The following is a 101,629-nucleotide window of genomic DNA, read 5'->3' as shown; positions in this document are numbered from 1 at the left end:
GTCACCTCTTACAGTTAATATCGTATTTTTAGTTGTTTTATATTGTTGCTTAGAACTTAGAATAGTCATATATAATTATATTTGAATTAAACTTTTATTTTGCCGATCTCAAAATTTGATGGGGTTAGTTTCGAAATTTCAGGGGTCGCTCGGGATTAATTTACGGAAAAAAAATAAAAATCATAGAAAAATCAAAGGGTACAATCGCATTTAAAAACAAACTCGCCCAACCTCTTTGGATAGGGGTGAACCATGGGAGGAGGGTCAAGGGTCTACTGACCCATAGTCATAGGAATTCGTTCGAATTATTATTTTAATATTTTAAATATAAGTTATGACAGAAGATAATATTATTTACTGGGTTGAAAAGTGTCTCTTGGACTCATGGGGACTGGGGAGTGCTTAAAGCCACATTTTGTTGTGGTGGTAGTATATTGTGGGAGGGGAAGTGTTAGACCAACGGTAGTGACATAAGAGTTAATATGTTTATGTCGTGTCAAACAAATCTCAAAGTTTGTTTTCTATTTGTGTCATAAGTAGTTTAACTACATAACTTTTAAGGTATTTACTATAATATTGTATTTGAATAATTAATAATTAGACATGAAGAATAAATTAAGAATCTAAAAATGCAATAAAAACAATTCACTATTTTAATAAAATAAAATGTGATAAAGAGATGAGTGGTTCTAAACATGAGAGGTTTACAAAGGAACATAGTTACGAAAATGTTTAGGTGTGGTGGTGTTGGATCTTTCATTTAATTTAAGTGATATCAATGTATTGAATGGGGATGTTGAATGGTTGGTGTCTTGAGCTATCAATGGGTGGAGTAGTTGTAAACAAAAAGAGGACACACTTAATAAATGAAGGATGTTATTTCAGTTATTTTCATGTGTCAAACTCAAAGCCGGCAAAACAATAATAATAGTAATAACAATAACGACATTTGAGTCATCAATTCATAAAATAAAATGTTCAATTGAAAATTTTGACTTGGGAAATAAAAATAAGTGTTTCTTGTTAAAACTCAATGGGTTAAAACCATACAAAAGTCATACATAGTTTTGTTGCCCCTATAGAATTAATACGTGACTTAGTGGTGTAAGTTATCATTGAAGAAGTCAAAGATCAACATAGTGTTAAAACATTAAGTTTACCATCGTAACTTGAAATAAAAGTTAAATATTAGAGAGTAAATTGTTGATGATATATTACTATTAATATTTTATTATTATAAATGAAGACTAACGTGATGTGGAACAACTTCCTATTGATAAAGACACTTCCTACACATGAGGAAGTTGTGTGTGGTCAGAGAAATGAGCCATTAGGAGTTGAACCATATAAATAAGGAGGAGTTTGTGGAGCTAGCAATAGAGAAGCGTTGCCTTGAGAACGAGTTGGAAAAATTGGGAGGGCGAGGGGAGTTGTGACACTCAAGATGGGTAACATGACTCTCCACGAGTTGTGAGCAAGTTAATCGAAAGGATGGTTGGTTCTACCCTAACTTCATGTATCATAACTCTCTTCCACATCAGCGTCATATCACATTTCCTAATCTTTTCATTTCAATTATTTAAATGCATGATGTCGTTTCAAATTAAATTCCCTAACTTTCTAAAAACTTTTTTTAAAGAACTAATATTAATTAATTTCTTTAATAAAAAAACACATAATGTTTAAAAAACGCATATTATCTGAAAAGCGAAGCATAGATAAAAATACATAAAATTTGTTTAATTATGAAGATAAATTATGTTTATTTTATAGATTTTTTAGACGTATATGCCAAAACTGTTCTTATTCCTCTTCTTTCTTCCCTTTCCAAAGTAAATGGGGGTGATGCTAAGAAGAGTGTTTGGGATTCTTTATGAAAACTCTTTATAAATTTTCTTTCTCACATCAAAAGCAATTCAAAACACCTTATTATTTTTAAAAAAGTTAAATAAGTTATAATTAATTAATAAAAAAAAACAATTCCAAACACACCCTAAGCATGGAAAAAGATACAATCCCACCCCTTTCGAGTTCCAAAGTTTCACACCTTCTATAAAACCGATGTAAAATAGTCATAAGTGAGCTACATAAAAGTATTTAAAAAGGTGAGCATGAAAATATAAAATCAATGATTGGTGATAATATTAATAATATAAAAGATGACACCATTGATATGAAATGTTCCTAGCTACCACCCACCCTAAATTTGGATTGGGACCCATGAAGAAAACGAACCCATACATAATGCGGTCCTTATTGGGTAAAGTTTTATGCTCATTCCCTAAATAACGATCTTAAATTTCATTTACCTTTTAGACCATATGAAGCTTTGTAGACGTGCATGAATACGTATCTCATTCTTACTTAGCTTCCAATTATGTGGAATAAAGATAATACTATCATTCGGTTTAAACTTTGTTATGAAACTATAACTAAGAAAAAAGTTGGTAGAATACTTCTTGATGCTTGGTGAAGAATGATGACTCTCTTGAACAGATAAAATCATATTAAAACAATAGAATGGAGGGTGGAAGTGGATGTACCGAACGCATGATCTCCTCCATTATTTGTAGCCAAAATTTTGTTCGAGCACGATCATGTCTTTATTGACGTACACAGGTGGTTGTCAGATTTGCAGTTTTTTGTCACTTTTGTCAAAGCACGGGCGAGGTTTAGCTGTTCATGTCGACCCACACATGCTAATTTGGAGAGCACAACCATGACTTTCACAAATCCCGTAAACATGTGCGTGCCTTTTAAGAGGTACGCCCCTACTTTATCTGAATTGTTGTCAATCCAGACATGCCTTTTGTCAACACGGCCGTGCCTCTTCTACGAAATAACAACATTTTAAGAAAGGAAAAAAAATAATGTATTTCTTACTTCCCAAGCACAATTTTAAATGAAATATCTTTAATATTAATAAAAAATGAAAAAATAAAAAACGATATAATAAAGAAAGAAAAGATAGAAAAAGACAGGCCTTATCATCTAGGTTCGACCTGAGGCGCACACTGACATTCAAATATCAACTCATTCCTCTCTTCTCCATCCTTTTCATGAATAATAATAATAATAATAATAATAATAATAATAATAATAATAATAAATTATCAAACAATTCTTCTGATTTTTCTGCAACTGTCATCAGATTTCTTTTGTAGCTGCTCCAGATGATCCATACAATCCACGCTTAATTTGATTAACAGATTCGTTATACTTCTAACCCTAGCTCGGATCATTATTATTATTATTATTACTTCAATTATTATTCACTTGTTCATACTCTGTGGATGACGTTTCAATTGAATTTACTCTCGATTTCGATTCGAGTCCGAGTAAAGAGTACTGTTTCAGACGATGAATCATATAGTTCCTAATTTTGAAACGGAAGAAGATTATACGACTCCTGAGCTGCGTAACAAATCAACAATGTAAATTACTTACGAATTGGATGACTAGCTATTTGATTCGAGTTAGGGCTTAATTTTCGGTTATTTTGATTATGCAGGGGAGGAAATGATGATATTATGGAGCTGCTATGGCATAACGGACAGGTTGTGATGCTCAACCAGAATCCAAGATCTAATAAGAAGCCGGCTGCAGGGGTCTCACTTCAGACGCTGCAGCCGGTGACGAAGACACGAGGCCATCTCATGATGTTTTCATGCACGAAGACGAGATGGTCTCGTGGCTTCAGTATCCGGTGGAGGATAATCCGTTAGAAAATTATCTATACGGTACCGATCTCATTTATCCTCCACCGCCTCCTATAATCTCCATGGCGCCTAATTCCGTACCGCCACCGCAAGTAATGATTCCTCCTCGGCCTCCTGTGCCGCCGTACCGGCGTGTGGAAGGTGAATTCACGAGACCTAGGAGTCCGGAATTAGGTCCGTCGAGTTCAACGCGGACGTTGCAATCGGCGAACCCTCAGGAATCTAGGGCTTCGCGCGTGTCGGATAAACCGGCGCCAATTTCTGGTGTTGGCGCCGGAAGGGAAACGGAGACGTGTGACATGAGCGTGACGTCGTCTCCCAGTTCAGGTGGATCGGGAGCAAGTGCCGGTATGGAGCCGGTGTCTGAAATGCCACCACCGGCTACTGATGATCGGAAGCGCAAGGGCGTCGACACCGACGGCCACAGTGAGGTAATAAGTCTCTTTTTAAAAAAAGTTTAAAAAACTAAAAAATAATGATTGCATCGAAACATGTTATTATTTAAAGGAGAAATAGACTTTTTTTCAAATAATAATATTGTTATTATTTAAAGGAGAAAATCTATATATGCGTGCGTATGATGACGCATAGATACTTGTACGCAATCATATATTGATGACTAAGGTGTGCATTGAGGGTTGTACACTGGAGTTTTGTTGGAAACTTGGAATCAACTTGATATTTTGTTGTCCATACATTCCGGGTGTCGTGTAGCCTGAACACGAGACAAATTGTTGATTTAAGAAACTAACTTATTATTATGCTAAAAAGTATTTTATTAATACATTTAAGGTTAATGCAATTTAAAAATTAATAACAATTAGGGATTTAGCAATCACTCTTTGTGTATAGTAGGGATAATAAAAGTAGAATTCATCCTTACTAAATATTGTTTAAGTTTTAAGCTAATAAGTTAGTTGATAAATAGTGAAATTTTATATGTTGGAACACTTTGATTAAGATTGTGTAGAAGATTTAGACATGTTGTGGAAACTTCCAAGAGTATGATGATAAATCATAAAAGTAGAATTCATAGTATCATGTTCTGTGGTGGGTAAATCCTCAAGTTCCAATGCATGCGTGGGTGTTTGTTTGTTTCCACGTCATACTTAAGTTCACTGACTAGCATGGCACGTGTATTTTCTGAACATGTGTTATGTTCACTGAATGTGCATCATCCAAACAAAACTATGTCTCGTAGTTTATATACAAACATAACCACTAGATGTGTAAAAGTATATATTTTCAAAATATAATAATAATAATAATAATAATAATAATAGAAAGTTCGTTTCCCATGTACTCGGCAACTTAATGTTTGTTATCAACCCAATAGAAAATTTGTTCACCCTATATCATGTTCATAAACTCGGTTGATATGGTATGCTCACAAGGAATACTAATTTTAACCGAGTTTATTATCTATTATAGCTATTATATATTTTTAATTTTGTTTGTTACTATTTTATATATGCATGTCTATTTAAATATTGTGATAGGTATCATTATTTTGTTATTTTGTAATTCGACTATAATCACCGCCGCTTCCATTCATTTTAAGGATAAAAGCAAGAAGTCAAAACATATATGGATTCATGATCATTGTGTTAAGCTGTTATTATGGCATCATACATGACAAATTAAGTAAAAATATCCTTAACTTGGACTACCAAAGTAAAAACGAGGTGAACTGCAACAAGTGGCGGACCTACACCAAAGGTGTAGGTGTCGGCCGATCCTTGTGAAAAATTATTTTAAAGGTATATATATGTTAAAATCCTGATTGGCCCTTATGAAATTTTGACACCGACCCTCTTTCGATCCCTGTGAATTTTTTCCCTGTGTCCTCCACTGACTGGAACAGTTTAAATTTATAAGCAGAGCCGGCTATGGGGTATGGCGGGGTAGTCGATGGCCACAGGCCCGACACCCCGCTAGGCCCGATTTTTTTTTTAAAATTATATTTACTTTTATGAAAAAATATATGTGTATTCAATGTTTCAACACAATTACATGACTATTAGCTTGGTCTAGTGGTGATGGGTATGGCATCTAACCAAAAGGTTGTGAGTTCTGATCTTATTTGAGACATTTTTAAGCTTATTTTATACAAAATCTTTTTACACAACTAAAATCATAATAAAGTAAGCCCATTTGTAATTAAATTATATAAACCCAAAAAAATGTTCCTTCTATTAAAGGCCAAAAAAAATTTCGCGCCCAAAATTTTTTTCACATTCTCGGAGCCGGGCCTGTTTAAAAGCACTTTGTTCATGCTAAATAATATCTATGACACATTCCATATATCATTATAATCTTTCATGTGAAGGACGTTGAGTTTGAATATGCTGATGGAAAGAAGCAGTCTCACGTTGGATCAACCTCTACAAAAAGGTCTCGTGCTGCGGAGGTCCACAATCTTTCGTAGAGGGTTTGTGTTCTTCCTCTCAAATAATAATATATATCAGCTAGAGAAAAACACCAAAGTAGTAATTCTTAAGTGTGTTACATTTATAAGGTCATATTAGAATAACTGCAGGTAAAAATCATGAGATAGGTGGATCTTTTGGTCACGCATCTACATTTACTTGCCTAAATCTGTGTTAAATGCCACCCCGATAATTTTAATACATAGACGATATGGTGCTGCGTGCTACATTATTATTGGTGGAAAAAAGTCTGATATGTCATGGCTAAATAAGTTGTAACACACTTAGAAAATACGGAGTAGTTGCTTTTGTGATTTTGTCACAATATAATATCCATTATTATTGGTGGAAAAAAGTCTGATATGTCATGGCTAAATAAGTTGTAACACACTTAGAAAATACGGAGTAATTGCTTTTGTGATTTTGTCACAATATAATATCCATTATTATTGGTGGAAAAAAGTCTGATATGTCATGGCTAAATAAGTTGTAACACACTTAGAAAATACGGAGTAGTTGCTTTTGTGATTTTGTCACAATATAATATCCATTATTATTGGTGGAAAAAAGTCTGATATGTCATGGCTAAATAAGTTGTAACACACTTAGAAAATACGGAGTAGTTGCTTTTGTGATTTTGTCACAATATAATATCCTTATGGGTAGTTGCTAAATTTGTCGTCTTATAATTATAATACTTGTGTAGAGACGTCGAGATAGGATTAATGAAAAGATGAAGGCCTTGCAAGATCTAATACCACGATGTAATAAGGTCGGTAGCACACATGTACATTCCTTAATTTTCAAGTAATATATATACGAAGCACGTTTTCATGATTTGTCCCCCTCTTAAACATCAAAACTATTTGTATTTTAGTCCGACAAAGCTTCAATGCTGGATGAAGCAATCGAATACTTGAAATCACTTCAAATGCAAGTTCAGGTATGTAAAACTCGAATAATCAAATGTTTTGTTTTCTAATTATATATATAGGCCCACAACTTAGTACCTGTGTTTTTGCAGATGATGTCCATGGGATGCAATATGGTACCGATGATGTTCCCGGGTGTCCAACAATATGTGCCCCCAATGGCTATGGGTATGGGCATGGGTATGGGAATGGGAATGGGGATGAATGGTGCTATGGTTCCATACCCTATGTAAATCACGCCTTTAAAGGAGACGAGCTGGATTAAGCTAGGTTGGGCTCCGGCTAGATTCTAGAACTTAAATGAGCCAGCTCAGCTTTGCTAGATTATTTTAACAAGCTGAAATGTTGACCTCGAGCTCGGCTGGTTAAAAGCTTGAGACAACTCGTGGCTCGACCAACCGACTCATTAATTTTGTTTAGTTTCTTCATATTAGTGTGTAAAAAAATTATTTTTTTAACACACACATTACAAAATTTTTAAACAAGAGATTTATAACATTATAGTAAACTAACTGAATGTTCAGTGAAGCTTGTGTACGTTTTTCTATTAAATGAGCGAAAATGAACAAGAATTTATGTTTGTTTTGTTAAATAAACGGGCACGAACAAGCTTCTGGTTTATTTTTTGTTACATAGACTATTAAGCATGAACGGACACGTAAGAAAATTTAATTTATTTTCAGGTTGATGATTCTTCGGAGGTTGTTTAGAAAACAGGCTTCGCAGCCGCCTAAATTTTGTAGCGTAAGGACTTGAGGATCAAAAGATTGTCAACTATGTATCAACAAAACCGACTGGGTTTACTCATGTAATTAGTTATATATACCGTTATTTGATTCTATTTTTACCGTTACAAAATATATTTAATTATAAAAGTAGAATTGGTTGTTAACCAATATGCATGTTGTTTGGTCGTTTCTTTCTCATCTTCTTTATATAAAGGAGCCAGACGATCATCTGGCTCATTTATATAATTTGTTAATCATTTTTGTTATGTAGTTTGGTTTTTAAATATATACAGTATGTTTCCTTGAAAACTTCTCATGTTATGCAATGTTTACATAATCGAACACCGGACCGGTCGGGTTGGATTTAGGAGAACAATGGACCGGTTGGGCCGGTCGGGTCGGATTTAAGAACACTAGACCAGAGTGACGAAAATCGCAGTTCACTGAAATAAGTATTATAGTAAAGAAAGAGTCTAAAGACATGTTTACCCCTGACTTAACGAATAAATTTAACAGGATTAGTGATTTGGATGTAATTGGCAAAAATTGGGAAACGTTGAGGGTCCATATGCAAAAAAAATAAACTTTTTGAACTAAATTCTTATTATTTGTCAAACCACAATGACGAAAATAACATTTTACTCTATTTGTAACTTTGTGTACTACTTTACTTTATGTTTTGAAGTAGATTTTCAGTTTAAAGAGAATATGAACGTTGAAATAAATAAAATCTATGTTTTAGTGTAGATTTGTAATCTTAGTAAAATACGAACGCTTAAATAATTAAAATATGAAGCAAAATTTTTTAAAAAGATGATCAGTAAGTAAATGATATTTTAAAAGAAGAAAAAAATAAAAATAATAATAGAAACTGGTCATTCCGGTCCAGTCGTGAGTCGTGACAACGGTGTTATTTTGGATTGAAGAAATTATATATATCGAAAAAAAAAAGTTGATGCTGTTTTTCCAATATCTATTGGGTTTCCTCCTGAATTGGTGGTTAGACATTATTGCCTAGTAGAGATGGATATGATCGCGTGGTTCTGCTGGTGACACGATGATACTCCAGTGTTCCGTAAGTGATCTAATTTGCCGTTCAAAAAAAAATTGATATTTCATAGATGTAGGAGTTAATGATGTATTCAGTGAGTTGTTACTGCTAAATATAATTAAAGAGGAGAATTGACTTGTTAAAACAAGTTGATTGAGACTTGAGAGCATGGATTTTGAAAAATATATATGTGATTTTTAGATATTTTGTGAGAATGGAAAATCAAATTAATTTCCTTTTAAAAATATGTTGTTGATGTGGGTGTTACAATAATTGTATATGTTGGGCCAATCATCCACTTGATTAAAGAATCTTTTTGTAGTTAAATTCCTAGTTTGTGGCAGGAATGTCATGTGCTTCACTTTTTATGGGAATTTTGACGATTATGGTCTTGTGTCAATTCGGGTTATTAGATAGTCTTTATGGCTTTTATGAAAAATTTGATATAAGTGACTCATGACTGTTTTTAGGGCTGTGCAACGGTTCAAAACTATGGAAATTGAACTGAAACCGGAACAGGAATCGGAACTGAAAATGAGTGAAAAATAGAACCGGAACCTATTATAGTAAACCGGTTCGGTTTCAGAACCAGTGAAGCCGGTTCTCGCTAATCGGTTCTGGCTAGAACCGGTTCAATCGTTTATTTATCAAATGAGTTGTGCAAACTTTGTAAATTGCGAAACAAGTTTATACAATTGTATGTATTCTTTCATGTTAAAACTAATTTAGATTACAAAATGAACATCCGTTATATTTTTTATTAAAAACCTGATTGTTGAAGTTAAATAAATCGTTAATAACGATAGATTAACCGAAGATCATATCATTTTATATCAAATTACCTTGATACTTATATAAAAAATGATCATGGTTGCTAGGTCTTGAACGAAAATAAAGAAGATTTGAATTAAAAAATGATTGAATGTTGGTTAATAAGTTATTCTATAAAAATGAGGATTGGTGAATTTATTTAAAACGCTTTTAATATTCAGGTTCTTCGGTTTCAAGTCTAGAACCGCTGGTTTTACCCAGAACCGAAACGGGAACCGTTTAATGCAAATTCTGAGAACCGAGAACTGTAAGGTAACACACATTAACGGTCCCGAGGCACCAGTTCGATTCCGGTTCCTCAGTTATGACGTTTCCGAACCGTTTTTTGCTCACCCCTAACTGTTTTCCTTTTATTTGTAGCTATTGCCTTATTTTTTCAAAAACCCTTTAATTGAATCCCAAGTATGATAAGAATTAGAATGGTCCATTTCTTTAAAAGCTTCATATTTCTCTCAATCCCATCATTTTGTTACACTTTACTTCTTTTTTGTATAGATTTTAAGTTTATCTAGAGCTTCATCTTTAGTATGCAACTAATATACATGAAAATCTCTAGAACATAATCTATAGATGCAATAACATACTTCTTTTCCCCTAAACACGGAAATTAATCGCATAATTACTACGTTTCATAATGTAAGTGTCTAAAATGTATGCGTATCAAAGAGATGATTTAGTAATGAGAGTGCTAGGCTGCTAGCTATATGTACGATATCATTACTAAGCATAGCATTGATATTTAATAAACATGTTACATAAATATCCAAATGCAACAAAAGAACTATGCATTGACAAGATATCCTTGTCAAGTCTGTCACTTATTTTTGCAGACAACACCATAAATAAGATTATTTTAAATTCATACACAATAAAATATTCTCCAAGTATTAAAATAATAAATAAAAAATAAAAGATCCTCCATAAGTAAATTGAAGCTTCAAGTTTCCTTGTCAAAGGATGAGTTCGGTTAACACGTTCCCATACGAAGCATTCTATTCGTCGAATAGACGTAATCAATGACGATTCTTGTGCATGTGTTATTATCTAAAAATTGACCTTGTTGCATATTCTATAGTCCTTGGATCCTTGATTCCTTAACCATAACCATTTGTTCCAGCTTTGTTTTTTTTCTATCAACCTGGCAATATTCTTAAAATATCTAGGTTTACCACACTTCCAACAAGCCAATTTTGATTTCTTGTTTGGTTCCTTGTGTGTTTTCTTAACTTCTTTTTTACCCTTGAATTCAATGTATCTCTTTCTTTGCCTGCCTTCTTCAACTAGATTCACACAAGAGGGTCCACCAATATCTTTATCCTTGGTTTTGTCAACTTCATCAGCCCTTAAAGCTTAAGGTCTCCTCAATTTTAAGGTGGTTGCCAAGTTAAACCAATGATTGTTCTCCTTTTTTATACTTCAACATATGCTTAAAATTTCAAGAAGAGATAGGTGGTTCATCAATAACACTCGACACGAAGATAGGTCCGTCCATCTTCGTGTAACGTTAAGAAAACTGACCCATGTTATGTGGGAATTATGTTAAGTAAACCGCCCCATGTTATGTGGCAGGTTGACCATGTTGTAATTACTAATTTAGTTACCAAGAATTTCTTACTAAAGGTATTCTCGGTCATATTTCGATTCAAGTGAGTTCTTTGGTCGATTCAGTAGTTTGATAAACAGAAAAAGGGAGTCTGCCGATGTGACTAGGACAATATCCCAAACTTACCTATCATGTCTCCAACATAATCACCCGTCATGTTTCATGAAATACTGTAATCTTTGTAAGATTTAAAGACTGTAATTGCATGGATAACTCTCTGAACCATCTAAATTACCATAAGATGAAACTATTTCAATAATAATTATTGAGTTCTTAATTGAGTGTTTTATAAGAAACAAAAACAAGCGTGTTTTCATATTTCAACAAATGCGTCCCAAAATAGAACAAACATCTACTTTCATAGGTCTCCAGCTATCACGCTATTAGCTAAAACAAAACAATGCTTAACGAAATAGCAACGATTAATATGTTAATACGGTTGACACTTTATTTGGTTCCTATCGACTTAGTTACTGCCAGTGATCATAAAAATTGAAACTAGTTTGATAACAATAGTAGACTGTTTTGGTAAATTAATACAGGTCATTACTCATTACAGATTTCATTAATTAGTAAAGCATATGAATTAGTCTCAAAAGGTTTATAAAATGGGATGACATACTATATTTAAACGATACTGAAATTCCAACAGTAAAAGATTACTGGTTATAATAATATCACCTGAAATTAACAAAGCCCGGGAAAAAAGGAAGAACTTCTACCCGAATAACAACATAGTCAAAGACGTCACAGAAACACACAATTATGCATACAAAACAAAGTATCTTAACTGACTCCGCCCAGGGGCATATGCATGAATATAAGAAGCGTTTTCACATATAAAGGCCTTCAGGTACACCTTCCTTCTTCTTGAACATAACCTTGTCTTTCGCCTTCTTAAAATCCGCATGGGTCACCTATCACAACCATATGATTAATAACTAAGCAACTTTAAATTAATGATAAATCAACCTTTTATTAATATTTCATTCATTTTTTGTACCTTCATTCGGCGTTCTCTCAACGCAAGCAATCCCGCCTCGGTACAAATAGCCTTGATATCAGCGCCAGAAAACTCGTCTTTAGTCATAACAAACTCTTCCAAGTTCACATCATCAGCTAGGGTCATTCTCGATGTGTGTATCTAAATCAACAAAAATCCATTAACAAACTATCTTCTAGCTTATATCGGCGATTGTACATGCAGACACGTTTAGTAACTATTATGAATAGTTGTTATTCTGTTTGTTAGCCTTAAAAAAATAATCGAAATACACAGTTATGTTTAGTTTTTTCTCTTTTCGTTCTGATATAAATCTTATTTAAAACGGAGTTGTAATGCAATAACGTTCTTTTTAATTGTCAAGTATACCGAGTACCAAAACTGTACAGATACTGCAGCAAACTAAACCGACACAAACCGAACATCACTACCGGTGCCGATATAAGTTTTTATGGTTCTGTTTCCAATTCAAATAATATTTCATTGTTGGGTCAGTATCAACAATGGTATTCATTTTCATGGTTTGGTTTCCCTTTTAGATAATATTTCGTTTATCATTGAATTTGATTCTTCTCCAATAACATGCATTAGATACGTTTTAAAAAATCCAAGTACACAGTTCTGTTAAAACTATTTTTTCAACACCCTGATATAAAGTTTATTAATAACGAAGTTGTATTCAAATTAAAGTATATTTTACCGAACCGGCACCAGCTGAAGAAAATTACAAAATCATGACACTATACCTGGAATATACGCCTTCTAGTTTTAATGTCAGGAAGCGGGAACTCAATCTTCCTATCTATACGACCCGGTCGAAGCAGAGCCGGATCAAGACTTTCAATCTTATTAGTCGCAAGTATCACTTTAACATCACCTCTCGAATCAAAACCGTCTAACTGATTCAGCAATTCCAGCATAGTCCTCTGAATTTCACGTTCACCGCCAGAATGTGCATCATATCTGCACCACCAAGCCAAACAGAATTAACTGAAGTGAACATTTAACCAAGAGCAGGGTTAAGCCATAACCAGGCTAAACAATTAACCGATGGTGCGATTTAGCCATAAATATACCTCTTTGTACCAACTGCATCAATTTCATCAATGAAGACAATTGATGGAGACAAATCATCAGCTACTCTAAAGAGTTCCCTCACCAACTTAGGACCATCCCCGAGGTACTTTTGAATCAACTCACTACCAACAACACGTAAGAACGTTGCTGATGTGGAATTTGCCACTGCCTTAAATAATAAACAAGATCCCTTAAATATATTGTGACTCAATTGAGCAACCAATACAGTCATAGGTGTAAACGAACCAAGCCAGCTCATGAGCAAACAAGCTCGATCCTTAAAATAAGCATATCTTATAAACAAACCGAAGCCTGAGCTTAGCCTGTTATTTATATAATTCTATTCAAACTATTAAATACATCTTTATACAATAATAATTATTATACATAAATTTTTGATAAAAATAACTGAATAATATAAAAAAATAATTAAAAATGTATCAGGTAAATACCACCAAAACCCAACATACTTTCCATCATAAAAGTCCCTCAACATTGTTTTGGACGTTAAAGACGCTTTACAATAAAGTTGCTCATGTGACCTGTATTTTTCTATCCTAGTTTCAAGATGTTTAGAAATGAAGCCTAGCTCGAACTTGAAAAAAATTACAACTCACAAGCCGAACTTGGGCTTTAGGAAAAAAAAAAGGAGCTCGAAGCGTGGTGTGCTCAAACTTGACCTCTTGTAAGTCAAGCAAGCTGCTAGTCGAGTTCAGGCTCAGCTTGTTTACACCCTAAAAGACCATTAACCAAAGCATGAAAAGAAGTTAAAAACGCATACCTTTGCAAGTAATGTTTTGCCTGTTCCCGGTTCACCATAGAGTATAACTCCCTTTGGAGGCTTGATACCAATATCTTCATATAACTCGGGATGAGTTAAAGGAAGCTCAACCGCCTCTTTGATTTCTTGTATCTGTGCATCAAGCCCACCAATATCAGCATAAGACTCTAGAGGAGCCTTCTCAACCTTCATCACAGACACCATCGGGTCCACATCGTCTTGAAGAAGTCCAACAACAGAAAGAACCTGATAATAGAATGATTAACAGTTAACACATTCATGTAAATAACAATATATCATGGCCTTAAATCTTTAATCTTTCACATACTATTAAAAAAACCTATATCATAAATCCATTTGCAAATAAAGAAAAAATTCTCTAAATCCATGTAACTGAAATACATATGTTAATTACTCAACTCAAACCCTAAGTTTGATCTTAACATTTGTGTAACTAATAATATATTATCATTTTAAGCTTTTACATACCGAGGGGGTGTTTGGGATTCCTTATTTTACCTCCTTAAAACTTTGCAATAAGTTAACAAGTCACAAAACCGTAACTTATTAACTTTTCTCTCTCACCAAAAGCAATCCCAAGCACCTTATTGCTTTTCAAAAAGTTAATAAGTTATAAGTTGATGAAAATAAGCAATCCCAAACTTAATAAGTTACACTTTTGTAACTTATTAACTTATTGAAAAGTTATATAGAGGTAAAATAAGGAATCCCAAACACCCCCGAAATAAAGCTAAAAAACCTATATCATAAGTCTAATAACAATTAAAGAATAAATTGAACTTTAAATCCTAATAATCAGCTCACAACCTAAGAACATATGCTAATTTGACTCTGAACAACTCAGACCCTAAGTTAAATCATAACAAAATCAAAAGTACCAAATCACCAATATGAAACCCTAGGTAAACCAAAGCATCAAAAGTATCAAATCAACAGTTCAATTCACCTTATTATGCATCAAAATAGCACACCCAGGCTCCAACTGATCCTTATCAACAAACGACAATATCCCAACATAATACTCAGGTCCAACAGAAGACGAAACAATAGCATGATTCTCATCAATAAGCTCCTCAAGGTTTCCAACGCTCATCGGAGATCCACGTAGATCATCCACCTTCGACCTATCTTCTTCAGTCTTCTCTTCCTGTGGCTTCAGTCTCTCCTGATTCGCCACAAACTCTTCTTCCATTAACAGGTAGTCTTTTATTCGTTCGAGTTTTAATAACCTTAGCCTGCACTTTGAGTGTGGTGTTACGGTTGGTAGCCTGGCTGCTGCCTCTGGTCCTTTCTGCTTCCGCTGTTTCCGGCCCACGCGAGCCGGTGGAGCGGCTGGCTCGAACTTCTTCTCCTTCTTGTCGCCGTCGTTTTTACGGTCGCCGGGCTGGCCTTGCCGGTTCATGCCGCCGGGTGTACCTTGTCCCATGGCTGTGAATTGGATGGTGGATTGATTGATTTAGGATCTGAGATTGGGGTTTTGAAGGTGTTGTGGTTATTGTTATCTTTCTTTACAAGAAAGCATATAATATGATTCAATTTCGTATACGGATGGTTTGTGGGCTTGTTATGTTTAGGCCCATTATTATGAACTGTAACTTGCTAACTTTAGCCCATGTTATCGCACTACTTCTAAAGTTCTAAGGCTTGGCCTATAAAATAAAACCCATCACAACTGACGGAAGGCAGAAGTTTAGGTCCTCTAGGAAACGGATTTGTTCCCAAATAGATTTCGGTTTAATCAACAAAAGTCAAAATCGGTATCGGTTGCTAACGTTTCAGTTTATTCCTTCCAATATCCACGCCAAAAAACTAAAAACATAAATCTAGTACCCAGAACAAGATGATTATATCCATTGATATGTTGTGAAGAGTTTAACCACAAATATTCTAATAATCAACCCATCAAATAAATGGAAAAATGAGGGGTGTCGGGAAGGAGATGGTTAAATACCTCGGTGACTTTCAATTTGGGGTGGGAGTCCCCAGTGGGGCAGAGGTCGTGCTTCATAGAGCGAACAGGTTTCTAAATCAGTTTCATTCGGATGGGTCATTGGCTATGCTTACTGCTGATTTATCCAATGCCTTCAACTTAGTAGATAGGACGAACCTTCTACATGAGGTCCGGAGTCGATGTCCTTCCATTTCTCTTTGGGTGGATTTTTTATATGGGCAGTCGGCTAGGTTATATGTGGGTGATACTTTCATTAAATCCACCACTGGGGTTCAACAGGGGGACCCTATTGGGCCTCTCCTTTTTGCCTTAGCTTTGCACCCACTTGTTCACCAAATCAGAGATCGGTGCAAGCTTCTCTTTCATGCTTGATACTTGGATGATGGCACGATTATTGGGGATACTAGAGAGGTAGCCAAAGTATTAGATATTATCAGGTCTGAGGGGCCTCGTTTGGGTCTTGAATTAAACGTTAAGAAAACAGAGTTATTTTGGCCAACATACAATGGAGTGAAGGCACAGGAGGGGTTGTTCCCTTGCGGGATTAGAAGGCCGGTGCTTGGCGTGAAACTCCTTGGTGGTGCTGTAAGCCAGGATGCGGGGTTTATCAGCAGTTTGGCTATGAAAAGGACATCTAGCGCTGTGGAACTGATGAGCTGTCTCCCAGACTTCGGGATCCTCGATGCGAGCTTCTTTTGCTTCGCTCATGTATGGGAGTCGCCAAGCTTTTGTTCGGTTTGAGAACGTGTCAACCTATGTATGTGGGGGAAGCTGTTTCTATATTTGACAATGGTCTTCAAAGGGCGATTGAGGACATCGTGGTTTGTGGAGGTCCGTTCTTTGGGGATCTCCAATGGAGGTTGGCATCACTTCCGACCCGTTATGGGGGGTTGGGTCTCTGTTCGGCCGAGGATGTATCTACATATGCTTTTGTGGCTTCGAGAGCACAGTCGTGGTGTTTGCAAGACCATATTCTTCAGGGTTGTGATATTTATGGGTTGGACTCTGATTATGGGTGTGCGATGGATCGTTTACGTACTTCACTTCTAGATTTTGATCTTAGCGGGTTCTCTAATAAGGACACCGCCCCCCCCCCCTAAAGCCCAACATGTTGTGGCGAGTGCCTTATTTAGTGGAATCGTCAAGAGTTTAGAAGTTAAATTTGATTTATCCCCTCCCCAAAAGGCGGTGTTTGAATGCCTTCGGGCTCCGGATTTTCTAACGGCCATCCCCGTTGAAGGATTAGGCCAACGTATGTCGGGTTTGGAGTATCAGGCTATCCGTAAGTACCGGTTAATGATCCCTATGTTCCCGACGGATGAACCTTGCCCAATTTGTCGCAAGGTCTGTTTGGATTCTTTTGGTGACCATGCGGTGCATTGCAAAGAATTGCCTGGCTTTAAATACAGACATGATCTGGTTAGGGATGTTCTGTGTGATGTTCTTAAACGGGCAGGGATTTCTGCTAAAAAAGAGGCCCCTGTTAACTTTCTCACGGATCCTCTTGAAGGGAGGTCTACTTTACGACCAGCTGATATTCTTGTGTTCGGGTGGGCAGGGGGGAAACACGCCTGTATGGATCTTACAGGAGTGTCTCCTCTTGTTGGGCTCAGGGACCGTGGGTTTGTTGTGGGTCAGGCTGCGTTGAAGGCTGAATCGGGCAAAGTTGTTAAACACGAGAAAGCTTGTTTAGATAATCAACATGTCTTTCTACCATTTGCCTTTGATACATTTGGTTTTCTGGCTCCAGAGGCTGTGAAATTTTTTACTAGGGTTCAGCGCGTCGTACACGAAACCTCTTCAGCTTCTAGGTCCCAAAGCTTCGTTTTTAGTAGGATTAGCTTTGCTATTCAAAAGGGGGTCGCGGCGCAGCTTGTTGCCCGTTTGCCTGCAACTTTATTGTAATCGTTTTATAGTAAATTATATAAAATTACTCGTTTCCTCTTAAAAAAAATGGAAAAAACATTACACTATGAAACATTACCCTACCATAATGTAATTTGCTTCCAATGTCAATAAAAAGTAACCCATCCAACGATATTTAACATCCAATAAACTGCCGAATAAAACGCGTCCCAAGCCGAAATATAACAACTACCACCTCCTTCTAGGCCATCACATGGAAAGCTATAACCAATATCATGTTAAGGTTTCCAACTTGTAAATGATTTGAGCAGTTTAAAATTGGTTCGGGTTAAGGGTATCAACAAGCCGAGCCAACCAGAGCTCGACTAGGCTTGAGCTCAGATCATTTTAACTTTTTAGGGCACAAGCTTGAATCGTGAGTTGATTTTTCAATCTCGGGGTCGGCTCGCTTGTTATTTATTAAATAACTTATATACGTTTTTAGTTATTTCTTATAATTTTTGAGAAAACTTTAAACGAGTCTAAACTCATCATCATCATCATCATCGTACTCAGTATATCCCACCGATAACAAAGTTATTGTAGGATCTGAGAAGGGTAAGATGTAGACAACTTTACCTCTACATAAGTACAAAATAAATAAACTTAAATATGCATAAGACTTGTTAAGATGAGGAACAAATACAACGTGTTTTTGTCTTACAAAGTTTAATAGTAATCTCAACCATTGGTCAACGCAAATCAAATCAATGGTTGAGATGATTAGGGACACCACGTGTATAAATGATAAACGGATTAAAAGGACGTGAGTGGCAAAATGGGTAAAGCCTATAGTTTTTAAGTTTCATCTAGTTATGGTATTTTAGAAAATAAAAATCAAACAACTTTTTAATATGACTTGATTGTCTAGTGATATGGTGTCCACTCTTTCAAAATGAAGATAGTGAGTTCAAATCCTTATAAATGTAAGATTAGAGGGATTTTAGGTAGAAATATTATCATTGTTAAAAAAATTGTTAATAAGATTTACCCCATAAACGAGAGAATTTAATTTCCTTTAGTATGAGTATTTTATTTGTATATAAATTTCATTAAAAAGTATTTAGGGGTGTTTGAGTGAGTTTTTAAAAACTTGTTTATTTGTTTGTTTGTTTAGAAGGGGCGGGGCACTGCGTGATGAGCTCCCCATCACACGTGATGGCTAAGTGAACACCGCTGCCGGTCAATTGTCACGCGTGATGGGGTGTAGTTGCGTGATAGCCATCACGCAAGTGATGGGTGTTTATCGATGAGAGGTATCCGTCGGGAATGGGAGGAGCCGTTGGAGGGAGCATGTGATGGATTAATAACACCACACCACCACTTCTAGTAAAAACCCATCACATGTGATGGATTTGTGGTTGGTGATGTGGCACACCACCATTGGAGGTGGTGTGTGATGAGCTTTGCACCAATGTTTTTAGACCCGGCTCGGACGTCGACCCGGACACCTTACCGGGTCAAAGGTCGGACCGGCCTGGGAGGGCGGATCAGTGTTTGACCCGGATGATGTCATAAATTTTTTTTCTAATTTTTATACATATATAGTACATTTATATATCATTTATGCATAAATTTAAAAATCTATGAACCAAATATAAACCATTGATTTTTGAGGGATTAAATTATTAAAATGCCAAAACATAATATCTTATGATTCTCACTTATCTTTCCCTATAAACCCTGACCACTCACATCTTCACCATAGCTTTTTACGTCTTCCCCTGTTCAAAGTGTTCAAACAGAGACACGCGCATGCTTAATCACATATACAATTTGGTCCAGTTTTGCTTCCATTTTGGGTCTAGTTAAGATAAGAATGCGTTCCACATGATCGATTTTGTCCAATTTTGACCCAATTTTAACCTAATTTACACTTGACCATGTCCGATTTTGGGTTCGATAAAAAATTGCCGGTTCACCCGCCAGGTCACCGGGTCCGGTCCGACCGCCACCCGTAAAACCCGGCCGGTCCAACAGAAAACGGGCAATATACCTTGACCCGGACCGGTATCAGCACCGGGTCCGGTCAGACCGGTTCGACCGGCCGGGCCGGGTTTCAAAACACTGCTTTCCACCACCCCTCCCCCCTTATTGAAAAACAAAATGTGTTTAGTAAAGCTATTCCAAAAGCTTCAAATTAAAGCTTTCAAAAGTAGATTTTGCTTTTTAAAAAGTAAATAAGCCAAGAAAAACAATTTTAAAAGCTCACTCAAACATCCTCTTATGATAACCTCGATGTAGTGTGTGATACCGTGTGTAACTTTATTGTGCATTATGGATAATGGGTTAAGTGATTTTACAAATGAAGACAAAAATCAGAATAATAAAAATAATTTGTAGTAAAAAAAACCATTTAAAAAAGTAATGAAAAGTTAATAAAAAAATCATAACTCAAAATATAATTAAAAAAAATAAAAAAGAAAAACACAAAAATGTTTCCACAATCTAACTCGTTTTAAAAAACAACGTGGAGGAAAAAAGATCACCGTGTGTTGTGTTTATTTTAAGGGAAAAATCCCAAAATAATCTAAAATAAGAGAGAGGAAAAAAAAAGATCCTAAATGTGTTCAAGTTCCCAAACAAACCCATGAAATATGTACACACCAGGTAGGGCTGTTCAAAAAGCTCACGGCTCGAAGCTCGCTTGAAAAAAACTCGGAGAAAGCTCGCTCGAAATCGGCTTAATTGTAAACGAGCCGAGCCTAGCTCGACTCGATTTCTAAACGAGCCGAGCCTGAGCTAGCCCCGGCTCGACTCGAACCCGCTCGATAGGCTCGCTCGATTGGCTCGAACTATTTTATTTTAATTTATTATATATATATACATACATGCATATAATTATCGAGCCCAATTATTTTAACACATGGGCTTTCCTTTAATCCAGCCCAATTTCCTTTCTCACTCCATAGTTCATATTCATAATTCCATATACCGAATAACCGAGAGATGAGACTCCATTGTTCACACACTCGATAATCAGTATACGCTCCATTTTCCACCCTAACCCTAGCCGCTCATATTCACCTCCGCCATCGGTCGTGGCTCATAGATAATACTTCTCTCTTAATTTTGTATTTGGTTTGGTTTAGACTTGTTGAACATATTTTGTTTTCGATGGTGTTATTAGACGTATTTATTTAGTTTGTATTTGGTTGGTGTTGATCTTAACGTCATATTTATTTAGTTTAGCTTGATGGTTGCATATAATTTTTATTATCACAGGTAAACTCGAGCCAAATCGAGCCGACTCAATTTAAAACCGAGCCGAGCTTGAGCTCAAATTTTTAGCTCGATTAAGAGCTCGGGCTCGGCTCGATTAAAACCGAGCCAAGCTTGAGCTCAAATTTTTAGCTCGATTAAGAGCTCGAGCTCGAGCCGAGCTTGAGCTTGCCTTGGCTCTGGCTCGGCTCGGCTCGTGAACAGGCCTTACACCAGGTGAGATTTTTAAAAATCTCGTCTGTTCCGACCATATTTTTAATTTAATTCACTTTTTATAAAACAGTCTATTAAAACGGTTTTTATTTGTTTGTTGTCTGGTCCGTTCATATTTTATTAATCCTAACTTCTTCATCTTCATCTTCATCTTCTTCATCAATGGCAATCAATTCATCACCACTTGAAACCCTAAACCCATCCCAATTTACCACATTCACAATCCCAAACACCGTAAACCACCGCTGCCACCTCCACACTCCACTCCTCCGTATCGCCGTAAACCACCGCTGCCACCACATTCACAATCCCAATCAATGCATTCCGATCCAAAAGAGTAAACAAAGAAAATCAATAAAACGCACCGTTAGCTCTTCTCCATTTAGCTACCTCTTACATCATTTGGCCTCCTATAATCGTAACATGGCATTTACCAGAATCAGTTTGGGTCACAACATAATATACCTGGCGCATTGCATCTACGGTTTATAAGACAAGTAGGTAACTATATTGTTCCTTGTAATTAGATAACACTTTAGATATGGATTATGAATAGCAACTAGCAAGCTATTATATAATAACAGAAACTTAGATTTTCTAAATTTCTTTGAACAAGCATAACATAGAAACCGTATTTAACGAGACAAATTACTATAAATAGGTTTCAAACAGTTTGAGCTTATCCGGATTTTGTTTATTAGCGGGAGTGGGACCACCAACGTGCGATGTGGGAATCGAGGACGGCCATATGGAGGAGTGGAGTGTGGAGGTGGCAGCGGTGGTTTACGGTGTTTGGGATTGTGAATGTGGTGAATTGGGATGGGTTTAAGGTTTCAAATGGTGATGAATTGATTGCCATTGATGAAGAAGATGAAGATGAAGAAGAAGTTAGGATTAATAAAATATGAACGGATTAGACAAGAAACATAAAAAAACCGTCTTGATAGACTGTTTTATAAAAAGTGAATTAAATTAAAAATATGGTCGGACTAGACGGGATTTTTAAAAATCTCGTCTGGTGTGTCAGATCCTTTACACATGTCACCTTTTGATTGGTTTAAAAATCCCGTCGTTTATTTTCCCAAAGCGTCGGCTCGGTACATATTTCATGGGTTAGTTTGGGACCTTGAACACATTTAGGATCTTTTTTTCTCTCTCTCTTGTTTTGGATCATTTTGAGAATTTTCCCTTATTTTAATCATTGACTATGTAATTTTTCATTGACATTGTGTTATATTACTCGACATTGTGTTATATTTTGCGATCAATTATGATTTTTTTTATTTATCATTGTGTTTTATTTTCGTAATTGTGTCTTTTTTTCGGCAGTGGGTCTTTTCGTCATTTTTTTGTAACGGGAATGACACGAAATATTTTAGTTTTTTTATTTATATTTTAAGTTATGATTTTTTATGGGGTTTTTTAGCCACAAAATTTTCTCACAATTCTCATTTTTGTTTCCTCTAACTTTCCCATGTGCATAATATAGGTTGCTTAGTCATTTGTATATGTTCAGTGATTATTTATATTGTTATGTGGTTTCTTATACGCATAGCATGCCATGCTGCGTTTTTTAACCACATGTGTAACAATAACGCGATGCATATACATGTTTCTCCAAGTCACGTGCCGCACCTGGTGGCTTCATACCTTCGACCACTTAGAATATTTTGTGTTTGTGTGTGTATAAGGTTTTTTTAGTATGATAAAAAATTCATTAGAACACCTGATTTTTTAAAACTTAATCCTTTTTCGTATGATTGTGCTAATCATATATGTATAAAATGATATATGGATATGAAAAGGTTTAAAAATCAGTTTCATTTTTGTTTATAAGAAAAAAAATGGTAGTTAGAATTTAACTTTAGTGTGCTCACCACCTATAACTTATAATATACTTTTGTAGAAGGGTTCTTTTTGGGGGGTAATTTATAACACAATGATGGCACAAGATTAGCATGCTTTGTGAAAGCTAATCATCATATTACACCACCATAATCTTGTAATCTCTATCCAAATTCCCACCAACCCTACATTCTTTTATCATTGTTTTATATTATTAAGCTCCTCCCTATTTCTTTCACACATTTAATAGTTATTACAGAAAACTAGTTGTAATTGATACCATAGACGCAACCCTTAAATCGTAATAAATCTCAAGTACTTTGTGGGGATTGTAATGGCAAAATTAATTTTTAAACCTTTTTTTTTAATAAAACGTTAAGACATGGATAATTTATATACGATAATAATTATTGTATTAGATATTTCACATTGGAATCTCTATTTCTCTAAAAAAACATCACATTACTCTAAATTTTATCTATCGTTATTATAACCTCTTACATGTCATTCTCTATATCTATATAATTCGCATAAATAATATTATACAAAGACAAGTTTAATATTATTGTACTGAATAATACACGGACTAGTAAGTAAGACATCACTTATAAATATGGTGATAACTGATAACCATATAGTAAATGGTAAGTTCAAGAGTAGATGGCACAAAGAGTGTAAGACTTTGTTTTTTGTCGTTTAAAGTAAACACCTTCTAAGAAATAATCTATCCTACCAGACAAACTTAGATGTGTATGTCTTATCTAATTCACAACTAATACACACAAAAAAAGTTGATGGTAATTGATATAGAACATTTATTGTGGCATGATACTTCTTTTTAAGGGTGTTTGGGATTCTTTATTTATTTCCTTATAACTTTCTATTAAGTTAATAAGTTACAATCCTAAACATCACATTGGCATCTCCTTTCAAGATTGGTTAACTAGCACCATGATCTAAGACCGAGATCAACTTATGAGAATAATGACACTATGGCAGGCTCATCTCATCTCTTCGAGATCATTTAATAAATTTATTTAAAATGGAAGTGGTCTTTTGGTTCAAAAAACTTTCAAAAAATTTCGAACCCCTCTCATCAAGAAGGAACTTATAAATAACTAAGAAGAAACTTATAAATAACCATATTAGAGAAAGCCGTAAAAAACAATATAATCTCTTCAAAAATTAGTATAATAACACGCCTTATTAAGCATGATAGCATATTCAACATTAAAATTTAATTCTAATCTTTAATAGAAGATTGATATTGAACAAAATAATTCAGTTATAACAAAGAGTCAGATAAGTGAACAACAAACTGTACAATCATCAATTTTTTAAATTTAATTTTTTAAAATAATGTATCAAACTATCTTTAGTAAATTGCCTTTATATAATATTATCAAACCGAAATCCCTAAATATTGTTTTCTTGTCTCTTGGTCGCACATACTAAATCAACGCCTTCACATGATACATTTAACCATTGCCAAATAAGCGTGTTTTTTTTTTCAATTAATGCTCATAAACATTCTATTTTAACATTAAATTTTCGTTACTTTATTTAAAAAAAGTAAAAAAATTATTACTCCAGTTTGAAACGGTTAGTGTCTAAAACCATGGATTGTTGTAAATAAGTCAAACGACATGAATCCAACAAAGATTACACATCCTTTATTATGATTCCCCAAACAATCCTCCTACTTTCCGACCATCCGATCACCATCCAACGGCCCACACTTAAAGCACCATAATATTATCATATCATTACTTATTATAATATTAACATTTTCAAATACGTTAAAGTGGGAACAAAATCACTACCACTCCTCACTCCTTCACATATTCCCACACTTCACATCTCTCACTCCCAACCTTCTTCATTCACCCACACCACCATGGCAAGTTCAACTTCCACCAAACCCATTAACATATTATTCTTCTTCTTTCTGTGTTCCATGTTTCCATTAAATACATTCCCGGTTTCCACCGACGTCGATTTGCTTCTAACCCGAATCAAACCGGCGCTTGCTGGCGAAACCGGGAATACTAAAAACATTTTATTGGAAACATGGAACACACCCGTACCCCTATGCCAATGGAGGGGTTTGAAATGGACGTACACTAACGGATCTCCATTAACCTGTACGGACATTTCATCACCACAGTGGTCCAACCTAACCCTAGCTAAAGACCCATCTCTCCACCTCCTCTCACTCCAGCTCCCGTCGGCAAATCTCTCCGGCACACTCCCGCCGGAGCTTGGAGAGTTTTCGACTCTTCAAAGCTTGTATTTGGCGGTTAATTTTTTATCCGGACCCATTCCGCTTGAAATCGGGTACAGCTCTTCGTTGTCGGATATTGATTTGGGTAGCAATTTATTAACCGGGTCGGTTCCGGCGTCTGTGTGGAATCTTTGTGACCGGTTGATTTCTATTCGGGTTCATGGGAATTTGTTATCCGGGTCAGTACCCGAACCGGTTTTACCGAATGCTAGTTGTGGGAATTTGTTGTATTTTGACTTTGGTCAAAATCAGTTTTCGGGTAATTTTCCTCGGTTTTTGACCGGTTTTAAGGCGCTTAGAGAAGTTGATCTTAGTAGGAATAACTTGACTGGTGAAGTACCTGATGAATTGGGTAGATTGAATTTGGAAAAATTGAATCTTTCTTATAATAATTTTAGTGGGGTGTTACCGGATTTGTCGAAATTCGGGGCGGATTCGTTTGAAGGGAATGTGAATTTATGCGGGCCGCCGTTGGGTGGATGTGGGAGAAGGTCGGGTGGTTTGAGTTCGGGTGCGGTTGCGGGGATTGTGATTAGTTTGATGACGGGGGTCGTTGTTTTCGCTTCGTTGTTGATCGGGTACTCACAAGGGAAAAAGAAAAAGCATTTTGATGAAGAGGACGACGGGTTTGACGAGAACGGTGAAGAAGATGATAACGGTGGTGGTGAAGGGAAGCTGATATTGTTTCAGGGTGGTGAGCATTTGACTTTGGAGGATGTGTTGAATGCTACTGGTCAAGTTATGGAGAAGACGAGTTATGGGACGATTTATAAAGCGAAACTGGCGGATGGGGGGACCATCGCGTTGAGGTTGTTGAGGGAAGGAAGTTGTAAAGATGTCGGGTTTTGTTTTCCGATTATTAAACAGTTGGGAAGGATTCGACACGAGAGTTTGATTCCGTTAAGGGCGTTTTATCAAGGGAAGAGAGGGGAGAAGTTGTTGATTTATGATTATCTCAAGAACAAAACTCTACATGAGCTTTTACATGGTAAATATCGTTTAACTCGTACAAATGAATGAATTATTATTGATTAATGTTGAAATCATGCATCATATAACCTTAATAATGTGTTCTTATCTTTGAGTTCTTTTGTTTAGCATTGCATGTATGTAACCTTCTATAAAGTATAAAATGGTGACATGCCCTATCTTTTTAAGTTGTCGCGTCCTGTCACAATTTTACCAGCGGTAGAAAATGAAATACATGCAATGGTGTTGAAAATACAACATTTTTTTTCTTAGATACATGATATAGTTGTGTTACGTTTAGTAATGTGCTTTACGACATGTATATTGGGTGTTGGTTTCTTCATGTGCATTGAATAACGGTTTAGTTACACCAAAATGTAACTTTACTTCGTTTTTCCGTTTATGAATGTAAGAAAAGTAGTTTCTTTACCATATTTTCGTTTTTTACCATTATATGCGGGTAACCTTTTGTTAACAGGTAAAATAGTTACCCACATATAATGGTATAAAAAGCGAACATACGCTAAAAAACATTTCTTGCATGTATAAACGCGCAAATATGAAAGTAAATTCACACTTTTGTGTAACAAGCCCCAATATATGCATAGCGTTTACAAACTTGCTTTAGTACGGTGATATATGGTTACATCATGTACTATATGACGATTTTAAGTTGCATAATGTGCATCATGGTATGAATATATGCATATTGGATATTTGGATGCTCGTTGTTGATTAGTTGTTTGGTGGCTGCATAATCAATATGACTTATTATGCACTAAATCACTTATTAGTCTAACAAAATTATAAAATTTTGAACCGAAACTGTTTCATGTCAACTTGACCCGTTTTGCAACCTCTAGATATATTTTATATATCTAATCCATTAATAAAATGTGATTTCCTTTCTTCAGAACCGCAGCCTGGGAAGCCCGTGTTGAACTGGGCCCGCCGCCACAAAATCGCATTAGCCATAGCCAAAGGACTAGCCCATCTTCATTCAAACATCGACACACCCATCACTCACGGCAACGTGCGGTCAAGAAACGTTCTGGTAGACGACTTCTTCGTGGCCCGGCTCACAGACTTCGGTCTCTACAAGCTCATGATCCCTGCAGTAGCCGATGAAATCATTGCATCCGCAAAAACCGACGGCTACAAAGCCCCCGAGCTTCAAAAGATGAAAAACTGCAATTCAAGAACCGACGTGTACGCGTTCGGGATACTATTATTAGAGATATTATTAGGGAAAAAGCCCGGGAAAACCGGTACTCGTGACGGGTTTGTTGATTTACCAGCTGTTGTGAAAGTGGCGGTTTTGGAGGAAACAACAATGGAGGTTTTTGATCTTGATGTGTTAAAAGGGATCCGGAGTCCCATGGAAGACGGAGTGGTTCAGGCATTGAAGTTAGCCATGGGTTGTTGTGCACCGGTTGCATCAGTTAGACCGTCGATGGATGAAGTTGTGAAGCAGCTAGAGGAGAATAGACCGAGGAACCGGTCGGCTTTGTATAGCCCAGCTGAAACAAGAAGTGGAATGGACACACCTTTTTGATTATTTGGGTCGGGTCAGTTCGGGTCGGGTTGGATTTTGTTTTACCGGATACTTTTAGTTTGCAGTATGCATCAAGATAGCTTTCTATATAGTATGATTAAAGAAGCATTATATTGTATTTTTCGTATCTGGAATGTTAAGAATTATTAGTTTGGGCCGTCTTTGATTATTATTATTTTGAGTTGTTCATGGTTTTGAATTATTAGTGTATGCTAATGTAAATTTAAATTTAAAGTTAGCATAGATTTTTATAATTAAATATGAGTTTGTAACAAGTTTATTGACATTATGGGGCACAACTTAAAGAGTGGGCTTGACCCATAATTGGTTAAATGTTGTTACGGGTTCACATATTGAAAGTAAGAGTAAAAGGACCACATCATCAATATAGTTTCTCAATCATGTTAGTCTTTTATTCGCTACCATCAGACCAACAATGAAACCGGTGGTAGCATCGTCTTCTCTGATCGTTGAAGTTCGTCTTTGAGTTCTTGTTGAACTTATTGTTCGATTTAGTTGTTCGTATTCTTTCGTCTTGTTTTCTAATACAATTCGTTATGATCTTACCAAATTGGTAGAAATTTAAAGTAGAAAGTAATCACATATTCAATATTGATTACGTAAGTCGTTCATATCTTTGTGGCTCCTGTGTTCGTTGTTATCGAGTACATGTTTCATGAAAAAAGTGTGAAGGTGAATGATAGGTGTAAGTTAGGCTAAACGGTGGATTTAAACGATGGAGGTGATGGTATGATGCTGAGTTGAAAATGGATGATGAACAACGTCGTAACAATGTAACTCATAGCTATTGAGAACACTAGAGTCTAGAGGTGCACAAATAACTCGAACATGGAACCAGATTCGAAAAATACCGGAACTGGTTTTTTTAATACCCGGGTTTTTCTATCTGACCCTACCCATACGGTACAGATAGGGTATGCATGTCACTATCAAAACCTGTACCCGAAATCGGACCTGATTCGTACATGATAATACATGAGAATCGGAATCATGTTTTTCCAACACCCAAGACTGGATATTCTATATACCCTATCTATTATCAAAATTACATGAAAAATACCACAAAAATACCCTAAAAAGTGAAGTCCCTTAAAAAAACCAAATTTATGCTTGGTTTTTTCAATACCCGAAAATAAGGTATTCAAATACCCGGTTCTATACCCAACATAAATTCGATGCATATCGTATGGTTTTTAGAGACAATACTCGGTCCCGACCCCGACCCGAGTATTACCAATACCATATTTACAATACCGATAATACCCGAACCAGATTCCATACATGCAGTGACGGATCCAGAAAATTTAGCCGGTGGGTGCAAAAAAAAGTTCAACCTAGAACTCGTCGATTCAAACCAAAATGAGTCGGGTCAAACCGAAACGGGTCGAGTAAAAAATTACATTAAACAAACTACGTATAGAAATGTAAACAAAATTTCATTAAAGATAAACAAAATACATATTACAATTGACATCTACGTGATTTCATTTTATGAAAAACGATCAATTACAGCTTCATTCGTAATACTTAAAAGTGCTTCTTTTTCAACACTACAAATTACACTATACTCTAACCAATTACCGTATTTATCATATCAACCCGTGCTGAAATGTTGTTCTGTAGACCCTATCTTTCTATATGGAAAGACATGACCATGTCCACCTGGTTGGCAAGGTCTATTAAGCCAATACTTTCTTCGTATCTCGTCTCTTTGATTAGGGTGGCAATCTAAAATTCTTTTTCTATCAACATGATCCCAAGGAAGATTATCTAGATCAACTAAACTGGGTCCGACAGATGGTGTTTGTCGTTTCAATAACAAAAACCTTTTCACAGTTGTCGTAGCTAAAAGCACTTACCGTACAAATAAAATGGATTACAAAGTTAAATAATGTAGAACAATAATAATAATAAATGGTACACTCATACAATGAATAAATTAGAAAGCTAGAAACCAAATAATCATTCACCATAAGACAACAAAGATCACCCTAATCTGTTCGTCTTTTGAATTTCAAGAAAATGGCATTATTTTTTTTAAACAAAAAATCGAAACCGGTTACCGCCTTGTAGTTGTAGAATTCAAATACGAAAGAAATAAATTAACAAGTGATGAACCATGACTCATGAATGTTTGTTTTATATTAGAATAAAATCAAGAATTTGAAATCACAATTTATAAAATAAATCTAACCTGAGATGCCACATGTGAAGCCGTCATCAACCTAATTTGTTCGTCTCCCACTAATTCCAAATTTTCAATTAAAGTGGTTGAGTAATTAAACTAATATGAGCTTAATCCTTATTATTCATAACAAAATTACATTTGGGCTTAAAATTTAAAAGGTTAAGTTTTGGGGACTGAAAAAATTATGAATGGGTCACTAAACATTTTTTGGATGTATCACTTGGGTCTTTGGACCTAATATATTACAAATTTATAAAGAAAACAGTAGATTTCAGTGGGTGCAAAGTGCAAACGCTTCCCTGACCAAACACTGTATCCGCCCCTGCATACATGGAAATGAGTAGTAGAAAAATCCGATTTGTACACCTATACTAGAGTCCATAAATATAACCCTTTCTGCTTTTTTATATGGGCTGGTTATCAAAGTCATAATGGGCCTATGTTTTATACGGGCCGGCTGGTTCATTTAACAGCGAGCCCTAATGAACCAACCCTGCACACACCAACGTACTCAACGACGGCCGATCACGATGGCTTCCGACGACGACGATCACACCGCCACCGCGTACGGAGACGAATTTCTCAACGACGAAGAAGAAGAAGACGAAAGCGAACAAGAACAAGACGAACATCAACACGTTGACAACGAAGACGACGTTGATGTAATCGACGACGAAGAAGAAGAAGACGATTCCACGTCATCCGCCGCCGGTGACGTCACAATCTCCATCACCGACACTCCAAACACCACCACCACATCGGTCGCCGTCACTCCAATTACAGAATCCAAAAAGCCTGCAGCGGTTGACGACTCGCGACGGTTGTTTCAGCGTTTGTGGACGGATGAGGATGAAATTGAGCTTTTAAACGGGCTTCTGGACTACTCTGTCCAACGTGGACACCATCACCATGATACGACGGCGTTTTATGACCAGGTTAAAGGTAAATTGCAGCTGGAGTTTAATAAGAATCAGCTCGTTGAGAAGATTAGAAGGTTGAAGAAGAAGTATAGGAATGTTTTAAGTCAAATTAGTTCTGGTAAAGGCTACGTGTTTAAAAGCCCTCACGATCAGTCCACTTTTGATTTATCTTGTAAGATCTGGAATCAAACCCTAGCTACTATACCAGCCGGAATCGATGATGAAGATTTTAATAACCCTAGCATTACTCCTAAGCCTAAACTTAATGGTAATGAAATTGATGATCCTAATTACTCACAGAAGAAAGTACCGAGGTCGAGAAAGCGGTCGAGGTCGGCTACGGTTAAAATCGAAGAGAATTGCAGTCAGCAGCAGCAACACGATGCTGTGGATGCGAATGTGGTTGAAGAAGCTTTGAAGAGTTCTTTACTGCCATTGTTCAAAGAATTGGTTAAGTGCTTGTCGAATGGGCCGACTTACGGCAATGCAAGTGGTTTAGGGTTAGGGATAGGGTTAATGGATGTGAATGGTGTTGGGGATATGAGTGATGAGAAATGGAGGAAGCAACGTGTGTTGGAATTGGAGGTTTATTCGAAGAGGTTAGAGTTGATGCAAGATGAAGTGAAGTCAAAGTTGGAGGAGCTTAGGGCAATGGGGAATGGATTAAGTTCTTAACATGTCGATGCCATCTGTAAGTGATCTCTGGAGTTCATATATTAGTTTTATGTTTTGGTTTTCGTTAGTTTCTTGGTTTCAAGTAGATGGTGCAAGCTGAGATCCTTATCTTGTCCTCTTATAATATTTGCTAGTTAAATGATTTTAGTTTACCCTCTCTTTTGTTCCTGTGTTATGGAAACAATGAAGTTAAAAAAGACTGAAAACAGAGTTAACTTGAGAAAAATTAGGATTGTTAGTAAACTGAACGTACACGAATGAAGCATGTTCTTGTTTGATCGTGTTTAAATTAACTCAACAAACGATCTAACACGAATAATTAAACAAACATGGTTTTTTTGTTAAGAAAATGAGCAGGTTTGTATTCGTTTGACAACATTTGTTAATAGCATAAACGAACGGTTCATGAACGTAAGCGAACAAACATAATGAATGTCGATGAACAAACATAATTGGTCGAACGCCAATTAAAAGTAAGCTGGACATCAATTTATTGGGTCTAAAATTAAATGAAAGTTTGCTAAAGTGTAATGGATGACATCTTAATTTTATAAACTAGACTTAAATATAATGGTCCAAAAAATGAAGTGAGTATATAAACGAACATAAATGATAAAACGTAAATAACATAAATGAGTGAATAAGGCATGTGTTCATGTTCGTTCATTTAAGTAATGAATAAAAATTTTGTTCAGGGTTGTTCGTTTGTTAAATAAACGAACTTTGCGTCGAATGGTTCACTGAAGTGTGATTCGTTTACTGGCTTAAGAAAAACCGTTTATACATATTGCACGAATTCTTAGAGGCACTCGTTTCAAAAATAAAATATGTTAATAAATGCACGAACCATATAATGCATTTGTACATGGTGCATAGAAGATGATCGAAGTAGTGAGAGTGGGAAAGTGGTGAGATTTTGTATCACCTTTACAACACTACGTACAATTGCATTATGCGGTTTTGCGGTTCTCAACATATTCTTGGTTCTTGGTTCTGAAATGAACAACTCTCTTGCTATATATAATTTTATATAATTTTCTTGTGTGTGTGTGAGAGAGAGAGAGAGTATACATATATAAAGTGTTGAAGTCAAAAAGTGCTAGGCAAAAACCATAAAGAACAAAGAATCTATGTTTGTAACTTGTCTAGTGTCCCAACATGTATGCAAATCAACATTGTAATATATTTTATTAATTGATGAAATGAAATCGATCAAATTATTCTCCAAAATGCAAGCATGTTCTTCTCAATACTCTTGCTTCAAAATTCCACCATCTCTCTCTTATTCCTAGAAACGAAAGACTAAAATTCTAAAACTTGCCAAAAGTAGAAAAAACAAAGAATCTAAAAAAAGTTTTCTCCTTTTTCTTTTTCTAGTGTTTACAACATAAAACAAATCCTCACATCATCTTAAGAAACTTAAATCCATTCACAAATGGAGTGAAAGATCAAGCTTTTGAGTATCTTTTGGTGCATTTAAGAAGTTTTGATGTTCATCTTCATATTCTTGATAATAAGGGTTCTGATTGAAGTAGTTACTTCTGTAGAACATAATATTATCCACCGATCCAAACTGATGAGCTTGAAACTGACAAAAATTGGCTGCTGTATGTGCATTCATATAAACAGCTGGATTAACAAACCCAATATGATTTGTTGGAGCAAACAATAATGGAGGTTGTTGAATCAAAGAAGTAGCATTGTTAACTGCTGCTGCTGCTGCCCTTTTAGCTCTTCTTGCTGCTGATCTTTCTTTCTTGTGAGCATTTTGATGTCCTCCTAAAGCTTGAGAACTGTAGAACTTTCTAGAACAAAATTGACATGGGAAAGACTTGATGGTTTTGTGTTCTTCATTTCCACCTTCCATTTGTTTTTGCCTGAAACAATGAGAAAATTCAAACATGAGTTATAATCTACTCTCATTGGTTTTAAGTTAAAACTCATAAAATAGATTTAAGCAAACCTTGAATATAGAAAAGGTGATCAGAAGGCAAAATCAATCCAAAATATATATTTTTCAGAGTTAAAGATGTTTAGAAGTAGGAGAGTTGAGTTCAGAAACTAGTTATTGTGTTTGGGAAATGTGAAGGTAAGCTGTTAATATATATACATATATATATATGTACATGTATGTGTTTGTGTAGAGAGAGAGAGAGAGAGAGAGAGAGAGAGAGATGGAGTAGTACGAGGGGCTGTATTGTATGGGCTTGGGTACAGAAGAGATAAGAAAGGGATAGGTGAATAAGTGTGCACCAATACGTGTTTCTGTATACTGCTGCAAAGATTTTATATATTATATGTATATAGAGAGATAGAGGGCTAGTCAAGTTTTAACTAATTACATAAATATACTAAGACACGTGTCAGTGTGTCACATATGGAAATACCCATGTAATAAATATTAATATTCATATGGTATATGATTAATTTTTCTGGATTATTATTGTGAAATGAAAACCTGTTAGCAGAGAAGGAAATGGTATTGGGATATGGAATCCAATACTTAAAAAGCTTCTGACGGTTTATGGGGGTACATGGGGACTTGGGCTTTCTTCTGCAGGCGTTTCTACACTGCATCCTTTCACTTGTGCTGTCTGTGTAAATATATCTTATCTATAGGTGGGGATGGTAAATGTACAATAATACGTTCTCGTATATTTGGTATGCGACACTGTAGGACGTCGATCATAACGCGATGACGTATTTGTAATTAAACTGAAGTTCTTGCTACATCGGTTATCAAAAGGGTATTTCTGTCATCGATTGAAATTAGTTTCTTCAATTAAACTTCCCCCAATCATCACCTTCTATAAAATACCCAGTTCATTGAAAAATCAAACAATCGAAATTCAAAACTGCATTATCAAACAATCGAAATCCAAAACTGCATTGAATAATGGAAAATTTGGAGTTGAATGTGAAGTCCAACTCAAATACTACTTCAAGCAAGTTGATTATTAAATTTATAAAGAACGAGGTTGAATTGGATATTCAAAATACATAGAAACATAGAATTACTCTAATCCATGATGGATTTGAGAAAGTCAAGTCTTAAATTTGATAAAGTAGTTTGGACGTATTATTGCATTGCACAACTCTTTCAATTTATTTATGTCCCTGTTTTATGTGTCAACCAAATACAAAGCACAAAGATCATTAATAGTACTACTAGGCATGTTAACTAGCAACTTTGTTATTTCATTCCTCAAATCCACATTAATACAGGCAGTTTTGACGAACTTATATTGTTAAACATCATGACATTTTGAATCTTCATGTATCTGGTCTTTAATCTTCTTCAACAACATATCTTTAACAAATGGTGAAGATGCATGAGGAACCTTGGCAATCCATTTTTGGTGACAGGTTGAGAATTATGTGGTGATAGGTTGATAATTGTGTGGTGAAAAGTGCAAATAAATTGAGAATTGCTCCCTCATAAATAAACAAAAATATGAAAAAGAACAAAAACGTACACGGTAAATTTATTGGAAAAATTAGGATTTTAAAATTTAAATGTTTAGATGATAATTTAAAATTTATTGAGAAAATTAAAGATTTAATTCATTAGACGTTCAACAAATACGTTCAATTACATATTTTGAACTAGCAGTGTAATAATGCCTATATAAACTTCAGTGTAATCATACTTGTTTCAGTTATTAAATAACTTATTATAGTGTAATCATAGCTATATGAAACTAACTATTACAATAACTTTCCTCAACAACCAAAAAACAAATATTAAAATAATATTTTGTATATAACACAAACCGAGCTACATCTGGATGATGGGTAAGTTTGTCTACAAGAAGAGAACGCAAACACCACACGCAACAAGAAAAAAAAGAAAGAAAAAGATGGATTCCGACAATATTATAGTCAAAGAGCATTCTGAAGGCACAAATCAACCTTGAGTTACAAAGATATTCTGTTCGGCTCCGTGTGATACAAGATAAGGGAAAGTATGTCTCATCAAGGCTCCAAAACAAATGGTTTTCTTTATCAAGAAACGATCGAACAACAAGAAAGTTCATTCAAGACACAGGCTGTAACCTACCTCGAACGGCTTGAGAATCATTTGAACATTTAAATTTTAAAATCCCTTTTTTTCCCAATAAATTTACTGTGTACGTTTTTTGTTTTCTTTTATATTTATGTTTATTTATGAGGGAACAATTCTCAAGCACACAATTTATTTGCACTTTTCAGTTTTCACCTCACAATTATCAACCTATCACCACATAATTCTCAACCTATCAACAAAAATGGATTGCCAAGGTCATTCATCATCATTTTCACCATTTGTTAAAAGATGTGTTGTTGAGGAAGATTAAAGACCAGATCCATGTAGATTCAAAATGACGTGATGTACTACAGGATAAGTTCGTCAAAACTGATGGTCTTAATATGGATTTGAGGAATGAAATAATAAAATTGCTAGTTAGCATGCCTGGTAGTACTATTAATGATCTTTGTGTTTTGTGGTTGACACAGGAAACCAAGAGGTAGATACGTTGAAAGAGTTGTGCGATGCAACGATACTTGTAAATTGCTCTATCATATTGCAGGTTTACTTTTCTCAAATCTGTCATGAATTAGAGTAGTTATATGTTTCTATGTATCTTGATTATCAAATTGAAGGCTGTGTTTGCTTTTTTCTTTTTCTTTTTTTCAATAGAGACCCAGGTTGGGCCAGCCGGCGGTGGCCTTTTGCATTGAGTCACCTCGTACGAAGTATTTAGTGGGAGAGAGCAACATCCTTTCAATTATCACTTTTACCAATCATAGCAATATAATTGCGAATTAGGAGAAATAAATAATATTAAGTCGACTCGTGGAGTGTTATATTATGAAAAACGCTTAAAAAGTGAGTGAGTAAAGTAATAAATGGCGTTGTTTTTATGTTGAAAAAATTGGTACGAATTAACAACTCACATTGTTTGTTTTATTTTATTATACGACACTTTCATGCAACTGGTTCCCTGACTGACTGTTGTTATTCGCTCTCTGCCTGCCGCCTTCATTTTACCATCTCTACCAACTGTTTCTTCCCTTTTATCCTCTTATTTTTTTATTTATTTTTCTAATATCACTTGTCCTCCTCTCATAAGTGAGTGATTGATTCTGGAATGTTGATGAAACTTTTTTAATAGCTGAGACGGTAATAAGTTTGAAAATAGAAAGTGTTTAAAAGAAGCAAAAACGAAAAAACTCTATTAATTTTGTTCCACCAACTTTTTGAATTCAAAAATTTTTTATACGCTTCATTATTTTTCAAAAAAAGTTACACTGTAATTGACAATTTTATTGTCTTTATATTTAAGTATAGTAGTGCAATATTTTAAACAAAACGATGATTCGTATAGAAAGTGTCGGTAGCTTGTGTATAACGTTATGCAATAATAAACATATGTCGTGTAATTATTCACATGTTGATTATAAAAAGATGTGTAAGTATATATACGTGTGTGTGTTATGTAATTATGGTGTTATATTATACGAGTGCACATATTCCTCGTTTAAATATGTGAATCAAATCATGATAACTCAATTTGTGCCACAACATGACAACTTTGTAAGCTTTACATGGAGAAAATACTTCTTACAATTGTTTGATTCTCTCTATTAGAGTTCTCATGTTCGAATTTTTTTTTTTGCCATTAACCCCTTTGAAGGAAACTTGTCTAACACAAATTGCAGTTTATCTAATCGGATTGGTTAGCAAGATATTGGCTAACCAATATCTTGAGTCCTTGTAAACACATTGTTGACCACCATGAACCGTTGACGAGTGTTCGATTAGCTTCTTAGAGAAATTAAGTTTTCGTGTGACATAGCGTTGCAAATGCTCTTATGTCCAAAATGACATAAGGGCAATGAGTAAGAATTCAAACTCATAATTCCACATCAAACAAGTAAAGAAAAATACAACTTTTAATATCACCTGTACACAATCGGTTTACCTACAACAATATTAATAGGAGTCTGATTCGGTATCAAATGAGTGAATGACACATTTTCTGCAATAATTCCCCTTCCTATCATTTGGAGGAGGAAATATAGTATTACTTAGTATAAATAATATAATCAATTACATTTTCTTAAGTACTCATTCAAGACAATCGTCTACCTTCAAAGTTATCTGAAGTTTTAGCTCTGCAAATATAGTTGCCTTTCAGAGAATATAATGGTACTAGTACAACTACAAACAACCTCTGCAAACATCCATCTTAAAGAAAAAAACACAAAAACATTAAACACTAATCAAATTGTTTCCTAGCATGATGTTGACATTCATAGCCACACAAGGTGCAAACTAAACAACCACTATATCACAAAATAAAACCAACCTTCTTTGTCACAAAAGATGAGAAACTAGCAAAAGATAATCATTGGCAAACAAATAAACATGAGACCACAAACATCTACTTCACTTCCCACAATTAAACCCACCACAAGCCGATAACACGATAATGAGAATCAAGGCAATGATGATTCCAAGAACTATCAGTTTAATCTTCATGTTTTGCAACCACATTTTCCTCCTCATTTGTGTTCCTTGTGTCCTGAAATCTTGCGCCTACAAACCATTCACAACCATCAATAACACTTTTGTGTTGATTTTCAGTTTTTCTAGAAATAATTAATAAACTAAGAGAATACTGTTATTGCAATAATAATCTAATTATTTGGATAGAAGGATTTCCGGTTTAATAGGGTAAACAGAGACATCATGACTCACTGATAGACTTGTAAACAAACCGAACAAAAACAAACGAGGCATGTTCGTGTTCGTTCATTTAACTGTAACCGAACAAATGATCAAATATGAACTAAACAAACAGAGCTTTCTTGTTTGAGTTTGTGCGTTAAGAAAATGAGTGTGTTCTGTTCATTTGTAAATAGTATAAACGAACGTAAACAAACATAACTACACATATATGAACCAACATAACCGAGTGAACACTGAATAAAAGTAAACGTAGACAACAATATGTTAAGTTTATAAATTAGTAAAACTGACCTGAGAGCGAAGGTTTTCTGTTTTATCCACCTAAAGCTCAATCTTCTCTCCACGGTCAAGAACCTGCAAATTCCAAAATTAAAAAATAAATAACCTCCAACAAAAGGAGTTACAAACTTTAATTACAACACACACTAAATCTTACCTTCTCAATATTTTCCATCATCACACCTTTGACTTCTGAAACCTGAGCTTTGACCTTCGCAAGTTTGCTGATCTCTTCTGGATGGTCCACACAATACTGCATTTGCTCCTTCAATTTAGGGCTGATACATAAGAATCATGTCAGTACAAAAATTAAGAGCCTCAAATTAAACAAAGTATGTATGACTGTATGAGATTACCCAAATTCTTTGCTCAGACTATTGGCAACAGCTGTTGCAGCTTTCCCACCTCCATATTTCTTCGTGAAATCTTCCTTGACTCGCTCAAGAAACGCCATTGGAACCTGTCTGCCAACCGATTCAACCGCCACAACACAGTATGCTTCATAATTTAAAAAGTTAAACGATAAGTTAGTGACCATGTGTATCAAGTATGAACAGAAACATTACAAGAACTAGGTATGTAGCAATTCTCTAAGAAGTTCAATTTTATTTGTAAGAAGCGTACAAATAACTAAAGTAATTACTATTACGTTATATGTTTTAAAACAGAAAAATTAATATTATTACATCACTTTATTTGTTGCAGTGCAATAATTATTACAGTATTACACTACAACAAAATGAAGTAGCGTAATAATAATTACTCTATTTCAACCATAATTACTCGGCTTATTTGTACGCTTCACACGTTATGATCTATAAATCAATGTCCAAAATCCAAATATAAAAGAACTAGATTAAGAACAACATGTTCATCAACAAAAACTATACTGAAATCTAAGATGCAATCACATAAATCCAGTTATTAAACTATACAAAATGATATTCTAGTCAACAAATGTAACGTAATAATAATTATTCTACTTATTGGTAGAGTAGGCTACTATGCTTCTCACGTTAAGATCTATTTGTACCAGATCTTACCACTATAAACTGATTGAAGTTGACATATTACAGCATATGTTGCATATATGCACAATTTATGTTTGCACAGAGAAGATAGAATAATGATTAAGATCCAAATATAAAAGCACTGGATCAATAGCATGATGTTACCTACATCTAAATCTAAGATGCAGCAATGGCATAAATGATAAATCCAGTAGTACGATGCATCTAAAACGGAGTCAAATTAAGGCATTCTAACATCTAATAGTAGTAGTAGTAGTAGTAGTAGTAATAATAATAGGTACAATCGGAGTAGGTTAGGTTAAACAACAGAAGAAAAGTAGATCGGATAAGATGAGACTGACTGAATCCATCTTCGACGAGATAATCAAAGGTGTGACCGTCGCAGTTGTTGGTAGCAGGAAGCTTCTGGAGGCACTGGGCAGCGATGGAGGTGAAGTTTCCGGTGTACTCGGAGAGAATAACCGTTCCTCTCGCCACGAAACTGTAGATCAACGACTGCTGCCCCATCCCGATCACGCTCAAACGGCGTCGTTCGGTGGTTTAGAGAAGAGAAAGGTCAAGTGGAAGAAGTAGGGGTTGTTTTCTACTTTTCTTTCTTTAGGGGGAACTAGTTTGTCTATTTTGAATTAAATCCATTTATTCCTTGGTTTAAAATTCAATGGATAAACCTTTGAAATATCACGCGGGTCGTTATATTCAAACTACACCCACCATGGTGTGTTAACAACTCTATACGAGTCATATATGGGCTATACGAGCCTCTCATGACTAACTAATGTACGGATGACCATACGAGCCGTATAGGCTTCAAACACGTGACACTCTCCATCACAAAAGGATAAAATGTTGTACCTATACGGCTCATATAACCACTATACGAGCCGTATAGGCGCATATGATGTCCAAATAACTTATATGATGTGGGAATAACCTATGCCATACAATATATCTCTGTCTCCATGTTAGCGTTTCATTGGAATTCGATATCACAATCCTTGCTTTATCACTGGTTGCTTCAATCCATCACCAAAATACCAATCAACAAAATGGGGATGAGACTATGGTGGGTTCGTGATGAATGCGGACAATTTGCTCCAGTGACCGTGTATGGTGACAATGGCGAAGCTTGGGCTAAATCAAAGAGGTGAGTGAAGTCTTGGAAATATATTTTGGAGGTGTCCGGACTCAATACCTATAAAAATTTTCAGACAAGATCGTTGAAATTTACACTATGAAGCGGGGGTAACCGGAGACACCTTGGGTCCTTAATAACCTTCGCCCCTGTATGGTGATTTTCCAACATATAATTTTGTGAAATTTGGTTTCGTCAATTAATATTAATTTTAACCGGATGTTTTATATCAGAGAATAATGATTTATTTTCATGATAAAAGACTCTGGTGGGCAGTGTTTGTATGTGCATTGTTGCATAGCCATTCCATTTTGTTAAGTTGAATTGCAAATCCGTTCAATTTGCGTAACTATAATGTCAAACACAGTACATACCATTTGCACAAGACAAACCACCGTACATACAAGCATTTTCACAATACCATTTACAAACACGGTACCATCTCATACCGTTAGTGCATTTGAGTAGTGTTGCACATACATACAAAGTACTATTTCATACTATTTGCACAACAAAATTTCATAACCATTCAATTTCAATAAAATTAGTACGTTTTGTAAGGAATTCAATTTCAATTGTGACAACATAGATGACAAATATGATCCAACTAAAAATTGCAAATTTAATCCTCTTAAATTCAACATCCTTCCTTCTTTTAGGTTCTTCAAGATGACTGATATCACTTAATAATCCGGGTATGGTTCAAGTTCACCTTTCACGCATGGGTGCCTGGGTGGATCTCCCCGAGTAACAAGTCCACATCCCATTCCCTGTACTTTTAATTGAATCATCATGTCAAAAAACTAAAAATATCAACTAGCAAGATAAAAATTACGTCTTTTGTACAACAATGGAATCGTCGTCCAGGGTTAGCATTGGTATACAAGGTTTTAATCGTCGTTTCAGAACCACATTTGCATATTACCATCGTCAAGTCAAGTATAGTGTTTTCCGATCACACATTGGGGTCTTCCTATTGTTTAAGTATGGGGCTTTCCAATTGATCAGATTTTTGACGGCGTAAATGGGATTTAGGTTAAAAAAAAAGACAACTTTGCACCTTGTGTGAGGAGCACATGTAGATCTTGACGGGAGATAATTGACGGAGTTAGCCTAAGGTTCCAAAACGGCAAAAATAATTAAACGTTATGGGTTTATTTGTCAAAAAGTTTTGCTTTAGGCTAAAATGGCTATGAGACGTGAACCACATGGGGAAAAAAACAATGTACTCCAAACATTTATACCCATAGATGTATATAATGAATATGGAGTCTCTATATTTAGAATTCTTAGGTCGTTGGCAATTGCTTTCTACTTCGGCTCTTGTTTGAATAAGATTATATTTATAAGTGTAAAATTTTTGTTTCTATGCATACATTCTAGCATGCCTACATTTCTTTATATACGTTAGTCAGATATTTTCTTTCTTTCTTTCTTTTTTGTCTTAAACTTATTCAAGCCGGTGGTTTTCACTTTTAAGCCAGTATTACACAATCAGAAATAATACACATGTGCTTGACTTTACATGTGATCATTGCACCTCCGCTACACAACTCATTTTACATGTACTCAAACTCATAGATATCTCACCATATTGTTTACACTTTACAGTATATACTTGCACTTCATATATTTATAAACAACACATTTGATATGTTGATTATATATATATATATATATAGAGAGAGAGAGAGAGAGAGAGAGAAAATGAAAAACGTGGGGAATTTTTAATGTATGATCAAAATTTTAAGATAAATATATTTTATTTAATAAAGTTATAAGAAAGAAGACAAATAATGAAATAAACTATTCTGGAAAAGGAGTTTAACAAACCTGAGATTTGATTCTAGTTTTAAGGATTCTATGCTTTTGGCACTAATTCTTTACGTACTAAAACTTGATTCCTCTGGAGACTCATCTCACACCTTTAAATGGGAACTTTACTTAATGATTGATTTGATTACAAGCACATTAAATACTTTTTTCTACTTGTCAATTCAAATAGGCAGGATTCGTATTTTATAAAAAATAAATTGTTTAATTAATATTTAGAGTCTTAAATTTGTTAAATAAAATAATTGAGTTAAAAATCAATATTAACAATACTTTGGAATGATTAATGTTAAAACTATTAAAATTTACATAACAAAATACCCTGTTGATTAAGACGTAAAAGATATCAATTGATATCCTCTATTAAAACAATTTTGATGCATTATTCTCAAGTAAATGCAACAAGAATATGTTTCCAAAAGCTTGCCTCATTTTTTTGACATTTTGGTTCTTAATAGAGGTAGGCATTTGTTCATTGATTAATATCGCTTACCTACTTCAAAACAATTAAATCTTTAATTATTTTCTTAATTTACATTCAACTATTCAATTTGATTTAATTTGAAATCACTAAATATATAAGTAGATGCACACCTCCACCTGGCCACCTCACATAGAAACGTATGAAAAGAAACAATTAGATAAAGACGAAGATGAAGACGATGTAGTTTGGTTATAATAAATAAAAAGTGTCACTTACTATACATTTTTTCCTGTAAATAAAAGAACCAATTCCAGTGATAAAGATAAAGATAAAGATAAAGATAAAGATGTTGTATTTGATAAAAACAAGAAGGTGAATTCAAGACAAACCGCTAAAACAATCATATATGTATATACCACAATAACACCATTTCCGAAAAGCTTGCTTTTTATTGTATCCTTACAACGTACCACCACCATCACCATTTCTTGAAACTCTTACATGGGTTTATCAATACGTTTGATCATCGCTCCAAAGTACGGTTACCTGTTTGAAATAGGAATTGGTCCACTTGGAACTTCATGTGCACCGGCTTCTAATGACCTTGAAGACTTTGAATGCGGTTGATGATGTGATCTTTTAGGATGAAGTTCCATAGTGGTTGTTGATGATTCGACATGGGAATAAGAAGTGACTCGAAGGGATGCGCGTGCCACGGAAGTAGAGGATTGAAGCAAGAAGATGAAGATCAAAAGTGTAATACAAAAAAGTGAAGAACATGGATTAGAACTTGAGAATTGGGATGATGATCTCAATTTAGCCATGTAGTAGTTGATTGTTTATAGGAATAGTAATAATAATAATTATTATTATAAAGAATAAAACCACCCCCAAAGACAACAAGAGATCAATATCCATTAACCAATTGCATGTACCCAATCACTTAATCTTCAACACCACCCCAAGGAGATAGAGAGAGATGTGGATGGAAAAGGAAGTTTTGAAATTGAATACAAATTTGATGAGAAACAAATAAGTATTAGTAATTAAAGCATTTAAAGGGAAGTACACAGGAAAGGAAATAAAGCTAGCTAGGTGGTGGTTGGAGTAATTTACTTGGCTATCCCTACTATATTTTCTAAAGGACTACTTCCATCTTCATGCAAACTTTATAGAATAATTTATATTTTTTTTGAATAGCAGTTTTTTCAAATAAAATCCTTTTAATTTTACACTTTTAAGGATTTAAACTCATCACCAGGTTACAGACCTATGTATTATATGGGGTGATAATAAAAAGACGATTCATGAATCTATAAAGGTTTCCTTTAACACGATACAATTTATATTACACAAGTTAAATAATATAATAAGGGTGTGTTTGGGATTGCTTATTTAAGTGAAAAGGGACTTTTGATTAAAAGGACTTATAAACTTATGAAATTTTGAAAAGAAGTTTTTAAAAAGATGTTTGGATTAGCTTATGTGTTGGGAAAAACCAAAATGACTAAAAAGGACACTCTTTTTTAAAAAGAGTGTAATGGGGTTTAAGGGTGAGGGGTGTAATAGGTAAATCAAACTCATTAAGTTAATAAGTTACATATTCCTAACTTTTCAAAACCCTTTTATTTTGCCTTCATCATAAGTTAAAATCCATAAGGCCTTATGGTTTGCCAAACATCTTATACACCTTATTAACTTTTCAAAAAGTTTATAAGTTATAAGTTGGTGAAAATAAGGAATCCCAAACACCCCCTAAATGTTCAATGTGTAAAAATGTTTTATATATGAACAAACTAATTTTCTTTTCAAATATATAAAAAGCTTTATAGAAATCATTATCATATAATAGCATATAATAGGAGAGACGTGAAAAATTATAAAAAAGAAATTATTAATAAGACATCGACATATGTAGGAAAAAGAATGACTATATATGTACATAGAGCGTGACACGTGACAAAAGAAAGTTATGCTTTTTTAATTATTTGTTAGAGCATCCATAACAATGTACTCACACAAACTGTCACATCAAATTTCAATTTTTTCTCAAATATCTCACTTTATTTTTCTTAAAAATCTCACTTTATTTGAAAACCACATTAAAAAAATTAATAAATGTGTATATATGTGTGTGAGAGAGAGAATGGACCTCACTTAAGGGGTGTTTGGGATTTCTTACATCTACCTACTTACGACTTATAACTTATTAAAAAGTTAAAAAAGTATTTGGGTTTAGTTACTATGTGAGAGGAAAATTTTCATTAGTTAGAAAGTTGTGACTTTTTCATAAGTCATAAGACCATGTGTAGTGGAGGGGCTACAAATTGGGACGAATTGCGACATGTGGCGCCTAGTCAGCAAAAGATAGAAATTTGTTTTTGGGGTTTAATGGTGTAGGGCTACAAATAGTAATATAATATATATATACACACACACACTAGGGTATAGCCCATGTTACACACGGGTGAAAAAAATGTCAACAAACATAATAAATTTAAACAACAAATTCAAGCAACACAAAACTTCTTCAAACTTTCAGACCAAAACGTTAACCATTTACATTGTCTAGATATTAAAAGTTAAAAGTTACTATAAGTTATTACATCGAACAACCAAAAAACATCAATAAAAGATAAACATGTTCTTCATATTAAACCACCGTCAACTTCTTCAAACATTCTACCAAAAGAAACTCATTTTGTTTCACCACCTGAAAATATAATAAAACAATAGCATCCAAATTAAATATACCATAATAACATATTTAATAATGAGTAACATTTGAACATTAATAGAGCTTTAAATATAATTTAAATTTCAAATTATAGTAAACATGTCAACTAATAACGGATTAAGTTAATGTACATATATATTTTTAGAAAATTCTAGAATAAATTATATTTGGAATATCAATATTATACTTTAATATGTATTTTAAATATCAATATTATACTTTAATATGTATTTTAAATATCAATATTATAATACAGTTAATTTAGTAAATTTATAATTTAGTAAATATTAATAAAAAAGTAGTAAATTTATAATTAAATTGTTGGAATATTAAAGATAATATTATATATGAAACAAATAATTTACAAACAAATTTATTAAACATTCAAAACAATTGTATTATTAGATCGAAGTTTCTGACTTTTGATAAAACTGAATCAAAATTGGCCGGAAAAAAAAAATCAAAAATTGGACGAAAATTATGTTTGTTAATATTTAGTAAAGAAAACAATAACAAATTAGACGGAAAAAAAAATCAGAAATTGGACGGAAATTCACTTCTTAATATTTAGTAAACAAAACAGTTAGAAATTGGACAAAAAATTTAAGAATTGGACAAAGAAAACAACAAAATCTGGACGGAAAAATTTAAAAATTGGACGGAAATTCACTTCTTAATATTCACTAAACAAAACAATAACAAATTGGCCGAAAAATCTCAGAAAACATAAAATATGCTTATAACAAAGTGGCCGGAATATATTCATCGGATATTATAATAAATAACTAACCCTACGTGCAAGAATGGATTGTTAATTACCTTTAATATATTCATCGGAGAATCGATCTATTATAATCATCATTAATTGACCAAAAAAAACCTTATAACATCTCCTTTGAGGAAAGATCAATTGAACGGAATCGAATCGATTGGAGACATCAATAACCTTGGAAGTGAAGAAAATCATAGTAGAAGGGAATCTATTTGTTGGTAAATACTGTAGACGTCCGATGTTGGATATGAGCGACGGAATTAGGGTTCGTATCTTCATGAGGAGGTTAGAGAGAAAAATGAGTGGTGGAATTGGTTGTGGATTATGAAAAATGGACCGAGTATGGTTTTCTGTGGGCAAGGCGGGTTATTACGGGTCATGGGCTATAAATATTGAAAAATGGGTCCGTGTCTTCCACATATTTAATATTGATTTATTTTAATGGTTAAAATAATAAAATAGGAAATATTCTACATGACATCTAGTTAGCATATTATGTGGAGAGCCTAGAATGGTGCGATGTATACAATTGTATTGCTTTAATAGTATTTAAAGATATATTAATAATATATATATATGTATATATAACACACACACTAGTAATATATAATAATAATAAATTCCATCTCCTTCCGGCGCCCGCCCCTGCACCATTTCGCCCCAATTTCGCCAAGGGGCGGTGTTCCCCCACGATTTCGCCCAAAATCGTCCTCAAATATCGCCCATTACACTTAGCCTAAGGAGATAAAAAAATAAAGAATCCCAAACATCCCTTCAGTCCTCTGCAGGTTTATAGAGACGAATTCGTTTTTATAGACTTTACTCTACAACAAAAAGGTTTGTGTCCTTCAAGTTTGCTCATTACCACCTAGATCCAGACCTAAAAAACCGTATCATGTTATGAAAGCTCTTATATATTTATTCTGTATATACAGTTTTGGAATTCTTGAGTGAAGGATAGGGTTATATTTGTCCCATTAGAAAAGTTAAAATAATAATAAAATAAAAATAATAAAAGCTGAATATGCACCAAAATGGGCGACGACCTGAAAAGAAAAAAAGGAAAAAGAGAAGAGCATATAAAGAAAGAAACGAGTGACACCAGAGAGTGTTTGAAGAGGCCTAGGTCTTCCCAAGGAATCTCTCTTTTTGACTTTCAATTTACTTCCCTTGTTATTTTACGATCACTGTATTGCCTAATAAGTTAATTAACTAAAGAAAAAAAAAACCACTAATGTTTATATCACCGTTATTAAAAAATTGAAACAAGTCCTCATAAAGCAAACTTGATTATGTCTTGTCTACGAATATGTTTTTAACAATAAATTAACAGAGGATAAGATAAATCCTTGAGAAATTGCCAAAATTATAATTAAGACTGTTTTTCTTCATCGATAACTACTTTAATCCACAAATGTTCCTATTGAAAAAACGTATATACGAAAACATAAAATCCTTAACTTATAGAGTCAAGTTAAATAGTTTTACACATGACCATAGTAGGTCATAACAAGTCATTTTTTATGTTATAATCAACTACACTATATCTCTTTCTTATACATATACTACATTACACTTATACCCTATAAGTAAGTTATCTTCCAAACATTTACAAGCAATGAATTAAAAACCGGTATTTTACTAGTATTGGAATGAGCTAAAAAATGGTACAACCGGTTGAATCGGGTTATACCGGAAGGTTCAACTGGTTGAATAATTTGCCTTATAATTTCCTATAAATGTAACTTCAATCCAAAATACCCCAAAAGTAAATGATTTCATAACAAAAAATAATTGAAAAGTTAATCTATATTAAAAAAATAATGCAAAAGCACTCAATTTTTAGAAAAATATTTATAAAGTTTACATGTTTAAATGTTAATTGTTGGGTTAAAAGTAATTTTGAAAAATATGGGTCGCAAATATCAACAATGTCTCGGACATAAAACCGGTTTGCCGGCAAACACCGGTATTTTAGACTAAAACCGCCGGTACGATGTTCTAGCAAACCGGTCAAAAATACCAGACTCAAAATACCGGCATGTTGTGTGAAATCCGATTTAAACGATTCAACCGGCCGTTTTGAACCGTTTTTTAAAACACTATTTACAAGTTAACACTATAAAATGTTAAGTTAACTAAACTAAAAGAAACATGTGCTTATGAAGATGTATGCATGTGGAGTCACTACTATAATGATGTGGGCTCAAGTTTTAAAGATAGGGTCTTGATATTTTTGGAGGCTCAAGATCGCGTTTCCAGAAATACTGCACAAAAATTGGCATAACTTTGGCTACGAGCCTCCGTTTTAAACGTGTTATCCCGTTTATTTTCCGAAATAAGTCTTCTAAATAGACTTTTTGGCCACTTTTATGTTTCTTGTCTAGCTTTTGGGTTTCTTTTGGGATGTTGTTTGGCATGTGGTTAGCCAATTTTGGATGCTTTATTAATATGTTGAGTTACCTTGTGACCGATCATTGATCAATTTTTAATAAAAACGAATTTACTTTTTTCTGCCTTTTGGAGTCGAATTTGGGGGGTTAGGAAATGATCAACACGGGTATTCAAAGAATCAACGTGAAAATATGGATTGAAATTTCAAGAACACTAATTCCAACAAACTTGCTAACAAAATGTTGCCATATTTCGGAAATTCTTCCATAGATCATGTCCAACACGTTGATGTATCTTTTCAGTTTTACCCATGTATATAAATTACATGTGTTACCCAATATGTTTTAACTCGTCCATTTTACCACCAATTTTTGTTATATAGAATTTAAACTTATTCCTAACATTTGGGATCTTCTCTCTACCCCCATCTTTCTTCATCTCATTTATCTATCTAATAATTTAAAGATTTGGTTATCCTCAATTGTCCTTCTAAACAGATTTACAAACTTTTTTAATTGATTTGAACAATTTGATATCAAAATTTGCATGTTTTTTTGAGATTTGAAGATACATTGTTTTGTCTTCATGTATTAAAATTCTGTTTTGATTGAAAACATGAATTGTTTTTCATGTTTTTCGCCAAAAGAGAAGAAAACATCATCAAGACATGCAAGTCGAAAAGGGATAAGCCCGATCGTACCAAAGTCACCGTCTAATGGATCTCCTCGGCCAGGTTAGTATCGATTGGTGAACGCCTTTTTTATTCATCGGATCATAACCTAATTAATATAGGTAAAAAATTAATTTATAATAATTATTATTATTATTTTTTTTTGCCAACAAAGCAAATTTATTCCAATTACAAGATTAATGGATCTTCAAGGTCACATAATTGATTAAATTCACTTATTTTTTTATAGAAAATATACAATCAGAAGGGAATATTCATAATGATACTTCACCTAAGAGAATAACTAACGAAGCTGCCATAAAAGCATCCGCGGAGAACAATATTGCAGCTCAAGCTTTCACATTCCGGGAATTAGCTATCGTTACAAAGAATTTCCGACAGGATTCCCTTATCGGTGAAGGTGGATTTGGGCGAGTTTACAAGGGAAAACTAGCCAACACCGACCAGGTGAATCACAATCAACTTAAATACACATGAAAATAAAAATATAACACGATAAATAAGTTGTTACGCCTATCTTTAAATCTTTTATAACAAGATAACATGAATGAATTGTTTTAATTCAGTTTGTGGCTGTGAAGCAACTGGATCGCAACGGGTTGCAAGGAAACCGTGAATTCCTAGTCGAGGTTATGATGTTGAGCCTTCTTCATCATCCGAATTTGGTGAGTCTTGTAGGATATTGTGCTGACGGCGATCAAAGACTTCTTGTGTATGAATATATGTCTGCAGGCTCATTGGAAGATCATCTTCTAGGTAATTATATCCACTAAGAACATTAATCGTAGAAAACATTAAACATATGTCTACATGCCATTATTCGTGTTCGTTTGGTTTGTTTACAAATGTCTAGACATTTATAAACTCTTGATCAAGATTTAACCTATAGTTTGTATATTTCAATAATATCAACATAGCTAGAAAGTCTTATGAAATGGTAAAATATATTCTTTTAAAACTTTGATTTACTTTTACATTTGGTTATCATGATGGATTTTAAATTCACATTTGTAGATCTTCCAAGAGGAAAAGCCCCAATACCTTGGTCCACGAGGATGAAGATTGCATTAGACGCCGCAAAAGGTTTAGAATATTTGCACGATAAGGCTAACCCTCCCGTTATTTATCGTGACTTGAAATCTTCCAACATCCTACTTGACCAAGATTTCAATGCCAAGCTCTCGGATTTTGGGTTAGCCAAGCTTGGACCTGAAGGGGACAAATCACATGTGTCATCGCGAGTAATGGGCACGTATGGATATTGTGCGCCTGAGTACCAAAGAATTGGTGAACTGACAGTAAAATCTGATGTTTACAGCTTTGGAGTAGTATTATTGGAGCTCATCGCCGGAAGGAGAGCCATCGATACAAGGAGGAGAAATAAAGACCAAAATCTAGTTTCTTGGGTAGTTACTAATTTACATTTGTTCCGTTTATTTGATGATAAACTTATTCTTGAGCAATGAGCAGGCATATCCAACTTTCAAGTATCCTCATAGATTCACCGAGTTAGCCGATCCACTACTAAAAGGAGACTACCCCGACAAAGGTTTGAATCAAGCAATCGCGGTGGCAGCCATGTGTCTAAACGTTGATGCATCCGCTCGACCATTGATCAAAGACGTGGTAACAGCTCTTACTTTTCTTGGAGATGGAATAGACGACACAATAGAATTAATTGATACTCCAACTGAACCAACCGAACCATCGCCGTCTCAATCTTTTTCTTGTACGAATAAGGCGAATAAGGCATCGGCTAGTGATCGAGAAAGAGCGGTCGCAGAGGCCAAGGAATGGGTACGAGCGCAAGGACTAGTTCCATGTCGAAATCAATGCGTTAAATAGAATGTTATATGAAAGACAACGATCGATATAAGCTGCTTGATTTAATGCTTTGACACAATTTTGTATATGTAAAATAATCGAGAGAATAGTTAAAATATGGAAGTAGTTAAATTTCCATCCACGTTATATTTACTAACTAGCAGGGTGTCCGCGCTATGCAGCGGCACAAGCACGCAACTCAACGTTGAACACATAGTCTGTGTCGGTATATACGTCACCTGATGACGGTGCACACGTAGCCTAAAATTGGACGCGTAACTCGTGCAAAGCCAGTTGCGTGTAATCGAAGATTTAACAGTGTAACCGGACGGGAATGCGCGTTACCGACATTAAAACATGCTTAACCAATATACATTAATTTGAAATATACGTTAATATGAAATATACAATAATTTGAAATAAATTATTTATTTAAACCAACCCGTTTTGGCCTCAAACCTGTTCCGACTCGACAGCGTTCTGAGTCTTCTGACTTGGCCCCTTTCTACTTGAACTGAACCACAACCATTTTTTTCGTATCGACTCATTCCGACCATATTGTACTTTTACAAATGACCCGAACTCGTCCGACTCGACCTATTACCCGGTTCTAAACGGTAAGCGCATAACATGCTAATTTTTTAAAACTAAAACTATAGCAATATTATACCCAAATTAAAGAGAATAAAATGCTCGTTTTTATGATATAATTTTTTTTGAAAAAATATTAACGTGTGAAAAAGTTATGGCCGTTAAAAATATCATGGGGTAGTTAGTTTTGAATTAGGGGGCACATTGTGTTGTATAATCCTTGTGAGTAAAGATTTAATTACCCCTAATTTCTAAATTTTTGATGCATTATGTGTTGTATATAAAGCAATGAGTTTGGTACCTCTTAAAATTTAAGAGGTCCCTAATTCATGATTTATATATAGTGTAGATAATTTCATTATCATTACACCGTTTCTAAAAGTTATTACATGCTACCTTACAATAATACCCAGATACGACCCAACCATTTTGGAAGCCTAAAGCGAATAAAAAATTCGAGGCCTTTACCGGAAGCTAGAGAGACGAAATGACAAAATTTACAATTTCTAATTTTCAAATTACCAAGCTTTTCCGTGTTTTGGTATATGAAATTACAAATTTTCAATTTTGTTTTAATAAAAGAGTTTGATTTATGTATAATATAATCAAAAAGAAGATATAAATATTAATTTAAAAGCATCCGACTTTCTAGTGAAAATGAACAACTGCAAAATGGATAGAAAATAAGAAACACCTAGAATAGGAGCTTAGAAGAATCGAACATGAGTAATGAAAAAGGTTTTATGAAGTGGAACACATGCAACTTAACCACCAAGCCAACATCTACAACTGCTATAAATATTAACTGCATGTTTTTAATATGTATTTCAGTATATATGCAAGTATTTAAACGTTTTAAACAGAGGCCTTATTTTCTCCGGGTCCTCAAGCCCCAACTTTAGCTGACAATACTGTAGGGCCACCACTGATAATTCCTTGTACCTAAGTTTTTTCTTAAAAAAAAGGAGAGACTAAAATAACCCTTGAGTTAACAGGAAAATGAGATGGTATTATTAATCAGTATTGAAATTTGATTACAAGTTTTAAACTATTTAACTATAATAGCACTTTTTAAGAGACTATACGGACAAAAATAGGGATGAGCAAATGATACCAGGTATTAGTACTGAAACGAACATTTTGATACCTGTACGAATTTTTGTATTATGTACCCGTGCTAAAACAGTATTGTAATGGTACCGAACTAGACATTTTCGATACTGATACAAAGCTTTTATGGAAATCATGATCAGGACGGTCGGTACTGGTATATATTGGAAAATCACAATTTACTTAAAAATTCAAGAAAAGAAAGAAAAAAAAAAACCATATTCATAGGCCCAGCCCACTAAGAAAACAATGAGATTAGATAGACGTCGTGACTCGTGTGTTCTGACATTCAATTCATCCTTCTATAAATTTATTTCTTTGAAGTAAAATTAGAAATCAAAATCAAAAGTATCCTCCGGCATGGAAGAAGGCAATGCATCGGAGCAGGTTTCTGATCATTTTATTTGCGCCGTTTGCTTATATGTAATCTCTCCCTAATTCATATTAATATTAGGGCTTTCAATCCAATGCTTTCTTTCTACTTAATCCCTTAATATGATATTTATGTATGCTTCAAACATAGATTGTACCTATATCAGTAGATTTGGTGCCCTAATTTGAACATGAGGATTGGTAACTATATCATCAACTGAGCTAACAGTTTGATGATTGCATAATTGATAATAATAATATTGATGAACTAAGTCTCTTTGTTTCTTGTTGCAGAGACCTTCTATACAAACCCGTTGTTTTAGGTATGAAATGCTAGCTTCAGTTCTTGATTTATCTTTATTAATTACAAGTAGCATTGTTCTTAGTTTTGTTTTATTTTTTTTCCAGTTTGTGGACATGTAACATGCTTCTGGTGCTGCCACCGATCCATGGATATGAGGGGTCAATCTCATTGTCCATTGTGTAGGCATCCGTATCGGCATTTTCCCGCCACCTGTCAAATGCTAGACGTTTTTATTAAGAAGTTGTATCCAATTTCCTATGGTAGAAGGAAAAAACAGGCACTTGGTAAACTTTTTATTTTTAACTACTAATTTATGCATTACGAATAGACTAGATTGGCAAGTAGGTCTGTAAACGAATCGAACATTCAGTGAACCGTACGGTGGGAAGTTTGTTTATCTAATAAGCGAACAAACATGAACACATGTCTCATTTGTTCATTTATTTGCGTTCATTTATGTTCGTTTGTTAATATATTCATGTAAATTGTCTAGGCCCATGACAATTTAGTCTAGTTCTAATAACTTTATAGGCCCAACAAATTGTTGTTCACATTTACTTTTAATTAGTTTTAACTCAATTGTGTCCATTCATCTATGTTTAGTCATGTTTATTCGTTTACGTTCGTGAACTAGTTTGTTTACACAGTTAATGAACGAACATAAACGAACACGCACAAGTTCAATTTTTTAAACAAACGAACACGAACAAGAAAACTTTTCCCGTTTTAATGTTCGTGTTGTTAATCGTTTGTTCAGTTAAACTTAAACTAACGAACATGGACATGCTTCATTCATGTTTGTTTACAAGCGTACTAGTTACAAGGTACTCAAATTAATCGTTTCTAGTGATTTTCATGGAATTAGACAATTAGTTTTTAAATTCTTTGTTTACATGCTATAGACGACAAACAACAAAGCTCGTCAGGGTTTGCTCTGGATGAAGAACTTGACCATTTAAGCATTGCAGACAATTTAAGCTCTTTTACTGAAGAAAATAAGTTAAATGATGGGAATTCGAGTGGAAATTGTAAGCAGGTTACAGTTACTGATGTGCTCTGTTCTGCTTGTAAGCAACTGCTATTCGGGCCCGTTGTTCTTAACTGTGGGCATGGTATGGTTATTGTCATTCTGTTATGTATAGTTATATCTTTTTTAGGGATGTTTGATGTTTTCTTATTCATAAGAACGAATTACACTTTTCGCTCATAAATAATGAGATAACTGAAATCATCCTTTATGTTCACACAATTACACTTTGTTATATTTTACGTCCTCTCCACTTTAAATCTGTCTGTTAAATCTAGCCATTTGTACTGCATATGAGGGTATTTTGGTCAGTTTACCAACTTACTTAAAAATATATTTTTTTTTCAAATAAAAAAAATATGCCCATCTACTCTCTTTCTACATCTCTCTTTTCCTTCTTCAACCAAATACCATTTTTATGCCATTTTTGAGGAAGAAATAGAGGGATAAAAAAGGACGAAAAGTGTAGGTTGTGCTATTCTAATTTGTTAGGATATCATTATTTACATTTTTTTTTAAATTACTGTTTAGTTTACTGTGAGGCATGCATCACCATACCAGAAGACGGTGTGATTAAATGTCAAACCTGTCAGTGTCGGCATCCAAGCGGTTTTCCAAAAGTTTGTAAGGAGCTTGATTATGTATTAGAGGAACAATTTTCTTCAGAATATGCACTAAGGAAAAACAGTACACAGCCCTCACAGGAGCAGATTCAAAATAGAAATATGTTCAAAGGTGAGTTTTCATAGTTTCAATGTTACTCAATTAGTTGCATTTTTTAAAGGCTAATTGCGTAAAAAGGTAACAAGCTGTGGTCAAAATTATGTTTTGGGCTCAAGCTGTACCAAAAACCGAAAATTGGCTTTTAGATTTTCGGAAACCTTTTTTTGTTTGTTTACCACTTGGGGATTATATTTTTGTTCCCGAAAAAATTGGCCCAATATAATGAATCTGGGCCTATTTTTTTTGCTAGTTAGTGATTAATTGATTATTTTACATGTGGGATGAATTATATGACTCATACTATTTATTAATTTCTTATGAATTACTTAGCATTTAAAAAATGAAACTTCATACTTCGGTTTGGTTTTTTCGGTTTTAGTTACAGGCAAAACCGAATCTGAACCGAAAATTCTGTTTTTACGTAAACAAAAAACCACACCGTCAGTTTTTGTTTGGTCTCGGATTTTTTGGTTCGGCTCTCTCGGTTACGGATCGGTTGCCATCGTTTTGTTGCACAGAAAAAAACCTTTAAAGTTGGAAAAACAAAACTTCGAGAACGTTTTGTAAAGGTGAATGATGAATGTCTGAATGTTGTAATTAGAATAGAGGGGAGATAAGTAATATATACAAATGAGAAGCAGAAACCCTAGACCAACTTATCTTGGGCCAATTGGGCTAAATAGTATTAAAATATTTAAAAAACAATAATTAACGTTTTCAGAGTTTTCAATTTAAGTTGAATCCCACAAGTTACCGCCTTACCGGGGAATATGGCGTGTCAAGGACTCTGACTTTGTGGACATTTTTATATGGTATCTGGAAACCAGTTTAATTGAATTTTTTGAAAGTTAGAAAAGTTAGTACCTTTAATTTCTATTATTTGAACTTTCAAGTACTGATGCAAAATGACAAATATATAATCAGAAGCTAATGAAGAAGAAGGTTCCAAGTTTCCATATCCACCCGGAGAGAACTTTCTTCAATGGTGGACTGTTTATGGTTCCAAATTTCATCCTGGGGTTGGGTGTGATATTTGTGGGGTAAGTTTCTTTCCTTTTTATGCTTTAATGCCATCTTTCTCAATTAAGGCTGTAAATGAACAATATGTTGAGCGAACCGTTTGTGAACCATTCAATGAGAAGTTCATTTATGTTCGTTTGTTTAATAAATGAACGAACACGTACAAGGAATTATGTCCGATTAACCAAATGATCGAATATGAACAGTGGTTGCGTTCGTTCGTTTACATTTGTTTATGTTTTTAAGGTTCATTCGTTTATGTATGTTACGGTTCATTCGTTTATGTTCGTTCACATTTATGTGTTTATGTTTGATCATTAAAAGGTTTTTTTTATATTTTATACATTTTAGTTTTTTATCCTAACATTTTAACTTTTTATATATATTTTTTTAATTTTTATTGATTTATCACATTAATTTTAATACTATGTTTAGGATTATTATGTTGAAGTATGTTTAGTCGTTTAGATAACCATGTCAGGTGCTAAATTTTTATATATTTTGGTTGATTATGTCTAATACTTGAGTTTATGAGTGTTGATTTTAAATTTTCTAATTAACATATATTCGTTTGTGCTCGTTTACGAAATCAACCAATGAAAACGAACAGAACCATTTCCTTAGTGAACGGACATGAACAGGATGTTTCGTTCGGTTATCTGTTCTTGAACCGACCGTTTGTCAGATAAATTGAACGAACGAAAATGTGCAAGGTCCTGTTCAGTTTGGTTTCTATACAGCCCCATCTTAAGAAAATGTTATGAAAATGTTATTGTAGTAACAAGTGAGGTTTCTTAAGATATGTAGTATGAGTTTTTGTCTTCTTAGGAAAGTTTATGTGGATCATTGGATGGTTGTATGTAGAGGTGGCAATATGGGTGGTTAAGTTGGGTTGGTTTGGCAGCTTGGCATGCCAAATTTTTTTTTTGTATATTTTTCTAATTAAGTTATAAACTTAATTCCTTAGTGATAGATAAAAATATGGTGTTAGTATAATAACATTAAGAATTAAAACAATTTATGAGATAGTATGCGCTAAGAATAGACTTTGGGCAGATTTCAGCCTGGTCAACCACGATCCTTGAATTCAACTAATATTACAAAGTATGGTTATTGACATTACCAATTGTTTTGTATAATTGTATTCACTTATAATTTACAAATTTAACTTCTTACAACTTAAACAGCATTGGAAATCCAATCTTGTCTGAAGCAAACTATTACTTAAAATGCTAATTTATTTTTGGACAGATGTGTCCGATAATTGGAGATAGATATCATTGTAAAGATTGCAAGGAAAAAAACAGTTATGATCTTTGTGGAGATTGTTATACGACGGGTGCGAAGGTTGTTCCCGGCAGGTTTAATCAGAAGCACACTGAACAACACCAATTTGAGTTGGTTAAAGCGGTCATAAATCATGATGTTATATACAGATTGTTAAGTGGACAGTTGGCAGTTGTTTCTGCTGCTTGCTCGTAATCAAGCTCCAGAATCTGCATCTTCTCCTCTTGATGGTGACATAGTTGGTGGTGCTGTTTTTGGTGATGGTGATGGCGGCGGTGGTGGTGTTGGTGGCAGCGGTGGTGGTGATGATGGCGGCGGCGGTGATGGCAGTGGTGGCGCTGTGTGATACTGATAGGTAAATATGCTGAACATTTTAGTATGTGACTGTTTGGTCTATTTATTTAAGAATGGTTTAATTTTATAATTTTGTAAATCCTTTTTGGAAAATATATTATTTATGTAACCTTCATGTAGTTTATGTAATCAATTTTAAACATTACCAACGGTAACTATTTGCGGGTCAACCTGCGCCTGTTTTTACATGTCCTGAAAGTTGTTCGTTTTGACCCGACTCGTCCATTTTTACAGTTACTACTTTTACTTTAACTGTTACCATTACCTCTTACAGATGAGTTTATACTATTCTCTCAATTATTTAGCATCTGGCTTATTTTTTATTTATTTTTTTTCTCTATAGAATGGAGAGCATTAAACCCAATCATGTGCTGGAATTGGGCCCAAAACTAGGTGAAACTTAAGGAAGGCAATTGGTTTACTTAAATCTGATAATTGCTTAGTGAGTAGTTATACAAAATGATATTTTGTATGTTCAGTTCAACCACTGAGAATCCACAAATCTCCATGATTGATAATGTTTTGGGTAAATTGGCAATACCTTGGGTTTAAGAACTTGTAAAAATGAGAACCGGTGAAATGCAATTAAAAGTCACTTGTATCAGGTATGACCTGAAATGCGAAATAATCATTGTTTATAATTTTGTCCGTTGATGATTTGAAAGTTAATGCTCATTTCATAATTCTCACATGATTAAGTTTGATTCTCTTGCTGGGGAAATCTTCATGGTCAATGGGTCAAAAAAATGAGAGAAGTTTACTCAAAAACTAATCATATGTGTTAAAACGTGGATAAACAAGTCTTAACAGTTTCAACAGGCGTGTTAAGTGTTGGTTAACGCCTTAACGGTGTGTATTGACTCTAAACGATGGGTTTTATGTCAGTAAAAGGCGTGCTGACTTCAGTTAGCTTAGTGAACTGAAATAGAAAGTCAAGGAACTCCATGATCCTTCGGGTAAAGCTGGGTTTACTTGAACTAAGTAGGATAGTTCGTGAATACAATATATGGTTTGATTATGAGATTATGATACATGTATATGGATTTTGAGCCATGTCAAAGGTAATGCTATTAAGCAATACTCACTAGTAGAGGGCAACATTAGAAGCGATAAACAATCGTTAAAATGACTACACGTTGTTCAAACCACAAAAACAATTCCATTGTTAGGAGCATTGAAAAAGAAAGTGGAAGGAGAAATTGATCTTGATTCTTGAGAGGTAAAATTTAAACTTCTACTTAAATGAATATAAAATAGACTAACATAAAAGTCATGTGAATCGAATTAACCCTAAAAATAGACGGCCATCTATTTAATCAACTGTCATTATCACCCTTCATTAAATTAGATAACTAGTTTTGAGACTCCTCAGCTTTAATTACAATATTCAGTTTATTATGTACTTACCACAAAAGTTTCACATATATACTTTTTGACCCTTCAACTTTTGTTCATTAGACTTTTACCACAATAGTTTCACTTATATACTTTTTGGCTTTTCAACTTTAGTTTCACGAATTTACTCTTGGCCCGATTAACTTTGCTAATGAAACTTTTGTCCTTTTCAACTTACATGTTTAATTCTTGACCTCTCTGCTTTGGTGATGCAACTTTTACCGTAACGAATCAAGCCTATACCAATTACCAACCGACCAGCTTTCAAAAATGTAACGATTTTAACTCGTGCGTTATCGAACTTCATCCGTAGACATCAAATAATATTAATATTCGGAGTTTTGGACAAATGTAAAAATTGCCATTTGGGCTATGAACCCAGGCCCATGACGAAAACCCTAACCCTCTTTTACCTTTTATACATCATCTTCTTCATTTCTTCAAACTTTCAGAGCCGCAGGAAACAAATCAATCAACAATGGTGTCTGGATCAGGAATCTGCGCGAAGGAGGTGGTGGTGGACGCCCGCCACCACATGCTCGGCCGATTATCCTCTATCTTAGCTAAGGAGCTACTCAACGGCCAGCGTGTCACCGTCGTCCGGTGCGAAGAGATCTGCCTCTCCGGCGGACTTGTTCGTCAGAAAATGAAGTACCTCCGGTTTCTTCGCAAACGAATGAACACCAAGCCGTCTCATGGTCCCATTCATTTCCGTGCGCCGTCTAAGATCCTTTGGCGTACTATCCGAGGGTAAACCCTAGTTTTAATAATACTCGTTCAGTTTAGTTAGAACTGTTATGTAGCTATAGTGATTTTATATGCGTGATTATAAATGTTAAAGTGCTCTATATATAAATTCTGCATGATATTAAAATTACCGATATCTCTCTGCGATAACTGATATCTCAATTATTGGTCCTTGAGCTATGCCTGATATTTTTTTGCATTAACTGTTTAGGCTTTGCATTGGATCATACATAACTTAGAGGTGGATATTTTGTGTTGCTTAGTATTGATCAATGCTATATTGTTTTAGTGCTGTAAAATTCCGGATTGATCGTTGCTTATTGGTACTCTATCAATGCACTTTCATCTAGTCGCACCATAAAATTGGTCTTTTGGCTTTAACTTTTTAAACCGAGTTTTGGTCTTTTGTCTGATCCAATATGATCAGACAAAAGACTTGTTCTAGATTTAAGCCACATAAGATGTCAAATGTGGGTTTGATGCGTATATAGTTTGAAAATTTACATGTAAACATTCTATTTCGATTAAACCTGGTTATTTTTTGTTAATTGCTTATGTTTATTCGTCTGTCTGTCTAGGGCCTAGTGATTTTTGAATCATATGCAGCATAATTATTAGTTACATGATTGTTTTGTATTGGTCACACGTCACACTAAAGTTACATGATTAATTTGTCATGTTACACTTGCATATTTATCTGTGTTAAATGTTATGAAATCATTTAAACTTTACTAGACTAATTTTGATTTTGACTGTATGTTTGGATTATAGCATGATCCCACACAAGACCAAACGTGGGGCTGCTGCACTTGCTAGGTTGAAGGTTTATGAAGGAGTTCCAACACCTTACAACCGAAAGAAGAGAATGGTTATCCCTGATGCCCTCAAGTGAGTTATTTTGTTTTGTTGAATTTTTGTGTGCGTGCGCGTGCGTGTACGTGTGTGACATATGAACTTACAGGTTTTAATATGATTTTAGGGTATTGAGGCTAACTGCTGGACATAAGTACTGTTTGCTTGGTCGCCTCTCATCTGAAGTTGGATGGAATCATTATGAAACCATCAAGGTAAATACTCTCATCATGAATATCATTTTTATTGTTTTTTGGAATGTTCAATGTTCTATATTGTTCATGTGCATAATGACACTTTTTGTTATTGTTGATCACCATCAAATCTCTAATCAAATAATGTTGTGGACGTTTTAATCTTATACATCAAGTCATTTCATTTTTTGGAAAAAAGATCATTATTTTATTGATTGACCATTTTATTTATAAATTTGGGTTTTTTTATCAACGTTCATGTTAAAACAATTTGTTTTCTGTATAGCCTTGTAATCATATCAAATTATCATCTTGCCGAGTAGCTGTGAGGGGTGTTCAAAAGAATCCAAATCCGAATCCATATCCGAATTATCCGAAAATCCGTATCCGAACTATCCGAAACTTTGGATATCCGACGGATATCCGAAAATTCGGATTCGGATAGCAATTCTGAGATTTTTCGGATAGTTCGGATATCCGAAATATCCGATATATAAAATTTAATATAAAAAATGTTTTTTATTTTATTTTATAAAACTAATAAGAGAAACCCTAACTGACTATGACTAGTTCTAAACATGAGCCGCTGGTATCAAATCTACATCTCTATGCTCTCTCTCTCTCTCTGTGAATCCAGTCTCCATGAGATACCATCGCCGGATCTGATCTACCATCATTGGATCTACCCTTGACGGCCTCCCTGCTATAATATGTGGTTACACATACTCACACTCTAACATGTTAACTGGGTCATTCTGGGCTCTCAAAATTGAAGGAAGTAAAGAACAGTTGATTTGGGTAAGGGTAAATGGGTAACAGTGGTTCTAAAATTGATTTTGGGTTTTAGTCGATTGAATAATTTTGCTAACAAACTAGCATTTTTGTTGGAACATGTATTAGTCTCTTTTAGGCTTTAACAGATGTGTCTGCAATGTTTAAGCTTGAAACAATGAGGGTGAACTTTGGGAAAAGATCTATTTCTTAATTGCTATTTATGATTTCGGATATCCGTTTCACTATCCGAACGGATATCCGAAATTTCGGATACGGATTCGGATAGTGAAATTCACTATCCGAAACTTTCGGATATCCAAAGTTTGGATATCCGGTTTTGAACACCCCTAGCTGTGACCATAAGGGTTGTAAACCTGTCAAGCTGTGCCTGATGTCACGTTTAGCGTTTCATAAATAATTTTTATGATGACCTAAAAGTACAGAATATATAAGTTAGCATTGTATGATTATTGTTTTAATTACTTACAGGAGCTCGAGAAAAAGAGGAAAGAGAAAGCCCAAATCGTGTACGAACGAAAGAAACAACTTAACAAACTACGAGCCAAAGCCGAGAAAACTGCAGAGGAAAAACTTGGAGCCCAACTTGAAATCCTTGCGCCTGTCACCTACTGAAGTTTTAAAAGTTAGTTTCTTGCTTCAAAATTTATTTTCCATCAGGTCGAAAACGAATTATTACTTTTGCAATACATTGTTAGTTTGGTTTGAATTTTGTTATGAGAAGATTAATGTTCTAGCTTGTTTTGAGCTTTTTATGATTTTTAACATCGTATGATCAATATTTGCTTGTTTTAGACTTCCATAACCGGGTAAGGTACAAGGGTTTGAAGAGAAAGTGATTAGGTTTATTCAGTTTTAGTTCCGATTGAGTTTTAAGCAGTTTAGGCATAGTAATTGTGTTATTATTGGTTTCAACTCATAGGGTACGGAATTGATTAAAACCGGCTCGTAGTGTTGGATATGGAAGAATCATTTGCACAAAAAAACCCAACACACAAAAAAAAACTAGAAACTGGGTAATAAAATAAGTTTCTTAATCTCCTGTTTTATACTCGGCGTCAGCTGCCGGCTATATTGGATTTGTACCTAATGATTTGGAATCGGTTTCAACAGATTATACTGAACCTATTCAGACCTAAAAAACATGATCTCTTTTTTTAAAAAAACTCCCGGTTATGACCTTGTTGACTGGATTTAGAGCGGGCTATGGTCCGATATCCTATCTGTGCACAACTAATCGTTTTTATTTTTTTTGCGCCTCTAATTTAGAAGATGCTTTTTGAGGTTGTGTCTTGAGATAATTATATTTTTCAAATTTAAATACACGATAATAAATATTTATGAAAATTGTAATGAAAGTTAATATCTTGTGCATCGGACACATGATGCATGTGTGCTCCCACCCTATGTTACTCAAGTTCTAAATATGTTGAAGGTGTGCAACGTATATCAACAAAATTGTGTCACCCGTCACATTGTGCAAATTTATTAAATTGTGTAAAGTTATAAGTAAGCAACCTTTTAGGCTTATGCAAATTTAGAATGTATTTGGTTGATATCTGTGTATTATGCAAGTGTGGCAATGGATTTGTATTATTGTATATCATTTCAATGATTAATCAGGGGGGCTAACATTACGTGCAACCCACTCCTTTGTCTTGCCAAATTGAGTGCATTTTGGACTTTCAAGTGATAATATAAAGTAAAAACCAGTCGACATGGTTACCTTTCACACTAATCCCGCATATTATTCCTCCTAATGTAGCATGATTGTCTCATACAATTTACAAAGTTTCATTACTAAAACAAATTTTCTTCGATGATAAACGGATGATTGTTAGTGAGGTAGTTAACCCATCCGAACCCATGCAACTCGTGCTCATGTGATGATATGTTCATAACGCTAAGTTTACATATTGATTTCAACTTACAAGTTAGATGTACAACATATCATATGTATGTGCTACATAGTTACACATCATCACGGATATTGAATATAATGATAAGGTTAACTAAGTGGAAGAGTTAGTTGCGATTCTTGATAGAAAAACTAAACTTTAATTGAAAAAAGAAAAGTAACATCTAGATGAGGTTTAAACACGAATTCGGAACCAGTGGAGGAAAAGAAACGAGCTACCTTTCCTTGCTTGTCAAGTTGTCGACAACGATGTTAAGCTTAAATTCTTCTAAAGTGGGGGAATAGTGATTCGTAAATATTTTTTTTTGGATTAAGAATTATCAAATTAATAACTAAAAGTATGCTTTTAGATCACAATATTGAAAAATTTCAAGGGACCTGTTAATGTCTTGCTAACTAACAAGATCAGGCATATCACAACATGCGTTTGACATGTGGCCATAAAAATATTATGGTATGAAGTAAATGGAAGCTATATTTGGACTTATGACCTTTTCTATAGAAAAAATAATGTGTTTATTAGTGCATCACCCATGACCCATTGATGGTTCTAAACAACATATCCCCATACCTAAGGCTGAGGGGTGTGGAGCGCGAAAAAGGGCGCGTGAGCCCATCCGCTCGCGCCCCGGGGCGCGAGCACCACACCACCGAGGCGCGAGAGGGGCGCGAGAGGGGCGCGAGCGCGGAAATCCAGGCAGGCGCAAGAGGGCTAGCGGCTAGGATAACGCGTGAAGTGGCCTGGGAATGCGTAAATAGAGCCGTTGGGCTCTTTGTTTATTAAAAAAAAAATTTTTTTTTTCTCTATAAAACCAATATCACATACCACCCAAAACCAATATCACATACCAATATCACATACCACACCCAAAACCCAAAATCACCAAATCTTCCAAACATTTTTTTAAAAACATGGCTGGAAATTGGTACCCAAACCTAGTTTCAGATTACAGTTACGACGATTTATGGTCGGCACCGGACCAACCGATGTTTTATTCGGGGTCGCAACAATCATCCGGCTTTCAACCATCCAACATACAACCGTCTCCTAACCGTCTCCTAATTTGTCGGCTTGTATACTAATCTGTTCAACAGGAACGCCGGTCGTATGAGACCAAGTGGCAGTGACGATTTTTAGTACTTTAATTTTTTTTTTAGATATTAATGTGTTTTTTTAATTAATGTGTGTTTTTTTAAATAATTTATGAGTTTTTTTAATAATACGTTTTTTTAATACATTTATAAAAAAATAAAAAAAAAACCGCTCGCGCCCCCTCTCGCGCCCCTCCACACCAGGGCCCGGGGCGCGAGCACCACAACCAACACCCATCTTATCAAGTTTCTCTCTCTGCCACACGTCACAATATTATTGGCTGAAGCCCCCACTCGCGCCCCCTCTCGCGCCCCCCACACCCCTCAGCCGCCCCTCTCGCGCCTCGGTGGTGTGGTGCTCGCGCCCCGGGGCGCGAGCGGCTGTCCTCTCGCGCCCCCTCTCGCGCCCCCCACACCCCTCAGCCTAAGGCTGAGGGGTGTGGAGCGCGAGAAAGGGCGCGAGAGGACAGCCGCTCGCGCCCCGGGGCGCGAGCACCACACCACCGAGGCGCGAGAGGGGCGCGAGCGCGGAAAAAGAGGCAGGCGCAAGAGGGGTAGCGGCTGGGGGTAGCGTGAAGGAGGCTTGGGAAGCGTGAATAGAGCCGTTGGCTCATATTAATGTGTATTAAAAAAAAAAAAAAATTTTTCCTCTATATATATTCCTCTATATATCACATATATATTCCTCTATATAAACCAATACATACCACACCCAAAACCATTCTCACATACCACACCCAAAACCAATATCACATACCAAAATCACCCTATCTTCGAAACCTTTTTTTAAAAACATGGCTGGAAATTGGTACCCAAACCTAGATTCAGATTACAGTTACGACGATTTATGGTCGGCACCGGACCAAGCGATGTTTTATTCGGGGTCGCAACAATCATCCGGCTTTCAACCATCCAACATACAACCGTCTCCTAACTTTGTAGTTCCGGAGACACAAGAACCAGAAGGTGAAGCTGCGGGACAAAGAAGACGCGTCCACCGGAAAAAACAAGTTGCAACGGACGGGTCGGGTTCGGCTTCGACCGGAAGGACGAAACGGAAAATCACTTCGTGGTCATCGGATGAGAAGGAAGCCCTGTGTCGGGCTTGGATAATCATTTCTGAGGATCGGCGTTGCGGTAATTGTTTTAACGTTTTTAAAAATGATTTTTAATAAAAAAGTTAAATAAAAAAGTTAAATGACTTACAAATTTATTTATGCATTTTGCAGCGGACTACCAAAAGAGCAAGGTCTTTTGGACAAAGGTTAGGGAGACGTTCTATTCGCTCGTTGGGAGTACAGAGCGGAACGCCGATATGATTTCGGGTCGGTGGACCGAAATCAGAAAATTTGTCGGCTTGTTTACTAATCTGTTCAACAGGAACGCCGGTCGTATGAGACCAAGTGGCAGTGACGATTTGGCGGTTTATAATTTCACTGTCGAATAGTGGAAGCAGGAGTGCCTGCGGAGGTATGGGACGGTGAAGACGTGGGACGATGTAAAGGTGTGGGAGAGGTTGAGAAGGTGTTCTAAGTGGGTTGAGCTGGTGGCGCCGGACCTTGATGCGGAAGTAGGGCCGAAACGGACTAAAACTAGTTCGTCTGGAGTGTACAGCACTTCCGCCGGGTCGGATTGCCGGGTTGGATTCGACCTAAACGTTGCGGGGGAGGAAACGTCTTCACCGCCGAGGAGGCGGCCATTGGGAAGGGACGCCAGGGGGAAAAAACCGGCTGAGGGGGAAGCCGTAAACATCAACGATCTTGTTGAATCCCTCAATAAATTCAACAAAACCATGGAGGTGGTCTCTAATGACAAAAAGGAAAAAAAAAGAATGAGAGATTTGGAATTCCTTACAAGAGACTTCAGTAACCTAAATCCGGTCGACCAAATGCTGATGGAAAAACAAAAGGAACGTATCCGGAAGAGGTTGATCGAAGAAGACCAAGCCGAAGAATAAGAATAATGTTTTTTTTTAGTACTTTAATTTTTTTTTTAGATATTAATGTGTTTTTTTAATTAATGTGTGTTTTTTTAAATAATTTATGAGTTTTTTTAATAATACGTTTTTTTAATACATTTATAAAAAAATTAAAAAAAAACCGCTCGCGCCCCCTCTCGCGCCCCTCCACACCATGTCCCGGGGCGCGAGCACCACTACCAACACCCATCTTATCAAGTTTCTCTCTCTGCCACACGTCACAATATTATTGGCTGGCGCCGCCACTCGCGCCCCCTCTCGCGCCCCCCACACCCCTCAGCCTAATGGATGATGGGAGGTGGTTTGTAATAGAAATACTGAAATAGAGAACAATATAACATGATGGGTTGACAGTTGACCGAGAACATGTGTACGGAATAGTATATTGAATTATTTATTTTGTTGATAACAGCTCTCGTGATTGTTTTATCTCGAAACCAATTATAAAATATTGCATTGTTTATATATAGTATAATAACAAGTGGTTATTTTACAATAGAAATATAAAGGCGGTAAGAAAAACATAAGATTATCTAATTAGGTTGTTTAATCAAGCGGATGGGTCATCCTAGATTGACATGTTTAACTCATTTAACTAAACAAGTTTACCCTAGACGTGCACAAAAAAACCGGTTCCGGAACCTAACTGGTGGAACCGAACCGGAACCGGTTCCAGTTCCAACCCGGTTGGAACAATACCCGGTTTGGGTATTTTTGTACCCGAAAATCGTACCCGGTTCTCCTATTTGTATGTCAGTACCAGTTCCAACCCGGTTCCTACCCGGTTCTTAATTGGAACCGGTTCGGTTCGTACCCGGAAAAACAGGTTCCGACGGGTTTTTTTTGAAGGGTCAAACAAAAGTCAAATTGGAACCGGTTTTTTAGACACCAATTAGCCGTTGGAACCGGTTCCAACAGTAATATAGCCGTTGGAACCGGTTTTTGAGACAATAGATCCGTTGGAACCGGTTCCAACGGTAATATAGCCGTTGGAACCGGTTTTTGATGCCCAAACCTATATATAACTTGTTTCCATTAAAAACTAACTATTACAAACCTATATATAACTTGTTTCCTATATTTAAAAACTAACTATTACAAACATTATTAAAATATAAACGATACTAAACATAACAACTAAAACATAAAAAACAAAGTCCGTCGTTTTAATCCGGGAATACTTATTTTTGGGTTGTAGAGCCGGACGACTCTCCCACTTCCGTTTTTTTCGCTTCCAATCTTCTTTTCTCTCGACAATACTTATTCGTATGTTTTCGTAATGTCGAGTTGGACCCTGCTTTAAGAAACTTCGAGCAATATTTGCAACGTGCCAACTCATGTGAGTCGGTCATGAGACACAAATCGTAATGAACCCAAACATCGGGGCATCTTGTTGTTTCGATCACCATAACAACGTCATCATTGGTTGCCATTTGTTGTCGGTTTAAGGTTAATTGTGGTTTGGAGTGTGTTTTATAGTTTTGGAAGTTGTTTAACAAGTAAACAAACAAACCTTGCTATTTATAGTAAGAAAATAACCTATTTATAGTTAAAAAACCGGTTCCAACGGTCAAAAACGGCTATATAGCCGTTGGAACCGGTTCCTAACGGCTCTAATATTTAAATTTCAAAAAAAACCGGTGGAACCGGTTTTTACGTAAAAACCGGTTCCGGTTCATACCCTACCCGGTTCTTAAAAGTTCTCATATCTGGGCATCAGTTCGGGTCGGGAACCGAACCGGTTCTTGATTGGAACCGGTGCCATTTTACAACCCGGTGTGAAAAAACCGGTTTAGAACCGGTTCAGGTTTTCCATTTGAACCCGATTTGTGCACCTCTAGTTTACCCGTCAACCCATTAAAAATTATAATAGCAGCAATAAAATATATATATTTTTTTATGAGATCACTTTGTCAACCTATTCACGAATTATTTAACTCACTCTTTACAACATGATTTCAACTCATATAAAACTTGTAAACCCGTTTGCAACCCAACAATCCATTTAACTCGGTAAGATAAGTGACTTAAATTTTATATGTCTGAGTTTTGAATTCGTGTTTTTAATATAAACAAATACGTAGAGTATAGAGTATAGACCGTGTTCAATTGATTAATTCTACACCTAAATCCGTGTAACTAGCATATTTATAAACTTGTTAAATGTCAACTATAACTTTTTGAAATATAAAACAGGAAATCTAAACACGCTTTTGTGACATTCCAGTTCCACTACCTCTCCATTCACGGCGCATGTTTCACGGACGTTAATCCTAACGACAGAAGCTGTGCTACAACTTCAGGGAACCACTGATTTTTTATTTCTTTTTCTTACACTTACACAAAAACTTGATAATATAAGTATGTGGTCACTACTCAATAGGATTGTCAATACTGTGGCCGCTAACAGTATTTAGAGCATTATATATTAGTATATTACACTAGTTTTTATCTTATGTATTACGGAGTTGTTTTATATTATTTGTTTTTAATATTTATTTATTTTTTAAATGTTTATTTCTTTTATTGTATGAAAGTTAATAATATACTTATGGTAGGGGTGTGCACAAAACCGAAAAAACCGAACCGAAACCAATAAAACCAAAAAAAGCGAACCGAAAAAACCAAACCGGAATAGAAACCGGTGGTTCGGTTTTGAACTTTAGCAAAAACCGAAATATTGGTTTTAGTTCGGTTTTGTATTTTGTTAAGAACCGAAAAAACAAACCGAACCAAAATAACCATAACATCTTAACCATAATCATTAAAACAAAATCTACCGATGAATATTTGTTTAATTTTAACATATTTTTAATACAAATATATTTGGTTTGCAAGTATGATTAAAATTCAATAATAGGTACTTTCGGTTTTGATTTTGAATTTTAATTTCAAATATGTCTTTTATTATCTCTTAATATTTTAGGTCCAAATATTCAATTTTATATTAATTATTAGTTTAAAGAATAAAAATGGCATGCTTGATTTCAATATCTTTGGTCTAAGTGTTTTTTACCCAAAAAGTTTTGGCTTGACTAGCAAAACCGAAAAAACCGCATTCAAAACCGAAACCGAAAAAACTGAAACCGAATGCTTTTAAAAAATCGTAAAACCGAAAGTTTGGTTTTTGGTTCAGTTTTAATCAAAAACCGTACCGAACCGCACCACGCACACCCCTAACTTATGGTTTGTTGATAAATTGTTTCACAAATAAATTAGATGTTATAACCTGGTTTAAACGCTATTTGGGTTTGGTGAGATCCAATGCCCGTTTATTTTTTTTACTGTAAAATTGGTTTTTTTAATTATAGATAATATATATCTTTTTTAAAGTAAATCAGATATTAATTTATAGTATATCCATACTTTATAAGATTTTTATATCAAATATTTGGTGAGAATAGTTTTTAATTTAATGAGATGTTATAACCCGTTTAAGAAATATCTGGGTTTGATAAGACTCATACCCGTGAATTCGCGTCAAATGCATGAGAAGCCTCCATTTAAAAATCATGGAAATCTGGTGACTCCAAAAAAGGGGGAGTGACCACATCGCGACACATAGGATTTTTATGGTTTCGTTTATATATATTATAGATTTGAAGTTAGTATACAAAACTTTTATATAACCACTTATTTTAGTTTTTCAAATCCTCATTGTATTTGTTAATAACTGCGTATAAATGCGTTATACGATTCTTGTAGTTCTTTCTCAAAACGAAGTCTCTAGTCAACGCCAGATGTAATGTTGGATTATAACAAAACTAATTTGCTTTCAAACTTTTTTATAAGAACGTAATATAATTAGAACAAGAATTACACATGGCGTTGAGGACTTGAGAAAAAACCATATACTACTACAAAGTTGACAATAACAAATATATAAAGATGAAAATTAAAAAAAATTGATTTTCGACAATTTGTCGTTGACAACTAACGACATATTATCAATGGATTGCTGGACCTATGTGTCTAGTACACAACGTGCAACATTGCTGTCATTGATATTTGATACCAGTAGGTCACACATAAACAAATATTTCATGTACACTTAAAACCAATTTATTGTGTATAGACCGAACATTATGTTACAAAAATTATCATTTAAGTAACATGATAATATGACTTAAATCATCATGTATCATTGTAATTATACTTATGTAGTTATGTAAGGTATGTTGCATATGATGATAAATGTATATCTGGTTTGAACCAAGAATTTGTGCTTCAAGTTGTTCTAATCCCAGCTACTAAACAGTAAACACTTGTATTTTAATTTCCAAAAGAGTGTTCTAGTTAGCGTGTGCTCTTGACAAATTAATTAGGTCAAAGACCTTAAGACCAGCTACTTGTATCTAGCTTGCTTGGTGTGGATAATGTTGAAGAAAGAAGACAATCGGATCTTTAATTTTGTTTTTCTTTATCATCCGATTCTTTTAAGGTTGATTCTATGGTTATGTTTTTAGTTGAAGGAATTTAACATACTAGGTTTATGGTTTGAAATCAACATGCTTAAAATGCTTCTTTTACTGAATTATACATGTGATTTTAGTTATTTATTATTATTATTATTATTATTATTATTATTATGCACGACAAATTTCTAGATTTGAAAGGTCCGAATGGAGCGGGCAATTATTTGATGAAAATGAAAGCAATAACCAAACAAAAATAGAGGATAAATTCCTAAGATGGTCAATTTTGATCAATGGATTTTAAAAACAGTCACGGTTTTGGAATTGGAAAAATTTCCAAAATGGTCGTACTATTCCGTCGGATCCGATGGAAACAGCAACTGATTCGACGTATTAGTATAGTCTATCAGATGTTGACACGCATTGAAATTTTCCGGCGGATCCGATTGATTATGAAAGTTTCCGATTAATTCGTGAGGTAGCCGACATAATAATAATCTGTTGTGCCCAGCGGTGCAGTTTATTCTTCCGTCGGATCCAACTGTTTAATTTGTAGTCGAACCCTAGATTTTCATTTTGGGGGGTTTTATAGAATGAAACTGAACACTATGGTTGTGTTTTTCTGAAAAACTAAGCAATTTACACTATGAATATGCTTGATTTTGTGGAGAATAAAAAAGATGGAGATGAATGTTGGTTTTAGAGGTTTAAGGTTTGAGAGATAAAAGACGAAGAATTCCATCGGATCCAATGGTTCTTTAACGAATTTCGTCGAATCCATTAATACGTTGACACGTGGCACAATTTTACAGCTCAACGAATTTCGTCAGACGGTGTTGAAATTTTGTCGGATTCAACTGGAAAAAAAATGGTTATTTCGGGTAAATTTTTAAAACCATAGCTAAAATTGAAAAATACTGGTCAATTTGACTATTTTAAGAATTTTCCCAATACACTAGGATCTCAATATCTCTTATAAATCAATGTTTTATGAGGCTTTCTTAACCTATACTAAAAAGCAAACACATAACTACTATATCATTATAGATTTTGTTTATACTAGGTCTAGGCAGGGATAGAGATAAAATAAATTGAAACACAAAACATTTCCGTTGGGTATTGAAGAGATTACCTAGGATCCAACCCAATTCTAGAAGCCCAAGATAGCAGAGCCCAATCCCAGAAGCCCAAAGCAGCAGAGCCCAATTCCAGAAGCCTAAAGCCCTCTAAGACAAAAAGACAAGTCAACGATTGAAGGGTCCCTTTTGAGTCATCAGGACGGGATGACGCATGTCTGAGACAAAAGGGGAGGTGTCTAGCGGACAATAGAGGGAAGCCTGCTCAAGTCAAGAGACCAGGGATAAAACACTGGATAATAGGGTACACTCTAGGACAACGGTCAAGGGGAAAAGATTCCCTTGACTCCCTATATGTAAAGGGATTTGTATGTTGTAATGGCATGATAATAAGAAGCCTGGAACATATCTTTCATATCAACTATCTCTCTAACATTCATATAAAACTTCTCATAATTAAATGTCAACTCACATTTTCTATACACTATCGCTTAGATTCATCAGAGGTTTTTATATTGGCGCCATCCGTGGGACCTCTGCAACTGGGAAGTCCCCCACCACGGTTTCGAAGAAGATGGTTGATCAAAATCTAGAGCAGAATGTCTCGGGGCTTCAGCCCGGGACATCAAACGGAAATGAGTCCACATTTATAGGGGCGAGCGAAGAAACGAACCTGCAGAACGTACGAGACATGGAGGGTCCGGTCATAATAGAGGACGAGACAGAGAAGGAGGATGCGAGGGGAGAGCGGGAGAAAGACCCAGCCTCCAAGGAAAAATGGGAGATAACTCCAAAGTTCATACGGGCTCATAGAGACGCGCTCAGGGCCTGTCTGGATGAGCAAGAAAAAGAAGAGAAACTCGCGGCAGTTCGGACGCGCCTGCTGTTTGATACCCCAAAGTCCAAGAATGAGGAAGAGCCGGAGAAAGAGACTGATAAAGACCCCGGAGTCCATTTAGAATCGCTTGTAACCCTTCTATCTTTGGTCAAAGGTAAGGAAAAGTCCATACCCAGCGCCCTAGATGCTCCCTATCGTCCCTCAGATACCTCTGACGTGTCAAAATTCACCCGACGAATAGCGGAGGCTACCCTGCCTCCGAAACTACAATACCCCTCCACGGTAGATAAGTATGACGGGACGTAGGACCCCGAAGACCACCTACATGGTTTCAGAGGTGCAGGCATGGTCAGTGGATGGACCATGCCAGCGTGGTGTTTGATGTTCCCCCAAACTCTCACGGGAGGAGCGAGAGTATGGTTTGATAGTTTGGAGTCGGGGAGTATAGATAGCTATGAGGAGCTAAGAGGGAAGTTTTAACGGAATTTTAGCCAACAGAGAAAAGCCATGAAAAACCCTAATGAAATCATGCATATCCGGAGAAGGGACGAAGAAAGGTGGAACAGTTCATGGACCGGTATGTGGCAGAAAGCATAAACATCAAGGGTGTCCCAGAGGTTATGAAAATTAGTGGGTTCATAAATGGGGTGAGGTTTTCCCAACTCACGGAAAAGCTAGGGGAAGATTTCCCCACCACCTTTGACCAGCTAATGGATCGGGTTCGAGCCTTCGTCAGGGGGAAAGATACAGGATCCAAGTTGCGAGAATGGGAGACCAAGAAGGGAGGCCCTAAGCCGTTAGGAGGCAAGATCCAGGGGAGTGCAAGTCCAGGTAAGATGCGAGCGCCATTCGATAGAACCCGGTTCACCCCATACAGACCTCCGGGGAATCATTCGGGGTACATACCCTCCACTACGTATCATCCCCCACGATTTCCTAGCATCAGACCCGAGGGGGGTAGGTACCGACCCCCATACGGAGGAAAGGTGAGCCCGATAGAAGAAGACGTGTTGGTAGCTGATAAGGCCAAATATCCTGTCAGAACACCAGGCCGTTTAAACAAGCATATAAACCCAACCCATCTAGATATTGCAATTATCATAAGAGCACCAGGCATACCACGGAAAATTGTGTTCAACTAAAAAGATTATGGGAAGCGGCTTTAAAGACCGGGCAGCTGCCTCCCCCGGCTAAAGAACCGCCACCCAGAATAAAGGAGGAAGAAGGAGACAAGCATTTCGTAGATATGAAACGAAGAAGAGACGAGGGCAACGGAAGCCCCGGAAGACCCTACAAGGCGGTAAGAAAGGAGTTTCCACTGATGAATACGGCGTGGATGAAAGCTGAGGTCCATTTCCCTGGCATAACAAAAAGTGAGGCCCGGGAAATGCCGTATCGGCTAGCATAGCCGGATATCGAGTGGCTAGAGTGCACGTCGATGGAGGCAGCGGGGTAGAAGTGATGTACGAGCACTGTTTCCTAAGGCTACAAAGGGATGTCCAGGAAAGGCTGGAAGAGGATATATGCCCGTTAATGGGGTTTTCCGGAGAAGTAGTAGAGCCATTGGGATCCCTCAATTTACCATTCACCCTCCAAGATGGAGAGAGAACCCGGACAATATGCCTCTGTTTCTCCATAGTCTGGGCCCCGTCCAAGTATAACGTCATTCTGGGTAGACCGGGTATGAAAGCGCTCAGGGCGGTCCCGTCGACGGTGCACGGATATATAAAGTTTCCTACTCCCAAGGAAATAACTACCGTTCGGTCGTCCACGGAAATCATAGCTAGTGTCAACAAAAAGACGCAAGGAAAGAAAGGAGTGGAGGAATGGGCACTCAACGGGGAGCATCCTGAACAGACAGTGAGGATAGGATCGCAGCTATCCGATAAAGGAAAGACAGGTCTAAAAGAAGTGTTGCTGCACAACGCAAATGTATTCGCGTGGACTCACAAGGATATGACGGGGTTCCCCGAACATTGGATGAGTTCCACTGGATGGAACCTATCAAGCAGAAAAGAAGAAGTTTAGGGCTCCAGAAGAGCCAAGCAGTCCGGGAAGAGACCGCTAAGCTAGTGTAGGCAGGAATAGTAAGAGCAGTCAGATATCCCCGTTGGATAGCGAATCAAGTGATGATTGCCACAAGCGACAACAGTTGGCGTATGTGTATTGATTTTAAAGATTTGAATAAAGCCTGCCCGAAGGATTCCTACCCTCTCCCGGAAATTGAAAAGAAGATAGAGTCCCTCGCCCAATATCCGCTCCGATGTTTCCTGGACGCGTATAAAGGGTATCACCAAATCCAAATGAACCCCCAAGACGAAGAGAAAACCGCTTTCTACACAGACGACAGAACCTTGTGCTACACCAATATGCCGTTCGGTCTTAAAAATTCTGGAGCTACATACCAGCAGTTCATGGACCGTTTATTCGATCATCAAAAAGAAAGGAACGTGGTGATCTACGTGGATGACCTGGTCATCAAAATCACGGATGAGGGAAAGATGCTAGACGATATTAAGGAAACTTTCAACACCCTTCGACAAGCCAACATGAAACCTAACCCGAGTAAATGCTCATTCGGGGTGGAGGAGGGAAAGTTCCTAGGGGTTTTCGTCACCAATGAGGGATTTCGGGCAAACCCCGAGAAGGTAGAAGCGTTGGCCCAGATGCACCCACCCAAGAACATCAAAGAAGTACAGAGGCTACAGGGGAGGTTGGTCGCCTTGAACCGATTCCTCTCAAAAATCGCAGATAGAACCCTTCCGTTCATGGCAGTGCTAAGAAGATGCATGAAGAAGAACAAGTTCTACTGGGATTCGGAAGCGGATGAGGCCTTCCGGGAATTAAAATCACACCTAAGTGAACTCCCTTTAATTACCTCACCTCTGCCGGGGGAGAAGCTGACTCTCTATCTGTCATGCACAAATCAAACCATCAGTTCCGCGCTCATGGTAGAAAGGAAAGAAGCACAAATCCCTATATACTTCGTGAGTCGAACCTTGAAGGGCCCGGAGGAGAGATATTCTCCCATTGAGAAGTTGGCGTTGTCGTTGGTTCATACCGCAAGGAAGCTGAGGCGGTACTTCCAAGCACATGAAGTCTAGGTGTTAACCGACAAGCCCCTTCAGCGAATACTCATGAAACCGGAGATATCCGGAAAGTTAGCCAAGTGGGCTATAGAACTGAGGGAATACTCCATCGAATACAAACCAAGAACCGCCTTCAAGGGACAAGTGATAGCCGACTTTCTTTCCGAAGCTCCGATATCCGAAGCCGAGGAATCTCCCTCTCGAGAGGGACAGGCAGGATACGAGAGAGTTCCATCCCTGGGGCTCACCGAAGGTCAACACCTTACCGATCCTAGCGAGCCAGTCTGGAACCTACACACAGACGGCGCCTCTAACGAGGACGGAAGTGGAGCCGGTTTAATATTAGTCAGTCCGGAGGGGACCGAATTCACCTGTGCCATACGATTGAATTTTGCGAGCACAAACAATGAAGCCGAGTACGAAGCTCTGCTAGCCGGCCTTAGAGTGGCACAAGAGAAGTCGGTGCGACGTGTCCGGGCACACGTGGACTCTTTGCTGGTAGCCAACCAGGTCAGTGGGGACTATGAGGCAAAGGACCATAAGATGATAGAATACCTCAAGAAGACGAAGGGGCTATTGAAGAGTTTCCAAGAAGCGAGGGTGGTACACATCCCTCGGGTACAGAATAAGAAGGCTGACGCCCTAACAACCATCATTTTTGGAGAGGACAGTCGGAAGTGTGGGAACACTCGGATGCAGTTGGATGGACCCCATCCTCCGTTACTTGCAAGAGGGAATAGTACCTGAAAACAAACAAGAAGCTCGGAGGCTGAGAATTAAGGCACTGCAGTACGAGATAATCAACGGTACCCTCTACCGGAAATCCTACTTGGGCCCATCATTGAAATGTATTGGTTTTGAGGAAGCCGAGTATATCATCCGGGAGATCCATGAGGGGATATGTGGAATGCATATGGGAGCCAAGATGGTCGCTGCCCGAGCCATGCAAGCAGGTTACTATTGGCCAGCCATGTTTTTGAGCGCCCTACAAGAAATTCGGAAATGCGACATCTGTCAGATATACGTCCAGGTGACCAAGAAACCCAAGCTCAACCTAATACCGGTCAGCTCTTCCTGGCCCTTCCGGAAATGGGGAATCGACATTGTGGGTCCTTTCCCGGAGGGATCAGGTAAGGCCAAATTCCTGGTGGTCGCAATCGACTATTTCTCCAAATGGGTCGAAGCGAAGCCTCTAGTCACCATCACGGGGCAACAGGTCAAAAAGTTTGCATGGGAAAACATTGTGTGCCGCTTTGGAATACCCCACACTATAGTGAGTGACAATGGGAAACAATTTGAAGGGGGGATCTTCCGAGAGTGGTGTGAACTGCTGCAAATCAAGTAGGTCTTCACGTCAGTAGCACATCCCCAGGCAAACTGGCAAGTGGAACGGGCCAACCGAAGCATAGTTGAAGGGATTGCCAGTCGCCTAGGAAGGGAACGAGGATCGTGGGTCGAAGAATTGCCACATGTCTTGTGGGCCCACCGAACCATGCCCAAGGTCAGCCACGGGGAAACACCTTTTAGCTTGACCTACGGCACTGAAGCGATGATTCCAGTGGAGATTAATGTTCCCACGCATCGGACGCGTCTGACTAAACAAGAGAACGAAAACGATCTCAGGTTAAATTTGAATTTCGCCGAAGAAAGGAGGGAAGCAGCAGCCCGGCGAGAGGTCGATTACAAAAAAAAGCAATGGAGAAATACTACAACTCAAGGGTGAGGGAAGTTAAGTTCAAGGTGGGTGATTTGGTGTGGCGGGAAAATGAAGCAAGTCGACAAGAGAGATAGGGGGAATTAGGACCCGATGGGAAGGGTCGTATCAAGTCATTTGGGAGGGGGATAAAGGATCTTATAAGTTAGCATACCACACGGGAGAAGAAGTACCCCGTACGTGGAATGCTATGCAACTCAGGAAATACTATGCCTAGAAGGCCCCTACCTAAGGAGAAGGAAAAGGATAAGATGCAAAGAGCTTTCTGACAACATTTTTTGTGATATCTGGCTGCACTCTCCTCCGTGACTATGTTCACGTCCCAATAATCACCTCTCCCGGAGGGAACCCATGTAATAGGGCATTGATACTATATTTTTTGTAATCAATCTATGCAATATGGCTTGATGCCTAGGATATGAAATCGAATGACATTATGTTTTCCCCGTGAAATCTAGTTTTCTTAACTAAGGGTAGCCGTCTCCGAGACGACTCCCAAACTCAGATTAACAAATACCCCGTCATCGCAAAAGATGAGAGGGAGGCCTCGCTGATAGGCTACATGGTTAACCAACAAAACTCATCAAATGAGACGAAATGTCCAAAACTATTCTAATAAACCTTACAGGGTTTAAAAACACAACCAAGCATAGCAAAGTTCCGGCAATTAAAACTACTGAACCACTTCCGTGGTAAACAAAGTCCAACCCCTAGAGGGGGAAAATGTCGGTTACATCAAAAGCACAAGCCCACACAAGGGCTAGCACAGACAAATGTTCTTACAAATAACTAATAGTTAAAGTAAAACATAAAGGACACCCAAAAGAAGCAACCGTTCAAGCAAATCGATGATCATCCCTGAGGAGATGGAGTAGGAGGGTCAACCACCAAGGACATGGCTCAGATCTCTTCCACCGATATGTCGGGGACGACAGAAAGTTGCTCCAGAAACGGGGGCTCATAGGAGATGTAAGTGACAAAGGCCGTCTCAGCCTCCACCTCCATGGTCTCAGAATAAATGGGCACCTCGACAAGCTGAAGACCTTTTGCCTGGAACTCGTAACCCTCCCTCAGACCATTTTGGTATCCTGAAGAGAAAACAGCCCGGGTCATGGCATCCCTGACCAAGCAAGTATCACGGCAGGATCGGGCCCGTCCGAAAACTAGTTTAAATCCCTCGGACACCATCAACGCCCGATCGGTCTTGATGCCGTTGAGTTCTTGCTCCATCTTATCATACCTCTCCGAAAACTCTTCAATCAACCTGTCATTGTGAACCCGATTCGCTTCAACCTCACCCTTCAACCTCTCATTTTCTTCACACATCCTCTTGAAACTGGTTTCCAACTATCAACAAAGGGTATCAAAGAGGGATAAGTCCCCTAGACAAACGAAAAGAAATCAGTAAAGAAGAAAAAGGCCATACCTCTAAAGTTTTGTCCCGATCAACCTGAGCTTTTGACAGTTCAACCTCCAGCCGAATGACTTCATCTTGAGTTTTCCTCAAATTCGCCTTCAAATCAGGCATCCCAAGAGCCTCCTCCTGAGCCAGAATGACCTGTTGTCTTAGATGTTTAATCTTCTCATGATTCTTCTCATACGACTGTTTAAGTTGGTGAATCTCTTCCTTTAGTTGCTGCAACAGTTAGCCGTCGTCAATAACGGTTTGGCGAGCGACTTCCCCGAGTGCCAGAGCTCTGTACATATGGGTCCCTAAGTCGCCAACCAACTGGTCTCGGTTTAAAGTACGGATGTGACCCAAATCCACGGGAGGAACGACACCGGTGAGGAAGTCATGCGCTTGCAAAGGTGTCAGGACAGATTCCCTGGTCTTCAAGCTCCACTGGGGAATGAACACAGGATCGACTCCTAGATCCTCTGAATCAGGAATAGGTAGACTCTGGGAAGCAGGAACAGACCCTTCAGGATGTTTGCCTGGAGAGCCAAACCGAACCAGACTAGATTCACCGGATGCTTGCATGTCAGCAGGAGTAACCACGGGAAATTCGAAATCACCTTCTAGGTCAACAGGCTCAGCAGAAGAGGTCACTGGGTGAGACGAGGACGATTGGCCCGGATAAGGTCGTTTCGAGTTCCTTAGGCGACCTTTCAAGGAAGTGTTATAAACCTAAGCCATGGCGTTCTTTCGTTTGGGAGTGTCGGATGCGTCGCCATGAATAACCGGAGCGGGTTGGTCTGAGGAGGCAGATGCAGTTTCTGAGCTAGCGGGAGGAGTCACCGGGATCAGCACAAATGAAGCAGATTTCAAGGGAACTTTCAGCAAGGTTTCTTTCAAACTCATTTCTGCACAAGGAAAACAACAAATTTAGGGATGTCTAAGTGACAAACAAATAAAACAAAGAAAAACGAGGGACTGGAGACCTCGGTTGCCGTTGAATATGGCCGGACGAGTAGAGGAGTCTGACCATATTCGGCTCAGTCCAGCCATACACAATAAAGGTTCAGGATAAGTCATGGCTTCAGTAGGGTTGCTGATCAACAATTTATACAGATCATTTTGAGATGTAGGAGGACGAGGAGGCGTATCGTGTATGAGGGAGTCTATACGACGTCGGCTGAGAAAACCCGGAGCAAAGTTGGGAGACATAAAGAAAAAGCTGTTTTTCCACTCTTTGGGGCTAAACCCTGTCGGCATCTTTGAACAACATGAAGGATACTTGTTTGCTGGACGACGTTCAAAGGTGAACCAATCACCGTCTTACCTTAAACGATAAAAACGACGAAACAGAGGTACCGTAGCGAAACCCTCCATAGCTCGACACGCTATTTCGAAGTGGGTGACACGCAGGAAACCTAAAGGGTGGACCTGATCGAATCTTAGTTTATGAAATTTCAACAAAGCCAACTGAAACTCGGTCAAAGGGTAGCGAATATTGGCACATTCTAGGGTTTTGGTGTACAACGTGAGTAGCTCAGGGCGACTGAGAGCCGTCTCGTGGGGTTTGGGTAACACAGGAGATAATGACAAGGGTATTTGGTAACGGGCGCATAATCGAAGCATCAGATCCTGGGCAAACAAGAAGAAGATACTAACCTGACCAAAGGTAGGATGCTAAACAGAAAGGGAAGGGTCGCCGGAAAAATATGAAAGAGAAAAGGAGAGTGGGTAGGTGATTTATGAGATGGGACGCTAAGATGGCAGGGTAATAATCCTTGCGTGAAAAGGCGTGCGATTCAATTTCCACTATGTATTTTTACCGCCTTAATAATCAATCCAAGATGGGCCGGCTGTGAAAGTGTATTTGTGTGAAGCCCATCTTAGGAATACCAGTCCAGAACGCAAAGGCCCAGCTACTGAGTGGCAAAAAGAAACAGAGATTTTAAGTCCAGAGTTAAGTCTATTGCTTATGTCATAAATAACATAAGTAATAGACTGGGGGACTTGAAGAGATTACCTAGGATCCAACCCAATTCTAGAAGCCCAAGATAGCAGAGCCCAATCCCAGAAGCCCAAAGCAGCAGGTCTCAATTCCAGAAGCCTAAAGCCCTCTAAGACAAAAAGACAAGTCAACGATTGAAGGGTCCCTTTTGAGTCTGGAGCATCAGGAAGGGATGACGCATGTCTGAGGCAAAAGGGGAAGTGTCCAGCGGACAATAGAGGGAAGCCTACTCAAGTCAAGAGACCAGGGATAAATCACTGGATAATAGGGTACACTCTAGGACAACGGTCAAGGGGAAAAGATTCCCTTGACTCCCTATATGTAAATGGATTTGTATGTTGTAATGGCATGATAATAAGAAGCCTGGAACATATCTTTCATATTAACTATCTCTCTAACATTTATATAAAACTTCTCATAATTAAGTGTCTACTCACATCTTTTATACACTATCGCTTAGATTCATCAGAGGTTTTTACAGGTATCATGATATGTATTCATGTAGAGTGTTAGGTATATGATTAATTATGATTTTTTTGGCAGATTTTAAACAAGTATAGTATTAGCTGATATATTATTATATCAGACATGCATTATTACAGCAGTATCGAAAATACAAATAGTGAAATAGAAATATATCATATAAACTTCAAAAAGTAATAAATACCATTTTAAAGTTATTAAAAAGTTGAAATTGTTATACATATGAAATTGTTGTAATATGAATGAAATTGTACCTTTATCTTTTTTTAGGTGGCTTTGATTGACTTCGAGCAATATGAATGAAATGGGTATATTTTAACTTTTAAGTTTTAACCATGTGAGATTCAAATAAGGATTCCTAAATCTTAATTACATGAAAAACCTTCAAACTAATATTTACATAACATATGAAATTGAGAATTTTATAACCGTGTTATCTTTTTTTGAACGACTAAATGTTACACTCTATGAGTATTAAACGATCGATCTCTTATTCTACACCCTAATCACCGTACCATTCCGTCAAAATAAAAATGACTTATAATTAGGGGTGTGCAAATTAACCGCCATAACCATTAACCGAACCATAACCGACATAACCGAACAGATAACCGACATAACCAGTGGGTCGGTTATATGAATTTTTGAAAACCGCAAAATACGGTTGGTTTTGGTTAAAGATAATTTCAAACCCGCCAAAACCGAACCGCCCGATTTACAAGATTCTCAGCTTTATGAAGTATAATTAGACACACGTTGATAATTTGGAGAAAATTAAAGAAGATAATAAACTAATAACGCTCTCATTTTTTAACTATATGATTTAATTTTACTAAAAAGTTAATCCATTTATCGTTTGATTGAATATATATTATTAATATTAATAATTATATATTTTGTTGAAATACGTCATGTCAATTCTATTGTTTTTAGTACCAAAGTTTTAGGCTCAATTATACATTGGTTTGGTCACGGTTAACCGACCCATAACCGACTCGCTATAACCTTCAAAACCGATTAACCAAAACCGTCATAACGGATCGGTTATGGTTATAATTATCTATTAACCGACATATTGGTTATGATTACGGGTTTGGCCTAAAACCGCCCCAAACCGACTCATGCACACCCCTACTTATAACCATGTCAATGCAATCCCAAACTTCTAAAATAGACAACACATAAGACAAAAATATATATATATATATATAAAAGACATAAACGTCTGTTGATAAATAAAAATACAAAAACACGATACATTTATACTTGTTTTTTCATTTATTTTGTAACTATCTATAAATACCTAATTTTTTAATGATTTTTTTAGAATAATCATGATGTTTGTGGTATCGTGAATTGGAAAACACTTTCAAATAATAAGAAAATATAAGGAAATAATTGACCATATAATATTATTTCTCGAAGATACGCATGAAACAAGACTACAAACACCAAAATGTCTAGTATAAATATTTCGAATTATATTTATTTATTTTTCTTATTTATTTAAAATGCTTTAGTTTGAATTTTATTCGTATCTAATGGCACCATCACTAACTTTTTTGTTTTTGTTATTTTATTTGATGAATAAACTTCTTTCTAGAAGATGATGTAAGAGCTTATTTTTCTTAATTTCTTCTTAGTTACATATGATTAATAAAGTATGGTCTTTAATTTAAATAGTTTTCTTTTATAGAAGGGTTGAAAAATCATGCCCTAGAAATGACACTACAACATTGACTTAAGCGATGATGTCAAGGGTGACAATCTTTAGTACGATTAGAAACCTTATATGATCTCGAGATGAAAATAATCAACTTCGAGTTGTCATGTTTAATCAGTTTAATAAACATGTTTGTATTAAAAAAAATTATTTCCACTCGAAGCGAAGAAAAGATATCGAGTTATAGACATGTATGTAATTCATAATATAATTGGTCTCTTAGTTATGAACCTGGAGTAGAAAACTAATAGTGAGATTGAAACATATGAATGACATAATTACAAAGTGTTGCTACAAAAGGATGTATTTTTCGTCAAAAGTGACTAATGGGTGTGGGAGGAATGAGGATAAAGACTTGGGTACCTTATATGCAAAGGGGCTATGTTTAGAATGATCACATGTTGGCTGAATTGGATGGCTCGTCAACGGAAGAATTTCAGTCGAACAAATGGGGTGCTATTAAAAGGTAAATGCTTTTATTTGACGAGTTTGGTTGAATTGTATCCCTGCAATGGAGGCCTTGTCTAAAAGAGAGATGATTATTGATTTGTATATTTGCAAAATGTTTTAGAAATCAACGGAAACCAACAATCTTCTGTTGGTTTCGTGTGGTTTTGCTAAACTACTTTGGTCACATACTCACATTTAGTCTTGGTGCAATCTCCCATCAGTGCCAATTGATTACATGGAGATGACTATCAACCTCACCAACCAACTTTCTCTCTTGAAGAAAACATGAAGAGGTTATTCATGCAATAGTAAGGATATATCTATAGTGCGCACTTGGAGAACAAATAATTGCAAGACTTTTAACAACCCATCGTTAATCTGCTTCGCACATGTGAAGGGTTTTCTTTAGGTAAAAATAGAGTAACATTAGTCCATCTTAATTGGGTTAATTGGTGACAATGTATCCTCCCCCCCCCTCCTTCGTGAGGTTGTATTTCTCTCTTTCAATCTTTTTGTTAGTTCTACATAGTATGTCGATTAAAAAAAACCTTCTATAATTAACACTTAATTAAAAGGATACCTTATACCTAGCAAAACCAACCTCGTGAACATTTTCATAGTATTTTATAAGTTGTAAGGAGATTGTTTATAATTTATATATAGATAATAAAAGGTTCACATATTCCTAGTAATTTTTACGTTTAAATGAAATTGTTTATATAACATAATTTTTATAAATTAACATTTTTAAGTTGAAAAACAATAAGAATATGAGTTGGTGGTAAGATGTATAATAAATAAAAAACTTATAATAAAGCTATAATGAAATAAAATATATAAATAAATTTATAATAAAAAAACATCTAGGTTAATTAATTAATGAAAAAAAAAATAAAAGATAAGTTTATAAAATATAAACGGTGAAAGATAGAAAGACAAAGACAAGTAAGTAAATCAAATAAACAAAAAGAACGAAAAAATATCAATGAGAATTACACATTTTGTCTTTCGAAAGGTACAGACTATTTTATCGCTTTCTAAAACTAACTGTAAAAGTTAAATTATATCAAAGGGGAAATAATATACGGTGTAATAACTTTTAATTCCATCTTAAATGGTGCCATTATGATAGGTTTCGCAATTTGAGTAATACATACAAAAAATAAAATAAAAAAATTGTAATTACTCTTGTTACTGTTATTATTATAATTATTGATATTATTATTATTTTTGTCTAATTACCTGATACGTATATTTTCTTAGGTCTAAATCCTGTTGAAGTTGTAATGATTTGATTTAGATTCTTTTTAGCTAAATTGTTATATTTATTTACACGTTATCTTCAACAGGATTTAGAAAAAGAATCTCAATCAAGATTTCACGAAAAGCATTCACTACTTCCTCTTCAACAGGATTTAGAAAAAGAATCTAAATCCTGTTGAAGTTTCCTTGAGTTTTTCTAACCCAGTTAGCGTAAAGGACATAACGTGTAGAAAAAAAAAAGTTTAAAGTACACCGCCTGCAAGGAAACTTAGAAAAGGACACGAACCGGTTTTTGGCTATTTTTAAAGGACAAAATTTGTAATTCTGTCTATTTAAAAAGAAAAAGAGTATTTGATTTAGTAAACATTTGGTAATATAAAAGTAAAAATGGCACATCAGCGGAGCCCATAAGATCTTCCGTCGGTGATTTACGACAAAACGGAGCTAAAGTCACCGTGCCGCACAAATCAATGCTTCCAACGGACAGCTGACTTTTATATATGTATTCATTATTTATTATATAAAAAAAGTCAATAAACCTTGTTAAGCGAAATAAATCAAAGTGTTAACAAATACATCTTTATGAATAATTAGTTAATTACATGTACTTTAAAAAGAGATATAAAAGATGTTAGTGATAAGATATCAGATGAATGAAACTTCTAATGAGAGATGGCGATTGATAAATTTCCAAACTTAACCTAAATAAATATAAACACGTTAAAAATCTGGTTTTTCTACGTACTAGACTTCGATGTTGCACGATTTGTGTCTGCATATTCATTTGTCTCAATTTTGAATTGATATTTTTAAAATGACACATGCCCTACCTCTATTAAGTATTAAGAGCATTCTCACCAGATCATTCATATTATTTTGAGTGAATTCTTTATATTATGTAGAGTATTTGTGAGTGTAAGAGATAGATAAATGAAGAAACGTGGATCTACTCACTGGTAGCAAATCTACTTTCCTCGGGTGTGATTAAACTATTTCACCGATGGTTCTTCTGGATCCGTGTTCTTCCACCTACAAAATGAACAGCGCCGTTACTTACCCCTCAGAAAGGGACAGAGGGGTCCTCTTTGGGGTAACCCTCCGGCGTGAGAATCAGTATCTTTTGGAGAAGATAATAATGTTGTATGTAAGTGAATCTCAAGAGTATTGCTGAATCGCTGAATACCCTTGATGATGTGACTGTGTGTTTTTCTGTAACTGACTGTGAGTGAGTATGATTCAATATGATTGAATGTGATATCACTGCTTGTAACTGTCAATGATTGAGTGTGAATGAATGTGTCATCAAAGTGGAGTTGATGCTGTATTTATAGTGCTAGGGTTTCCACTGGTTGGGCTCAGCCTCGTTGGCCTCCTCCAACCGCACTGCGCCATGTGTCCTCTGGGACACCTGGCGCTTTCTCGTTGGTTGTAATCATGTGGTAGCACATGTGTCATGCTGAGTTGTCGACCTTTCATTTGGCAGCTGTCAACATCAGCATATTCTTACTCCTTAAAAAGATGCCTTCTAGAAGATTGTCTGACGTGCACAATCAAGGTTGCCCTAACCCTGATTTGGATAAGGACGAGGTTGATTATGTGCACGTGTGATATGCGCCCATCCTGAGGATGCGCGAAGTCTTCTTTTTATTCTCACGCGCAGATATTTCATGCGCAGGTGTGATATGCACGAGCGTGTGATATGCGCCGCGCGCATATGTGATGCGCGAGCATATGATGCCTGAGCATGTTTTGTATGCGCCATGCGCCTGGGTTTTGGCTTTGTGCCTTCATAATGTCTTTATCTTGCGGGTTGACCCGCCTTGATTGGTGTTGAGGCGGGTACATACCTCTTCAAGCCCCCCCAGTCTAATGTGTGTCTTATCTCGCGCGAGCGCGGTAAGATAGATATTAGACTCACTGAATTGTCCTTTTGTAGGGGGTTTTGTCGTTTTCTTGGTTGTTTCCATCGTCGCGCGAAGTTCTATCCATTTGGTTGAAAACGAAAGGTCCAAACACGTGGTTGGTTGGTGATGACGTGCGCCGTAAACGTGTCAGACTTTTCGTGTGCTCGAGGTGCTACAGTTGCCTTTCACGTCCCCTCACAGCTGTCTTGAACACGTGTCGCACTCGCATTGGTTTGTACCTGCGAGTGAGAGCGCGTGTCTGTTCCGTGGCAGGTCGGTTACATCTTTTTGTCCCCTCACACAGCTGTTAGGGACACGTGTCGCGCCTTCCTTGGGTTGCCCCTGCGAGTGGGGGCGCGTGGAATCCGATCAGCTGCCACTTTTCTCTCTCCTGGTCCTATAAAAGCAGGCCCTTAGGAAATTTTTATCTTCATCTTCATTGTTTCTAAAATTCAAATTTCTGCTTTCAATTTCTGATTTGAGTGTTTACATCGATTGGAATCCTCGATTATCGGCTATTATAGTTGTATGTCTGATAGTTCATACTCGTCTAGCCCTTCAATCACCTCCGTTGCCTCTCGAAGACGCCGTGTGAAATCTGTGGTGATGTCGACATTGAAGCAAAAAGGAAAGGGGAAGAAGGTTGTTGAAACCACATCGGAGGAAGTAGGGAGGACCAAGGCCACCAAAAGGTGGAATGAAATCCCCTGCAAATTGAAGCAGGCCGATCTCGACAACCTCATCGCCTCTCAGGGGTTTCCCACCCTGTTTGGCTGCATGTTGCCTAGGTCCGGGCAAACGGCGGCGGACCCGCCTGCCGGCTATATATCCCTATATAGCCACTTTTTCACCCACTGCAACCTTCGTCTCCCGATGACAAGGTTTGTGGGTGCACTGTTGAAGTTCTATGGGATTCACATATCCCAAGTCCATCCGTTTGGACTCGTGCGCGTGACTCACTTTGAGTTCATGTGCAAATCCCAGCGCGAGGAACCCACTCCTCGGCGCTTTCAATATTTTTATAAGGCCAAGATCCAAGACAATTGGATCTCTTTTATTCCTCGCAGTCAGAAGGTGAAGTGCTCCACTGTTTCATTCAAGAGCCTTCATGACTGGTCTGAGAGGTTTTTTTACATTAAGGCCGGTGTGATCCCCATCCGTATGACCATGCGCTCTATCACTTCTGCGCCTGCGGATGAGGATGTCCTCAAGAACCCAACTGGCGCATGGGTTAAAAAGCTGACCGCCGAACCATCCCCCGCGAAGAAAATTTGCGAGGAGGCGCTGGTTGGGGTCGGGATGAGCAGGCTCTGGGCCGACAGCGCGCTTGAGCCCGTTATCCAAGTCGACGGGTTGTGTAAGTGTTTTTGTTATTTTTTTTTGTTTTTTGTTGTTGCGCGAACATCGTTCTTTTGCTGATATCATTTAACTTGTCTTTGCGCAGTCACCAAGGATTACATCCTTGCCGCTTATGATGAACATGTGGAGGGCGGCTCCGTCGAACTTGGCGTTGGGGAGGTTGGTTTCCCGGATCGCTTCGATGACATGTTCATCCCAGTGGATCTGGATTTTGACTTTGACGGTGACGCGCCTGGTAAGCCTTCGCAATCCTGCTCATTCCTTTAGAATACCCAAGTTTATTAACAGTTCTGTCGCTTGTTTTTGTAGATGCGCTTGAAAACTACGAGCTAGAGCTCGCGGAAGAGGAGGAGGAGGAAGAGGAGGTGCCTCTACTAAAGCGCAAAGCTAAGGGGAAATCTGGCGCAGGGGCCAGTAAGAAACAGAAGAAAGAGGACACCCCTGTCGCTCATCCCCATGCTCAAACGAAAAGACCTAAGGAAACCACAAAGGTTTCTTTAAGTTCTCTGCCTGTGAGAGTGGGCAGACCTCCTGTCCACTTGAGGTATGGTGCCGTCGCCTCCTCCGTTCGCGCTGCTGAAGAGAGAAGCCGCGCCGCGCCTGCAACAGGTATACTTTGCTTATCTTCATCTGACTGAGTTATTATTAAACCGTTGGTTATTTGAATGATTGCAGAGCCGGCGACGGTAACAGATCAGCCGCAGGCGCCACAAGGTGCTACGGCTGCGCCGGGGACTCCATCGAAGTCCCCTGTTCTACCCTCTGAAAAGGGTAGGATGAATTTTATGGCGATGTTCGACGCGCGAACAGAGTTGCGCCAAGGTAAGTGTTGCACATTTGTCTTCTGAATTTTTCCTTTTGGACTTAGTCATAAACCCTTCCTTGTTTAATTTTTCATAGGAGTTGTAGCTGGTACAACAGTTGCTGATGATACTCCTGGCGCAGCTGCCGGCGCCGCTGGTTCTGGTCCTGCTCCTGCTAGTGCTGAGTCTCCCCTTGTTGGGATAACCAAGGAGCAGGAGACGGTGTTGCGCGCCGAACTGGCGGCGTCGAGACCTCCTTCGCCTCCTCCTGCACGTAGCCCTCCCCGCGAGGCTGGTTTGGAGCCTTCCAGGTCGCAGCAGAAGAGGCCTGTTGAAGGAGACGAGGAGGACGAGGGGGTTCAAGGTGAAGACTCCTTAGGAGATCGCGCCAGCCCTGCGATGCCGCAAGTGTTCGCAGCGCAGACCTCTGGTGGGGCTGGCGCTGACTTTCCTGCTTCATCCCCGCAGGTATGTATTGATTTGTTGGTCCGCTGCGCGTATCTCCCTATAAGTATGTTTTATGACTTAGAACTTTTCTTACATTTTTGCAGGAAGGTGACCACGTTTACCGCCCGAGATGGAATATTAATGAAGAAAGTTCCTTTCAATCCATGGGCGTATGCGAGGACTTCTGGGCTCATGCCGTGCCTCCTACTGAAAGGAGGTATCAAGAGGAGCGCACTCGCGCGGACTTGCTGAACGACCATGTTTTCGCTGGGTCGGCTTTTTTCGCTGCTTCCCAAGAGCTTCGTCGTGATTATATTAAAGTACGCGACGCTCTTGTGGAAGCCCAGCGAGAGGCTAAGGTGGCCGCCTGGAACCTGTCTGATGCTCGCGCGCGAGCTGAGAAACTCCAGGCGGAGCTCAGTGAAAACCGAGCAAGTGCCAACACCGCATACATCAAGCGCGGGCATGAGCTCCAGGCTGCGCGGGAGAAGCAGCAGTTGGCGGAGGCCGAAGTTGCCAAGTACGCGCGCAGAGTGCGTGTCTTGGAACAGCAGGCCGAGGCGCGTGACCAAGCTATCATCAAGAGTATTACTGAGAAATCATCGTTGGAGAGCGAGGTTGCGCGCCTGAAAAGGGATTTGGCGGCCGCGCAGGCCGATAGAGATGAGGCCTTGGCCACGGCGGCGTCCAGCCAGGAAGCACTTGGTGCTGCGCAGGCGGAGAAAGAAAAAATTTTGGCAGCAGCAGCGTCTGACAAGGAGGAACTAAAAAAGGCTAAGGAAACTGTTGAGTTATTAAACTCTCAGGTTCCTGCCCTCGAGACGTCTGTTGCTGGCCTCGCGCAGGATCGCCAATGGCTGGTGTCACAGGGCATGGCTCGCTGCTTTTTGGCGATGAAATATTCCGCCGAGTTTCAAGCCCTTGTGATGGACTGCAATGCCGCCGCGCGTTTGGTGGGCCGAGCTGAAGGGTTTACGGATGGGTATGAATATGGCATGTTGAGGAAGAACCCATCCGAGTACCCTTACAAGTTCGATGCGGCCTGCGCGGACATGGCCGCGGTGGGGGAAAAGTATATGAATACTCCCATCCCCATCCTTATGCAGGTACCTTGATCTTAATGAGTTTTACTTTACTAACATTTCTAAGTGTTTGTACTCATTACTTTTCTAATGATTTACAGATAGCTGCGCTTGCTGACCAGCCCGACCTCGGCGCACTAAAGAAGTTGCTTGATGATTGCGAGAGGGCTGGTGGCGATGATGGTGGCGCGGGGGATGTTGCCCCTGCCAGCGGCTCTGGCGCGGCGAAAGAATCTGCTCGTGACACCGTTGTGATCGAAGACTCCAATGAGGAGGAAGAACTTGACTATGGTCAGTTCGGAGATGAAGAGCAGACCGCGCCAGATGCTGCGCGAGATGATGAGGATGATGAAGCGGCTGACGTCGACGTGGAGACTTGAGAAGCCCTTCATCAAATTTTGTATATTTATCTTTTATACTTGTAGTTTGTAACTCATCATACTTGTAAATTTCGATCCAATGAAATGAAACTTGTTATCTCCTTTTCGTATCTTGCGCATTTCCATTCATCTCTTCATGTTTGGTTGTATAGATATAAGATATGCTTGAACGTTAAAATAAGAACAAGGTTGTAAGGAAATTATTGACTTAACCTCTGTTCTATTTTGTTTGTGGCTCTCGCAGTATCTTGCTCATGCTGACATGCACGCTAATTTTTCGTTATTTCTTTTTCGCGCGTTGGTGTCACGCGGTATGGAAGTATGAGTTTAGCCATTACATGTCAGCTTGTGTTACTCAGATATCCACTATGGTTCCGCGCGCGGCGTCGACCTGAGACCTTAACATGATATGGCATGTACTTTGCCTTAGTTTTGTTTAAGGATTTTTATGATCAGGCTGCGCGGGGTGTAAGATGGATGTATGTGAGTGTTTTGAGCTAAGGCTCTTTGTTTTGGGCTAAGGCCCTGACGATTTTAGAGTTAAGACTCATTAACGTGTTTGAGCTAAGGCTCGTAATTTTGGGCTAAGGCCCTGACGTTTTAGAGTTAAGACTCTTTAACGCGTTTGAGCTAAGGCTCGCGCATGTATGTTTTACTTCGCTTTATTTTGTTTTGAAGTCAATATAATGTTGTCATATTGTTCCAATTTAATAAAGGAAGTGTGAAACATGTATGCAAAGGTAATAGAACCAATATTGAAAGATAGCGCGAATCAGCATTCATGATGGCTTAAAAGCCTTGATTACAAATTTGAACTTTTTACATGAAGCATTTTCTAAGTTGTGCCGCGTTCCACGCGCGCGGTATTTTTTTTCCGCTCAAATCTTTTAAAGCGTACGCGCCTTTCCCCAGATCTTCTGAAATTTGATAAGGTCCCTCCCAATTGGGGGACATTTTTCCTGGGGGTATTGCGCGACTAGCTTCATTGTTTCGAAGGACAAAATCATTTTTCTTGAAGTGGCACTCTTTAACGCGCTGATTATAATACTTTTCCAGCTTTTTCTTGTATCTGGCCTCAGTAATGATAGCCGCTTCTCTGCGCCCTTCAAGCAAGTTAAGGTCCAATCTTCTTTCGCGGTCGTTATCAGTTTTGCTCATCATGAGTACCCTATGGGATGGGCATCCAATTTCCGCTGGGATCATAGCCTCTGTCCCATAGGTTAGGCTGAACGGGGATTCGCCATTGCTAGTTTTGCTTAATGTCCTGTGCGCCCACAAGACATTAGGTAACTCTTCGAGCCAAGAATGGGATTCTCCCTCCAATCTTTTCTTCAGCCCATTTAGCAAACTTTGATTCGCGCGCTCCACTTGGCCATTCCCCTGAGGGTGGTAGACGGACGTGAAGATTTGGTTGATGTGCAATTCTTTGAGCCAGCTTGACATCTTCCTGTCAGTGAATTGTTTGCCATTGTCGCTCACAATTTCCATAGGAAGGCCAAAACGGCAAATGATGTGGCTCCAGATAAATTGCTTCATCGCCTCCGCTGTGATTTTTGCTAGTGGCTTGGCTTCAACCCATTTTGTGAAATAGTCTATCGCCACTACCAAAAATTTCACTCGCCCTTGCGTTTGCGGCAGGGGCCCCACAATATCAATGGCCCATTTGTGGAAAGGCCATGCGGAGGTGACTGGAATCAAGTTGTTCTTTGGACGCATGGTGTTTGGCGCGTGGCTCTGACATGCCTTGCATTTTTGGATTTCTTTTAGCGCATCCAAGTACATGCCTGGCCAATAGTAGCCTGAGCTCATCGCCTTGGCAACCACCATGCGCGGACCAGCGTGAATTCCACAGATTCCTTCATGAATCTCCCTAATCACATAGCTTGCTTCTTCCGCATCCAGGCATTTCATGAGCGGTCCAAGATAAGAGCGCCGATACACTGTACCATCAAGTAGTTCATAGTTCTGCGCCTTGTGTCTTATCTTTCTCGCCTGTGCGCGATCATCCGGTAACTTCCCCTCTTTCAGGAATTCCATTATTGGAGTTATCCAGGATGAAGGAGTTGTATGAATTACCAGGACCGATTGCGTTTGCACTGACGGGCTGCTCATTATTTCCACCCTGACATCTTTGCCAAAGTGATCAAAATTAGTTGATGCCATTTTACTCAACGCGTCTGCGGACTTGTTTTCGCTTCGCGAGATGTGTATGATTCTGAAGAAGTCAAACTGCTCAACGAGCTTTTTTGCCTGCTCTAGATACAGAGGCATTGTGTTCTCCTTGGCGTCATATAGGCCGTTGACCTGAGCAGCTACCAAGTAAGAATCAACATGCGCCTCTAGTCTTTTAACCCCAAACTTGCGCGCGATGCGCAGACCAGCCAGCAGGGCTTCATACTCAGCCTCATTGTTGGTACTCTTGAAGTCCAACCTGATAGCATAAGTATATTCATGATTATCAGGGTCCACCAGTTTGAGACCTGCGCCAGACCCTTCGCTGTTGGAGGCTCCATCAGTGAACAGCCTCCAAACATCTTCTTCATCATTTGGTCGCGGAGGGTCTACCTCGCGCTGAGCTTCTTCAATCTTTCCCTCTGGGATTTCCGTGATGAAATCCGCCAAAACTTGACCCTTTATTGCTGGACGGGGCTTATAAGTGATCGTGTGTTCACCTAATTCCAGCGCCCACTTTGTCAGCCTTCCGGAGAGCGCGGGACGTCGCAAGACTTGCTGGATGTTGTAACCAGTCAGTACTTCAATAGGATGACCATTGAAATATCTATGTAGCTTGCGCGACGCGTGTGTTAGTGACAAAACTAATTTTTCCATGATGGAATAGCGCGTCTCAGGGTCTGTGAGCACTCGACTCACATAGTATATTGGCGTTTGGATCCCCTTGCGATCCACCAATAATACTGCGCCAATGGCGCGATCTCCAGCTGACAAGTACAATGTAAGGGTTTCGCCAGGAAGTGGGGCTGTGAGCGCGGGCAGCTTTATGAGACATTCTTTTATCTCATTGAAAGCTTGCTCAGCCTCAGGCGTCCACTTGAATTGGCTCTTCTTCAAACAGTTCCTCAAGGTGTTAACGAATGGAGTAGATTTGCTGGCGTGGTTCGCTAGGAACCTGTTGATTGACACCAATCTACCATTCAGCTTCTGAACCTCTTTCATGGTGGATGGTGAAGGCATGTCAAGGATGGCTTCCACCTTCTCAGGATTCACCTTGAAACCCTCCTTAGTGACCATTACACCAAGAAATTTCCCCTCTTCCGCGCCAAAAGTACATTTGCTCGGGTTGAGCTTCATGTTAACTTCCGTTAGGCGCTGAAGAGTTTCCTCGATGTCGTTGAGCATTTGTCTCTCCTCCCTGCTCTTGATCACCAAATCATCGACGTAGACTTCTAGATTTCTTCCGATTTGTTCACTGAAAACCGAATCCATAAGTCTCTGATAGGTTGCGCCCTCATTCTTTAAACCAAAGGGCATTTTTGTGTAACAAAAAACACCCTTGTCGGTTCTGAAGGCCGTCTTGTCTTCATCCTGTGGTGCCATTTGAATCTGGTGATAGCCTTTGTAGGCATCCAGGAAACATTTGAGCTTGAAAGGCGCCACGGAGTCCACCTTTGCGTCGATGTTTGGTAGTGGGTAACAGTCTTTCGGACATGCTTTGTTGAGGTCCTTGAAGTCAATACACATCCTCCATGACCCGTTGCTTTTCTTTACCATCACAGGATTGGCTACCCACGTCTGGTATCGGATCGGGCGGATAATGTTTGCGCGCAACAAGTCCTCAACTTGCTCATTCATGGCCTTCGCCTTTTCATCCCCCATGATTCTCTTCTTCTGAGCAATTGGCTCCACCGACTTGAACGTGTTAAGAGAGTGTTGCGCCAAGTCTCGCGGGACCCCAGTCATATCGGAGTGTTGCCACGCGAAGACCGACATGTATTTTGTGAGCAACCTTTTCACTCTCAATCTCGTGTCGTCTGAAATGGTAGCGCCAATTGTGACCGTTTGGTCGGGGAATTTTGGGTTTAAAATCCACTTCTCTGGCGCATTGTCCGCCGTTGGAAGTTTCATTCTCCCTTCCCGCGGCGTGGTTGTCACTGCGCACAAATGATCGCGGTAAACAAATGCTACGCCTGTTGGTGTAGGGATCCCCAATGCGCCGTGCGCTGGCGATGGTACAGCATTAAATTGGGCAATTGTTCCCCTACCCAGGATCATATTGTGGCATGACGTGGTGGGCAAGACCAAGAAGTTAACAACTTCGGCTCGCTTGTGCTCATCATCCCCCATAGTTAGTTCAAATTGAATCTGGCCTAGGGGATGTATGATTTCATTTGAGACACCACAGATTGGTGCGTTCACAATTTCGAGCCGAGCTTGGTCTGCCGAGTCTAACTTTCTGAAACACTGCTCATACATAATGTCAGATTCGCTTCCAGTGTCCACCAGGACCTTTGACACTTCGTAATGAGCAATGTGTGTGGTAATAACGAGAGGACTGCTTATTGAAGGGCCTCCCCTGATTCTTGGGAAGATGACTTGCTGCTCGCGCCAATCTCCGTGAATTTGCGCGCTTCTCTTTCTTGACGTCTGCCCTTGTCGTCCCCCCTCAGCCACACAGATTCTTTTGTACTTCTTGCTGGCAGAGGCTCCCTCCGGTTGCTCATCTTCTATTCTTTGGTTTTTCACCAAGTGAGCCAGCCTGCCAGACTTTACATCCTTCTCGATCGCATCCTTTAAATGATGGCATGCGTCGGTGTTGTGGCCCGGGGACCTGTGAAATTCACAATATTTACCACTGTTTTGCGGCCCCTTGTAGTGTAGTTGCTTGGGAGGCTTGAATTGGACATTCTCAGTACTTAACACCTGTGAAGGTGTTTTAGTGAGAGGAGTCCATATTCTTGGCAGAGGTCTGCTAGGATCTCTGCCGCCCTCCCTCTTGTCACCCTCCCCGTGTTTACGAGCATCCTTTTGGGGCTGGGGTGAGCTTGGTTGCGCTTGTTTTTCCGCGGAAGAAAAACTTGTTGGCTGCAACCTGGACCATACAGAGTTCTGTTTGGCCCTCTTCTCTTTGCTGCGCGGTGATTCAGCCTGATGCGCTCTTTCTCTTGCCCTATCTTGGGCAATCTGTTTCTCATTTCTCGCGAAAACTCGCGATGCCTCCATTAACTTGGCCCACGTGGTGGGCATACCATCTTTGCTTACGAGAGCTCGTCGTAACTGATCACTGCGCGCGCCTTGTATAAAGGCCACGCGCAGGAGCTGCTCAGTTATGCCCCCGATTGCCAGGGACTCCTGATTGAAACGAGTGATGTAATCTTCAATCGTTTCATCATTCCTGCGGATGCAGTGCATGATGTCATCAGGATCGCGCGTGTGCCTGCGCTGCTGTACGAAGTGGGCCTGGAACTTTTCTAATAGTTCCTCGAACCCATCAATTTGCCCTGTCGGCAAGCTCTCGAACCATACTCGCGCTGCGCCCGTGAGGCAGCGGGCAAACATATGACACCACGTTGGCATCGTCCAGCTCTCTAGGTTTCCCGTGTTATAGAAACCTTGCAAAAAGTCATCTGGATCTGTCGTGCCATCATATTTCCCCAGACCACTTGGCATCTTGGTCTTATGCTGGATGGGAGCCTGCGCGATGCGCGCAGTAAACTTTGAGTGTTTTACCAGGATGGCTGGTCTGTAGGGTGTGGTTACGTCCACTTGCCCTCTGACCGGTGGGCTGTATGGCATGTGCAGATCCGGATCTGCTCTGGCTCCTGGCGCCATGTTCACAGGCGCGCGGAGCTGCGAGCCTCCTACATGAGTATCCCTTGTCTTTCTCATGCTATGCACCTCTTCATCACTGAACTCTGTGTGTGCAGTGTGAACAGAATGCCCTTCTTCCGGCGCGCGCGGCCTTTTTGTGGGCTGCTTCTCCATCGCTTGCCTTTGTGTTTGGTCGGCTAGCTTCTTCTGTTTGATCATTTCAGTGTACTTTTCCATCAGACGCCGTTGCTCATTTATGAGCCATTCATTCGGATCGTCTGCTTCATCTTCTGGACCCATTGGTCCCTTCAGCTTCGCGCCGGCCATATTTTGTAACGTGCGATCGTCTGGAGGAGTTTCAGTCTGGCCGTGAGGGGTTGTGACGAAGGGACGGTTGCTGGTGGTACGCGTAGAATCACGCGGAACCCTCAGAACCTGCTGTCCGTCGTTAACACCCTCACGTTCAATATCCTCCAGAGCTTGATCAACGTTACGAACTCCAGAAACCATGGTGATTGAATTTTTTAGATCTGGATGAGATCTGATTGCCGTTTGTAACAGTGGATGGCGCCAATGAAGAAACGTGGATCTACTCACTGGTAGCAAATCTACTTTCCTCGGGTGTGATTAAACTATTTCACCGATGGTTCTTCTGGATCCGTGTTCTTCCACCTACAAAATGAACAGCGCCGTTACTTACCCCTCAGAAAGGGACAGAGGGGTCCTCTTTGGGGTAACCCTCCGGCGTGAGAATCAGTATTTTTTGGAGAAGATAATAATGTTGTATGTAAGTGAATCTCAAGAGTATTGCTGAATCGCTGAATACCCTTGATGATGTGACTGTGTGTTTTTCTGTAACTGACTGTGAGTGAGTATGATTCAATATGATTGAATGTGATATCACTGCTTGTAACTGTCAATGATTGAGTGTGAATGAATGTGTCATCAAAGTGGAGTTGATGCTGTATTTATAGTGCTAGGGTTTCCACTGGTTGGGCTCAGCCTCGTTGGCCTCCTCCAACCGCACTGCGCCATGTGTCCTCTGGGACACCTGGCGCTTTCTCGTTGGTTGTAATCATGTGGTAGCACATGTGTCATGCTGAGTTGTCGACCTTTCATTTGGCAGCTGTCAACATCAGCATATTCTTACTCCTTAAAAAGATGCCTTCTAGAAGATTGTCTGACGTGCACAATCAAGGTTGCCCTAACCCTGATTTGGATAAGGACGAGGTTGATTATGTGCACGTGTGATATGCGCCCATCCTGAGGATGCGCGAAGTCTTCTTTTTATTCTCACGCGCAGATATTTCATGCGCAGGTGTGATATGCACGAGCGTGTGATATGCGCCGCGCGCATATGTGATGCGCGAGCATATGATGCCTGAGCATGTTTTGTATGCGCCATGCGCCTGGGTTTTGGCTTTGTGCCTTCATAATGTCTTTATCTTGCGGGTTGACCCGCCTTGATTGGTGTTGAGGCGGGTACATACCTCTTCAATAAACTTTTGTTCATGAGAAAATGTGAAGAAACATTGTCCATCATTTATAATTTTTTAATATTTTATAAAAGAGGTTGTGAATGGAGGAGAAAAAAAATGCAATGATAAATATAAAAAAAAATATTTATTTGAAGAGAAATGAGTAAATATAATGATTTTTAGTGTAATTATAAAGATGGAAATTAAGATGCGATTGAGGATGCTTTAACTACCTATAATACACCAAACATGCACATTGTATGATTTGAACCCTGAACGGTGAACCATTAAATTAGAGGGATACATCTTTACCACCGTCAATAAGTTGTAATTTGCTGGCAATAAATCAAGATAGTTCACGTCAGCGAAAAGAATAATGAAGCAAACTTATTTTGTCATAAAGATTGGGACGAGGAGTGGATGGTTTTGGTATTACGGACGGCGTTACCATCCCTCACCTCATATGACAAGTTTAAATCACTTGTATTTTTTTACATATGAACAATAATTCACTTGATCATATTGATAATATCAAAATTATAAGTTAAGAACTTGAAGTTTAGTTTGTTTAAAGTAACGATCAATCATTTTATAAATGCCTAAAGTGAAAAACACAAGGAAATGTCATTGACAATAACCATATAAGCATTGGCTTCTAGGTCTCAAAGCTTCGTTTTTAGCAGGATTGGCTTTGCTGTTCAAAAGGGGGTTGCGGCGCAGCTTGTTGCCCGTTTGCCTGCCACTTTATTGTAATCGTTTTATAGTAAATTATATAAAACTTCTATATAAGCATTTTCTTTTAGTGACCCACCGACAAAGCAAACAAAACAAACCAACTTCTCATGAAATAAGTTATGTTAAAAATATTATTTATGTACCTTAGTTTTTAAGTGGATAATGGAAATACTGGTTTCGGAATTCGGACTTTATTAAGTAGACACACATATTTGGCAATGTTTTTGATGCTTCTTGGTTTTTTAGGGACTCTTTTTTACTCTCATTTTGATGATTGCATTAGGCTTGAGCTAGATGCTATATAAAGCAGTGATGTAGAAAAAACGATATAAAATGTTGTGACATGGCAAAGCACAAGGAGCATGTTCCGATGACATTAGTGTATGAGTAGTTTTTAATGGGACTGGTGATGAGGTCTGAGTTGAGAACATTGTGCATATATGTTATAGCTTTTGAGTTGTTTTTTGTAGGTTTACATAAATGATTATGTGATTTAAGTTAAATAAGCTTATTAGTTAGTAGTCAAACAAGCTTACTATTTTGTTTTGAATGACCAACAAAGACTGGCCACACCCAAGTACACCCATTAGTAAAAGGTCACCCATGCCTGTGATTACAAACAACTTATAGGGAAAACCCATCGCTCAAATGCCCATTATAGTAAACCCCACCTAACATGCACATGCCATTTTATTTTGAATGAGACTCGAACCCATAACCTCTGATTAGGAAAACAATAATCTTAGTTTGAACGTCAATTATCCAAATTATTATTTTTAAATAGCTTAGAATTGCCCAATTAAATGTTTATATTAATTAGCTTATAAAAACTTTAATAATTATTTTTCATGGGGCCAATTCAATATTTCGTTGGTGGATGCCAAAATTTCATGGAAGGTATGATTTTTTTTTCTTTTTGTACTAACTTTTTAATTAAAAGAAATTAAAAACTAAAAATAAAAAAATTGACTGATTAATAATATCATTCATGCTTATCTAGTTAGGGTTTTTTTTATGTAAATCTCTCCCATAAGCTTATAAGTTATAATTAAACCCATATAACGTGGTACATGAACAAACTCTAGTATTACTTTTGATATTATTCCATAACTCAACCATTAAAAGCATTAAATGTTATATAACTTATCTTTTTTTTAAAAATAACGGATTCGTTTAATTTTGAGCTGAGTTGCTTTTTTTTTATAAGAAATGTCCGAGATCACCTTGACAAGTGGATCACCCTTTCGTTCATAGAATATGATGTGGTGACGTTGCTCGCCTCCCCGGAGAAAACCCACAGCAGGGAAATCTCTTTGGCTTAACTTAAAACAAATCACTTCAAATGAAGCTTCAACCCAAAACATCCCATAAAAGAACGAGAGTATTGAGTTGAAACTAGGGCTCTCAATTCCTAACACGACACGAAAAAATATAGGTTTTGGGTCGGCTGACACGACCCGTTTTCTTAAACTGGTCAACCCAACCTGTTTAGAAAATGGGTCAACCCAAACCCGACCTGTGAAAAAATAGGTTGACCTGTTAACCTTTTAAGAGTTGGAGAGAAGTTAATATTTTAATTTTAGAGATAAGAAGTGCTAAATTTTAAAGTTAAATACTTTAATTTATAATTTTTAATATATCTATTAACTTTTAAAAATCAAATTGTTAGTTTTCAAAATATTATTATCCAC

At 37.4% G+C, this 101,629-nt stretch overlaps 6 protein-coding genes and 3 pseudogenes across 11 annotated transcripts; 7 read left to right on the top strand and 2 right to left on the bottom strand.

The window, feature by feature from the left end:
• Positions 1-3,360: 3,360 nt before the first annotated feature.
• On the top strand, positions 3,361-7,313 carry LOC143547177 (transcription factor PIF1-like; annotated as a pseudogene). The gene is made up of 6 exons (XR_013137729.1): positions 3,361-3,434; positions 3,512-4,150; positions 6,049-6,150; positions 6,855-6,920; positions 7,026-7,091; positions 7,173-7,313. The product of XR_013137729.1 is annotated as a transcription factor PIF1-like (transcript).
• A 4,651-nt stretch (positions 7,314-11,964) lies between these two features.
• LOC143547220 (26S proteasome regulatory subunit 4 homolog A) lies at positions 11,965-15,706 on the bottom strand. The gene is made up of 6 exons (XM_077038701.1): positions 15,122-15,706; positions 14,155-14,400; positions 13,373-13,542; positions 13,043-13,259; positions 12,297-12,437; positions 11,965-12,210 (listed from the first exon to the last, which is right to left on the bottom strand). Exons 1-6 carry the CDS (start codon positions 15,599-15,601, stop codon positions 12,127-12,129), a joined length of 1,338 nt encoding a protein of 445 aa, XP_076894816.1. The 5' UTR covers positions 15,602-15,706; the 3' UTR covers positions 11,965-12,126.
• A 9,524-nt stretch (positions 15,707-25,230) lies between these two features.
• LOC143547219 (putative kinase-like protein TMKL1) lies at positions 25,231-28,341 on the top strand. The gene is made up of 2 exons (XM_077038700.1): positions 25,231-26,583; positions 27,479-28,341. The coding sequence occupies exons 1-2, from the start codon at positions 25,269-25,271 to the stop codon at positions 28,117-28,119; spliced, it is 1,956 nt and encodes a 651-aa protein (XP_076894815.1). The 5' UTR covers positions 25,231-25,268; the 3' UTR covers positions 28,120-28,341.
• A 2,467-nt stretch (positions 28,342-30,808) lies between these two features.
• On the top strand, positions 30,809-32,183 carry LOC143547200 (putative transcription factor At5g28040). Its single transcript, XM_077038682.1, has one exon. The coding sequence runs from the start codon at positions 30,811-30,813 to the stop codon at positions 31,921-31,923; it is 1,113 nt and encodes a 370-aa protein (XP_076894797.1). The 5' UTR covers positions 30,809-30,810; the 3' UTR covers positions 31,924-32,183.
• A 5,985-nt stretch (positions 32,184-38,168) lies between these two features.
• On the bottom strand, positions 38,169-40,528 carry LOC143547199 (vesicle-associated membrane protein 722-like; annotated as a pseudogene). Its single transcript, XR_013137733.1, has 5 exons — positions 40,311-40,528; positions 39,295-39,436; positions 39,096-39,216; positions 38,951-39,013; positions 38,169-38,506 (listed from the first exon to the last, which is right to left on the bottom strand). The product of XR_013137733.1 is annotated as a vesicle-associated membrane protein 722-like (transcript).
• A 9,649-nt stretch (positions 40,529-50,177) lies between these two features.
• Positions 50,178-51,793, top strand: LOC143547176 (putative serine/threonine-protein kinase PBL26; annotated as a pseudogene). The gene is made up of 4 exons (XR_013137728.1): positions 50,178-50,399; positions 50,519-50,708; positions 50,967-51,358; positions 51,423-51,793. The product of XR_013137728.1 is annotated as a putative serine/threonine-protein kinase PBL26 (transcript).
• Positions 51,794-53,766: 1,973 nt separating this feature from the next.
• On the top strand, positions 53,767-58,988 carry LOC143547197 (E3 ubiquitin-protein ligase PRT1-like). 3 transcript variants are annotated; one of them, XM_077038680.1, is made up of 8 exons: positions 53,767-53,897; positions 54,145-54,172; positions 54,258-54,437; positions 55,056-55,265; positions 55,712-55,915; positions 56,831-56,943; positions 58,175-58,565; positions 58,908-58,988. In XM_077038680.1, the coding sequence occupies exons 1-7, from the start codon at positions 53,838-53,840 to the stop codon at positions 58,403-58,405; spliced, it is 1,026 nt and encodes a 341-aa protein (XP_076894795.1). In that variant the 5' UTR covers positions 53,767-53,837; the 3' UTR covers positions 58,406-58,565; positions 58,908-58,988. The 3 variants fall into 3 exon arrangements, with proteins under 3 accessions (XP_076894795.1, XP_076894794.1, XP_076894796.1); XM_077038679.1 differs by having other exon boundaries at positions 56,828-56,943; XM_077038681.1 differs by having other exon boundaries at positions 53,840-53,864; positions 54,144-54,172; positions 56,828-56,943.
• A 1,393-nt stretch (positions 58,989-60,381) lies between these two features.
• Positions 60,382-63,333, top strand: LOC143547217 (large ribosomal subunit protein uL13w). The gene is made up of 4 exons (XM_077038699.1): positions 60,382-60,709; positions 61,478-61,594; positions 61,686-61,773; positions 63,016-63,333. Exons 1-4 carry the CDS (start codon positions 60,438-60,440, stop codon positions 63,157-63,159), a joined length of 621 nt encoding a protein of 206 aa, XP_076894814.1. The 5' UTR covers positions 60,382-60,437; the 3' UTR covers positions 63,160-63,333.
• Positions 63,334-76,998: 13,665 nt separating this feature from the next.
• On the top strand, positions 76,999-77,697 carry LOC143547175 (uncharacterized). The gene has a single exon (XM_077038663.1). The coding sequence runs from the start codon at positions 76,999-77,001 to the stop codon at positions 77,695-77,697; it is 699 nt and encodes a 232-aa protein (XP_076894778.1).
• Positions 77,698-101,629: the final 23,932 nt, after the last annotated feature.

Source organism: Bidens hawaiensis, unplaced genomic scaffold (genome assembly GCF_021521415.1).
Source record: "Bidens hawaiensis isolate Kalapana, Puna unplaced genomic scaffold, B.hawaiensis_p1.1 tig00014658_1, whole genome shotgun sequence".
Lineage (NCBI taxonomy): Eukaryota > Viridiplantae > Streptophyta > Magnoliopsida > Asterales > Asteraceae > Bidens > Bidens hawaiensis.
This window is presented reverse-complemented; position numbering and strand designations above follow the sequence as displayed.

What these genes read in the sequence shown, in the direction of transcription:
- LOC143547200 (XM_077038682.1), top strand. Translation starts at nt 30,811, where the DNA reads ATGAACCAACCCTGCACACACCAACGTACTCAACGACGGCCGATCACG.
- LOC143547220 (XM_077038701.1), bottom strand. Translation starts at nt 15,601, where the DNA reads ATGGGACAAGGTACACCCGGCGGCATGAACCGGCAAGGCCAGCCCGGC. An exon ending in GCAAAACATTACTTGCAAAG is followed by an intron (nt 13,543 to 14,154) that starts GTATGCGTTTTT and finishes TTATTATTTAAG; the next exon opens with GCAGTGGCAAATTCCACATC. An exon ending in TGAGAGAACGCCGAATGAAG is followed by an intron (nt 12,211 to 12,296) that starts GTACAAAAAATG and finishes TGGTTGTGATAG; the next exon opens with GTGACCCATGCGGATTTTAA.
- LOC143547175 (XM_077038663.1), top strand. Translation starts at nt 76,999, where the DNA reads ATGAAACCGGAGATATCCGGAAAGTTAGCCAAGTGGGCTATAGAACTG.
- LOC143547197 (XM_077038679.1), top strand. Translation starts at nt 53,838, where the DNA reads ATGGAAGAAGGCAATGCATCGGAGCAGGTTTCTGATCATTTTATTTGC. An exon ending in AAGGAAAAAACAGGCACTTG is followed by an intron (nt 54,438 to 55,055) that starts GTAAACTTTTTA and finishes TACATGCTATAG; the next exon opens with ACGACAAACAACAAAGCTCG. An exon ending in AAATAGAAATATGTTCAAAG is followed by an intron (nt 55,916 to 56,827) that starts GTGAGTTTTCAT and finishes ATATATAATCAG; the next exon opens with AAGCTAATGAAGAAGAAGGT.
- LOC143547219 (XM_077038700.1), top strand. Translation starts at nt 25,269, where the DNA reads ATGTTTCCATTAAATACATTCCCGGTTTCCACCGACGTCGATTTGCTT. An exon ending in TCTACATGAGCTTTTACATG is followed by an intron (nt 26,584 to 27,478) that starts GTAAATATCGTT and finishes TCCTTTCTTCAG; the next exon opens with AACCGCAGCCTGGGAAGCCC.
- LOC143547217 (XM_077038699.1), top strand. Translation starts at nt 60,438, where the DNA reads ATGGTGTCTGGATCAGGAATCTGCGCGAAGGAGGTGGTGGTGGACGCC. An exon ending in CTTTGGCGTACTATCCGAGG is followed by an intron (nt 60,710 to 61,477) that starts GTAAACCCTAGT and finishes TTTGGATTATAG; the next exon opens with CATGATCCCACACAAGACCA. An exon ending in GTTATCCCTGATGCCCTCAA is followed by an intron (nt 61,595 to 61,685) that starts GTGAGTTATTTT and finishes ATATGATTTTAG; the next exon opens with GGTATTGAGGCTAACTGCTG.